At 34.8% G+C, this 111274-nt stretch overlaps 3 protein-coding genes and 1 pseudogene across 9 annotated transcripts in view; 2 read left to right on the top strand and 2 right to left on the bottom strand.

The window, feature by feature from the left end:
- LOC120630021 overlaps window positions 1-6427 on the bottom strand; it is a 10528-nt gene extending 4101 nt beyond the window's left edge. Inside the window, exon 1 of the mRNA XM_039899138.1 lies at window positions 6067-6427. Coding sequence (XP_039755072.1) covers window positions 6067-6109 — 43 coding nt within the window. The 5' untranslated portion in view covers window positions 6110-6427. The remainder of the gene's footprint in view (window positions 1-6066) is intronic.
- Window positions 6428-12776: 6349 nt separating this feature from the next.
- LOC120630128 lies at window positions 12777-41048 on the top strand. Its single transcript, XM_039899279.1, has 14 exons — window positions 12777-13096; window positions 14125-14683; window positions 15709-15848; window positions 23534-23556; window positions 25804-25849; window positions 27229-27439; window positions 28888-29039; window positions 31145-31345; window positions 32065-32280; window positions 32820-32930; window positions 35562-35784; window positions 37194-37318; window positions 37919-38074; window positions 40993-41048. The coding sequence occupies exons 1-14, from the start codon at window positions 13066-13068 to the stop codon at window positions 41046-41048; spliced, it is 2250 nt and encodes a 749-aa protein (XP_039755213.1). The 5' UTR covers window positions 12777-13065.
- Window positions 41049-41456: 408 nt separating this feature from the next.
- Window positions 41457-42659, bottom strand: LOC120630127 (annotated as a pseudogene).
- Window positions 42660-47179: 4520 nt separating this feature from the next.
- On the top strand, window positions 47180-104383 carry LOC120629974 (monocarboxylate transporter 13). Of its 7 annotated transcripts, none has more exons than XM_039899076.1 (15): window positions 47180-47326; window positions 67504-67783; window positions 79809-79952; window positions 90738-90985; window positions 92807-92935; window positions 93644-93802; window positions 94551-94702; window positions 96722-96788; window positions 97476-97689; window positions 98669-98847; window positions 99650-99793; window positions 101128-101206; window positions 101458-101689; window positions 102469-102678; window positions 104239-104383. In XM_039899076.1, the coding sequence occupies exons 1-15, from the start codon at window positions 47240-47242 to the stop codon at window positions 104246-104248; spliced, it is 2334 nt and encodes a 777-aa protein (XP_039755010.1). In that variant the 5' UTR covers window positions 47180-47239; the 3' UTR covers window positions 104249-104383. The 7 variants fall into 7 exon arrangements, with proteins under 7 accessions (XP_039755010.1, XP_039755006.1, XP_039755009.1 ...); XM_039899072.1 differs by having other exon boundaries at window positions 94551-94723; XM_039899075.1 differs by having other exon boundaries at window positions 93641-93802.
- Window positions 104384-111274: the final 6891 nt, after the last annotated feature.

The raw sequence follows: 111274 nt of genomic DNA, 5'->3' as shown, positions 1-111274 counted from the left end.
TTAATTAGAGATTACGTAAAATTTGTATATTTTAAGCTTTAAAATTCTTCACTTTATCCAAAATTTTTGCTAATGTGTAACGTAGACCTACTCATCGGACGGCGTCGTGGCTACTGACGAGATGGCTGATCGCGTGATGTTGCGCTTTTAAATATTAGCCTTCTGATTGGTTCTTCAGAAGTGTTTGTGAATAGAATCTAAATAAATGTGTTACAAATGTGTTTTTGTGGCAATGGACCTTGATAGACACCGGCTCTTTCTACCCGCAGGTACCTTATAACATACAGGAAAATAAACAGTAAAGAGTATATAGCAAACAATCTAGATATGAAAGTTTAGTTGTAATGTTGTGTAGAAACCGATGGGGTGTGAGTTTTATATGTTATTCTTCACCTCTAAAAGGTTAGCCCGCTACTATCTTAGACAAAACCATCCCTTACCCAGAGCCGAAATTGAACTCGTGTAGAGAAATAAAAAAAAAATAACAACATAATCGACACCGATTTGTTTTAGTAGCTATAAGAGAGGTATATATAAGAGATAATATTTTAAGGTATGAAAGGTTAGATACTAAGCACATGGGCGTAAAGAAATAAGATGACACCGTCAGCAAACGTTAAAGACATTGGTTCGACGGCCGATTGGCGCAGTTTGCAGCGACCCTGCTTTCTGAGTCAAAGGCCGTAGGTTCGATTCCCACCACTGGAAAATGATTGAATGTTTATTAGTGTCTGGGAGTTTTATGTATACCTATTCTAAGTATTTCTTTCATCACGTATTTCATCTTAGTACTTATAACACAAGCTATACTTACTTTGGGGCTAGATGGCGCTGTGTGTATTGGCGTAGTATATTTATAATTATTTATAGATGTGGCCCATCTAACAAATCGAAATGGTCATTCGAAATGGGTACCAATCAGTCTATATGCGCATGCATCTGAATCATAAAATACATGATGGGTTCTACTATATGTCACACAGTGCGCTGGTCACAAGAGCATCTGATAAATTAGAAAGTAAAACTTTTAATAGATAGAAACAAAGTAAAGAACCATTTAGGGTCGTAGATTAAGACCATAATTCAAATAAATACACTGAGTACATAGTCAGTCAGTTTACATTTTAATTTGAAGGTAATCACAATCAGACAAAAGAGCAATAAAGCATTAACATTTTATCGATAAGCAAGTCTTTTCATATTAAAACAATCGACTCTCACTCATTTGACCATGTTTAAATTAAACATGACCCTGTTTGCGTGTTTTATTCCATTGTTTTGTTGAGGTTCCAGATTACTACTATACGACTCCGTTTGACCCTTAGTAATCTAATCAGTATTGTTTATTCTCCTAAACTTTTCCTGTGATCTCATCGACAAGTTTGAAAACATAGATATCAGTTGCATTGTAAACAATGATTACGCCATTAGTCGTTTTACGCATTCAAGTCAACTCATTGGGTTTGTTTTGACCTAGCATTACTAACTTGCTGTTTGTACATTACTGTAACCTAGATAGGCTTACAGAAAAAATATTATGCATCGACACATCTATTTTTATACATCGATATATCGAAAAAGAATGTCGAGTATCGACAAATACGTTATATTTCCATTGGCTGAAATATAATGTAATTTCTTAAATTGCAAATTCTTAAATTGCAATCTGCTGAAGATACGCCATATGACCAACGTAGAAACTGCTAGGCTGGCTTATTTATTTACTTTCACAGCATTATGTCATATTATGGAATTTTACTATGGGGTGATGCTGCTGATATTAGCACTATTTTCCTACTGCAGAAGAGGGCTGTTCGTTTAATCTAAAAAATGGGTCTGAGAGAGTCATTGCGAGATAAATTTAAAGATTTTAAAATAATTACATTATATAGTCAGTACAATTTTGAAAATTTAATGTATCTTCATAAAAAAAATCTAAATTTAAGAAAAATGTGACTGCAATAATTAAAACATTAGAAGTAAGAATAAACTTACAGTGCAATATACTAGGTTACATAAAATTTATAATTCTTTTAAAGGAAATTTCATACAATTCTACAATAAACTACCCATTGACATCTAGGAGATGTCTCTTTAAAAGTTCACTTTGTATTAAACGTAAGCTTATAGAAATGTCCTAGTAAGGACTACGTAATCGATAAAAAAGGTTGGGTGTAAACGATTTCTCTAACCAGGTTGCTCTTCATTGTTTATAAATGACAATGTGAGATGGTGATTACAAAAAAAAAACGTTACGTAACGTAAGTTTGTTGTGGGCTTCTTCTTAGACCAGGACGCGTTTGGAACCCTCGTAGCTTTTGTTTTAAGTTTATGAGTATGGTTATCGCCATCATCTCACAACCGTGTAATTCTCATGCAATGAACGCATCAAAAGTGCCACCTATGGGGCTTACTTGAATATAGATATTTTTGACTTCGACTTTGACTTTGAAAATGTTTTAAAGAAATCACGGATGTTTGGATTGATTTTAGAACTAGAAGGATTTATTTTTTGATTATTGGCTCGGGTCAACTTTCCTTAACATTGTCAATCGTTTGATATACAGAGTCGTAAATAGGTCATACCCGCTACATTCGATGATAAGATACAATCTGTTATCAATACCCATTTTTTTATGCTACTTTTATTCGCCTTTTAATTATTGTGTGCGATTAAGTAAGTGCAATCAGTGGTTTTTGGAAGGCTATCAAAAGATCAATGCATACTACTATGTAGGGAGATAAAACTATAATATTTGTATACATATTTTATGTACCTACCTACTGCAGATACAAAGTATTTTGTGGAGCATTATTTTTTTTTTATTTAGGTGCAGTACCTACTAGGTTTTCTGCATCACCTTTGGCAGAGTTCTTTAGATTAGGAGTCAATCTTAAAAGTAGTTTAACATATTCGACGAGCTGTTTAAAAAGTGCTATATTTTATGTATGTATGTTTATGGGTATGGCAGCTGCTCCGCTGGAAATGTCACAGAAACGGTATGAACTCTAAATGTATGTAAATGTATCGCAGCCACAACACAGACAGACCGACAAATCTGAAAATGTTTTGGCTTCAGTGTCGATTATAGAGAGCCCTAAGAAAATTTTCAAAAGCACCTATATTGACTTTAATGCACCTATATTGACTCTTTACAGTTTCATTATAAGTATAGACCTAAGACCATCTACCTATAAAGCCGAATCATTTGCAGCCGTTTGTCCTTCAAAATACACTACATATACGTAATGTTTCATGTAGGTATATTGGTGAAGTATGTCAAAACAGTCGCGGACGATCTGAGCTTAAAAAAATCTCACTTGCTCCCCCTATACCAGAAGCTGGGTACGCCCGTGGGCGTTACTAGGCTTATGATGAAAATTATGTAAAGAGACAAATAAGTCAATGCGTAAAAAAATGTTATTAAACATATTGCGCATTATAAGTTTTATCAGCGGCAGTGGGCAGAGGTTCTCCGAAAGACATCCTGATCGCATATCGCTTCCTCGCCTGACTACACCGGTCTGGGAACTCGATATCGCGCGGTTCACACGATTTATGCTTAATAACTATAAATTTAGTTTTGTCGACCTCCGTGGTTCAGTTGTCAGCTATGAGTGGGAAGACCTACGTTCGATGCCCGGCACGCACCGCACGCACCGGCACGGCGCTCAAAAGTTTTGGAATTATGTGCGTTTTCAATTTAAGCTTTACCGTAGAGAAAACATGCATACTTAAGAAGTGAGACTTCTCTATAACGTTCTCAAATATGTGTGAAGCCCACTAATTCGCACTTGGCCAGCGTCAACTACAGCATAAACCCATGTCATTCAGAGATGAGACCCGTGCCCTATAGTAGGCTGGTAATGGGATAACGATGATGGAATGCGGCTTGGTGTGCTTTCACACATTATTATCCCATTTTAGTGTTAATTACTGGGGCAGACATCACGGCTTCATGTGCTCTCCGAGGCACGGGGATGTAAAACGCCTTACGCCACTTTCCTTACTCCGGTCTGGTAATAAGAATTTCTTGACAGGAAAATTACATAAATTTGTGGTCTAAAAAGGGAACAAAATCCGGGACTTCGTGATCTGCAGTTGAACATGCTAACGAGGCGATTATATTTGTATACTAAGATAGATTATTATTATCAAACAACTTTACTTTGTTCCTATCATGCTCATTAGGTATAAGGTCAAGTATATACCTAACTAATAAATAAATCCAGTCGATAGGAGCCAAGTTGGCTGACTTTGCTTTTAATAAATAGTGACAAAGTCAACGGGAACAGAGAACGGAATGTTCACTTAAATTAGTAATGTCAAAATTTTGAGACCCTACTTCCTGTCTTCGTCATAAATTTTGTGGAAAAGTGTGTAAAAATTAGAATCCTAATGCGATCTAATAAAATAAATGCGAGTCTGTTTGTTACTTCCGAAGAAATTAATGTTAGCGATTGGAATATAACAGAGAGAAACAAAGACCTGATGGATCGAAACAGGAGTTTTATACACAAGTCCTAAGAACCAGCTGTTGATAATCCTTAACTATTCAAGTATCTTATCATTTTTATACTTTTTTTATCGAAGGTAGTAGTAATTTGTTTTGGTATTTAAGTCTTGCAAAAGCACGTGTTTTGTTATGTGGTTGACCAGGTTGACACGATGATGACGACCTACTAGGTATCCAAATAAGCTAGGTTAAAAAACTCTTGACGCACTCTTCTGTGTTACAAACCCTGCGACACTGTGACGATCGGGCGTTGATGATAACCCTAAGATCAAGCCGCCAATCGGTCTGAACGATGCATCTGCTGTCCTTTTTGTTTGTATCTCGATTGCGACTAATATCATATAGTACACAGGGTCAAATGTTGATGATAGTTCTTATTGCGTAATATTTGACCCTCTTTCCCCCATTCTTTATCGAATAGTATTTTGATGACGTCAATCAAACTCGACTTGTTTCGTATATGGACACCAGTTCGCCAGTTACATCGAGAACTCGCGCAGCCACCGTTGATTCACATGAAGAAAATCGGATGCTGGATAATCCTCAGTAGTTTTGGTTCATCAGTTAAGTGCAGTTTTAATTACGGACCGTGATTGCAAAAGAAGAAAACGTCCAACAGACAGTTTGGGCAGTGTACAATCCCGAGCACAATTCCCAGTGGAGCCATGAGCATTGTCTGTCTTTTTGCGCAAACTGCTATATTGAAAGTTCAAATTGGACTACGTATATTGCCAGTAGGTACATACTTTACTATAATAGACATACTTTTAGATATTATACTATAGTACTATTGTCTACCCTGCACCTTGTCACCTTGTTACGTGCTAGATTATCATCATCATCATCATCATATAAACCCATTACCGGCCCACTACCTACAGGGCACGGGTCTCCTTCCACAATGAGAAGGGGTTAAGGCAGTGGCCCACCACGCTGGCCCAGTGCGAATTGGTGGACTCCACACACCGTTAATAACATTATGTAGAACTCTCAGGCATGCGGGTTACCTCACGATGTTTTCCTTCACCGTTGAAGCAAGTGATATTTTAATTACTTAATTTGCTAGACTATATAAAGGAAAAATATATATTATATAGCTTGAACTGCGGTCAAGAGACAACTACTGCGAAATACGAAATCGAGAGTAAACAAACAAAAGCCTGATCAAATGGAGATGTTGAAACTCAGATGGTAAAACGTCAAAACATAACATCAATAATTGGGGCCTATTGAATCACAAAATGCTCTAAGTACTTCGTTAAACAATTTGACGTATTAGTTTAAGTTGGTGTTCGTAATGACAAGATTGCAAACAAGCCGCTCCGCTTTCATATCACACAACATAGAAAAATGATTATTAAATTGTAAAACTATGTTGAAAAATAGCTACTTATGAGTTTCTTGCCGGCTTCTTCTAGTAGAATCTGCCCTCCAAACTGGTATACTTGATATACTTGACGTTTCAAAACTTATATACATACCTACTACTTGAAATAAAGGAATTTTGAATTTAAATTTGAATTTGGATGTACTTGAATCTTGTACTCACCTGTAATGGTTATTACGCACAGCAAAAGCCTCCAGCTTAACATTTCCACCTGTTTGTGTCCAAAGTCAAAACACACACCTTCTTTACACTCACTATACAGATATTTATTGTCTGTTGCAACTATTCTTCTTTTGAATTTTCCGTACGCATCCAATGTTTTTTAAGACGTAGATTTATTATGTTTATTTTAGCGTTTATTTTTTATTTATTTATTTAATTTATGCGTTTAACAATTAATGTCGATTGTTTAGAACTTATCTGTTCACTGCATCAGAACCAGCGCGGGCTCGTAATGGACGGAAGGGGGGATGTGGTTGCCCGGTGGTGGTGGCATTGATAACCTCTGCCGCGGCCGGAGGACGAACGGGCGATAAGAGCAGCGCCTTTGAAATGAGAACGTCAGTACAGGCGTTCTTTTGCACCACAAACAAATCATTTATTATTTTATTATGTGAGTGCGGATCATAAGAAATTGCGATTTACTTTTTGTGTCTTGTTGCATACAATTCAAGATTAGCTTCAATATTAACTCGATTTTTTAATGCTTCGCCTTGCAGCTTATGTTGGGAAAGGGGTTGATACTATGCATACAATATTTATTATAATGAAATATTTTTATTCCACATCTTTAATTCCTGGGATTAAATCGTTTAAAAGATTTAGATATTAAAATTACTAATTAAATTGAAGTTTGTGGGTAAATTATTAGCTAGTAAGTATATATATCAAGGGATCGCAAGAGGAAGAGAAAATGGAAATTTTACGGCTGTTGTGTTTCATTATGCAACAGTGAAATTGCCATTTTTTCCATGCAACGATTGAAAAAATGGCAATGAACTGGCATGGCAAAAATGGCATGCAACTGATCTATAAAAGGCAGTGATAAATTTTATATTATCTGTAGGAGTTTAAAAAATCATCGGGCTTTAAAAACGGATGCCATTTTAGTTTTCACACATATGGTCTGATATAACTGCATCGAAACCAAATGCATCTCAGCTGCATTCAACTGCATCCATGTTTGTCGTACGCAAATTTCCTTCGTTCAAGCGATCGATTGTACGCAGATCGCTGCATCCGTCGATCACTTCTGTCTACACAACTGCAATCGTGCATCGTGAGGTGTCCGTTCCGTTACGTTCCGTTCCGTTCCAGTTCGGTGCGTTCTGTTCTGTAGTGCCGTAATAAAATCAATAAGAATTATTCCCAACACAATAATAATTCATGAAGACGTGAAAACACAAGTAAGCTACGAAATAACATACTAACGTCGCGTCACTTAAAGAGTATAAGTAGTATTAACATTTACCTAATAATCATTTTTCATTTTAAAGATCCCTTCAAAATTCTAGGGCAATTTTTTTTTTTTCTTTTTTTTTTAAATAAATAAATATACTACGACAATACACACATCGCCATCTAGCCCCAAAGTAAGCGTAGCTTGTGTTATGGGTATTGGACATTTATATGATTTTATCTACTTCAAAAGTCCGGAAACTTATGTTTAATTGGGTTCTTCATACCTATTTCATAGCTATACCTAGCTCTGAGGGTTGGAGATGTCAAAAAACTATTTTCAATCATCCGCTCCTTCCGACTTTGTAGTACTAGTTTCTCGCAAAAAAGTTATTTATCTTGCGGCACTATAAAATTCATTTATTTCAAGTAGGCCTAATTAATAAGCACGTCAAGTCAGTCTGTTTGTAGTGACTCTATCACCGGTTCGGAAGACAGATTCCACTGAGAAGAGCCGGCAAGAAACTCAGCAGATTGCTCTCTTCCAACATCATTTTAAAGTTTAACAATCTTTAGAATTTTTCTGTTTTGTGAGAGATGAGAGCGGAGTGGCCTGCTTCCAAGCAGCCTTGTAATAAATATTAATACGTATGAGTTAAACATTACCTAGATGTCTAAAGCAATCATAACCATAAAGCATCTTTGAATTGTCTTAATAACTATTAATTAAGATGCTAATACCTGATGCCACCCATGTACCTACCTATCAGCGTATTTATCTCGCATACCTATATATATGCAGATTGCAGGGTAACTTTTTGGGTTGGTAAATACATCAAATTGCATGTAGCTAATGTAGCCTTTTTTGCAGGATTTTATCGTGGAATTTAAGCTGTTAATAAAAACTGTCTGTAATGTCTAGTCGTTCAAATGTTCAATATGGATTACGAAATCCTAGATTCCTAGGATTTCGTAATCCATATAGATCCTAGTTGGGTTTCCTTTTAAAAAATCCAACATATTGTTGGTGTCTATACCTGATCCTCGGAGAATACGCTAAGCCGTCAGTCCTAGTTACTTACACTTACATACGCTTAGTCAAAATAATCATCATTCAAGTTTTATACCCACCATCCCGCATTTGATAAGCGTGGTGGGTCTATGTTCTTAAACCGTTCCAAGAGATGAGTCCAGCGCCTTGCAGTGGGTCGTGAATCTATACTAATACCTATTATAAATACCTATTATTAAAAAGACAAGTGTGTTTGCTTGTCCTTACTTTATGCCTTAACTAAGCACTCAACCGACCAGATTTTTTGCATAGAGTCGAAAGGACAGACAGGCTATTTATCCTAGGAAAGCAAACGGTTGCGAATTTGTAAAAAACTGTAATAAACTCGTATGAAGAACACAGCAACAGCTATGAGGTTGATAATTTTTACTACTCAGCAGTTATTGATATGTTTAAAAGGTTTTTGATGGCATTAGATGTTATCTAGAAAAACCATAAAAAACTTTTCTCGTCGTCTCTCGTCAACTCACCCTTTATATTTCATGTTGCCAGCTATTAGGTTTTCCATAGTTATTATTTAAGTATATTGTACATTATATAACATTAGGTACCTTGGGGAACAAGTTATAGATGTATAAAACTGGAATCCACAAACACAGCAAAGTTGTTACGCTTCGTCGCGAGGTAAGTTTAAAATAGTTTTAAAAACTGGTCTACATTAGCCGATCCAATACAATGAGCCTTGTCAGCATAAAATAAAATTGCCAGGTATAGGATACCTATCTACTGCCATTCTTCAAGTGAAACCTTCTTTAGGCGCGTTAAGAACTTTTCGAGTAAACAAAAAACATGAACCTCGCGTACTGTGTCTGACATCGCGCGTATGTGTGTGTGTGTGTGTGTGTGTGTATGTGTACCTATATATACCTATGTGTACTTTTTAGGTGATAAAATATCGTTGAGCTCGCGTCATCGTCACCACGCGCTATCTATGAGCAATATATATATTGAGTATATATATGTACATAGATTTAGTTTTACTCGTATCGGCAGTAGGTACCCAAGCCTACCCCGCATATTTTTTTTCAAATTCATTTACAAGTTAGCCTGGGCGTCGGGCGGCGTGTCCTAACGTGCAGTGTGGGCAAACGCAGTTGTCAGACGGACTAAAACTAGTCACTGGATACCAGCGGAACATAAACGAAGGGAGTGGAAATCCCTACAAAAACCCTATGACCAGCAGTGGACGCCCTGTGTTTGAGTTGACGATGACGATGCTGATGACCAGTTAGCCCTTAACTGCAATCTTGCCTGGTGGTGAGAGATTATGCATAGGGATAGGATACAACAGGAAAAAAAGGTTAAACTTTCAGAAACCATCATAAAACAAGTATGGACATACGGTATAACAATGGGGCGCAGCATGTGACTCCAAAAATAATATAATAGAAAGGACACAATATACAATGCTCAATGGTTCCCAAAAACAAGTGAGCTCCATGAGCATCTTAATATAAAAACTGTTAACAGTTGTTAAGTAACAATTTTAAATACAAACAAGACTTTCTAACCACCTGAATAACCTCGCGGTGCCACTCAACATTCGCCGATTAAAAATATGGCATATACTGAATAGCCAGATTTGACAAATGGGAGATCTTCCCACTTGGAAAGTTATCTCTATCTTTAGCTTTATCACCATAAAGGGTTAAAAAATATCTGCCCATAGTCCACCGACTGATTGCAAGATAAACGCAAAAAAAATTTTCATTAACACTTTTATTTAATTCTGTATGTCCTGTAACATGAGTCCACCTTTAAAGTGACATTGCTGATGGGGTTTTCCGTTTTATTAGCTTAGAAATATATGTGAAATATGTAAACTCTGTGAAATCCGTGGATACGTGTGTAAGTAAATAGTTTTTTCTCACTGTTAGAAGACGATTCATTGACCGCGATCGATCTTGCTGACGTAAAGGGCAGTAGGTATGTAGATCATTTTGAACAAGTAACTGTGCCCAGGCTATACCCACGTGTAATCATTGGATAACAACCTTAACTCAACTTTCATTCTATCATATATTTTTTCCTAAAACAAATATGTCACCATTTCCATGATACAGTGCTTTGTGAACTCCCGTTTTAGCAAAAAACGACTCACTGAAAGACTCGCATCGACTATTGATCAAAATACAATAATTGGTTCAAAATACAAATTGTGTCTTTAGCTTTGTAATTTATTTATTGCTAATTATTGACCTGTTGCACTATCCCGTACTTCTTAACTCGATTCTTCCATTAAAGATTGTCTGGAGGAGATCGCTTAAAGCGATAAGACCGTCTTTGCGATTTTATTTATTCTTGCATGTTAAGTTTTTTAGGTATTTAATCTTTATTTTTTGTATAATTTCGGCAATAAAGACTTTATCTAACTATCTGTCTTGGAAACTCCCGTGCGAGTCCTGAAATTTCCCTGAAATGTAGTCGCGATATATATGTGACCCAAATTTCGTCACTATCGGTGCAACTAAGCTACCAATCCACTTAGATTTTGGCATAGAATTAGTTGAAAGGATGGAGAGTAACATATGGTACTTTTTCTTTCAGGAAAACAATTGGCTCCCATGAGATTTGTTTAAAACCCATTATAAACGCGATCGAAGAACACGGGCAATAGCTCGTATTCTCAAAATTATCCTTAGTAAGATCTAAAATCTTGAGTCTTATAAAAAAAATGTAGTGCTGAAAACAGGTTCTCAAGTTAGGTCTTATTGATAGTGTTTATTAGGTGGACTCGCAGGAAAATGCCAAGCCGTATGTCGTCGGTCCCGGTTACTAACATGTTTCTGTAGGTTATAATAATCTTCGTGAGAGTCTGTTTAGCCAAATTTAATAATACGTGGAGAGAAGAAGCCTGTGTATGGGGGTGGGATATCTAGAAGGTCAGAAGCTAAGGATGATGGATAATTTCTTGAGACAACGGTGCCCTCGATATGCGTATAAGTTATTGCTGCGCTAGATGAGCATCCTAACCTAATTGCTACATTTTTTAAAATTTCTTTTTGCCTTATTAGGATCATTTGGAAGACACAGCCTCCTGTAACATAGTTTAAACTACCGCAGAAGACAGGGCTTCACAGTAATTAAATGTATACGTTTTTTGATTAAATAGAGATAAATTACATCTACCCAACAGCAAACAAGCAGATTTCTCAGATGTGGCTTAAAAACTACGTTTTAAATCCATCAATAAACCTATAACAGTCATCACGTTGGGCAGGCTGGTAGTAATAGCATAGAGAACGTTCTATGTTATATTCTCTTAGTCGTCTCAAGAGGAGAAGGAGATGAGGGGTGGTGTACAACTTAAGCATATCAAACGTTACGTCATTAAAAAAATGCTTTATATTTGTTATTTAAAATGGTACATATTAAAAACAGAATTGATTCAATAATAGTATTTACGTTTAGATAAAATAAATACGAAATCAGTCAGGACATAAAGACTGCAAATGTTTGAAACTGCAACTCATAAAGGTTTCTTGGTTCGGAAAACTGTTCGAGTTGCTTTTAAAATCCGCAAACCAAGAAATACGAATACTTAGAATAATTCTGGGTTCGTTGCCTCAGACTTATAGAACAGATGATTTCTTTGACGAAATTAAGAAGATAATATCCTTTTGGGAAATATTCTTGGTGGTAATGTGAAAATGTATAAAAACATTATTAATGTCTCATACTAGTAGTGTGAGTCAGTATAATATCATAGCAGGTAGTTCAACATGATTATAAGACATTAGCAATAGACATTAGCTAATTAATTATTTAATAGTGTGATAAATAAAAAGTCCCTGGCATTTCCCTCCCCTTTGAGGAAAAATGTCTCTGGGAATTTACGTTGATCGTACCGAACTGAACTTGTTAATAGGGAAGTCATTTATCGATACTTTAAGGTCTGTTAAATATGATTTTGTACCAAATTGCTTTGTTTTATTTCATGGCTTGTAATATAGGTAGTACCTTTCATCAGAAAATAGTAATATAAATCAGCATAGGATATAGAATCCTTAAACTTTCACAAATGACAACATAATAAACTGATATAAAACGATACGCTTTAATCTTATTGTACTTTTCTGTTAACCTGGAGGTCGGTAGTAAAAAAATGCTAAAAACAAATCAACAAGTTTGTCTTCAAGTTTGAAGATGAAATGTTGTGCTGACCCTTCATCACCATCATGATATCAACTAATATGCATTAAATGCTCGACACATAGGCTACGGTTCTTTCAAGTAGCGCCAAACTTTCAGGCTTTGGCATCCAGTTGATACCTGACAATTTCGGAGGTCGTCCCTTCATCTAGTTAGCCCGACACTCTTCTGCCGAGATGCGATCTCCGCTCGAGGAACTTTTTTACTCCAACAATCGTGACCAGCCTACGTTAGTTTCTATAGTTCTACTGCGGATAACTTCGTTCCGGACCTTATCCTGCAAAGAAAATCCGAGCGTAGCACGCTGTAAAAATAAAGAGGACAACTAATTATTTATAAAAAGTTTAATCGATAAAAACGTCATACTACACTAATGTACGCAAGAAATTTGTCTGAAGACTCCGTTGACGCACTTTATAAACACAAATCCTGACTGGTTTCTTTGCAGTTGCGTATCACTCGACGCAGAGGTGAACCGCGTTGGAATAAATAGACATAATTTACATTAAAAATATATTAGTGAGCAACAAAACTTAAACATGGAGAAGTGGTGCCTCTTTTTAGTATTTGGTAAGTGGCCTATTAGTTTTTTTTTGTAAAATAATCATTATACAAATTTTGTGTTACTCGTGTAACTTTGAACTAATTTTTTTTGAAAAATAGATGGCTACTTAAATGTTTTTTTGAATATTGTAATGTAGTAATACGCTTAGTTTAATTATCGAAATTATTTTGGCCATTTTGTTTAGATTATTTGCTACACTGTTTTTAACAAAGAGAGAGGGAGAAAGGGTTAAAAAAACGAATTTGTAAGGTGATAACTACAGAACAGGTCAACAACAAAAATTCATGGCCAAATCAAAATATGTTAATTAATCTGACAAAATATATTGAAATGTATACATCAGTTTTTCCGTATATCCGCATGTGGTCATTAGTCTTTTTATGTTGAATTATTATTGGTGGCTTAGTGAAATTTAAAATAAGTCACGGGCCAGGGATCGGTTCCTGAGTTATTCAATTAGTAGATAGTTATGTCTTCTAGATAGAGGAAAGTAGGTATTTGGGCTTAGAAAAGTGGTTTTCAGTAAGAATCCGCCCGGAGTTTGGAAATCCCGTGCCTCAGAGAGTAGTCCTACCTCATTACCTAGGAAAGGTATTAGCTTTAATAGATGTGCTATGAGACAATATGCCATTATCCAGCAGTCGGATTGATGATGAGTAATTGGTTGAAAACATGTTTACTACTCTACCCTCATCTAATTATTTTTCAATAGGTTTCTCTGTTTATGACTAGCTTGGTAGGTAACCAATCCAAATAATGACCTGAAGCCAAAAAATCCATAATCATGCCGAAAGGCGGGGGTCTTACTTCAAAGACTCTGCATTTATATTCGTGTCGCGTCACGATTCTTATGGATTCACATATTAAGTTTTTCCTTGGTTTAATTATTTTAACTGATGTAAAAAAAACGTTTATCAAAATGTTATTTAGTATTCAATTATATTTACATAGTGTCCAAAATAGCATGTAGGTGTAGGTACTGTAAACTATTTGAGCAGACGAACTTTATTTTTTTATTTTTCTCTTGCTACAGCTATCCTAAGCAATGTAGCTTTTGGCTTAAGCTATAGAAATAAACGCCAAGAAGAAAGTGGCGACACAAATTCAGGGGAGGAAAATTTAGAAGATAGATACGGTAATGAATTTAACAGGCCTAACAGGCCTAACTGGCAATGGCAAGGTCAGTTCCCTGGACAAGATTCTTTCCCAGGACAGGGACAGCGTCCGTTCCAAGGACAAGGACAAGTTCCGTTCCAAGGACAGGGACAGCGTCCGTTCCAAGGACAGGGACAGCGTCCTTTCCAAGGACAGGGACAAGGTCCTTTCCAAGGACAGGGACAAAATCAGTTCCAAGGACAGGGACAAAATCAGTTCCAAGGACAGGGACAAAACCAGTTCCAAGGACAGGGACAAAACCAGTTTCCAGGCCAGGGACAAAATCAGTTTCCAGGCCAGGGACAAAATCAGTTTCCAGGGCAGGGACAAAACCAGTTCCAAGGACAGGGACAAAATCAGTTTCCAGGCCAGGGACAAGGGCAAAATCAATCCCCGGGACAGGGACAAGGACAACAATCAACACCTTCTCCTAATGCGTAAGATTGTTATTTTAAACTACTTAGGTATATTCATATGTTATTTATTTATTTGTTTTGTGGAAACATACAGTACTATAAGTATTAGGTGATACAGATTTTTAATACTTAATCCTACACCTGTTAAACCTGTTTTCCATGTTAGTAAAGTTGTATGTGAAGTTTTAGCTGAAAAGCAACCAGTACTTAGTAGGTAAGTACTTATATTAATAAGTAAAGTCTCAGTTTATGGTAAAAAAAACACGGAGCATCTTGGGGTCTTTTAATTATTGTTCATTGTCATTCTCATTGTTGACCCATTACCGGCCCACTTCAGGGTACTGAACCTCTTCTCAGAATGAGAATTGGTACACCAGACTGGCCAAGTGGTAGACTTCACATGCCCTTGGTGACTTTATGGAGAACTCTCCGGCTACCAGTTTTTTAATGATGTTTTTTTTTGAACCCCCAAAGGGACGCTAAAGCTTTATCCTCAGGGCATTCACCGCTTGCTTACCTTTTTTTGTTATCTTATTTTAATTTCATTGTCATTCAGTTTTTCAATAAGTATCTACTTAGTACTTTTTGTAGCTGTATTTATACACTTATACTGTAGTAAGGAAAGTTGGATTTTTCGCGCTAATGCCTATTACTTTTTCCCTTTTTTATATTTATTAATGATCCCAGTCCATCCTGGTTGGATGGACTATTTGAGATGGTTTTAAACCATTTTATTAATTTTTTGATGACATAATTTCGCATTGAAACGATTTATATTTAAAAGTACATATCTAAAATTAATGCATATACTTAAATCTTCCTTAAGGCTCTGTCATGACTGACTGACAAAGTAGAAATTTGTACAGAAATGTAAAAATAACTATATATAAGTTATATTTTAATTTCTATACAAATTAGGTATAAAAGAAAAAAAATCTCTGAGCAGAAAGTGCCCTTAAAAGGTATTTTTATGTATTAATTATATATTATAGACTTCTGCAAAGTATCGCCTGCTTCTATAGTAATAGAACTTCTGCGAATTCCAGGGCTACAACTCAGTCGAGTGCAGCGCAGGCATGCATAAGAAACTGTCCTGTCACGTCTGAATACAACCCGGTCTGTGGTTCCAACGGCGTTACGTATGATAACCCTGGACGCCTAGGTTGTGCCCAAGCCTGTGGAGTCAGTAAGTATTGAATAATCATCTGTTAATTAATTCATTCATCTGTAATTTAGAAGCTTTTATCGCATTTATTAGAAGCAAGACTAAAACGATCCATTGAAGTGTATTATTGAATCATAAATAGTCTATAACAGTCCAATGGCCTCTCCCAGCGGAATGGTTTGCCCGTGATCATCTCGCTGGGCGGACGGGTGGGTAATCGCAGAAGATGGTAGTAGTAAAAAAGAGGACGCTGCTGCCCGTTTTTTGATAACTGTGACAAATGATATAAGTTATTAATTTGAATACGTTTCAAGCCGTTAACTTTGTGAACGAGGAAAATCGTATATATATTATTAATGTTGTTTCTAAATGTGTATTGTCGTTTAAATAGCTGGCAGCGTTTTAAATTGTGATTTATTTGTTTCCTACAAATAAATCATTTCAATATGTTAGTTATAGTCGTCGTTTTGTTGATTGCTTTTAATGTATTTGCTGGCACAGTTAAGTACTTAGTTATAATATTTTCCTCGTATGTTCATAATAAACATTAATTTTGTAATTAACATGTAGAATTGATAACCATATGGCAGCCCCCCGATGAATCGTGTAAGGATCATCAAGAGACTGCCAGAGGCATCGAAATATTGGTGCATAGCTTGTGGAATCCGATTACCTTCGTTTCAATTATAGGATTCTAAACTCCAACTTCTATGTGGTATTCGGTACCAAATAGTAATGGTTGAAGCTATACCCTATTTTATTTCATTCAAATTATAATACTATATGGGTGCTTACTGTATCAACACAGAAGTTTCAATCTCTTTCTCTGTATCATATCTTCATAAAATAATGAAGGGCCTTCATCTAGCATAAGGAACGAAAACACCAAGGTTTTTTTTTATTTTACTCCTTAACCCGACTTAATTCATGAACTGCATGATGATGCAGTCAGGGCCTAACTAGTCTACGATGGCACAAAGCTAAACACGGACCCCTTATCGGTTTCCGCGCGGAACGTACAGGAACGTGAAATCTCTTGGCGCTTGTCAGTAACTAACCACGTCTTCTTGCTAGAAAGATCCAACCATCGCCTTCCATGGCTCCACCTACCTTGCGGTTGTTAACCCGAATCGCGGGGCCAGATCAGACCAGATAAAATTTAGAAATTATAAATTCCCTAAATTTGGATCGAACCTTCACTTATTCCCATAAATTGTAACTGTGCTCACTACTACGTCAGGGAGGTCTTCAAAGGATATAACTCAAACTTTACTTTTATTGGTACACAGGATCTCAGAACACTTAGAAACTACGTAGCTACAAATATTATTATTGTTATAAAACAATTTATGAATTTGTTATAACAGGGTATAACAAAATCATTGCTTATTTGATTCTCAGCTCTACTTACAATAAGTCTTAACTCATTTGATCATTATTATATAATGCACACATTCAATTTTATCAACCGAATTGTTTTTTTTTCAGCTGTGAACCTTCTTCGAGCATCGAGATGCCCAGGCACCACCCAGGCTAATTAGATACAATTCGTTTTAGAAATTTTAGTGTGACTGATCTTAAAATATACAATTAAAGTATTAATACTGAATAAAGTTCATTTATTTTCCTTATCTAGATCTGGTCGTTAACTATGAGAAGACACGTTATATTTTAGGTGATAACCGTGTTACCTAATTAAGAAGCTGGAATGATTAAAGGGAAATCGAAAAGGGTTATCGAGTCTACCGGTGATCCTAGAGCGGGCAGTTACCTTGGCCAACGAATTAGTTTGGCCATCCAAAGGGGCAATGCTGCCAGCATCTTAGGAACTGTGCCTCGCTGCGGTGGTTTCGAGGACGTTTTAGATTTTATTTCGTTTTAAATAGTTTATTTTAGGTTATATTTATATTTTAAAGAAACAATATTACTATAATTAAGTATTTCAAACAAATAAAATTATAATTTTATTTATCAAGGAGATGAAAGTAAATAAATACAAGTAATTCAAATTATATATTAAAAAAAATTGCGACAATATGTACCTACCCATTTAAATCACATGTATCCAAAATATTATTTCATCGCTTTAAGGCTCATAATTTTAAATTTCGCATTGCTTCACTTGTTTTTTACGATAAGTAAACTAAAATTAATTTATACTCATTGCAAGATAAACTTACGTATGTAGAGGAAGAAAAAATTGTCAGTTTTTTTTAAGTCAACAAAGAGTTTTAAATTTATTTGTATCTAATTGTTCACGATAATAAAGTTTCTAATAATTATACTAAGACGTGTTTACTACATAACATTAAGTTATGATATTTATACGAAAATGTTCGCATTATTAGATTTTTTTAATATCAGCTGTATGTCGATCTCGGTCGTGCCCTTGCTTCCAGAGCACAAAACGAGGTGAACAAAAAAAACCGCTTCACACTTATGGCTAATATTTTGAAATATTTCTTCTTCGCTAGCATTCACTAAATTTCTTTGGTAAAAATTAAAGTATTAACTGTTTATTTTAAGTATTTTACTAAGTCTTATATAATATGACTTTTACTTTTTGTCCAATAACAAAAAGTAAAAGTCATATTTTTCTTCACACTAGTGTTGAAAAACGTTGTATGAAACGCTAGTGAATTGAGCATAACACTCATTGAAGTCAGTTGTGGACACTGGCCTGAACATAACATCTTGTAAGTTGTATGAGGTCGTTTATGACGAGTAAACAACTACCTTTTATACGACCTAACTACATATCATACAAACTAATTGAAGAATCTATTTAAAAAACAGGTTATTGTTTTAACTTTTTTGATTAAAATTATTAATAAAACATTCATTTTATTAGTTTGGTATAAGTAGTATAAACTTGTAAACATCTTTTTCTAAAAAAAAACTTGTTTCAAATTAGCTCGATATTGAACTCGTTCAGACTTTAGAACTAGTTTCTTTTGTTTAAAACAAAACCAGTTTAATAGACTAGGTGCTAAAATCGCTGGAGCCAACTTTATTCAGTGTTATGAGCGCATTGATCTTCATTCTCTGTATAAATAAAAACCTTTCAGTCATCTTTTTATTTTACCTGTATAAAGTTGCATGACAAGTCACACTGCACAATGTAGGTAAAATGTAACCTACCCTGGGTCTGATTGTAAGTTGTTTTTTTATCCCCAACCGACTGAGCTGTATGAGAATAGAATAAGTATGAATGAATGAATGAATACACTTGAATTGTACACCAAAGAAAAAAAAAGACTACTAGTACTCTCTTGATATGTATTTACATATCAAGAGAGTACAATTTTGTGCATCAATATACTCTTGATATGTAAATACATATCAAGAGAGTACAATTTTGTGCATTAAGTACCTTAATGATAACGACAAAGAAACCAGGTGGTAGATATTTTTGCGCTGTCTGAATCTTAATAAAAGACTGGATCGCTAATGCACCCGTATGTACTTATGTCACAAAGGGATTTTTTTAACAAAAAAAATCTGACTTCTTTAATAGATTTTATACCTACCAACTAATGTGACCAAGCAAAAAATGTGCTTTGTTGTTTAGCTATCAGTCGTTTAACAATTTGAAACTAATCGCGTGCTTAACGGTGTAAGTCCCGTGTAAATACATCAATGCTGCTTAGCGACAAAATAAGCATGGCGTTAGTATATCCCCGGACCAGCTATTACAAAAAGCTCTATGGAGTTTGGGAATGAATATGTCACTTACCACCAGGTGAGATTGCAGTCAAGAGCAAACTTGTAGTGGAATAAAACAATAATAATTTGACATGCTATAGATATATTCCGGTTATGAATTACCTTGACCTCAGATAGCCAAATAATTGAAACGGGTTTTTCAAGAACAAAAGAATTAAATAATAATATGCGCTAATGCGTTTTGTTTTTCCTATTTTGTTCGGGGAGGCCGTTTAAATTAATCAAATAAAAAAACAGACTACTGGGAGATGTGAAACATATTAAACTTCATACCTTGTTATAATAAATTAAATATTGAGTTACAAAGTCACATAATTACATCTTTATACAAATAGATGTAAATATATGTATATGGCATAGATGGCATTTTGGTGCGTACCTACTTTACGTAAAAAATGCGTACATAGGGGATTCAGTTCATAAAAACAGGGCTTGGGGGAGGGCAGGGGCATAGGTGTTAAGCCTCAAGTGGGTGAACCACTCCTACAGTTTGATCCACTCTCTGGCAAGGGCGCACTGGTGTAAACTTGACCTTTCCTCTATTGCTGTGCTTTGGCTGATGGCAATGTAAATTGTACCCCTTGTGAGTGTATTAAATTCTTGACTCCTGCCTATGTTAGCTGGCACGCTGGGGCGTCCCGATTAATCTCAGCTCTACAATCATTACTCCCACTTTAAGTCCTTTCTAAGCCTCAAAGATTTACTTTGAGATTTCTCACCCGATTTCTTCAAGGTATAAATCTCAGTCTCTATCGAAGCTCCGAGCTCACCCCATTCCTTAGTGGTAACTGCGGACAGCACATAATCCGAAAAAAAAAACGTTTCATCAGTATCCTTCAACGCCTTACGATGTATTATAGCAATAAAGTCCCCGCATTTATTTGCTATTGCTATACATGACAAAATGAAAATAAATGTATTTTTAGTTGACCAAAAGATACACCCGTTGTTACACACACTAGGTAATCCTGTATTGAGGGTACGGTTAAGCATTTAAAAAATAGTTGAACGTTGTACGTAGTTAGTTGAGCATTACTACTTTCACTAAACTACCTTAACTTTAAAAAATAAGGTAAATAAATGTTGCAATTATTTCTCAATACTAAATTCAGCTACCCTTAAAATTTTTGAGAATGTCTTTTCATTTGCATCATAACTTAATGAAGAGAGCTAGGAGATAATTTTGGATTACATAATTTCAAAATGCTTGTGCATCCCTGTGGGATGAGAAACCTGTGGCATAAGTGAACTGGAAAAGTAAATCTAAGGCAAAATGAACTAAAAAAAAAACAAATAGAAGTTTTGAATCATGGTAGTGGTGGAATGCCCAGTGCCAAGTGGTTAAATGACCAGTCTAAAAATAATGTAATAATGTGTAATTTCTAAAGAATTTTATTGTTTACATTTAATTAAAATCAAACCGCATGTGCAGTTCATATTAATTAAGGAGATAGAAAGAGTGATTCAAGATCGACCTTGCATAACTTCAATGCAGCAATAGATCCGGCGGGCACTGATTCAGATTTAGAATAACAGGATTTTAATAAAAGCGAAGCTGACTTGCTTGTGTTAAGTATTAGTATTTGATATACAATAGAAAAGGAAAGGTAAAAAGATAATTTGTTAACTTCTTAGTTAGTAGCTTTAAGTTAAAATTGGCGTTGTCCATCCGCGTATCTCGAAGAGCAACAATCTTCGAGATGTACGGATGGACTTGAATTCAATGCCTTCAGAAAACAATATGTACCTTTCCAAATTGCTGCTTCTAATATAGAAACCACGCCAATTTTACCCATCACTTGCACACCCTTGATGTTTCGTGTCCGAATTATTATAACGAAAGTAATGAAAAAAATAGTAAAAGTAACAGTAATAAAAGATTTTATGAAGCTTTATTAGTTCTGATTATTTGACTCCATATTTTCTTTCTTGCTTTTTATTGTATACCGTGCGTCCCTTGAAGACAACGTTTTTAGTTTGTAATGTAAACTTACACGTTGATAGTTTTGACCGCTTGTATAATGTAGATATTTAACATTATTTATGGATCCATGCGGTAGGTACATATTATATTGCAAATCACGAACGTAAATAAAAACAATTTGTTAACTTACCGCAAATTGCGAACAAAAACCATTTTGACGCACATCTCATTTTCCAATTGAAATATTCCATACCATAATGGGTCCATGGTATTTTGTAGAAAACTATGATATATTTTATCGTTGTGATGAATATTATCACCATTTACCAATACGCATACTAGTGCAAGCTTTATACTTGTTTTATATTTACTCTTCCATAAAATACCGGCATGGGAACGGTAGATTCACTACTTACTATTTGCAATAATAATGATGACAAAGATGGTGAATTTGTAAGAATGAATGAATCAGGGTGTTTTACCAAATGATGGGCATAAGGAACTCCATGTCCTTGAATCATCATATCAATTCATAACCGGCCCTTTACAGGACCCATGTCTCCTCCCACAATAAGAAGGGGTTAAGTCCCATTGCGGATTGGTAGACACCACACGCATATGAGAACATTATGGAGCACTCTCAGGCATGCAGGTTTCCTCACGGTGTTAAAGCAAGTGATATTTAATTTTAAAACGCACATAAGTTAGAATTGCGTGCTGGGATTCCAAAAAAAATTCAAAAAAATTCCAAACTCCGGATGTGAAGTCGAAGTCCTACCCACTGGGCTATCACCGCCTTATGTCCTTGAATGATAGGTATCCGTGTATAGTGGCAGGTCCCGGGTTCGATCCCTGGCAGGGGAAATTTGGGAATTTATATTTTCAGAATTTTCTCTGGTCTGGTCTGGTGGGAGGCTTATGCCGTGGCTATTTACCACCCTACCGACAAAAACGTGCCGCTAAGCGATTTAGCGTTCCGATATCGCGTAGAAACCGATTTGGGGTATCGGTTTAGTATTACTGCTTACCCTAACAGGTTAGCCCGCTACCATCTAAGACTGCATCGTCACTTACTAGTAGTGCAATAAAAAAAAGTATTCAGTCACATATAGCTTTCCTAGTGCAACCGCACAGGCTTAAAGCCCCTTTATTAAAAAAAAAGAAAAAAGTATTCCGTCACATATAGCTTTCCTAGTGCAACCGCATAGGTTTAAAGCCTCATTATTAAAAAAAAAAGAAAAGTATTCCGTCACTAGCTTTGATGTAAGGCACTCGTTTACTTTGTTACAAAATAAAAGTAAATTAATTTATTATGAGATACTGTATTGTAAATCTAAATGCAATCCGAGCCAAGCTATATAGCTAATACAATTGTTTTTACGAACTCCAGTATTTTTGAATGCTTCCTAACATATAAAACTACTATTACAATGATATAGTTATGAGAAAAAAAAAAAAAAAAATACGGGACGTACGTGGGGACTTTACGTCTATGAGTACCTACTTAGATAACGTAGCATTAAGACATAAACGCGAGTGAAACCACGTGAAACAGCTATTAAGGCATAATGTAACGTTACCTACATCCAAAATAAACAGAGTTTTTTTAAGATAGTCACAAGGTTAAAACATGGTATAGCGTCTGTACCTAACATAGCATTCTGTATCCTTAAAGGATCTGTACTTATAATATAACGTTGGTAATTTGAATGACTCTAGAACCGGATACAGATGAAAGTTTAGCCTACAATTAAGGCGATATCTAAGTATATATTTTTTTCCTATAGTGTTAATTGACGGAGCCAGCAGATAGGCCACCTGGTCGTAGATGGAAAACAATTTCCTATTGAGAAAAAGTTGGCAGGCCATGCAAGACTCTGTATCAATTAATACATTTTTAAATGTATTTACTACTTTAGAAATTACTTAGTATTTTATTTTCCGTAACTTAGCAAGCAAAAATGACAGAAATATAACATGGTAAATAATATGTTATTATAAAATATAATATTTTATACAAAGTCGTTTAATATAAATATTCAGAGTAATGTTCCAGTATTAAGCATTATTATAAGTACTGTCAGACCTTTTTATTGATTAGAAATACAATGAAATTTTTTAATTATATCCATTTATTGTACTTTAGGGATTTTCCTTTGAACAATGGCGAGGAGACTGTTCATTGAGTTTTCAAGTAACGTAGTACTTACTGACCACAAATGTAAATAATTAAAGATACATATATGCATTTTTTTTTTATTTTTCTATTTACCTCTAGTACGTCTAGGTCTACGTCTTGTAACAAACCATTTTTTCACCTAAGAATTTAATTGAATAGAATAAAGGATATTTGTAATTGACAGTCTAGCAGCCGATTTCAACTGAATTCATATATCCAGTAAAAATAAAGAGTAGACGTTACATTTTTTCATGTGTTAGCCATTGGTCTTCAATCAATTAATCAAATTCAATTTATTGTACACCAAACAAATAACAAAAATACACTCTATACTGTGAGACGCAGATAATTTCAGAAAGATAAAGGATGATTTTATTATTATCCAGCGGCGTAGCGTGAGTTGGAAGGGGACGGACCCGTATCGAAATAAGTTTAGGTGGCCAAAATGAAAGTTAAAAAATGCTCAGAAAACAGACTAAATTATCTGCTTTTAAAGACAACAGAGACAAGTCTGATAGCCGTTCCTGCCAAATCAAAGTCCTTGGGTAAGTTTTGTAGGTTTTACTAATTTTTGCTTACACACGTTAGGGGCCTCTGTATTCCGGGGGCCTTGTATCATTACGGCTGATACGGCGGTATCTACACCCCTGTTTATGTTATAATAATAATTTCTTCTTTCTTCTTTTTATTTTTTATTGGTAATAGACTAGCTCTCGACCCCAATCTCACCCGATGGAAAGTGAAGATTAGATGTGGCCTAAGACGGGACTCGCTTGCCTAGAAGACATAAAGGACTTCCTATTATAGTATAAAGGACTACGTAATCGATAAAAAAGCTTGGGTGTAAATTATTGCTCTAACCAGGTTGTTCTTCTAATAATTTAAAATGACATTGTGAGATGGTGATAACAAAAAAAAACACCCGGCTAAGTTTGTTGTAGGCTTCATCTTAGACCAGGACGCGTTTGGAACCCTCGTAGCTTTAGTTTTAAGTTTACGAATGTGGTTATCGCCATCATCTCACAACCGTGTAATTCTTATGTACGCATCAAAAGTGCCACGTATTAAACCTGCCTACTTGATTAAAAATATTTTTGACTTTGACTTTTGACTTTGTCGTCTATTCACTTTTATTTTAAAGATAACCGGGTTGTAAGAATTAGGAAACACAAAACTTGGGAGGCCCGTTCCAAATCCGAGCCATGCGATGTATGCCAGGTGATGCAAATCGCTTTGTGCGATTTTTTGTATATTGACAACATAAGGATATAAAACCCCCAGGGCTCTTGCGATGGGATAGTAAAATGGTGAAGAGGGAACGAGATCGAACAGTTCCTGCGCACACTCTCCGAAGTATAGTAGGTATTTTTACTAAAAAAATATTTATTGATAGTTTTATAACAACCTGCTTATTAAATAAATTACAAAAGGTGGTAGTAATTATTCAGTTTTTTTTAATTTGAGACTGATGGAAGTTGGGATATCAAGTCGCTGGAATGGCAGCCCCGCACCGGTAAATGCAGAGCTGGTGGATCCGCCTTCTTATTATATTGGACAGACAAAAGCGTCGCAGCTCGCAAGCAGCCGCATGAGTCCTAATTTGTGACTGGAATTTGGAACTCCCTACAAAAGACCTACTACCAGCTGTCATTTAGTTTATTTGATGATTATGATGTTTATATAAAAATAAACAGGATATTCACTGACAATTTCAAATAGTAATATACTTTTCTAAAATAAAAATAAAAAAGAAACGATTTATTGTAACACAGGCATCACATAAAAACTTCCGTAGATGTCCCTTTTAATAATTATGTAGGACAGAATAGGTACATTATGAGTCAAAAATATGTTTAAATTTGTTAAGTCTTGACACAAAAAGTACAGCTAAAATAATGATCGACTAACGAATTGATTTCGCTGGTAATGAATACACAAATATTTTCCAGGATAGAAATTGAGACAGGAGCTAGTGTCCATATGACATAAACGGGTTTTCCTAGAATATATCGCATACATTTGGCTTATAAGTTCCCACACGTTGGTGCAGGGTCATTTTGAATCGTTGCTTAGCCGCGTCTGGTGATATTACCTACATATACACACGTGATAAAATATGTGTGCGAATTGAGTAATTCATTCACTAGTGGACTTTGTTTATTTACAAAATGAAGAATTTCATACCAGTAATTTGTAAGTGATTTTTCATATTTTACTCTTTAGTATTTTTTAACACAGCGTATAAATATTGCATATAGTAAAAGTAAACACCTCATAGTATTTTTATCCTTAAACTTACAGTTCGTAAAGATCACGTAGACGATTCACGGTCATTTGTATTTTGTTGTAAGTTCGTATGTTTAAAACATATGTATTATCAATATGGTCAAATATAGAGGACATATGAGTCATAGTGACAATCTATTCAGGTGTGCTAAAATCATATATCAGCCTCACCTCATTCGATTACTAATGAGTGAGCCGACCTTTAATTGGAGCTTCATTCATCCATTATTTGAAATCAATACTTAAATCACGTAAACATTCAATGTTTACGTGATTTAAGTCTTACCTTAAGCAAATTACCGCTTAAGGTAAGACTTAAATCACCGCAATGGCCAACACCGTATGGCCGCAAATAATCCGGGAATATGTCGCTTAGTAGCGAGTACTATCGAATATCAGCCATTGCGGTAGGTAAGTATCTTTGCTCTAGTTGATCATTGGATTGGGGACCGCGTTTGTAGGAGAATTTCATATCCGACATTCGGTCCTCGGTCTCACATTATACCTAAATATAGTGTGTTTTACAAAAATATTGGTAATTATAGTAAATTTAATATAAGATATATGAAGGCGAAGCATGCGAGGTTATACTTCATAAATAATATTCAGTTGCAGGCATGTTTATGATTTGACGTTTATCTTAGTGTACAATAAAGTACCTACAGTAAGTAAAACGATTTGGTAACTTAAATTGTTTTTAACAAATATTATTTAATTTACTTATAATTAATGTAATAAACCGTCAGATTCGGACTGCGTGAAGAGGTTGTTAGCTTCGCCAGTAAGCTCAATGCCATTGGCATGATCATAGGCCTTAACCTATGTTTGATATCCGCTACCACCACCTTACTATGTAGCCTGTAGAGTTATTGTTTCGCGAACTCTTTAATTTGAATAAAGATATAAGAGGTAATAATTTAAAATATTTTTGCGTAGATGTTAGGAATTCGGTTTAACTTTCAGGGGACCAAAAGCAGGCACCACGAACTTTTCTAAGTTATGTGCGTTTTAAGCAAATAAAAAATCACTTGCTTCAACGGTGAAGGAAAACATCGTGAGGAAACCTGCATGCCTGAGAGTCCTCTACAATGTTCTCAAGGACGTGTGGAGTAAGCCAATCTACACATGGCCACCATGGTGGACTACGGTCTGTACTCTTCTCACTGTGGGAGACCCGTGGGCCGGTATTGGGTTGATATGGTGATGATGATGATATACTCGTATATATATATTTGAAGTTCGTAATTACACAGCAAAATAAACAGTGAAATTATCCTTGTTCGCAGTTTTTCTGATAGCGTTTGAACAAAAAGTGTTTACCCGAAGATTAGCAAACGTTATAGACGATAATGCTATACTATATGCACAGTCATACTTCTCCAAACCGTATTCGATAAGCAACGGGGACGGCCGTCTATATCAAACGTGGGAACTAGAAGATCACGACACACTTGATGATAACGAAAACGATCACCGTATCATATTTCCTGAACGAGGGTAAGTTGCAATTATTGAATATCTATAATAGGTGCTCCAGTTTTTACAACGGACTTCAAAACAGGAGGTTCTCAGATCGCTTCTTTTTATTTTATGTTTGTTACCTTAGAACTCAGTTTTTTTTACGGATTACTAACCGATTTGGAAATTTATTCTGTTTATATGAATGGTATTGGTACATATTTGTTAGAGGGAATCTGGAGAAATCGAGGGAACTCTTTAAATATTTCAGGCACATCTATAGAGATTTGAGTATTTTTTAAATTAACTTCGCATTCGTAAAGAGTTCAACGGGATATTTTTTAATGTTCATTTTGAGCCGAAAAATAGTATTTCACTGATTCCTTCTTCCGACTCATTTTAAACTTTGATTGATATTGTGGCCTTATCTGTGTAAACAACTGCGGCTCTTGCCGGAAAATCAAGCCCAAACCCCCCATAGTATTATTATCTCTGTTAAGTCATTTTACGATGGGAATAGTTGGTAGCAGTAGTTTTAGTAGACAAAACTAGAGGTCCTATAGCTAAAAGGATACTTATTTTCTTGGCTTTAGAGCAGCCGTTCTAAGATTAGCCTGAACAAAAAGATAGACTCAGAGATAGAAATATAGTATGTGCGTGGATGAATTAAGTTATTCTATTTATTTATATATCCCACTATATCGTTTAACATTTGCATATCGTGCAAAACATCTATAGGATTCTATTATATACCTAGTAAATAGTCTCTAAGTCATAATTTAACGGACTAAAACCACCGCTTATACAGCGTGTTACGGAATTACGAAATACTGTTGAAGCGTGCATAAGTATGTTTCGTAAGGAATCACCCTGTAAAAATATTAAATCAAAAGAAGCATATTGGTTTTTCCATAGAAACTAATTCGAAACATTCTGTGATTACTTATGACAACCCTATTGAATCAAAACATTCTCAGTATCTTTAGTACTCTTAGTTCTTATTTGACAAACAACCTTATTAAAAATATAAGACCGACACGTTCATACCTACGCTACGCGACGCGTACCTAATAAAGTGACAGGAGTCACTTGATTTTACTTTTGCATGTGATGTTAGGGCTGTATCCGATTTATTTTAGTAAAAACTATGGCAATGGTTTATTCAAAGTTTAAGATAAGTCTCATAGACAGTAAATAATGTACCTCTAAAGCCTCTGAAGTATTATTTCGGTTTTTACTTACACGTTATATAAACACAGCAACACTTCGCACAGCATGTAAAAACACTTCTTACAAAATGCCCCATGTGCCTGTTGCTAAACTAGTAACGCCCTTTAGATGCAATACAGCAACACTGCTTTGATGCAGGAATAAACATGACAGTTAGTACTTTCCCGGACGAGCTCTGTCATAAAAAGCTCTACTAGGTGCTACTATATACCTATTATCACAATACAGTATCTCACTATATTATTTATCATTTATAGATCGCGCACAACAAGTCGGGTATCACAAAGGCAAACTCGACAATGTTTGACGTCCTGTCAGCCGACTGCGGAGTACGAGCTTGTTTGCGGGACGGACGGCGTCACTTACCAGAATCTTGAACAGCTGCAATGCTTTATGCGGTGCGGAGTTGGTGAGCTTTCACGATTGAGTTATCCTATACCACACGCAGTGATGATAGCTTCGTGTTTAAACATTGGCCTCCCTTTAGGGGCCGCCACCCCTCTCACTTTTAGGAGTGGTGTGCATCCCCAGGTACCTAGGTCTCTAAATTCGTAAGAGAGAAAAACCGCTCTTAAATTTTTTTTCGCATTTCTGCTGCCCGATTCAGTAACTTTGCCAACAAGTTGCCAACTGGTCGTCTTCATAGAAAAGGCATAATTTGATAAGTAGCGACAGTTGTTAACTAATCGCATGTTTTCTATTGGGTTAATAGGTGCCCATCGCTTAGCAACTGTTGGAAAAGAGAGTTAAAACTTGCAATAATAGACAAAAATTGAACACGCGCACTTGTGACTTCTGAAGCGGTGATAGCTCAGTGGGAAGGACTTACACTTCACTTACGGAGGGCCGAGTTCGAATCCCAGTACGCACCTATAACTTTCCTAAGTTACCTGCGATTGAAGCAATTCAAATATTACTTGCTTCAACGGTGAAGGAAAAACATTATGAGGAAACCAGCATGCCTGAGAGTTCTGCATAATGTTCTCAAAGGAGTGTGAGGTCCACAAATCTGCACTGGGCCAGCGTGGTGAACTACGGCCTTAACCTGCTCCACATTGTGGGAGGATACCCGTGCCCTATAGTGGGCCGGTAATGGGTTGATATGATGATGATGATATTGACTTGTGATACAAAATTCGAACCGAAACACCTCCCTTCTTGAATGTATAACTGTCGGTTCAGTCGTCAGCTTCGACGCTGTGGTGATATAATTATTATAAATAGATGTTTTTCGATGACAAACTTGTTAGTATCTTGTTAAGACATAGATCGAATGATGTAGGATATTTTAACACTGATATGACTGTGTTTATTTATTCAAACATTTACTCTTCGAAGTTTTCAATAGTTAAGTCAGACATAAATTTTTAGTTTGAGATCTTCACTTCGCTAAGATAATTCGATTTTCAAATACAAATACATTTCTGCAAGTTTCAATGTTTAAGGAATACAGTCTGTTGTATCTACGCGCTATCTTTAGAGCTCATGCAGCATATTCGACCCATACCTCTTTCGTTGCCTGGAAGAGATCGCTATGTAGCGTTAAGACCTCCAAATTGTGGTCCTTGATTTGCGTGCTCTAAGTGTTCTTATTTTCTACTTTTGTTTTCTGCGGTGTACAATAAAAGTGAATTCATTGGCTCAAACATTCAATACCTATTCCAGGTCAGGCGTACAACCAGACCTTAATTTATCAGATAAAACAATGTTTCCGACATTGCAGTAATTACTTAACAAAATAGTGTTTCTGTGATCTTTTGTCGGAACTTGTGGTGGTTTTTCCAAGTTTGTACCTATTGGTTTACATGCGAGTGACAATGCATTTACTAATCGGATTTATCTGACCATTAAAAATGTATGTACACGGGGATTCTTTGTTGTCATACCTACCTACGTTTCTGGCCCCTTCAAGCACCTGTCTTTATTCAATATGCAGAATAAAAATGTGTAAAAAACATTATCATATCGAAAGTAATTAAAAAACTGTATTTTTTTACACTTCCTGTATCCGTCTATAAAGTTCAACTGCTGAACACAGCCCACAGGTCTGCTCTGTTATGTGAGAAAGGGTTCAAGAGCATGGACCCATAACGCTGCCCCAATGCGGGTTTAGGGGCTATTACTTATAACATGTTACTGATAATAACTGGAATCGATGGTTTGACGTGCTGTCAAAAGCAATTGTGTTTACAATCACCAATTTCTTTCTTAACAGAAAATATCAATAGCTAACCATTCTTGGCCCAACCCGGGAATGGAACCCACGACTTCGTGATCCGTAGATGAACATGCTAACTAAGTATACTAGACGAACAAGGCAGTTATAGGATATTTTACTGTACAACAATTTTTTTTTGGTGTCATCATCCATAATACGCAGACTTTAATGTCACTGCTGGGAACAGGCCTCGTCTCTCATTGGAGTTAAAGTTTTGGAGCATAGACCCACGATGCTGCTCCAATACCGGTTGGTGAGCTCTTTTTTGTGTAATAGGGCCTCAATATTTTTTCCAGACGTTAATATCCACCATTTGGCACCGTGCTCAGGCTGGGGTGGCACTACTGCAAGTCCTATACAAACATCTACATCCACAAACCTGCAGGCTTGCATGTCTTCGTGCCCAACCACCTCGGAGTACAGCCCTGTGTGCGGCAGCGATCATATCACATATTACAACCACGGAAAAATGGCATGTGCACAATGGTGTGGAAAAGGTACGTTACGTAAGATAAAGCTATGAGCCAGCCAACATGATCAGGCTAATACTAATACTGCTACTGTCTACTGCTAGAACAAGCTCCACTCTTGCTTCTCAGAGAGAAATTCAGAGTAGTAAGACATCTCCAGAGATTTAGAGCAGTACCATCTACAGATTATTTGGGACATCTGCAGCTGTGTCAATCCTTATTATTACTGATATAAACTTAAGCCTATGTAACTCAATGAACTAACTATAAATATACAAAGTTATATAAATCAAATCTTTTCGCTTTTAAATATTCTTCGCGTTTTTCATATTGTAATGTTAAAGTTTATGGACCACGTACTCATAGCAGTGGTTCCCAGTGCCGAAGATTTAATATCAAAATATTGTAGAAGTGTTTTAGTAAGTAATTAATATAAGTCTAAATAATAAGTGGTGATAACTCAGTGGTAAGGGCCCCTTTTTCCCTTCAAACGCCCGAGCTCGCAAGCACCTCTAGTTTTTCGGATTTCTGTGCGTTTCTTACTTAGACAATTAAAATATCACTTGCTTTGATGGTAAAGGAAACATCGTGAGGAAACCTGCATTCTCAAAAACGTGTGAAGTCCAACAATTCTCCGTTGACCAGCGGGGTGGATCGAGGCCCTGCTCATTCTAAGACCCGTGCCCTGAAGAGGGCCGGTAATGGGTTGACAATGATGATTATAAGAGTACATAATATTATTTCAGATGTTCAATTAATTCGACGAACGCCATGCCCAAAAATAACAACCACAGCTCACAATGTAATTACAACAACGCCGAGAAGTACAACAATAAGTATATCAGCACGAACTTGTATAACATCGTGTCCTAGCACCCCGGAATACAACCCAGTTTGTGGCACGGACAGGCAAACCTACTTTAACTTGTCAAGGTTGCAGTGCGCCATTAACTGTGGAGTTGGTAAGCTCATCTAATTGTTCAAAGTCATAGACAAACATTTCGATATTCAAATCGTGATGATAAAAAATGTGCAGATGATGGCGATTACTACATTCGAAAACCAAAGCAACGAGAGTTCTGGGCTACGAAAAAAGTTCTTATTCAGGAGCCAAACTACCATTGCTCAAAACAGTGATATTTTGAAATTTTTGACGTTTTTTATTGAATTATAATCGTAACAAAACGTCAATTGTCATAACCAGAAATTTGCCTTAGATGATGCCAGTAACTTTACTCTGGACTACAAAGAGCAATAAATCATTTTTACCAAAGCAAAAAATTTTGGCGAGACCTGGGGACCAAGACCTCGTAATTTACAATCTTTCTAACAATTAGCAAATCCCATATCTTCGATCATCATTAACTTATCATCTGAAAAATCTCGCTCTCGCTGTAATAATTTATCTTTGAGAGAGAAAAGAGATGTGTGATATCATTTTTCACTGTCAAAGATAAAATATGACAAGAAACAATATTAATTTAAACCTAATTTGTTTCAGATGTATCTTTGCTAAAATCGGTAGCATGCCATCTTGAAGAGAATTCAGCAATTAGCAATAAGCCAAATGATGATGACAATTATGATATCGACATAAGATTTCATAAGGATTGATAATTGCGATAAGAATTAAATGGTAACAAAAATATAATGGCTTTTAATATAGGCAGATAAAACAGAGAAGAGGATATTTGAAATACTACTGCGACCAAAAATAGCAAAGCTCACATATGTGTTCCGTACCATGAAAAAAAATGTATTAGTAATCATTTATACGGATTAAAATTTAATAATATTAAAATATCTTCAGTAGTGTAACTCAGTACAATTTAGGTTATTGTATCCAATGTTTGGATACCTGACCCCTAAATTGGTGGAAGAAGGAATGAAATCCCTTTTGATTTCGTACCATACGGCTTAAAAACCACATCATGTAAATACAGTTCAATACTATATACTTACTCCAGAACTCCAGTATACTATGTTATTACAAAATATCCTTCATCATCATCAGAATATCAACTCATTACCGGCCCACTACAGGGCACGGGTGTTCTCCCACAATGAGAAGAGGTTACGTAGTCCACCATGCCAGTCCAGTGCTGATTGGTGGACTCCACACACCTTTGATAACATTATGGAGAACTCTCAGGCATGAAGGTTTCCTCATTAGATTTTCTTTCAATGTTGAAGTAAGTGATGTCATTGCTTAAAACGCACATCACTTAGTAAAGTTAGAGGTCCTTGCTGGTATTCGAACTCAGCCCCCCAAGAGTGAAGTCGAAGTCCTTCCCACTGGGCTATCACCGCTTCCTAGATAAGTGGGACCCGTAAGAATAAGGTTCAAAAATGACACCGTCGACATCACAATACAAAATAATAAATAAATACAAGTACCTATATAAGGAAATTCTGGATAAGATAGTGCACCAAATATTCAAAGAAGTACATGCAAGTCATTCCGTTCAGTTCGAGCCGAGAGATCCGTTACATTTGGATAGACAGGCAGAAAGCAGAGTGACTTTAAGGTACAGATTTGTCTTTTGCTGACTGAATAAGGTTCCGTAAAGCGAAAAATCAAACGAATTATTGTCCTCTGTGCAAAAATCCAGTTATTCTTAATAGAGTGGTTCCTTGCCGGATGATCAGATTACAAAGATAGAAAATAGATCAATCTGAATCTTTTCCCCTATTTAATAATAAACTTTGATTTGGGCTTGGAAGGAAACATAAGTTCAATACAACTGATCTTAGATTGATATTTAAATATAATCATTTAAGCGTTAAGAAAAATAATTGTACCTGTGTTATTGATGTTTAAGATTATTTAATGTGACTGTGATAATTGCTTCATTTTAATGCTCGTTATTAAATTAGTACTAAAACTATTGGTGTCTTATTTCTTCATTGATATTTAATTGCTAAAAATAATCGGATGTCTTGAGTTATTAATTTCGAGTTTGGTCATTATCATTCACTCAAATTGTATCTACTGTTGTGTTCATTCCTTCTTTAATTCTTCTGTTTCTACGACCTTTAAGTGTTGGTGCCAGATCTTTTCTTTAAAATCTATTCATTGAGATATGAATAATCTTAATATTCTTAATCTGACATATTAGAACAATTAATTTGCTACTTCAATTAATGTTTACAAACGTGCTAGCTAACATGATATATCTACATTACTACATCTTATTAATCATCTCTATATATTGTGCACCTGTGGCCAACGTTTTCCGTAAGTGAAATCCCCGTTATTTCCGATAATTATCACACACCTAATATAACTTATTTAAATTAGTTATTAATAATTCACTAATAGTTCAGATAAGGGGACGATATTTTATCCTTTGATATTGCAAGAGATAAAATACTTCCATTGAGCGTATGTGTAGTAAATGTAAATAATAACGAGTTTTGACACTAGGAAGCCTTATGGACTTCGCCTTAATTGATTTTTTTATTCCACCGTACGACTTCTAAGAAGTAAGAAAGTCAGAAAAGCCAAGCCATGGCCATTGTCTTGCAACATATTCTGTGTAACTGCTCGATAAACAACCTCTGCTGAAAATTTTAACTGAGCAGTTTCCTTGGATAAGAAACGGGTCTTAACATTCTTTGATCTTTTTTCTTAATGAGGATTTCTCAAGCAAGAACTAGCATAATATTATAATGAATATGATTCACCAAAACTATGTGTAAATAATTAATTAATGTAAAAAAATGGCTTCGGCCAAGTAGGAAATCTGTAAGAATCAATAGTTTTGGTTGAACGCGCCAATTTCTGGAGCTGCCGGTTCGAATAAAAAAAATTGTTTTGCGTTGGATAGTCCATTTTTCGAGAAAGTTTATCGCCTATAAGATAATACGCTAAGGCTATAGGACCGGATCATAAATGGAAAATGTTCATTTTAAGCCCTTCCGATGCGTGCGATGCATAAAAGCTTAAAGGTTACGCCTATGCAATGTTTGTGGAAGTTTCGAAGTTTTAAAGAAAATGCGCAACAGCCTTTGTCCATCTTTTAAGGTTGACGCATACTCGGACGAAAGTCTAATAAAGTTGTACGAGAAAAATCTGCACAGAACGTCATAACTGATGAATATATCTCAGCTAACTAAAAATTAACATATGTATTGCTTTAGGATTTATGTTATTGATTATTGTTACTTGATCATCTATGTCTAAAGAGGTACGTTATCAATTTATCTTCTTGAAATCTTTACTATCTATATTAATTAACAGATGGTTTTGAAAGGCCCTGCAGAGATTCTTCACCAGGATGCTTGCAAAACTCAATAGAGGTTGTCTTGCCTGATTTCGTAGGAGGCATTCCGGAGCTTGGAATTCGATCTTTGAACCCTTTCGATGCCGCAAATCTTCTATTTGTCCTACCTAAAGGAATAACTATCGAAATCGAACAAGTTTATACCGGAGGGCTTCGTACATGCCGCGTTGTTTTTGCAAGGTAAATATAGTGTTGAAATATGTATCTAATATATATAAATAATAATTGACGCAGTATCCACTGTACAACAGTGGCGTGCATACAGAGTATGCACAGGGTTTGCACTAAGCGGGCACAAGATATAAAATTTAAAAAATCTCCAGTACGAAAACTCAAGGATAGGCATTGGTTAGAAACAGGCGGAATTCCATGGTATATTATGAAAATTAAGCTTAATTTGCTATACTCTGTGAAATTTTAATATTCATTTTATTTTAATTGTAAACAATTACTGCTTGTAAAGACTATAATAATTAATGTTTAACAATTATTCATTGTAAAGTCATCATCTCCTGAGGATGCTTCGGTTTCAGAGCGAAACGTGCGTAGACAGATCTTCGGACAGATCTGTTTGGTGTGGATTAAAAAGATTGAAAAAATTATAAATTACACCATACAGATTCTACCGCTTTTCGCGGAGTATAGCAAATTAAGCTCAATTTTCATAATTGAGGATAGGCATTGTTAGAGTTATAAAAAGCCTACTACTACTCTTATAACTCGTACTGGAGATTAACTTCATTTCATATCATCTGTAAAGGTATCCTCGATGCACACCACGTACCACTTAAAGGGTTATGTGCATTACTTTATTTTTAGATAAGTGCCTAGTAGTGAACCTTTTTGTGACAGAACTCGTGCGGAGTCCGCCCATGCTTATTTGTGACGCCAAGCATAATCGCTGTGTTCCATTCTGCCAAGTAAGGGCGTGGTTGTCAGTGTAATTACGAGCACATGTAGCTAACATAGCTGCGAAATGCTGCTGCTTTTTGATAACAAATTACCAAATGAGATGAGAAATCTTTGAGATGTCTCTCAATAAGTTCAAAGTTTATATAAAACGTAAGCTTACAGAAAAATCCTATTATAATATTAAGGATTACTTAAACGATTAAAAAGCTTGGGTATGAATTGCTCTAGCTTTATAGCTTAATATAAATTAACTGTGAGATGGTGATAACAAAAAAAAAATACCCGGCTAAGTTTGTTGTGGGCTCTCAGACCAGGGCGCGTTTGGATCCTTAGTAGCTTTAGGTTTAAGTTGGCGAACGAAGTTATCACCATCCTCTTGCAATTGTGTAAACATATACGCATACACAGGCACTTATGAATGCTTCATAAGTGCCTGTGATAGGCCTACATGAACAAAGAAATTTTGAATTTGAATTTGAATTTACTATATTTGTAAACGATTCTTTCCCCTTACTATGGGTCTGCTTAGTCCATCAATTATATTAATAAAAGAACTGTTGTAGCGCTCACAGTTATAACATTTATTGCCGTTCACTTTAGTTAATTTGAATTCTTTCAATACTTTTAAAAAGGCTCAGTTTCACCAAATGATAAATTTATATTTATGTTAAATTTAGGAAAATTGCTGGGGATCAGTACGAAGCACAGCTTCGTTGCAACTTGAGTATAGACGGTGTATACATTTCAAAGGGGAAAATTAATTTTTCCATTGACGGAGAAGGCCAGTCGGTCATAAACTGTAGTAAGTATATAACAAAGTATTGTATGCTTTTTTACTAACTGCCACGCGGTTTTACCCGCGGTGAATATGTTGGTAGTTTGCTTTGACCTTTAGACAGGACGATATTTGGTGTAAAAATACGAATGTTCCTGTATTCCTTGGGAATTTGATATTTGTCCAGGACCAAAAGAAGACTTCTAGGTTGAAGTATGGATAAACAAACATACATTCGAATCCACTACAAGTTAGTTAGTTAACAAGACTGTAGTTTGGTATGGCAGTTATAACTTATTCACCCTCAGCCTATTAACGCCCCACTGATAGGCGAAGGGTCCTCTCCATATAAAAAAGGGTTTTAGAGCATTGACCCACCACGCTGCTTCCATGTGGATTGGTGGGCTCAAACTATTTGTAAGCGGCAATAACCTGGACCAGAAGACTACTGTGCTCTCTGACTCTTAGCGTTAGGTACGGAACTTTTCCTGATAGAAAAATTCCAGTCTTCTCAATAAATTGACCGAGATGAAAATCGATTCCAGGACCTAGTAATCCGTGATCAAACATTCAAAAAAAGGTATTTAGAATGACGTCAACATAATATCAACAAGTTTGTTGTTTCAGATTTAACGATAAATTGTTACTTTCGTATATTGCCCATGACAAAACCAGACGGCGATCTATACTTACAAGTAGAGGATTTCAAATTGACTAATAAATTATTGAAAGGTCAAGTCAGTTTTAGTTTGTATGATTTTATAACGGGGGATCCAGAAATGAGTAAGTAACTGTAAAAATATTTACTTATTATATATATTATATATATATATTTATATTGCCCTTCTTTTATATATATTTTTTTGTATTGATAGACCCAGCAGATAGCGCAACAGATAGCAGCAGGGCTAGTACGGGCGGGAGATAAAAATGATATCCCCCGTTTATATCCAATGACAAGGGATATAATTGACGTGCCCACCTTCTAAATCACTCGAACATGGAATAGGAGTTTACCCCCGTTTATTAACACACATATTTTATTTGGATATTATTTCCACTTGTGCGCCAGTGCTCTGAGAGTTGATAAAGCTCTGGGAGAAGATACATTTATATCCTTTCCCCGGGGATATAATTGTCTCCTGCCCATGCTAGCCGTGCTGATAGTGGTAAGGGGAAAACCATGGTCTACAAACGAGCATCACTTCGCATGGCACCAGGCATGCAAAGAACACATCCTGCAAAGTGTTTCCCTGTGTCCATAAAATAGAGGCGTAGATGTGAAGCTTCATGTCCTTTCTGTGACAGAGTTCGTTCGGGGCAGAACTACCACCATGTTTATTTCTGCCGGTAAGCAGTATTGTGCAATATTGTGTACCAGTCTGAAGGGCGTGTATTTCTTTTTTCCAATCTATACTTATAATAAAACTGTAACTGGAAGATTTCTGTACATTTAATATATTTTGAAAATTTTGACCGGGGATGCTTTATAATCGATACTGAGTCCAAAACAGATTTTTATTTAATTTTTGTCTGTCTGTCTGTCTGTCTGTCTGTCCGGGAATCACGTGAAAACTACAGATCGGATTCAAATAAAATTTATTATAGTGTCAACATATAGGCTATATTCCGGGTCAACATATAGGCTACGTTTTATCCCGATAAACAATAAGCTTCTCTCGGGAAATGAGATGAAATTTTTATCAATTTTACTTCATAGCTCCGTTAAATTTGAACCGATTTTAATAAGTCTTTTTTTATTTGAAAGTGTATGCTATCAAGCATGTATTGTGTAATTTTAATGAAGATCAGATAAATATTGTCGGAGATAAAAGACATAACTATTCACAGATAACAGCGAGTTGTAAAGCATATGGGACAGCGATCGAATGCATGCGTACCATCGTACTTATATTATAAATGTGAAAGTTTGTGAGTAAGGATGTATGGATGGATGGATGGATGTATGTATGTATGGATGGATGGATTGACATGTTTAAAGTAATCATTATTACCTACAAAAAAGTCTGGGAAGCTAAATGCCTTGTTAGGACTAAATTGTTAGGACACAATAACCGCTTTTTGTTATAATTTGTCAATCAAAACACGGGTACAATCTAGTCTATATATATAAAAGAAAGTTGTGTTAGTAACGGCTGGACCAATTTTTATAGTATTAGATTTTTTTGATTCCTCTTAGCCGGAATAGGATAATAAGCATAAAAATATAACATCAAAAAAAATCCGCGGTACGAAGTTCGCCGGGACAGCTATTAGGCACATATATGGCACTTTTGATGCGTACATTAAGTACATGTAAAATATGACATAGAAGTGAGTTGATGGCGATAACTAGATTCGCCAACTTCAAACTAAAGCTACGAGGGTTCCAATCGCGCCCTGGTCTAAAGAGAAGCCCACAACAAACTTCGCCGGTTGTATTTTTTGTTATCACAATCTCACATCGTCATTTAAAAATACTTAAGAAGCAGCCTGGTTAGATAATTTACAACCAAGCATTTTTATAATTGACGTAGTCCTTAATACGTCTACTTCGCATCTACGCTTTAGGTTGATGGACACAGGGCAACACTTTGTGAATTATTAACTACTAGCTGACCCGCGACTTCGTCTGCACCAAATCGATTAATATCTTAAAAAAAACCTAGAAACTAATTGCAGTGCCTCCTACCAGGTCCAGTTTTATTTCCAAACCATGTTATTCGCGGCCCGTCGTCACCGTACGTGTTATTCTATACCCATCGCAACATCTAAGCGATAGGTTCAATTTGAATAATTTAAAAATGAATTTGCAGGTTATTAATCAAACTTAATATTTATATTATTTTATTTCTTTCGTAATATTAGCAGGATGGTACGCATGCATTCGTATTTGCATTCAAAAATTAAATAACAATCTTATTTGGACTCAGTATCGATTATAAAGCATACCCCGATCAAAAATTTTAAAATATATGTACACAAATCTTCCAGCTACAGTTTTATTATAACTAGGTATAGATAAAAAACTCATTTACTTTAACCTAATTATTTTATATTACAGGTAGCGCTGTTTTGAATTTTTTAAACGAAAATTGGTCTTCACTTCTCAAAATTATCTAAGTGCTCTTCCTACTGACTCTTCATCAAATATGGCGCTATAAGTGTTTCAAGCAATATCAGAAAACTACTGGGCAATGTATTCCTCATATGAATCAACTCGGCTTTAGCCACTGCTGGACTAAAGGCGAGACGCGGTAGGTGGCAGTAGTAGCCCGGAGGATTTGGTCACCACCCCTCCACCTCACGGCACCCATTGTCGTTTAATTAACTCGGACAAGTTCAGGTTATTGTTGATAAAATTGGTTCATTTCTTACTCTTCTGAGGTTAGTTTTTTAAGTTTAATTGTAATTTGAACTTGACCTGTGATATATATATTTTTTCTTTTTCACAATTGTACCTAATTGGTATTGTATATGTGTTGGCTTTGCCTGAAATAATGATTATACATTTGTATGGACTGAGCCGCATAATTTTTATTTAACAATCATGTCAAAAAAACTTTGCTCCTTAACTCGTATGTTTGTGAAGCTAGAAACTTAAATGGAAATTTTTAGAATTTAATTCAAAATATTGCGCAAAAATAACACAGTGCGAGTCACTGAACCAGAGTTTACAAATAACCAATAATCTTTTACAGGAGAAAGTGGTCCTAGAGTGACTCTGGAACTAATATTACTATCGTTGTTTTACTGATTTGTAGTTTAGTTCTTTGTACACTCGTATTACAGCTTCACAACTAACAGCACCAAAATGGCGTCAATCAATTGAAGACAAAAACAAAGTGACGATAGACTGTCAAGTTGTAATATTATAGGTGACTACGTGTAGCGTACATACCTAAGTACAGACAGCCTATTGATGGTCACAAAAAAGGTAGGTAAATAGTAGGCAGGAATAGGAAAAATTAAACAACCTCATTTTGGTACACACGTTTACTTAAATCAAATGAATTAGTTATATAAAAACCATATACAAGAAATTGAATTGAATTATATCAAAGAAAAAAAAACATATTACAGAATGTCATTGCAAAAGTGACACCATTATAATTTTGGTTATGTGCAGCAAATAGTTTCAAAACACCATAATTCAATTTAGTTTAGGTTGTGTAAATATTAATAACAAAAATATATTCAGAAAAAATGGGAAAGTTGAATGATTACTATCAGATATGTCGTCGAAACGCTTATAAATTTAAGCATTAACTTTATATCTATGGCAAACATGTCGTATGCGAAAATCTGTAACGGCCACACCTCAATCAATTCCATAAATGCTTTAGCCTGTACACGCATTTGCCTGGTAAGATTGTAGTCCATAATGAGCTCGTTCAGTAAGATCTTAGTAGAGTAGCGCTTCATAAGCATAACTTCACAAGTATAAGACATATAACCCACTGCCATGATTTCAAATACACAGCTTAATACAATACGGGGTAGCGAGACATTCATTTTTGCAGTTTGAATGAAGTAGATTGATGTCCACATCGTGATTATGATAGATATGAATGTCGTGAAGAGCACTTTAAATATAATAAAATGGAATGCTTTGTTAATTTCATTGCACGCTTCACCGATCATATCGTAAGTTATACCCAAAGAACGAATTATATAATTGTTATCTAACATCTTTAAAAAATCGTTTTGATTTCGGAAATTCCTTTCTGTTATATTTAAAGTGCCATTTTTTGATTTTTTTGTAATTATGACCTCTTCCAAAATGTTATTTATAAAAACTAATCTGTCTTTAATTGTTTTGATAAATAAAGAAAAAGATAACACGTCTAGGTGACGCTCAAAATCAATTATAGTTAGTATTATTCCACTCCACAACGGTGCATTATTTTCAATGAAATAGTAAGTTAACGTATAAATGAAAATATAAATTGAAATTACGATTTGAATGTACCTACGCGAATCCTTGTAGAATTTTCTAGGGATATTTAAATTAGCATCTATTAGGGAGATTGTTTTTATAATATGCACATTGTTTTCAGTGTAACTTATAAAGACGAATGTTGATATAATATGTTGTATGACCATTGACATGGCAGATATTTTATATACTGATTCCACAATGTACTCAATCTTAATAAGAGTATTGTATATGCTGGTATTAAAAAAAACGATACCATACGCTATAACAGGAAGGCACATTACGAAGATAGCGTAATACTTCATTCTTTTACTTATTATTTCTTCTTTTTCCACCGACCTCTCGATATCTGAATTTCCCAAACATATTTTCAATAACCATCAGAGGTCTCAGCATATATATAATTGAGGAAATTCTTGAGTCCTCCATTTTTATTATGATCAATGCTTCTTGAATTATTTTTAAACTTTTTTAGAGAGAAAATTTTATAAAATTATTATAACAAACAACTTGGTCCAATCTCGTTAGAAGTTAATTTGGAAATGTACTCAAATAAAAATACCAGTGTTTTTTTTTGAGTTATTAGAGAAATGGGTTACTACCGTCTCCCATTTGTATATTAAGTAATTATTTCATTATAAATAATTAAAACATTGCACTCTAGTTAATGAATGTTAGACATTTGATAAATAAAGGTTACATGATATCGATGTAAACTGTTCATTTATATTCCACTAGATATTCCCCGTGGTTTGTCTGATCTCTGGCTTTAAGGTTCAGAAGAGAGTTTGGCATCCTTTTAGTATTTATAACTAAACGAATAAGACAACTCCTACCACTATGTGTATGATGATCAGCGGTCAAGATCCTGATACATGTGATACTTCTGATACGTAAGAAAATATATTGTTTAGTCTAACAGCGATTTCATCTTGTTCTTTGAGGACTTTTAACGTCTAAGTATATCCAAAAAGATTTACTATACCAAAACCCAAATACGAAATTCAAAACGGAACTAAACTAATAATACAATCTTTAAATATAAAAAATTGAAATCGGTAACATCGACACAATTTTTCATACCTCCATCCAGAAGGTACCTCATAGTTTTGTTATAGCCTACCCACGGGATTTTTTTCGCACACAGCCGTGGATGGACGGATCGTGCTACACAGAACGATAATTCACATATTATTTACAAAGGTAAAAGTAGGTCCTGCGCAACATGATGCCGTTTTAGTCTGATCAGTGCCATATATTAATAGCCTTTTTGCATAAATGCCTACTGCCAGGTCGCCGATCTTATGCTGTGGCAGACAGGGAATGTTTCATAATACCTGTCAATGTGTATACAAAAATACATACAAACATTCGACTCATATCTTATACTAGCCATGAAAACCACTTAAATTTGAACTATCGAAACTATCGAATAGAAACTATCGAAATCCATTCGATATATAATTTTATCTAGTTTAAATTATAACGATAATATTATGTGAAAATCTATTTTCGTCTTCTACTTTTTTTTAATTGCTAGGATTAGGATTAGGAAAACATACTAAATAAATAGATACAATTGCTGGGAAACAAACGATATATTAAAAACCATCGTGGATAATAAAATCAATTTGGATCAGTGATATGGATATTGATTGTATTCCGCCGAATTACACGGAAGAAGCCTACTAACTATTGCAAAAATCGTTTGCAATGTTACCATTAAAGTAGAAGGATTTATTAATATATTTTATAAGAATTTTAGCTCTTATATATAAACCTCGGCGGAAGTTTAAGTCAGAAGCTTGAAGTCTGAGCTGCAGGTGAGGAGTCCAATAATATGATAGCTTTTCTTTCCTCGACCGTAATGTACTTACCTTCTTGCTATTAACAAAGATTGATGCGAGAATGAGAAAACACATAAGTAATCGTATGAGAAAGACAGGTTCTAAGTTTAAATGTAATTTTAATGGGACCTAAGTGTTCTGGTATACATCGCATTGAAGTCCATGTTTAGAAGTCAGTTGATAAAATGAAATTTATATTATGTGCTAAATGTATATGCTTACCAACAGGTTTTAATTTCTTACGCAGGCGTGTATATGTTTACCAACAGGTTTTGATTTCTTAAGTCTCTGAAAAAGATACCTACCCTACCACTTAAAGTTTTATATTTATTTATTAAAAGTTTAACAATTATTGTTACTATTATATTCAAATTGCTTTAAAATCCCTTGTCTTTAAGAAATTTATGAGGTACTAGACAATATATTAAACCACCAGTAAAAGTCAAATAGTTGGTCGATTGCAAAATATTTGATTATAGCACAGCGTTTATCGCAAATGTTGTTATTGGCTGAATTTATGGCACCCTCGCTAAGATTACTTATTATACTTAATCAGAAAGCTTAGCGATCGTCACATTGTCACTGTCATTCTACGACAATTAGGCCCCGGAGCTTTCCAACTGTTATGAGACTCAGCTGAGCGTTTCGGACTTGCGCCTGTTGTATCGACCGCCGCTAACGTAGACTTGGATGTTCACAGTATCGATATTTAGGACATTTTTGGTCTACGAATTACAAATAGGTACTTTATTCACACTCCATTACACCCATCAGGTAATTAAATAATTTCAGAAGATACTATTGCATACAAGAATACTTTGCGAAAATCCATGATATGCTTAAACATTGTGCTTAATTTTCATAATATATTCAGAAAATAACTTTAATAATTAAATTGAGGGAGTTTTGTGATGGCAAGTATCTTACAATATTTAAATATTTTAGCGGCTAAGGCTTCTCCACAGATTTAATACGAACATGTTAAAATTTGTAATTATCTTGGTGTTAAGCATCCGAATAACATGCTGTAAAGGGCAAGGTTTATTTATATATGATATTATGATTGATAGTTAAATTACATTTTTGTAATAAATAATATTCTATGCGTTAAAATGACGATTGAAACGCACTGTGTCATTTTTAAATAATTTTCTGATAAAAATTAAACGGCAACCGGCCGAATTTCATTATTGCAGAATGAAATCTTATTATTTTTGTAAAGCTTATAAAAATATATTAAATAAAAACTTATGTTACTCCCTGAAAATGTAGCTTTCTATTGGCCAAAGAACCTGTGAAATAGATTTTGTAGTTTTTAGTTTATCCATTCCATAAAACCGTGATAACAAATCCTAGCGAACAATATAATTGCGAATGGGGAGTTAGGTTAGTCAAAATAATAGCTTTTAGTTTTCTTTCATGCACGATCGAAGGTCGTTTTACAAACAATGTGAGAGATATACCTAAATAGAAAACAAGATTTTATATACTTATTTAGGACACTATTTAGACAATGTGTCTCAATGATATGGGCATTGGATGTATGGATTTATGTGGATGATCCAGTTGCATATAATCGATTGCATCGGATCGAACTATTATCAATATCGATCGAATAATCGATCAATAGTTTGTTCACACAAATAGTTTGCGCGCTTTGAAAGCCGCAGCTGGTTCATGCCGAGCTGGGGAGCGAGCGTCAGGTACTTCAAAGACAAGACATATAGGCACTGAGCTTTACACGATCATACCGATATTGTTGCGTCACGAGTCATAGGATTCAGTTAACTGTATTTATTATTTTTATTTTTAGTTGTTTCACTATTATAACTATATAAAGTAGAAATTAAATAAATAAGGTACAGAATGTTTTCATATAGTTTCAACATAGCGTGTGGTGCCTACTGCAAACTATTTGTACGGATGAACTATATTTATGGCTGCATTATTCGACACAGATGTTTAAAATGGCATGCATATTTAACACCTGTCACTGGTATATATGTCACTGGAACATCATTGTAATATTTCTTATAAGTAGTTCGTAAAAATGTTATATAGGAGCTCTGTAAGAGAGTATACATATATAATTTCTTCGTTTCATTTATCTCCAGATATCAAATTCTGTTGAAGACATTAGACAGCAGAATATTTTATGAATAATTGCATCAAATCAACTTAGAAATAAAAAAAACTGAGGAACCAGGCCTGTCATCAGCTTAATGGGAACACTGCAGTTGAAATTCTACTTCTACGAAGCGGACACAAATAATCTTTAAGAATCGTATGCTCGCTCTCGTAAAAGAATACATAAGTATCTTTATTTTATGGTCACTTGGCAGTTGCGACTAATAAAGTACTTATGGGAATCAATATATGTCGTTGCATTTTTGTCCATTCGTAATTTATCCACGAATTTACACCTGAAATTCGTTTTGGGCATACACGAAGATCGGGTTATTTACGAAATACGTTATCACATTGCGTTAAGATTGCATAAATTGAGCTGCGTATGCGGTTATTGTATTGAGCAAATAGTGTAAGCATGGACACACATTAACCACTTTCAGTGAAATAGGTTTCATTTTTCATATTTTTTTTAAATCATCATCATACAACCCATTACCGGCCCACTAAATGGCACAGGCCTAATTCTGTAATGGAAAGGGTTTATGCCATAGTTCAAAACGCTGGCCAAGTGCAGTTTGGTGGACTTAACACGCCTTGGAGAAAATTATGGAGAACTCTGAGGTATGGAGGTTTCCTTATGCTGTTTTCGAACACTGTTAGAGCAATTTTATAGCTTAAAACCCACAAAGCTTAGTTAAAGGTGCATGCCGGAGTTCGAACTCGGCCCCCGGAAGTGAAGCCGTAGTCCTAACCACTAGGCTATAACCGCTTTTTTTTATAAACGATACCGAAAAATAATATACCTATCCTCTCGTTAGTGGTTAAGCACCATTCAAGCTTCGCGTAAAGTCTAGCAAGGATACGTTCGAAACATTTTTATCGATGTTTAAGGGTTAATCCCTAGTTCAAATGCGGGACTCGTGTAACTAAGCACACCGCACAACGGCGCGGCATCGGTCGCGCGAAGGACGCGCGGCTTGCGGCCTCGCGCCGCATATACGCCAACGCAGCAGTTAGAGCCTAGCGATCAACATGGGGCAGACTGCCGGCACCGAATGCACGCCAGATGATGAAGACGATGAACCCCGTATTCGTGCCAACCCTACCGAACGGTCATTGGTAAGATATAGTTATGTCATAATCATACATTTGAATAGTGAGGCAATTTTTGCAAAAAAGACAGGTAGGTACTTAACTGTGAATATATAGGACTTAATCTAAATAACGGTACATCTAATACAAATACTATCTAACTATATTCTTCTTACTATTATTTACCCTCGTACCTATTTCCCTATGTTTTTTTTAGGTATATTTAGCCAAAAAGTACCTACCTACAACTTAATAATTAATACCTATATATTTAATGCAAGTGGATAGCCACTTTACACTAAATTAAACTGTTAGCCGTATAAGTGCCATAGAGCCGATTTTGAAACATTATATAAACGCCTGCTGAAATGTTATCGCAAGTAATATTTCTATGAATTTCGGTATAATTATTTTAAGGAGCACTTTAAAGGTTCATATTACAAATTCAACTGGCCAGACGGCATCGAAAGACCATTTAATCGATTGAAGATGTGCCTATAATTGAATATTTTTATTGGATTTAGTGATAAAAATTGGTCTGAGCTTGTAGTGCTTGTAATTATGCTACGTTAAATGGTGGGTATTTCTGAATTTTTATACTTGGGTTAGTGCGATAGGGAAGGCGTCGATTTGAACGTTTTGAAAACATTCATATACCTACCTACCCGATCCCTATGTATTATAACAATCATGAGATTGATTTCCTATTTTCCTACTAATTAAATGCTAAAGTGTAGTTATTTCCTTCAAATATGACTCTTTTTTTATACAATAAGGTAGCTTGGAGAACCTTTCCGAATACAAGTTTCGCGCGCTTGACTCATTCATACGCACTTGGCGCGAGTTTCTTTATCGCTTTGACAGTTCTTGTCCGGAGGCGCTACTGGTCTAGTGTGCGTTAAGCGTTAGGAGCTGTGTGTGAAACGAAACGTATCCGAGCAGTCGTAAGCACATCTGTCAACCTTGCTAAACATCGACTATTATTTTTAAAATAGTTGGGTTTATTCCAGTAAATCCGGTGGGATTAAATAATAAGAACTAGGACATTTTTATAGAATACTGCTAAATTGTTTGAAGAACGACGCTATGTGGTGGTGTAATTGATTTATTTGTGCTATCATCTGTCAGAATTAAAATTTAAATCATTTGAATACTGAAGTGTTAGATGCTCAGATGTTTGTTGAATTGAGTGCTCATTATTAATCTCAGCGGTCCGCCCGACTGCTGCAGTGCAGTATTTTCTATTGTTACCGAGAAGAGTATAGTGGTAAAGGGAATCGAACATGTCTAAGGTGTCCCTTAGTAATATCCCATCAAATCCTCGTATTAATCGTTTGAGAACTTTTTCAAGGGTGAGTACTATAAATATTTTTTATTTTTTTTTGTAAACGAACGAGTAATTGTTCAATAATTATTAGCGATACCGTTTTGAGGTTACATTACAAACACCTTTGTCCTAAAGAAAATTTCCTTATATTTTTTGTATACCTCCTCTTTATTGTTTGTTTATGTTCAAAGGAATTTTAATGTCCAAGTGATAGGTAAGGATGAAAATGAAATTATTCAATAGACTAATTATGATCATTTGGATTATTTCCACACTACTAAACCATTCCACTGCTAGGCACAGGCAGGAGACCTGTTAGGATGTTAGAGCATAAACCCACCATGCTACTCCAATGTGGGTTGGTGGACTATTTCTTTGAATGTGTATGGAATTGTATATGATCCTGAAGTTGTATTTTTATTTACAAACTATTAAGATTATGAAATAATTATTGTCTGACTGCTTTTGTGTAAATACAACATAAGTTAAAATGTATTTGATTCCTAGCATCAAAGTTCATTGAATAGTTTATTTATGGTAGACTTTGTTTATAATAATGCAACATGGGAAGAAAACTAAAAGAATGCTGTACAAATATATAAACTTACAAAAAATAAATAAATGTTAATATCTACTTGTATAAATAAATTAATATCTAGATTTTGGTTTTTTTAAACAGTTTCATTTTTAAATAATTTCAATAGATTATTTCCTTACAACCACCAAGCAGTGAAACCTACAACCAGCAATAGGAATAGGTAGTGGAATTAGCGTTGAGGATTGTGAACATTATATTAAGGCTTTTTGTCTTACACGTAACAACAAAAACTGTTTTTAACATTCTAATCATCATCCCTAAAAACAATGGTTGAACCAGATAGCTTTAAATTTATTGTTCCAAGTTTGCCTAGTCTAGATAAGAGTTAACAATGTCCATTATTTGCGCGCCTTTCAAATTAGGCGCGCACAGTCACTACCGATTTTTAAAAGACTCCTTAAAAAACATTTTATGCCACCCTAATTCGTAATTTTTTTTTGCTTCAGAGTCACTTTTCTTTGTGTTGTTGGCTTGTACTTTGTATGATATAGTAATTGATATATATATTTATTTTTAATTTGTTAACTGCTCTTCTCTTGTGTACAACCTAACCCTTAAGTCTGTGTTTTTTTCCTTTCCTTGATTGGGTTGCCTGGCAGAGATCGCTTTTTAGCGATAAGGCCGCCCATTGTACCTGTGTTTTATTGTGTTGTTTTTGTTTATAATTTAATTTCTGTTAGGTGTACAATAAAGTGTATTTTCATTTCATTTCATTTCATTTCATTATTTAGTACATTAATTTATTATATGTATATACTTTAAGGCTTACAAATTTTAATGTACTTTTTACTCCCATAATATTCAATTCCTATTTGTTTCAAATATACAAATTCCATCCTTGTTGTATTTACTTGTATATCCTTATTAACTTATTAAGATAATGGAATGAAATAAAATTCCATTAACCTATTCTGATCACTGGTAATAAATAGCTAGGCAACAGTCTGTGTGATGAGGTTAGGTTTAGTTAGTTTATGTCTTCACTAGTAATTTTGACTCCTGGAAACTTACTAGAAAATGATAATGTAGTTTTTTTACACACTTGCCTGAATAAGATGATTTTACATTCCTAAGTTCAAAGGTTATATTATAAGTTCCTAACTTGGAACTTGCTTTGCAAACTATATATAAATGGAGGCAAAATGCTTCGTACATATTGTTGGGAAGTCAACTATGTTGTTTCAAACCCTTACAGTATTTCCCTGCATTTCCTTGTTGTGCATATACAAATATCAAGTGCAATATGCCTTCATATTAAAGTTTAACTCAAAGTTGCTCACAACATGAATATTTAAATTAGCTATTCAAGAACATAGCAAAGTTAAAACTATGCTACTGACTGCACTACTCTCATATAGTATAAATACAAAGTTAGTTGGGTATGTTTGAGTTTGATGGCAAAGCATACATTTCTAAGTCATCATGACCTCTTGTCAGATATATTAGGAGTTTGACTATGAGAGTTACATATAGTAGCATGAATCTATACTTTGAAATAAATATAGAGTGCAAAACTTGGTTTATTTAGAAATGAAAGTCTTTGTCTGTGAAAGATATATGCTACACATCTAGGTAAGGTTGTAAAATGGAGGGTAGGTACCCCCTTTTAAATTATTACCTGACTGATACCTTCTTAGCTATGAATTGAAAAATCAGGAATGGGATCTGAAATTTGATTAAGTTAATCCTTTAGGTTTAAAGTATTTGAGTTTGACATTATTTTCAATTTTCTGGTTTAAAAATGAGTTATGTTAGATTTCTTAAGCTAGAATACACGTTTGGCGCCTCTTACGTCACAAATACCATTCCATAAACGATGCCACGGGTTCATGGAATGTGTATACATGTAATTGGCACAAACTGTTTCGTGGTCACTAATTTATCAATGGGATGTTGCTCATCGTATGAACGATATTCGTTTCCATAAAATGTTTGTTAATCAGATGTCAACAATTAACATGAATGTAGGTATGAATACATATTATCAAGTGACCGGGACCTTAACCATGCTACGGCGTATGAAAAATGTAACTTAAAAATGTTTGCCAATCAAACGCCCCGTCATTTTTAAAAGGGTTGAAGCATGCAGTTTTTATTTAGAATCATGAACATTATAAACCGATTACTAGGCCAAGTACAAGATACTAGTCTGCTCTCAGAATTAGAGGTGGGTTGTAGTCCAACTTTTTGTAAAAGTATGGATTGTTAGACTTAATAAGTTTTGAGAACAATATTGACAACTTTCAGGCAGGGTGGATTACTCACGAAGTTTTCGTTTATTTTTAAAGCAAGTGACATTTGATTGCTTAAAACGTACATACATAACTCCAAAAAAATTGTCACTTTCACCGCTTCATGTTAAAGAATAATGAAATCCAGGCTTTAACTTTGGAATAATTCTACATATCTACCTAAAACCATATTGAACCGTACCGTATTGAAGCTGTAAACTGTTTACGGGATGTTTTTTATTTAATAATTTATTCTACTATGGCATCAAGTACACATACCCATACGATAAATAATGAATGAAACGAACAAGCTTCTGAGGCTTGTTCGTTCCGTCAGTCTACGAGACCTAGCTTTGGAGCAATCTACTCTAGGCGACACTGACGGTAGGCGGTGTTTATAAAGACAAGAAGAAAATATCTAAAATAATAATCGTTGAAACGCTATCAGAGCTTTTGGTTATCCTTATAATCATTATAAAATTAAGCGGGAATCGACAAGAGTTCTATCTAACGCAGAAGCTAGTTTTAAAAATATTGAGGTTCTTAGGATGGGGTTTTTTATAGGCTATTCTACTATAGAGTTTAAAAAGGTTGTTAATATGGTTAAATTGTTTTCTGTGCAATATTTATACGAATTCAATAAAAAATAACTGTATTAGTAGCATCTGTACTACAGAAAGCCTTCTGTTGTACTGTTGTAGTAATAATAAAAGTATGTTTAGCCAAATATACTTTTTTTACGATCGTTGTTTTGTTTGATATCTTTTTAGAACTGTTGAACCTTATCGTATTATGTTGCTTATCTAACATGTCATTCATCTGCCTAAGGACAAGTTTGTTTTTATGATTATCGTACTAGAAGGTACATACAAATCACCGATGATCAATCTTAAAACATCACGATATGAATACTAAGGTGGGCTTTTTCATTTTAGTTCCTATTTGAAACAACTCCAGATTGAAATAATATAATAAATTGGCAACCTTGTTGAATGACTAATAGTTAGGATTATTATTGTTATAAACAATAATTCATTCAATTATTAAAACAACTGAAAAGTAACACAATCCAATGGATTTATTAGAAGCCGATATCAGCTATAGGTGAATACAGTACCTAACTACAATTCAACAATGTATGGGTATGAATACTTTGAGATTAGTAACAGACAATCCCAAGAGCCGCATTGCACTGTAGAAATAAAAAAATAATATACACATGACCAATTTGGGAAGTTGGTTTTCATCATGAAATCGTCATCTATTAGGTATATGTAAAAAATAAGCTTGTAACTAATATCCATAAGACTTGCACGAAAGTGAAACAAACATATTTTATTTTAAAAACTTTTTCTATTCGGTCCATTTGTTTGAGCGCAACGAGATGAACAATGGAGTGGATGGACGTTAAAAAATGTGTTGGGCTGTAATGCAAATGGTGAAACGCGTAAAAGCTGGGCCAACGCAACCTGCAGTTAGTGCAATGTAGTACAAATTTGCGTCAAACTCTTGACAAATAACAATACTTTTGCTGAAACCTACGCATCTTTGCTGATTTTCTCGCGGCAGTCTGCTATCTATCTTTGACGTGCAAGACATTTTGCACATCGCTATAAAACGTGTATGTATTCCTTTCAGTCAGCGGAACGTAAATAATTTACGTTTAGCTTTTGGCGTCTTTGTTCATGGATTTCGCCGTTACTCTAGCTAAGTAAGAGTATGATTGATTCCATGAATGTTTATATCCAACGTATGATAAAATCTATACGTTTATCCTTGAGCCGTTGATTAATTACCAGTTTAATCATAAGCTTTTTGCATTCAAGCATTGATATAAGAACTTCCGAAGAATGAAGGAGAAGAGAAGAAGATAGCCTACTGGTTTAGGGACTTTCCTTGCGGGAACCGAGTTCGATTTCCGGCACGCACCTCTAACTTTTTGAAGTTATGGTAAAGGAAAACATCGTGAGAATACCTGCAAACATGAGAGTTCTCCATCATTTGCTCAAGGGAATGTGAAGTCTACTAATCCGCAATGGGCCAGCGAGGTGGACTGTGGCCCTCCTTATTCTTAAAGTAGACACGTGCCCTGTAGTGGGCCCGAAATGGGTTAATGATGATAAGAAATTCATATCATATGGACATAGCGAAACCAAAAAGTTGCGTTAATTGATCAAACTTCTAAAATAACTACATCCTGTCCAAATTTCACCCTGTTCAAATGCCTCAACATTAGTCCCAATGGTTAAGGCTGTGCGTTCTCAATCAGCCAAGTCAATAATTGTAATGTTTAGAAGAGGTGTAGAATAAATTCCTTCGATAAACATTTACTGTAATATCTGTAGCACACATCTAAAGTGTCTAAAGTCAGGAGTTCTGTAAACATCGCGACAGGTAGATAGCAGAGTAATTGCTGTCCCGTATTTGTTTACTTAATCATTTAATGGGCTTAGGTCGAGTGCTTATAAAATCCACCCAGTGTTTTATCTGTCATTAAGTAAATACAAATAGATTTCTGCATTTAGGCGAATTCAGATAATATAAGGCGATTGATCAAATTTATGTACGACCGGTCGTATCCCTACGGTTCTCCATCGCTTGTGTTCAACCATTGCTATCTTGTGGAAGACGAACGCTGTGTTTTAATTGCATACATACGCATAATAGCCTAAATTATTTCAAGCTTTACTTATGAAGCACTTAAGAAAAAAAAATATACACTAATGGCAGGAAAATTGTCTTAAAACAAAAAAAACATCGTCTGTGCTAATATATTAAACATTATTATTCTTATTTCACGCTTAAGTTTTTGTTAAGATGGTTCCGATCTTAATTCTTTTGTTACTGATTAACTAATTTGCTGTAATTCATCGAATGAAAAGTAGGCCATTTGAAATTAGTCAATTTAGTTTACAGGTCATAGTTAAGTGGTTAATTACGAAGAAGTTTAGTACTTTTATGTTAATTATCTGACATCAGCACCTGATATATTGGAACGCCAGTAATAAACAGCTATTATAATTTTAGTAATATTAAGCATATTATATTTATTACTATAACCTCGGTTTAAAATAATGCTATTATTTTTTTTTCTGTTTGCCCAAATAGATAACACAAACAAACAAGATAACAAATTATAAAGATTTATTAAAGGTTGGAATACAAACAAAGATATCAGGGAACAACATCATCAATTCAACTAGTATAGTTGAAAAATGGCTGACTAACTACGAACGTGAACTTGGTAAAGCCAGAATCGCGTAAGCCTGTTGATAAATGGTTAAAAATAAACTTGATACATTCCCTCTCAGAATATATCCTGGATAGTAACGACAAACGGCCAATCAATTGTGTAACTCTGGGCTGCAGGCCAAAATGAAGATTGCAAGTGTGCAATGAATTGCACGGGGTTCTAGTTTTAAATATGCAACCGATGAGATACTAGGTAATACCTCAAAACTGAAGTCTCTTACCTAAGATAAAAAATTATGAGCATAGTAGTATTATAAATTATTGCTAATAAATTTCAAGAATGCCAAATTCTTCAAGTTATATTCACGTATTTTAAGTCTAAAGACTTTCATAGACAAAGTCACATGATAATTACTCTGTTAATAATAATTCTGACCGGGCAGCGTCAATAGACATTGGTTGCTCCAGCGAGCTACAATAACATCGATTCGCTAAAGGATACAAATTTACTTTTATCATAATTTAATTAAAATATACTAAATTGAATACGTTCAATTCAAATATGTAATATGATATTTTATTCAGAAATTTAGTACATCGATTTAGGATACCCTTTTCTAAGTCTGCTTACAAAGTTTATTAAAGCAGAACACAGGGAAACATGGTAAATAATGTAAAAACAAATATTATCTAATTACATGTTCATTGTTAAGATATTCCATTTCTTATTGTTTTCATAATAATTATTTCACTCCAAATGTCTTAGGAAAAACATCGTTAACGGGGTTCAAATATTGTAGGTACTATGGCGCTAATTAGGGCAGTAATGTATCTATTACTTTTATGAGTCTGCTAGGTATAGTCTAATATTATTAAGATAGTACGTGTTGCACTTCTGAGCGGCGCACATATTAATTTTTCTGATATCTTGGTTGCATATAAAATACTTAGGTATATGATAAAGTGATGTATCTTTATTCAAATGAGACCATACTCGTATAACTGTTTCAATATTCTATTGTAATTCAGTAGTGATAAACGTTTATATATTATCAACACACGTCGATTATGATATAATTTATCGAATTATTCTATATAGGTCTTGATACTAGTGTTATCGTTCTTAGTCGATTTGCAGCTAATGTGAGTGAAGTGTGTTTTTGTGATCACTTTTTAGTGTTGTAGTGTTAGAAGCTGCATCCGAGAACTTTGTAATGGCGCATAATGTAAGAATTTTACACTGCTTCACAAATATAAACCGCTCGTAAAAAAACGTACACTTAATTCTCTGGCTTAGATTTCCATAACAGAAATAGATTTACAACTCGCATCAAGGCATTAAAATGTATTTATTTCACCTTGCTATATAGGAATTCAATTTTTTTATATACTCTTATTAATTTTGAGTTTGCGTAAAGATGTTTAATTTTTAATATACATAGTTATAAGCTTAGTTTTACACGATTTTAACTTATGATTAAGGCTCTATAATATCAAGGGTTAAAGGACAAAATTATAACTAAAACTTTGTTTCATCAGTTGGGCTGTAGTCAACCCAGATTATTCATTAATTTACGCTGTCCTAGGAATATAAAGCTTTAACATGTCAAATCATAAAGTATATAACCTCAAGGCTCAAATTAACGTTTGCCAGATAAGTAAGACTTCCAAGTTCCAGCGAACCATTAGTTTGTGTAATTGCCAATAACTAACTAGTTCTATAAAAGTATTTTGAGGTTTCTGGGTCAGGAGTATGAGGTAAATGCTAAAGTCGGTAACGCACTAAGAGCCATTTTCCGTTAAATAATTGCGGACATCCCAAGGAGGTTTGTGTTCCATTGGTTGGAAGGAAGTTTATTGATCGAGATGCGCAGGGGTTAATCAATCAATGACAATCTATATCACGTGCGTGAACATTTCGCGAAAACGTGAGACCGCGTCGAGGATGTCTAATGGATTCGATACATTTAATGCCGCCTCTCTTTATTACGTTTATTCCAATAGGCCCATGAGGCTTAACACCTCAGGTTGATGGACACAGGGCGGCACTTTGTAGAATGTGTTCCTACTACACCAAAGTGGTGCTAGATGGGTCATCGCTTGATCCGATTATCATTAAAATCTTATAAACTTACCATAAAAAGCATTTTATTAGGACAAATAAAAATTCTCATGATAGGGGACTATGACTCATGTTAGCGGTTTGTCAACTGGTGATCCCAAATTTCCAAAAAATGTCGTCGCAGTCTGCTTAAACTGTTCATCTACGGTGTATTAGGGCCACGAGGTCCTCGGATCGATTTCTGGATCGGGTTCAATAGTTGTCTTCAGATCAAGCTAAGTAGTCGATACCGGTTATTATCTTTAACACGTATTAATATTAATCGTTAATGTAGGTTCAAGCAAGTAGGTTAAAGCAGTATATATATATATCTCTCTCTTTAAAGACTTCCTACGTAACACTGGGAACCAAACGAAAATAATTATAATTGGTCCACCAATCTGCACTGGGCCAGCGTGGTGGGCTACGGCCTTCACCCCTTCTCATTGTGGGAGGAGACCCGTGCCCTGTTAGTGGGCCGGTAATGGGTTGATATGATAATGATGATGATGATGAATTACTTTTTATCAATAATTAAAAAAATATGTATTAATTATTATCAAATAGAAGACCTTTTAAAATCGTTGTGGAATTCCCTACCCTGTATAATACAAGAACCGTAAGTAAGTATATCTTATACGATTAATAAAATGTCCGGCTTCCTCTAGAATTGTGATGACTGTTGATCATTGTTGCATCACGAACGGATGCGAGATCAATAGCTAAGTTCAATTACAATGAAGGAACGTCACAATCGAGCGTTACTAAGCTGGAAGTATAGATATAGGTAAGTACCTAGTGAGCAGCGACAAATAAACACGTGCATATGGCAGATATGCATATGGTTCATGCTAGCTAACCATTTATTAGGGATCCGTACCCAAAGCGAGAAAGTGTTCTAAGTCCGCTTTCCGTCCGTTGTCTGTCTGTCCGTTGGTCACCAGGCTGTTTATGTATATTCCATCCATGATAGACAGTTGAAAATTTCACAGATGATGAACCTATTTCTGTTGCTGCTATAACAACAAATACTAAAAAAAAGAATTAAATAAATATTTAAGCCTATTTATTAGCCCATAACCGATTACTGCTGAACTTGGGGCCTCTCCTAATGGGAGGCTTTAACCATACCTAATTACCATGCTGGGAAGACGAGTTGGTAATCGCACATGGTAATACAAGTTGGTACAAAGGAAGCTGCGTTCTCTGTTATATTCCCTTAGTCGCCTCGTACGACATCCGCGGAAAGAGGAGAGGTGGTGACAACTGAATTATGATCTGCCGTCACCACAGCAAACAGGATACAACAGACAGTATTTTTTGCGATTTATATAGATGATTGTACGAAACCCTTCGTTTGCGATCTCGACCCGCACTTGGCTGTTTTTTTTAATTATTAAGCGTGCCTTATTAATTAGCGTGACATAACGACGAAATATTTGTGCAGTGTTTTTTTCACTCAGTATCATTTAAAAGTCGCGCTCGCGTCGGCTGAATGACAAAACAATGCATTCTGACGTTATGACTTATGCCACATTTATTATTATTAAATCTGGGGTCTAACATAGTAAGGGGGTTATTGTTGTTTGTTTTTGCCCCTGAAAAAGACAAGTGCTGTGTAAGTATGACCGCTTTGTGTCTGCATCACAAACTCGCACGGGTGGATAGATTTGAATGCGGATTTTTCCTCTTTCAATTTTATTTCATTTATCGCAATGTCGCTATTTTTGATGAATAGCGTTTGAGGATTATCAGCTCTACTTTCTGCTTATGTGTATATATATGTCATATTGATATTTGCATTACTTACACTTATCTAATCTAATTGAAATTATAAATTACCTATAGCTACTAAATAATCCCATTATTTCAGGCTGAATTTGTATTTTTTGTGAATTAAAATTCCAGCCTATGCACAGAATTAAGATAATATAGAAACCGTGTACGCGACTAATATTGAGGCCTCAAAAACCAATACACTATAGTAGTGTTTTCGAACAGACGGTTTGTCACTTCATTGCATTTAGCAGATGATGTTTACCATAAAATTTGTAAAATAGTTTGTGAGCTAGCAACTTTCCGCGGGTGTGAAGTCTGACGTGCTTGGCGTGTGTTCACTGTTTTTTTACACAATGCACTCCATGCTATACTGGCTGACTAAGGGTTTTATGTTCTTATTCCATTGGTGTGCACTGGGCTTCTTACCAGGGTCTGCATACAGTGGAAAGATTGCCAAAAATGCCAAATATCCTCCTAATATACGAGTTATACATCAATTTTAGGGTAGGCAGTGCTTTTGTGAATGTACGAAGTGCACGCCACTGCTTAATTCTGTGAGCTTTGTGACTAGCTGAAAATGTAGCTTTCTATATGTATGTAGTTTTGAGATACCTACATACAAAAAATCAAACCTTATTTCTTTGTAATATTAGAGATGGATTCGTCCTCTGTGAATTTTAAAGTAGGTATTTACAGAGTATTTTATTGTTTGTTTCAGTATGACGAATCAATGCCAAAGGGTTCAATTAACTGGCTGCTCTTTGTTCGTTTATTCTGAAATTAACTTCGTCATTCTGTTTTTTTTTATACATTATTAAATCACGTTTTCAAAAAAAATATTTATAGCAGCCATTGACTGACGGTAAAAATAGTAGGATACAGCTTCTCCTTTCTGTAGCTGGGTTCTACGCCATTGGTTGTATAGACCATCATCATCATAATTTTAGCCACATTACAACTACAACCGGTCCTCAGCCTTCCTCTTAAACCCACTCCTCGTTAATCTCTTTGTGGTGTGTCACCTGGCCGTTCAAAAACGACCGGGTGTTTTAATTTTGACGTGTCAATGTGTGTGTGTGTTTCTGCTGTGGGATCGTAGTTCCCAAACGGATGAACCGATTTTGTTTTAATTGTTTGAAAGATGAATTATTTGGGAGTGTCTTAGCTATGTTTGATAAAAAAAACGGTCTAATATGGCCGCCGCAACAAAATGGTGGATTACATATTTTTGAACAACCCCCGCAATATGGGTATCTTAGGAAAATGCTTGACTAGTATCATAATGGATATTGAAAGTCTCTAGTTTTTTTTTTTATTATTGAGTTATTTGATTTTTTCAGCACATATAAGCACTTGTTTGCTTACGAGTGAAAAAAAAATATTATAAGATGCGAGAAAATGCAATGTTTCCATGATAAAAAAAAAATTATACCAGAAATCATTTTTATGCGGGAGAATTTCATAAATCGACGTTCCTATGTGACTGCATGCTATGAAAAATTCAAACGTTCCGAGCGAAGGTCACTGCAGCTTCCTTAAACGACTTTCCGTTTTAATTGGAACGAATGACGGAAGGGGCTAGTCTGCTAGTCGTTTTATGTACCTCTTTGTTTCGTGGGAATATAATCACGTAAATTACATCTAAAAAATTGAAAGAAACCTTAAAAACAACGTGTGTGTACTTATGTACACGCGTTACCAGTTGCTTTAAAATATCTTTTTAAAAAATTTACCTTTCGCCTTATTCTACGTTTGTAGAAAAAACGATACTAACCATACAAAAAAGATATTTCATTCATATACATTGAAAGTTTATTATAACGCACTATCTAGTTAAATAAAGTTTATTTAAATATCACAAAAAAGAAATGGACATAATAATCTCAACAGTTGCTCTTTTCCAACATTAACCATTTACAATTTAAAATTCATTTCTCTTGAATCTGAACTGCTTCCAAGCAGTGAAATACTTTTTAATTCATTACAATCAGACATTTCAATTAAGAAGTTTAGGCAAATTTAAAAAATTTAAGGACGGAATTATTAAAGAACCTAATATATGCAGTTCTTTTTAGGTATCTGATTCTATTTAATAATTGAATTAAAAAAAGAATTACGAAAACTCAGAAATATCCGTTCAACTACTTACACCGAAATTGAATTCCACGTGTATATCTAATAAACTGTTCCTACTGAAAGCTTTAAAAACGAAAACAATGCGTACGAAGTTGCGGGAAACAGCTAGTTATAACTAAATATATGGAGAAGCTGTTGCAAGTGTAACTATTTCTTCACATTTCTCACGAAGGGATTCGCGATATTTAAGATTATATAGATCGTACAACTCTTAAATAGAGTTTCGAAATCAGCAGCCCAAATCTCGTAGGACATCACACTATTAAAGTAGGCAAATGAATAAGGCTACTGTTTCAACGTCGGTAATTTGTCAGATTTTGCTAAGCCTTATTTGTAAAGCTTTAATGCATCTAGGTTCACCTCTGCGGTTTTTTGTTTTGAAGCCCTTGAGGAATGGCATTTAAGTAATTTAACACGGGCTACAGGTATACTTTATTTATTATAGCTTGGTATCCAGTTTCCGTATATTAAATGATGCAGAGCATAATGCGATGTGATGTGCAGGATGTGTTGCTTACAGGATACTAAACAGTTATGAGTATACAAACAAAGGTCTAAGGAAAACTAGCAGATGCTTAGTTGCTACGAGCTAGATATTGTTATACATATATGACAGACACAGTCAATACCGTTAGGCTTCCCATACACTCGTCAATATAATTGACAATATTCTGCATATTGAAAATAATATTATATAAATAAAATAGGAATAGTAAACTGTCGAAAGATTGTATACCGTTAAATGCTGCTTACAGTAAAATGCATTATGTTCGGTTAATTATAATCTATTCAAGTGCAATGTTAGAAACTAAACCCCTATAGAAATGAATATTTCGCCACATGGTCTTTGTATACAAGTTGTTTCATATGGATTTTGTTTTATTATTGCTTAAAAGAAAATTAACTTTGTAAATTTTTCATCGGTGTGGGAATTTTATCTCAACATTTAGTGACGGAATACGTTAATGATCCTTTGAAAGCCGTAGTGCGATGACTTGGGAGTCGGAGTATAAGAATATGCGTATAAGAATGAGATGATTCTAAATTCCCAGTTTGTTTATGAAAATAAACATCTGCTTTGATCTATTTAATAAAAATGTATGGTATAGGAAACATTTACATAACAGTAACGATAAAAACCTTATTAAGTTCATCATCAATGCCAACTCGCAGAGGCATACTGGAGATCTGACGATGTTTTTGTCAACGTTAAAGCAATTAATATTTTAATTGTTAAAACTAAATAATAAACAATAATAAAATAAAGTAGGTAAGTATGTAGCAAGTCCCTGCTAAATTCTTTTGTTCTGCATTCTGCGCCTTTTGCCTATAAGAGACGCGGGCATTTAATTCTGTTACTGTATTTTGTAACGGATCACCAAAACAGAAGAGGGACCTCTGTAATAAATTGCTATCACGTCGAAGCTGATCTCCACAAGGTGATAAATGTAATCTAAGAATTTTCGTGTAATCTTTTTCTTTTTATCTTTTACTCTTTTTCGATATACTCGTGTATAACTAGCTTCAACCGTGAATTCGTACAAAGACTATGTTTTTAAAATTCATACTATAAAAATAATTTCAATACGTAAAATGCATCTCCTACGGTTTCTACAGACTATATTAGTATTAACCTAATTTAGACTAACACCTCATAACCAATCAAATGTAAACTGATCATTCCTATTTGATTTTATTTATAAGGATTTTAAATAACTCAATTCTTGTTAAGACATATTTCAATAATGTCTTAACTGAAATTAGAATTGTTTTCGTCTTAAAGAAGTTTTTAGGTCTATTGATTTTTTACCGTTACACATTTTTAATTAGTATATAAATATATATATATATATATATATATAGGTATATATATATAAAAGAAAGTTGTGTTAGTTACACCATTTATAACTCAAGAACGGCTGGACAAATTTTTATGATATTTGATTTTTTGGATTTCTCTTAGACCGGGATAGGATAATAAGCATTAAAACAGTAAAAAAAAAAATAATGATCCGAGGTACGAAGTTTGCCGGGACAGCTAGTATGTTATATATTTTGTTGCCAAGGGATCAATTATTTCAATTATAGCTATTTGTAATTGTTTGGCTATCAACGATGTATTGCTCGATAGTCGATAATCGATACGCATTATTATATTACCAATATTTGATTATTTTTGTCATATCTGCGTTATTTGTTACCAGGCTATAAACCCAATTTTATAATATACTAATTTCTAGATATGCTTTTTAAGTAGGTACCTTTATTTTAGTAGCTATGCGTGTAACGTTTATATTATTTTCTTGTCGTTGTTTTTCTGTAGAAATATCAATCTGAGTTGGTAGATTTTAATTAAATCAGTAAAACATATAATGGTGAATTAACTCTCGATTACTTAAAATAATCACAAGATACCTTATTATAATAAAAAGTATGTTTGCCTTAGCGTATAAATTATAGTATCTTGAGTTTTATCAAGTATCAACTAAACGTAGATCAAATATTTAATCTCTACCTGAAAAGGAGTCTGTGAATACTGTTTTGTGCGAAAATTTCCTCTCATATTATGATCTGACTCATCTTTAAATTAGTAGGCAAAGTTATGATGTTTTAAATATAAACAGTTCTTATATGTATTTCCTGTTTTAGCATCGTTTCAGGATAGAGATAAAGCATTAGGCGGAAGCCAGATGCTACTATAATATAGGTGCCTATTGTATCTGATAGCTTAGTGGGTAAAACTTCACCCTGATTTTCGGCGTGACTGAGCGCTATCCCCGGCACGCACCTCTAACTTGAAGGAAAACATGGTGAGGAAACCTGAATTCCTTGTAGGTCTCCATTATGTTATTAAGGGGCTTGTGAAGTCTACCAATCCGCACTTGACCTTGGCCAGTGAGGTGAACTTCTACTACTTCTGATTTGGAGAGGTGACCCTTGTCTTGTTGTGACTGGGTATTATGTTAATAATAATGAAGATGATACTATCTGATATGCCTAGTAAGCCTTAATTGTTATCACCTCGGTAAGATTAATGGCTGAAAGGTGTGCTTTATTTATTTTGCCGGCTTCTTTTCGGTGGAATCTGCCTTCCGAACCGGTGGAAGAGTTACTAAAAACTGATAGATTTGGTATTTTAGAAGTGCTCATAGAGTAGGAATACTTGAAATAAATGAGGTTTGAATTAGATAATAACATTTCAACAGAATGGGAACATAAGTTAGGGATTTACTTAAACCGTGGTAAGCATGTGTCTTTTACTTTACCAAAACAAAATATAATAACCAAATAAACCCAAATATACTTTTTAGCTATTCTGATAAAACTGGGATTTTTTTGAATACAAATGAACTAAAAAGATGATGTTTTCGTAACATACAGTAAATTGTTAGTGCAATCAACAGGTATGTCTCCACAATGTACTGATAAGTCAGTAGTTTTGTTGTATATACTCATTTGTAACATTATGTTAATCTCACGTATTGAATTATTTATATGTCTGAGCTTTGTTCTTGTATTTAAATTTATACTTTTGTGTACTTTGTGAACGTAGGATTATTAAACTATCATTATCGGCCTTAATTTGTTGTTACACAAATATTCAGATGCATTCCATTATCTTTGTCAACGTGCTACCTAGATTTCATCTTTTAACTAAGTCTTAGATTTTGCATTGAAATTAATAATAATAAAGGAAATTTTGACACGTAATGTAGATATTTTAGTAGTAGTAGGTGTGACAGTTTTTATGACAAAGCTGTGTTATCCTCTGAAATGCGTGGTTGCATTAGGCTAATATCTACGGATGCTGAACATCCTCAGGTTAATGGTCAAAAATTGGCACTTTGTTGGACGTGTTTCTTGGTTTCCCTGCGAAGTGTTGCAGTGTTTTGGAGGCGATGGTTTTCACTTACCGTCAAGTGAGGCCATTTGCTTGGTTTTATAAATATAAAAAAATCTTCTGTGTCTTCGTTTGTCGTATTAAAAACTGATGACTTAAAAGTAATAATTTGTTTTTCGCTCCGATCATTATAAAAAAACTTATTTACGACCTTATTATCAATCCAGATTGCTTTCGTGATAAAAATGCTTCATGATGGTATCTGTTCTGATTGCGTCTCGGATTTAAGATTGTTCAAGGATTATTTTTTTAACGTGACCTTGATTTTAACTTAGTATCCATTACGTATCATATACCACAAATTACAAATGTAAAGATCCGATCAATTGAAAGCCGATTTTCCCTCGAAACATATGATCATCTGTAAAAATAACAAGAGTAAATATTAAATATTGAAAGCCACATAGTTAGTATTTCAAATCTTATTGCACATATTCTGGCGTAGTTGACGGTTAGGGACCCGCCTTCAAAAAAGATGCAATATTGCTTTGAAAGAGCTGTGATAGTTAGTTTAGTGCGTGTACTATATTGAATCCCGGCACGCAACTCTTGATTCTCGGAGTTATGTGTGGTTTTTTTTTATATAAACAATTAAATATCAATTGCTTCAACGGTTAAGGAAAGGCATCTTGAGGTAACCTGAATGCCTGATCCATAATGTTCTCAAAGTCGTTTGAAACCTACCAATCCGCCACTTAGCTAACGTGGTGGAGTAACAGCTATAAACCTTTCTCATTCTGAGAGGAGACCAGTGCCGTGAAGTGGGCTGTTAATGGGTTGAAATAAGGACATAATGTACGTAAAACCATCGATGAACCTATATAGATAATACCGAATTGGGTTAGATTCTATACTAATTTGCTAATATCCATAAGCCAAACACAGCCAACACACACACACAATACTAAAAAGTTTATTTTGTTGTCAGCACCGATAGGCACATACTTCATAGTCAACGTAGCTGTTTATAATCGCAAACAAAGCACGATTATCTCACACCACGTGCCCAACGTGACCTTACGACTAGTGTTCAAACCTGGCTTTGACAATGACCGCCAACAAGATCGATTGCGAGAACATGTCAACATTATTTTTATGTATCCATTTTGAATTTATGTTTTACATACACATATTATTTCTGTTTGCGTATGTTTTGGTATAAGTTGGCTGGCTTTTTAAATAAAAGAGGATCTTCAGTCGTTCAAATATTTGGCTTCTCGTAATGAAGCTTCTGTAAGCACATCAATACTAGGTGTGGCGCGCCGTGACTGCTAAGAATGAAGACATTAAAGATCCCGTAGGAACAGTTTATTTGGTTATAAACATTGCTTAAAATATGAATGTTTATAACCAGGTTTCAAGGTACATTAATCCAAAGTTTTCCAAAGTTGGGTTTTGCTGCTAAGTCATTTAGAGTTCTAAGTCGTGCTTTTTTTTAATCAAGGGGAAATTGTACCTCTGTTTATTTCCGGTATACAAAATATCCTATGTCTTTCAAGAAGCAAGCTATCTTTTTTCCAAATTTCATATGTCAAAGTGTTTGCGTCATAAAAAACCTACTATAAAAATATCAAGTTTCTAACCCCAGCGGTTTAGGCTGTATATCAGTCAGTTAGAAGTTATATGTTTATATATATATATATATTTTTTAAATTATTTTGGTTTAACTTAATCCCCGTTACCGTTATAGATAGGAAGATTTGATAATAGATGGTTGGGAGTATTTTTTTCATTCAAGGATTTATAAAAAAAATATCATTTTCGCTGAAAGCGGTAAAATCACCAAAATCGTTATTCTCGTGAATGTAACACACGTGTGCTACATATTGACAGTTATAAAGGATCTATTATAATTATTCCTTTATCTATGAATGTTTATATGTTCTAGACCCGAAGTGCTTATTTGTGATTCATAATTGTTTCTGAACTTTAATATATACCAACAACGTGATAAACATTGCTCTTTACTTTATGATACGTTAAAATTATGGGAACATAAACTAGAGATAATAAAGAATGACCTTATAGTCTTGTTGCGTATGGAATTATTGGATTGAGATATTAAATGGTAATTATTGGCTTACGTAAAGCAATGAGGTTCTTTATTAACAATTCTGAAACTTGGGGCCTTCAGAAGCAATGTTACTAGGAACGTTGGGTTTGCGGAAGGTAAACAGAAAAATCACTACAATTCATCCTTGGTACATGATCGATTACCGTCTTCCTTGTCGTATGTAATTGTTTGTTTTGTCGTAATCTTATATTATACGTAAAACATAACTTAATATAAATCGTGCCGACTATATTATTATAGAACTTTTAGTATAGAAAATTTCGTAACTAAAATGTTTACTCTTTCCCTATTAGCTAGACCTCTGTGGCTACCCATTTCATCTTCACATTACTCTCCCTATTATTGTTCACGTCACCTCGTCGGTAAAGGCATCCTTTCATTTTAATTCTGTAAAGTATAATTTCCATCATATCCTCCCTTATATTTATTATAAGACAGGAAATTATAGTCTAAAGTACACTCTATTGTATTATTACAACATTGCGAAATTCTTAGCATAAGCATTGTTTGTACCTCTGAAAGCTGGCTAAACCGTCAGACTCGGTTATATTTCTAGCCCTCCTTCTTTTTGACCTCATGCCACGATAATTGGGGTCGACATAACCTGTCTTCTTTATCTGTTATCACACTATCCACTCCTTGTACACGCATATCCTCTTTCACACAATCTACCCAGCTCTACATTGGTCTTCCTCCTCTTTTATGTCCTTAAATATTTCTCATTCTTTTAGTAACATGACTTTCTTCTCGCCGCATTACATGCCCAGTTAGATCATACCACACCATTTCTCTAAAACATTTTCCCGTAAATATGGTTAGAACTTAGTTGTCAGGTTGAGTAAATGCATATCATCTATTGTTACAGACGGAAAGTGAGACATCATGCGAAGAAGCAGCGCGTCTTACGGCCGAGGGTGCAGCAGACGATGATGATGAGGCCTACGATTACGGGGAGCTTCCCCCGCCGCCTGATGGTGGCTACGGTTGGGTGGTGGTGTTCGCATCCTTTATGTGCAACCTTGTGGTTGACGGCATTGCGTACACATTTGGAATATTTCTGCCGGAGTTGGTCACTTATTTCGGAGAAGGCAAAGGAACCGTGGCGTGGGTGGGAAGTTTGCTGTCTGGGGTGTATCTCGCAGCGGGTAAGTTTCAAACGACCTTTTCCAGAAAATTAGATGAACCTTTCATCATTTACTACTTGTTCGATAAATTTATGTGTAATACTTACCTACTTCGATTTTTTATATTCAATCGATTTGTAATCTATAAACTTCTTGGCAACATGATTTTCCAAAAAAGGTTTATAAGCAACTTATCGCTATAATGATTAGTAGATATAGTTAGGTCATATATTACGTTGTTTGATGAAGACTACTATAAAATTATAGGTTGTTTCATATTAATTCACTTGCACTGCATTCGGTTACTAGCGCGGCGGGAGCAATAAGGGGATTTTTAATTCCTGAATTTCTCTACTATTAGTTAAAAACCTAACGATAAAGCGAAATGATTGAGCGTTTCGGTACGAACTCGCTTCGAAACCGATTATGGGTAGGGGATAATATAACTTCCATATCAATTACCACTAGGATTTCAGTCAAATGCTAACTTGTAGTGATATAAAAAAAAATATATACAGGTATAATCCAGTCGTTTGATTAATGAATGGAAATCGTCGTTCCGTCTATGTTCCGTCAATTGATTCCGGTGTTCTCTATTTCCTATCAATTCCAGTCACGTTCTCATACAAGCGGCTCCATTGGCACACGTCTGCATAAAACGTCTTTGTTGATTCCAATGTATATTTACCTATTAATGCAATAATGAAAACAGTATAGTTACTAGTTGATACCTAATAGTAATTCTAAGAATTTTATAGTATTCAAGCTGGTTTTATTTACGCTTACCGTTTGTTTTACACAATACTTTGTTCGTCCGCAGTGATAATTAAACGATCGCCTAGAAAACTAGCATTGCAAACATGCACCATAAATTTTAGTAATATTTCTGTTAAATATCAATTACGGTACGTCTTGTACGTTTTGAGGATTTTATCTCTTTATTCATATATACAGCTATAGTTTATATATGAGAACTAAATTACATATATATATATATATATATATATATGTGCATATGTACATATTTAAACCATAATATATTATAATAATCATCAAAAGCCCGTAACAGACCACTGCTAGGCTAAATGCCAAAACCTATGGGAGGTTTTGCCCATAATCACCGAGCTGGGCAGACGAGTTGGTGATCGCAGTAGATGGTAGTAATAGAACAGAAGACGCTGCTGCCCGTTCTCCGTTATATTCCCTTAGTCGCCTCGTACGATACCTACGGAAAGAGGAGGGGTACTGACAACTGTATTCTGATCTGCCGTCACTACACAGCATATCATACTATTTTATACGATGATATTATGAATGGAAAAATGTGTATGGTTCTTTGTTTGCTGCCTATGTTCCGGTAAACCATTCATCCAATACCTACTGATGAAAAAAAAAAAAATATATATAAATATACTTTTATTTGTGTAATTTTAGTTTATATATTCGTATGTAGTTATTTTAATGTAGGTTCATAATAATTTTACACCACCTATTTGTTCTCGATTTTGTTGTCCTAATAGTTTTACAAATAAAGAGTGGTGTAAATAAATAAAAATAATGAAATTTGATAAATCCTGCAACTGGACATAAGACAGGTATATTTAATCCTGGAAAAGTTCCCGGGTAATGTTTCTGCAGGACTTGGATAAAATAGCTTTGTTGATTATGCTCGGCTGGACATTAAAACCGATCTTAGCGAAAGTATTCATAGAGATAGCTTGCATCCACCGATATGGGATACTTTCTATTCCGGCATAACAAATAGTTCCTGTAGAATTCTAGTAGAATCCAAACGGACGAATATTATAATAGTATGTTAGCGTTTTCATTATTATCAATTGTATCCACTATAATTAGTCTTGTAATGAGAGGGCTTAAAAGCATATACCCACCACGCTGCTCTAATGCAGGTTGACGGGCTTTACATTTATGATAAAAACGTGAAACGACGGCTAAATCATGTATACCTACTTTTTAATAATTCATTAATATTTAGCTTTAGCTAAAATATCTACAATATACAACCTCACGGATCTGAAAAATATTTCTGTAGCGACATTATTTTAATGCTTACTACTTCAGTGTCCCATCCCGCTTATCCGTTAAATGAGTTATCACTTATCACATAAAGTATGATAACCGTAATATATTAATCTTGAAAATTTGCTCTACCCAGATAATATTTGTACCAATTAATCCCTCCAACAATGAAGTAGGTGTATTATCAGAAAATATTCGCGATAAAAGTCTTTGCGGCGAAGAGCCGAACGATCCAAGTAATCTTGTACCTACATATGCTATCGTGAAATTAAATCATGAAATAGGTGAATGTCAAAATAATATCATTATTGGACGTTTTCGATTTCTTTAAGTTCAATAATACATCGGTTTTATCTAAAAATGCATCAAAGTAATGTTAGCCCTATAACAACTGATACACGATATCATCAGCGTATTGATCTTTCACTGCTCTGTTTCTATGGTAGGAGAGAGCTTATAACGAGTGTCACTGCACTCTAGGTAAATTCTTCATAATAGGTAAATGGTATCTTAGGTTTCACTATATGTGTCTTATGTAAGCATATACGGTTCTGTACAATAATATTGATCAATAAACAATTTCTTAAATAAAATAAATAAAACTTAACTTTAGGCGAGTGCATTGACATAATGGCCCTCTCTTCTACGTAGGCCTGTGGCCAGCATTGAGACGTAATTAGACTAACATTAAATAAAAATGTTAATAATGAAAACGCCAACACTACTATTCAACTCACACATGGAAAGGCACGTTAAAACGTCTATTATTTTGTGTTTTATAAGTACGAATGCCTAATTTACGAAGAGTATTTCGAAGTAGGGGACAACGGCACTCGCTTGATCAACGAGGCAACTTCCCACGAAATGTCACACATAAAATGTACTCAATTGTTTTGAAGAGAGAAACCATCCACGGTTTTAACTCGTCGACGAAATAGCAGATTTAGTTCCATCATTATCATCATCATATCAACCCGGTCTACTACAGGGCATGGGTGAGACAACCACAATGAAATGTTTAGGCCGTAGATTACCAGTCCGGATTGGTTGATATCATACGCCTTTGAGAACATTATGGAGACTTATTAGGCATGTAGGTTTACTCACTATGTTTTCCTTCACCGTTGAAGCAAGTGATATTTCAATGATTTAATATCGATAGATTTAGTTTACTAGGCTAATAATATGATTTGGTATATCGAATAATAGTAACGTATTATGACTGCGTTTTATCACACGTCGGAAGTATGATATATATCTAAAGCCGGCTTTAGCCATTTCAGGAGGGCCAGAAATAATAATTGCTACAAAACTCATCAGATGAATTGGAATGGGCTGATGTTTAGAGCAGTCGTATTATGGTATAGGCAATTAGGTATTTTAGGTTTAATAAATTTCCCCGAGAGTTTGTTCACCAAATTAGGCACTTAAAACGGTTCTAAATTTTATTATCAGTTCTTGTTTAACAAAGTTGCGCGATATGGGACTTAATTTCGAATCAACGTAGCTTAAAATATTACTAGCTAGTTTAATATAAATGAATTAAATGAATTTGGATATTAAATAATTAAAATTATTATTCATCAGCGATAATTTTATCGAAAGAATTACATATACAAGCTATTGAACTAACTATTGTGCAATATTTTTTATCACAGGCATACCGATAGACCGTTAGTACTTCAATTTATCTGTTTAAAATTGTTATTGACCTCATTTGAAATGTAATCATTGATCGCAATCTGGTACTATATCTCAGAAGTGTAGGTCTGATTATATGTTATGATTATAATGTGTTTCTCGTCTGGCTAAGTTTTATAACATCTTTATAAAATTTAAATTATTCTGAATTGGAAATTCTTAAAATCAAATGTATGTATTTAATCTCGTTCTTCATCTGTAGCCGTAGTGCAAGATTGCGAGGAGGCGTTTTCGCATATCAAACGTCTAACGTGTATCATCAAAGTAAAATGGACCTAACACCACACGTTTTGGAGTTAAAAATCTTCAATTAAATACTTAAGATTGTTATTTTACAAACGTTGAATGTCGGAGCTAAAGAAATTTAGACAAACTTGAGCTTTAAACCAATGTTAATAAGATCCATTCCACATCGATGTTCAAGTATTTCGTTCTCGAAAACGACTGCTCGATTGCGAGCGTGCAAATCTTGTACTAAGGCTACTTAGAAAGTGTAGATGTGGCCTAATAAAATAACCCTTGGGACAGCCTTACCTGAGTTTCCTCTCAGTCTTCTTTTTTTGAGTAACAGGGATTCCAACACCTTCAATGGTTACCAAACAAGGCTCCAATCGCTTTGTCCTATTTATAGGATTTTGACAACACCGGGATAAAAAGCTGCACGGTATCTAGGGCATCGGTGGTAAACGGTAACAAGATTAAATATAGTAGTAGTAGTAGTAACAAAAATGTTCTTGAATGTTTGTGCATAATACATATCTGGATACGTTAATGGGGGAACCCATAAGAGATTTGCCCTCTTTCAATTTCCTTCTATCAAGTAAATATGTGATAATAATCCGCAATCCGACCAACCAGCATGGTATACAGCAGTAGGAAATAAAAAAAGCTCCGAGTAAGAAAAGCTCCGAGAAATTATGAAGTTTCACAATGTATTCAAATACACTCAAGAGTAGGCCGGTCCCATTGTTATATACTTTGTGTGATAGTCTTTTTTTTATTTATTGTAAAAAGTACAGTTTTTTTGGTATATGAGACCAAGGCCGTGGCTTCGATTCCCACAACTGGAAAATGTTTTTGTGATGAGCATGAATGTTTTTCAGTGTCTGGGTTTTTATATGTATATTCTAAGTATTTATGTATATTATTTATAAAAATATTCGTCAGTCATCTTAGTACCCATACCACAAGCTAAGCTTACTTTGGGGCTAGGTGGCGATGTGTGTATTGTCGTATATTTATTTATTTATTTATTATTTATGCTTGCAAGCTTTGTTTCTTTGAATAGCAAAGTTTATTAATGATTTTGTAATATTTGTTCAAAATAGACTAATGAATGCTATCTCTTATTGTAACCTAAATTAAGGTTATTAGACTTTGCTGTGATAAATGCCATGTGATAGCATTAGGTATATACATTTAAACCGTTTGGGTAAACATATACCGGATGACATATTGCACGCATATAATATTAAATTGCACACACACATATATAATGCTTGAATAGTTTGTAATTAATCCGACCACCAAAGCGCATTAGATATTTTACAATAGTTATAGTTGATTAATTATTTATTTCTTAAATTGTGAGTTCGCACGAGTATTTAGGAATTAAAATTCTGGATATTTATACCGATGTCCTACTTCAAGACATATATATCTAGCTAATTAAAATAAAAATTAATGAGTCCATTAGTGATTCAAACTTCTTGGAATTGTACTTACTACGCCATTAATAGTTCTTGTTACTTATGTAATCTGAAACGTTTCATGGCCGCCATAGTAATTCTTCACGCAATTTGCAACGCATACAAATTTTTAAATGACGCCTAACCCTGTTAAAGGAAATCTTTATTGTTGTTCCGCTATACAGTATATTCTGTTTACCATTTTCACGAATTCTTGTATGTAATAATATAGTCTTGTACCAGAGACAAGAGCAATAATGCTTTGAGCCTCTAGATTGTGATTTGACGCAAGGTGATACCAATATAATTAAAGTCGCACTTAGGCTTAGCATATGAAATAAGCATTCGCTTTACTACTTATGCCGTGTGGTCACGGCTGATCAGAATACAGTTGCCACCATCCTCCTGTGCTACTACTACCATCTACTGCGATCACCACTACCATTCCAGTAGTGGACTATTGTTGGCTGTTGATGATACATTGACATTTGTTAACACATGCTTTTAAAAACCACGACTAGGTGGCCATGAAACGAATTGCAGGGAGTCGCTAAAGGTAGGGGGCACAAGTTCTTGGAATTCTGAACTCCCAAGAATAGTATATTGTGCAACAAGTGCGACAAGCGGTCACTCGCTTGAGTGGGTAATCGACAACGTCGCACTAGTCGCACATACTATTTTGTATTACAAATGCGGCGATATGCGGGGGGTTGGGGGGGGGGGGCGGAGCCCCCTCAGTCTTTACAAGCAAATAACAAGTTTGAAAAGTTACAATAATTTAGTTCAAAAATATATTTTGAACTAAATTATTTATTACTTCATCGGCTTTTTTCAGGATTTCAGGTGGTGTGGATTCGTCGCTAGAATTTTCTGGAGTTTCCGGTATTATTTCAGACTCCATATTCGTTTTTAAACTAATTTTAATTTAATTACAATTTTATTTATTAAATTAAACTGTCAGACGCGTCAATCTCAATTCAGTTTTAATATGTCGATTGTGTTTTTTTTTGTTATTATTTTATTTATTTTAGCAATTTTATCTAAATTTGCGTGTGCCAAGAATAATTTACGTGCGACAAGTAAACTTGTCGCACACAAATAACAGTTTTATTTATGAAAAAACTCACGCGTAATTTTAAAATGGGCAAACAGTTCTTTTTTAACCGCAACAGCGAGCGTCAAGATACTACTTTCCCCGATGAGTAATACAAAAATACATGTCATGTATTTCAACTGCTAAATATATAATAATAATTTCTTTATTTCAGGCAAAGCCCATATTAATACATTTAAAACAAAAATTAGTATTACGTAATATACAATATCGAATTAAAAATTAAAATTACGGTATAAATTTATTCAAATGGCATGTCAAAAATATAAAATTAAAAACCAAAAAAAAAAAAAAAAATTACAATGAATAATGATAATTATTAAATTAAAAAAAAAAAAAAAAAAAATTTAAACTATTCGCTCCGTGTGTGTGCTTACAAACCCACCCAGTGCCTCCAGAACGGAAGTGCCTCCTGCCGTGAGCATCTGCAAACATATGTGATGCGCTGCACCAGCGCGGCAACCCCAACAGCATCCTGAGGCCATTATTATATTGCACACGTAGGTCATTGTAAGCCCTCTGCGTATACGCCACCCACAGGCTGCTCGTGTAGAAAGTTTGGCAGTAAGCTTTACAAAGCGTAATCTTTATTTCTGCATTACATCGTGCAAACCTACGAGCCAGCATATTGCATTTGACGGCCAATGACCTACGTTTCCTTTCGATGTCTTTAACAAATATAAGAATACTTACTCTTATTGATAGACTCTTGTTACTATATCAAGGTTTTACGTGAAAGCTGTTTCTGAACGTTTTCTGTCGCCGCTAATTTAGTGATTTCATTTCTTCTCATCACGAACTTATTAATTAATTGAAGTGCTTCTTTCTCAAATAAATATGGAACAGCAAAACAATATTCTTACCATAGTAGCGGAACATAATTCAAACAAAACAAAAATAAAACGTGGAAGCGGATGCGAACGAAGAGTTTAAACTCTGTGTGAAAGAAAAAAAATGCCGATATGCAATCAATTCTTGCTAGCAACGCGAATTAAGGGCGACATAAGAGCTGGCGATGAGACGTCGATAAAACGTCGACGTCGACGAAGCTCAAAGAAGCTTTATGATGTTTGAAAAGTAAATGCTGAATTTAGTATCGCCATAAAGTCGTCTTGTAGGAAATTAATTATGGAATGTTGTGAAAATAAGACTGCAAATGAAGTAATACTTTAATTTGTGCTTACCAATGGCGACCTAGTTTTGATTTTTTTTCCTTTCTGCTTACTTCTAATCAATAAACTTTAATAATAATAGGCGTTATTGTAAACAGACAATTTTTTTTATTACTGCAAAATGTAAAGTTATATTTGCAAATAGTTGCAAAGGTAAATAAATAAATAAATAAATAATATTATAAATTTGGGAATAAGGCGGCGATCGTAGTAACAAAAATAGGTACTTTGCTATGATTATGATATGATAAAGAATATTTTGAAAAGTAATCTTAATATGTATATATATTTCTTATGTGCGTTTGTATGTTACTGAACTTCTCCTAGACGGCTGGACCGATTTGAATACATTTTTTGGTATACGTTTGGGCACCCTGGATGGTTTAGATTCACAAATTAGTCCGACAGATGGCGCTGGGGTCCGCTAGTATTTATATATATTATAGACAAACAAATATGTACAGTTTACATGTATTAGGATTTAAATTCAACTAACGTAGTATTAATTTTTTTAATTTAATTTTATTTTTGAACGAGACGATCGATTGTCATTCTCTGATTGGTTAACACCGATAGACGCATAACGACGGAACCAATAAAAACTATGTCATAGTTCATATTGTCATAGTTTTTATAAACTATGACAATATGAACTTATTCTTCGTAAATTAATAAAGTGATATTTTTATGGTACGTTTATTTGCATCTTTTCGTGGTGTCATCGATATCCTACAGTCCTAATAAATGTGTAAACTGTAATTAGATACATAGAACCCATCGAACTATCGTGTTTAATACAAAGGATGCAGCAACGTTGCTTATCTTGAAAACCAGTGTCATAAAGTGATCAGTGTTCTCGCAGCTTATTGTCAAACAATAACATAGCGAGCGTTTCCTTTGTGAGAAACACCTGGTTTTATATTCATTCATAAATTAAAACTAAGATAGGCGTGCAAACAGACATTATGAAAACATGGCGTTAGGTAATATTGACGTTTAAGGTTAGCTTGTTGGTATTTAATAAGTACCAACGTAAATAAAGGAAAATGCACAGATTTAAAACAAAAACTCCTTGAACTGGATAGCGAGTATTTAAATGTTGTATGTTTATGTATTTATCGTAAACTGACAAGTTTGTAATTTAGGTTTTAGTACAAGGTCGATGGTGGTTGTAGGGCTATCAATTATTTGAAACTAACTGCCCTTCGCAACTTTGAGCTTCGTCTGCAAGCAGGTTATCCCATTCGTTTGTTTTGGTGCCCTAAATTCTCATCATCTACAGTGAAATATGTATACATAATTCATACATTCGATTATTCTAATTCTAAATCAGTACTACTCTGATTAAGAATATTTCGTCAGTGTTTTCACGCTAACAATAAAAGCAATCGTGCAAATATTTAAAAAAAATGTATATATAATAATAAAGAACCAACTTTCCAGTCGGTTTATGAATGAATGAATACACTTTTATTGTACACCACATAAACATAATATAGTATAATTATTAGTAAAAATTTAACAAAAAGTATACAATTTGGCGGCCTAATCGCTACATAGCGATCTCTTCCAGGCAACCAAAGGCGTTAAAAACAGCTCAAGAAGAGAGGTAGGTGGTGCATTTAAATAAACATGCATATATACCTATATATACAAATATAATATATACATATATAATAAACTTACAATAAAATATATAGATGATTGATAGAGTTTTGAGCTAACAAACATAAAAAAAATACAACAGAATTGAGAACCTCCTCCTTTTTGTATATCGGTTAAAAAATAAGGATTGGTACGACCGAGATAATATTTTTTAAATCGTAGCGTATTTTTATGGTGGTAAATATATCCGATGTTTCTAAGGCAGGAATTATTACCAAAATGGACGTAATATACAGCTGTAAAATGTGCACCGATATTTTATAAATGAATGTGTGAGCTTTTTTTGTTTTTTTTTTTTTTTTTGTTTTGAACTTGGATGTTTAAGAATCTTTAGTATGCAGGTACTTATTAGGTTTATTTGTAAATATATATTTTTATTTAAAATAAAATTTTGCATTGATCCTAAAGTTTTTGGGATACTTACAACCTACGATTTAAGATAGCCCAATTATTTGTAGTGTGCTTCTAAGGTCTGATGTTGGAGGTTCTTACATCCATGGTTTTAATATTATTACAACGATCCATGGATGTAACAACTGAAGGATGTAAGAATAATCTGATTGCTCAGCACCAACAAATTGACATATTTAATATAAGTTTCTTCATAAATTTCTCTTTAAATTCATAAATTATATTCAGATAACTTAACCAACTAATATAATATTTTTGTAATGTGCATCTGTAATTGACTTAGTATACGTTTTGGCTAGCTGTAATTATACTAACTAACTATAAATAAATAAATTAAATTAGAACGGTCGAACTATTTGGTTTACATGACAACTTTTTAAAATTTTTGAATAGGTTATGAAGCAATTTTGTTGTTAAAACAATTATTTTTATACAGTCTAGCTTGAATTAGTAGGAGGCATTCTTAGTATGGCACTCCTATGCGGTAAAATCTGGACAGGACGCCTTCTAGTTAGAGGTTATCGATATCTAAGTTATGCATACAGATGAGATTCACCTTGATACAATCCTACATAGTACGTGCTTATATATACGTTTATACATATATACCTACAATATATGCACACTGAGATTGCTGAATATACATATTCGTTGCTATAATAAAACTTTCCAGAAGCACATTGCGTAACCTTTTGGTGACACACACCATAAGCAATAACATCCTGTTTCTGTAAACGTGTCATAGCTATAACGTAAACATTGTTATTGTTTTTTTATACATCATCAAAAATGCAGAACCACCGGGATTTGAACTTCGAAGTAAAGTTGAAGTGTGTTGTAAGTTAAAGTGCACACCAAGTTTACTTTATCTTTCATCTTGACATATGTATACTAATATATCTATATTCTAAACATTATAAAAAGGGAAAGTTTTTTTTTTGTTTGTTTGTTTGTACCGAAAGTTGTGCGCTAAGAAAACTATTGATGATACTTAATAAATATGTAAATACCGACTACATGATTAAAGAACTCAGTATTAAAGTCCGAAATAAAATAAATATAAAACGACAGATATTTAAGTCGCAATAGCAGCTTTTGTGTCCTAAAATTTTATAAGATCGTTGGTGGAGTGGGTACATTAGTATCGCAGTATTAATTCTTTTTCAAATAAATAGTTTAATCATCAAAGATATTTATGTAGCAGTATGATACTTTTTAATTAATTCCAATCGGACATTTTATTTAGAAGTTCTCGCCAGTTTAAAAAAATTTGAGGACTACACCTAAACAAAACAGTTATTTTTAGAGATACACTGAATTGAAATGATTCTTTTTAACAATTATATCCGATTTTTTTACAAGAATACATAACTTAAAATGTCTGTAAAACTATGCCTAAATTAAATGCCACACATTTCCCAAATGAACTGTCCCTACCCAATGTATCCCACATTAAAAACAAAAGCAAACGAGGACATAGTCGCGGGCAAAAGCTAATGTAGTATAAAATTGATATTAATGCAGTTTTGAGCAATAGATAGAGTTGTTCAAGAGTAAGGTTTATATGCAGTATACATGCATAACATTATAGTATAGAAAAACCAAGAAATTCAAAGATTTGTAATGTAAATCTATTTTTGCGCGCTTACATTGCAAATGCTGGCTGAATCTTACGAGATGCATCAAACTAATGTAGGTTATAATATCTTACAAAGATTGTTAAGAAAGTTCGCCTTGTTATAATAGTAAAATGTTTATCTTCCAAGGATAACCTACTGTAACCATTTTTATCTTTCACATATTACAAAAAAAATGGGTTATATACTTGTCCAATTAAATACATAACATACGTTGCGCATTTCATGTTAATCAAAATTACTGTTTAAAACATGTAATTAAACCACCGAATTAAACTGATTATGTTAAACAGTGCACCCGTGGTAAGCTGGGGCGAGTCGCTAGTATATTAAGACAATAACTTCACTCACTGGCTAACTAAAAACGAAATCTCAGGAATTATAAGTCCTTAACACAATCGGGCCTAAGAAAATATATTACTAAAACTCACGGTGGGCACGGATCTCCTCTCATAATGAAAAGGGTTTAGCCATACTCGCTAGGTTATCACAGCTTTAACTCACTTCAACGCAACCCAATCATTAATAAGAAAACATAAAAATGAATCTTGAGTTTCGTAACTCTTCGATACAGCCATTTTGTTTGACGCAGGGCATAACTTTTTATTTCTATTACAGGTCCTGTGGTGTCGGCGCTATGCAACAAGTATGGTTGCCGAGCAGTATGCGTGGCGGGCTCTCTTATAGCCGCCACGGCGTTCGTGCTGTCCACCTTCAGCAAGAGCGTCACTATGATGATGATCACCTACGGAATCATTGGAGGTGAGCTTATTCTATTGGTGTAGCAATAAAGCAGGGAGCTCAGAAATTATTTGGACTTACAGAAAAAATATGTTAAAAAATAACAAGTGTTATTTTTACCAGTCGAGTATAAAGGATACCTAGGATTTTTTAGACATATGTTGATTCGCTTTAAGTTTTATCTAAAGCGGTAAATTGACTTATTACTCGAAAATTACTTTTATGGAAGGATATAGCAGTCAGCCCTTCCAGCTGATAAGACAGACATAAAATTAATTGTGAAGATCTTTGAATACCTATAATAGTTCGTTGTATGGTATAACTATATTATTTGTAGAAATGTGCAATCGGTTAGAATCGGAACATTTTTTTTGTCGTATGTTAATCTTTTTTAGAGGTTTGCTCACGCTTAAAGTTGAATCCTAAATGTCAATAATATTCAAAATCGCCCACAAAAAAAGAGAGCGTGAAAAATAGAGCTGCCAACATAATTTAACAACTGCATTGTCCATAATCGACATTTTTACACGACGTACTTTTTATTAGATACAAGTTAATTAGTAAAGTACCTATCGATTAATGTTACAGATTAAGTGAACTTAACCATGTAAAGTTAGTATTTAATTAATTAACTAAAAGGGGTCGATCTGATGTTATCTACTCTAATTAATTACATCTAACTTAGTAAGAGCGTGATCAGTATTGTATATACTTAACTAATTATAGATAGGTGAATAGGTGCTTCCAGAAATTAGCAGAAGTAGCAGAGCATTTAGTACATAGCTCGACGGGGGAAGTACTACAACCATGTTTATGTCTGCCGCTAAGCAGCATTGTTTCAATGCTGTGTTTCGGTCTCAAGATTGTGGTTGTCGGTGTTATTAAACGCAAATGAGGCACATGTAGTTTCCTTGCTCTGTTGTCTGCGAAGTGTTGCGAAAGCTGTTAATAGGCGATTCAACTTACCGCCAGGTGGGCCATCTCAACATCTGCTTTGTATCTCAATTATTACTAAAAAACCGCTACCGGATTTTGGATTATTTGAAGCGGCGACAGCCTAGTTGTTAGTAAATTGGCCTCACTCTCGGGGGGCGGAGCTCGAGTTCCAGCACGCCACTTACTTTTCTAAGTTATTTGCTTGCTTCAACGGTGAAGAAAAACATTTTGAGGAACGATTATGCCTAAGAGTTCTCTATAATGTTCTCAAAGGCGTGTGGGTTCCACCAATCCGCACTGGGCTAGCGTAGTGGACGACGGCCTAAACCCATCTCAGTGTGGAAGACCCGTGCCCTGCAGTGGGCCGGTAATGGTATGATGATGATATTATTTCCCTCTGTGCGCGAATTCTCAGAAAATTAATAAAGCAGTGCGAGAAGATAAATTGATATCCTTATCCCAGGGCAGTGGGGTACAATCAAATCCCCTTTAAAACTAAAATATATATATTGATTTGTATCTAAAATTTGAAAATAATTTCAATAGTAGGGCTTGCACTACTGAAATTGTGTCTGTATGAAAGACATTTCATGCAGAAAATACCTGCAATGCACCAACCAGACTACAGTCGCCTTGGTTTTATAAAAGCTCTTCCTAGCTTATTTGCTGTACTACTAAGGGATTTTAAATTTCAAAGACTTTCCGATTGTAATAGCTAAAGTAGGTCTATAAAATAGGTAATAAATAAAATCAAACCTTTTCGGAATCGAGTTCTGTCTCGAAAGGTTTCTTTTTATTTCGAACGATGTTATTACAACTGATTATAAATTTACCCTAGTGATGATATGAATGAATACATATTTTTGTACACCACATAAACATATAGTAAAATTATAAATAAAAATTTAACAAAAAGTATACAATTTGGCGGCCTTATCGCTACATAGCGATCTCTTCCAGGCAGCCAAAGGCGTTAAACATAGCTCAAGAAGAAAGGTAGGTGGTGCATATAAATAAACATATATTTGCAAATATACCTATATATACATATGTAATATATACATATAATAAACTTACAATATAATATATAGATACTGATAATTAATATATTCCTATATAATAACATAAAAATATACAATATTGTCAAACCCAAATTAAACAGAAGGGAATAGGCATGTTAAAGTTCCGAAAATTCAGACAAAAAATGATCTTTTACAAGTTTTTTAAAAATGGTAATAGACTGTGCCTATCGGAATCTGTGTTTTCGAGGTATTTAACCCAAATGACTGACGTAGCACACTACGTAATGTCACGTGGCCGGAAAAGATACGTGACGTCAAGGTTAGGGAGCAGTTTATTCTATTGAAGGTCCTGGGATCTATAAAATCTCCATACGGAATACCAAGTTATTACCCGAAAATTTCCTTTATGGAAGGACATCAATAAATTGAGTATTCAAAAGACGCAATAAAATACATGAGAGTAATATACGAGTACCTAGTCATGAGCACAAGCGGATATATAAAATAGAATCAAATTAATTGTAGAGTCTAAACTATTCCATTTTTGAATATACTAGATTGTTGTATGATAGGTACGAGTATAGCTACATTCTTTCCAGAAATAGGTATGCAGAAAAACAGTTGGTAACGCAATGGGTGGGAAATGAAACTTTTTTTTGGCGTGTGTCAATCTTTTCTTTTAGGCGTTTGGTCACGAATGCTTGCGCCAAAAATTCAACCTTGCTTTCCCTTATGTACCTACTCTTATATAACCAGGTGTTGTTAATTGTTTTAACCCAGCACGAAGATTTTACTATAAATTCTGACTCCTTCTATAGATCATATGGCCTGGCAAGCGGGAATACTTTAGCCGATCTGGATTATCTATACTACACATGCTCCTAGATTCCTCCAAACAAACTAATGACTGCTGCTTTAAAATTTTAGGCGTGTCCACTTAACATCTATGTTGCATTATATGATAAGTTTTTGCTGTGTTAAAGAACTGTAAGTCATCATCATCATCAACCATTTCCGGCCGACTATAGGACACGCGTCTCCTTTTAGATTGCGTGGTGTTTAGGCCGTAGTCCACACGTTGGCCAAGTGCGGAATGGTAGAGTTCAGACACTGAGACTTTGTCTTTGAGAACGTTATGGAGAACTCTGAGGCATGCAGGTTTCCTCACGATGTTTTCCTTAACCGTTTAAAAGTGATACTTTAATTGTTTAAATTAAAAACGCACATAACTCCGAAAGGTTAGAAATGAGTGCAGTCCCCCGAAAGCTCTAACCACTAGGCTATCATCGCTTCCAAATGAAAATAATAGCGGCAAATTACAGGGTAATATTTTGCTTTTGCAGAAAATGGCTTAGTAACAAACTGACGGAAGATTTTCATACGTCCTAAGTAGACGGTTCTTTAAAAGCAAAATGAATATTCATTGTTCTTTGTAATAAAATCCGAACTCCGAATCCATTAACGGTTGAATCCAGAAATAAATGAAGGGTCGTCGAGAGCGAGAGTTTATATGTATAAATCAGTATAAATGTTATTTACCTACTTCATATACCTAAATGAATGTTGTGGCCCTAACACAATGCGGCTTTGCGTTTGGAGACATCCTTTACATATTTAAACACGAAACGTAAACACAGGAATTGTTCATTTACTATTTAAAGCTCGAAATAATGAAATCTTTCTTTAGTATGATCTACTTTAGAATTCTTTTGTTGAATAATTATTTGTTGGCTTTTGTAATTGTATAACAGATTTCAAACTCTTTAGGGATCAAATACTTTCTAAATAACTTTGTTACTCGAATAATTCTATTCAACTTTCTTATTTTTTTATTGTTAAATGCGGGAAAGTTGTTTGTTGCTATATTTTGTTAACTATAATGAAAGAAACAAGCAAAATAAAGTACATTCAACCAATTGAAAGCAAAAAGCCCGCTTATTAAAACGTTTTCCATTTTCTTTGTTTTGCAATCCGCTAAAATTGGTGGCAACAGACCGTGTGTGAATTGGACACATGCCAACCGCGAAGAACGAAAACAGCGTGAGCACAGCTTATGTATGAATGTTCATAAGCCCTTTTCAAATGATCGTTGAGTGAATAACGACGGAATTTCCGACAATCCCACCCCGTGTGAATATTTAATGATGAAAAGCGAAAGGTTGCATGCAAACGTGTAGTTAGGTTTTTCCGAGGGAAAACTGCAGTTTGCGCCCTTGGAATTAAAACTTTCATTGTTTTTTTTAGAACTCTATGGCTAACGGCTCAGGACTGCATGCACACCGCGTAGGTACACAATTATTTTGTAACTGAATCATTTGCCCGGTATGGCAAGTACGAGAACGCAGTAACTCCCTCAAATCCAAACATATTTAGGTAGTGTGTTTTTGGTCCACCCTATACTTTGGAGAGTATGTTGGGATCATGACATGAAATAATTTGTATATCAAGAAAAACGTACTTCCAATTAGTTCCGTTTCGTTAAAGGTCACTTTTTAATTTTTTCCTATCGAGAAAAGTTTACTGAAGCGGACAACCGTTGAGTCGAAACTATGGTCAAGAATAAAATATTTTTTCTTTTAGTCTTGTCTTTTTAACCTTATTTAGCAGCATTTAACACTTTAAAGTACTTTATATCATCATCATCATCATCTCAACCAATTGACGTCCACTGCTGGACATAGGTCTTTTGTAGGGAGTTCCACAATGCACGGTCCTGGGCCGCTTGCCTCCAACGGCTCCCAGCTACTCGCCTGATGTCATCTGTCCACCTCGTTTGGGGCCGACCTACGCTGCGTTTACCGGTGCGGGGTCGCCATTCCAGCACCTTAAGACCGTACTTTACATACCTAGTTATTATCATTATCACGTTATAATAATATTCGCTAAAGTCGGCCAACCCGTAGTCAGAGCAGAGTGAAAAGTGAAGGGTCACAATTCTAAATCCATTTCTCCTACAAGAGAGGAGATCATACCGTTTATTAAAACATTGTTGATGTTTTGTAAATTGTAATCCTTATTTTTCAAGATGAAGGTTAGTCAAAAAACACTGTTTTAAAGTAAAATTTTTATAGAGACGACGGAAGGCCCTGTGTTTGAGAATAAAGTTGATAAAGGTAGAAGCCATATGAGGTCCTAAACATACCCATCTGGCAATGAATCGATCATACAACCATCTTGCCTGCGAGACAACTGTTCTTATTTAGAAAACTTTTCAATAATGTATGTTCTAGACAATTTTTGTTGTCGTCACTTCGCGTCGGTTTGAAGGTCGTAGCAGAAATTGGCTTTACGCCAATGAAAGTAGACGATACGGCGCCTCACAAGCAATACAGCACACTTCATCTGATTAGCTTATCTCATTATTTAATCGAGTTTTAGAGTTTAAGGATTTCTAATTTTTTATTGTAAAATAGAATCCAAAGAGGAATAAATGATGCGCGCCAACCCTTGAATACTTTTGAATTTACAATTCCACAATTCAAAAGAAAAATGTATAAAAAAAAATTTAAGGCTCAATCTTAAAAAGTTAGGCATAAGGCTAAGAAATCATTTAGGGAATAAAATAAGAGATCAAGTTTTGTATGGGCGATATATATGTATTCAACCTAGAAACTTGCAAGGTTCTAAAGTGTTAGTTATATATTTATTTAAACAAACACTGAGTGTAAAAAAGTCGTAAAATATTTAAATAGGTTTAAGGAGATTTTTAACTGGATGATTTGCAAATTAACCTTATATAATAAATTTTAAAGTGCATCTTACAGTCTATTCGTAATTTTACGTAGCTACGTACCACGATCATGAGAATATTTGGCATTTACCTGTAGCCTACTTGCTTGAGGCAAATGCTTACAGGTAAAACTTACTGACAATTTACAATACGGAAAATCATAAATTGTATATGTGGACGGAGACGCAGGCTACCTAGTTAGTTTATGTACCTACCAAAGGGCGGCAGTTACATTTCCTACAGATATTGACGTGCAAATTGCTTGTTGTGACCTATTTCCGACTGTGCCATCGTGTGATCATTCGAGGAAGGCTCTGAGTCAAAATCATAAATACCAACCAAAATTATATTACGTACCTGTTTAATACCAATTATACATACAAAATTATATAACCAAAACTATACATAGAATTTACTATATTGTAATAAATAAATTACTATAAAGACGTAGAAGTGGACATAACAGCGAGGTAAAAGCTAATCTTGGAATTTCTTTTAGGGACAAATTTTGGGACAGATTTATTTGTCAAAGAACTTTGTTCAAAGCAACCGACATAGCTTTTGGGTCTAGCACGCTAAAGTGGCAGTGGGCTGGGTAGACTTGGCGAACCTTTGTGATTCTTCTTTAAAAAGCACTCGAGCCACAAGAGGCGAAAGAAGAATAATCATTATCTACATAACAACTACAGGGCACGGCTCTCTTCCCACAATGGGAAGGGTTTAAGGCCGTAGTCCACCACGCCGGATTCCACCAGTGCGGATTGGTGGAGAACAAAACACGCTTTCATTTTATTTGCCACTTGGCATTTTAATTTTGGGCACTAAAAGCAGAAGTACATGTAGGAAATAGAATGGATCATCTGCCGCGTCTTAGGACTTAGGAGTGTTGCAGTTGGAAGCTAGTTAGTTAATTGTAGAAAACTCCTTTTTCGCGAATTGAAATGTCTGGCTCCGATCTTGAAATAACTTCTGATTTCTTATTCTGAATTCTTATTAAACTCAAATGATTATCATAGGCCCTCTGTATCTTATCTGAGGAATGGATCTTCTTCAAATATTTCCACAGTCTAGAGGATTATAAAAAGAAAGTGATCTCTGCTAATTAGTATTATCCTGTGATTTCACCTCAGGTTAAAAGGTGGATAAAATGGGTTTGGAAATTTTTGTTTTGGGTTTTTGGTTAACCAGAGATGAGTAAGACTACTGAAAGATTAAATAAAATATTAAAGTACCCATATACAACGGCAAGAATATAATAACCAAATATTTAATACCATAATTCGAAACATTCGTGATTTAAATATTACCAATCTATTATAGGTATAATTTGCCATATTTGTAAATGTAGGTATTGTACAAGTAAGTACGATTAAATTGTATTAGTGTCAATTGTTAAAGTTCCGTGAGATCATCGTCTAAGATGGAATGTCATAAACAACAAAAACGATATGCATTTTTGGTTCTCATACATTTATGGTACGATGCACTAGGCATTATGATGTTGATCTGCTAGGTCTGTCTGTCTATCTGTCTATGCCATTTCTGGGCCAGCTTGCGCTGAAAAGCTGGTTGAAATACGTGTTCATTAATTTGTCTGAACAGCGTTCTGTATCTAAATTAAAAACATTCACACAACTCTGTTTAAATTGATATGTGCATTTTGCATTTTACACATTATACAAAATTTTTTGTGACTAACAAACGAGATTACAACTTATTAATTTATCGAATTATGTTAATAAAAATTAAGGTATAAAGAAAACCTATTATTACATAAAGGTCATATGTGGGCTTTGTTTGCTTGTTGTTTGCTTCTTCTAAAACCTAGAATCCTTTGTTTGTAATCATAGTAGCGGACGTTAACGACTGTAGTTATTAATTAATTACCTCGCAATTAACGAAAATAAATCATAATCAAAGGATACATATGTGGCTTCTGATTGGATAAAGAGTTTTATATTGACTTTATTAAAAGTTACTTAGGCTCTTTGCTATACTTAGTGGAACATCTATACATGCTAATATATAATGCCCTTTCTTTCAATCGCCGTTGTTAAGCAATGTCGAAGTACGTGTGAATTACATTAAAGAAATATCCATGTGTTTTTCAATTGGATCCTTTTGTTCCCGGAAAGTGACGCATATTGAATTTATGCTGATGACCCCTTCGCAACTCTCCGACTCCTTTGTCTGGTTTCGTTTCCACTGGCGATTTGTGGGCCGCAAACATTGACTCATACTTTATCATACACCAGATACCTATTGCATGTTTGTTCAAATGTATCTGGCTGAGTTAGAGCAGCAAACATATGCGGTTAATTAAATTGTTTGAACAATAAATGTTTTGTGATTCCAGACAATGTAGCAGTTCGTTGCCACTTGATTTTCTAATTGGGAAATTGCGACGATCTCTGTGAAGTTGTCTGATAAAATTAATTAAATAATGTATTAATTTAATAAGGGCTTACAAAAAAATATATATACAAGCTAAACATAATATTTTATAATGTACACCCATTTAGAGGGGTTGTGCTCAGCAAACTTAAAAAAAATAAATTAAAATTAAATTAAAAAAAGCAATAGAATCAAAATAAAACACTATCTTTTCACTTCAAGATTTTTTCAAAATTATCAAATTTTTTACAACTGGGTAAGTAATATTGCTAGATTCTGTTATGATAAGCTAGACCCGAATCGTTAAATGGGTATTTTGTCTTTAACTACCTAAGAAAAAAGCTATAGCTAATCATTCTTTTACTGCTTTATTGCACTAGTACACGGGGTCAAAGAACGCACGCCCGCGCGCTCATTACGCTGCTATTGCAAGATCGAATACGAACGGGCAATCAACCCAGTAAACGCTCACACGAGAAAACACGCTCATGAACTGGGTTTTGAATTTCATACTTAATACCTCCCAAATTTTAAGACGGTGTAAGCAACATACAAAACAACTATTACTACTTTTGTATCTCCTAACCGCTATGAATGCAAATATAAAAAACTTAATATTTTAGTGTATTTGCGCCTTAGATTTTGTGGTAAATTCTGTCATCGTCTAGACAGTGTCGCGACAATGAATAGGGTCGAGAACAGGACCTTTACCTACTGGTCCCCGTAGTAAGGACCCCGTACCACGTAGCACTTATCGAACACTATTGCTCTGTCTAAAGTCTAGTGTAGTTTATATCATTCTATGGGCCTAGACGTGTGGTACAAATTATGTAGGTAATCTGTATACGATAAGCAAGGCTTGTGTGCCATCTCAAATAAAAAAAGTCTACTAGTAAAGTTCGTTAGCAATTTTCCCTTATAAATGTTATTTATGAATTATGACCCTAGAAATGCCAGAAATCAATATCCCGACTTCCTACTTGTAATGTTCTACTTAGAAAGGAAAATTCCACCGTAATACACTAAACAACTAATGATTAGGCAATAAAACATTCACAGTAAATTTATGTACCCTAATAGCAATTGATTCATTTTGTCTGTGTTAGTATTTGCTATGTGATTGATGTCGAGGTCATGAAACTGAAAAGATACGTAATTATAATAGCTGTCCAAATGTATCACTTCAAAGCAATGAGTCGAAATTGTTGAGCAAATTGCCAGAATTGTATTATGTTATTATACTCCTATACACAAGAGTTAGATTGGGCGACAGGGATCTTTGCTATTTATATGTCATTCCTTGCTGCTTTTGGCCATCTAAAATACGCAAAGCGATTGGCTTCTTCCTTTTTATTTACGCTTTGCTGGGATTTGGAACGCCCGACACCTCCCGAGTTCTGTACTTCTGGGTAAAACAAGAGTGAATAGTCATATACTATGCAAGCGCGTCCAATCTAAGGCCATATCTGCACATTCCATCAGATGAGATTGTAGTCTATTACCAAAAAATATCTATTGCACTTAGCCCTAGAGCGGTGATAGCCAAGGGCTTGGGGCTTCAGCCTCTATTACGGGGAGACCGAGTTCACTTCACGGCACGCACCTTTATCTCTTTTTTACCAAGCTATGTGCGTTTTAATTTTAAATATCACTGGAGCTAACGGAAGAACTGAAGGAAAACATATTGAGGAATGCTTTCATAATGATGCTGAAGATGTGCTTAGTTAACTATCAATCAAACAGGGATAATATTTATTTAAATAATAGGTAATGGGTTTGCCAGATAAACGTAATGAGTACTTACATTTTTGTTCATATAGACACCGAAAGGCTAAAGCTTCAATAAATTATTATTATTATTTTTTTTTTTTTATACTGCGACAATACACACATCGCCATCTAGCCCCAAAGTAAGCGTAGCTTGTGTCATGGGTACTAAGATGACTGATAAATATTTTAATGAATAATATACATATAAACACCCAGACACTGAAAAACATTCATGCTCATCACACAAACATTTTCCAGTTGTGGGAATCGAACCCACGGCCTTGGACTCAGAAAGCAGAGTCGCTGCAAACTGCGCCAATCGGCCGTCAACTGCACCAATCGGCCGTCAACTGCGCCAATTTCTAGGAATCGAAACAAAAATCTATTTACGCAACTGAAACGTTGGAGTAATCCAGGCTAACTAGTAAATAACAATTACTTGCCTCCAGCGGTACTGAACCTAAAGGTTTTGGGGTTGTCTACCGCGGCACAGAGACTGTCCTACTGAAATCGTGACTATTCTTCTGCGATTTCTGAATTAACTTAAAATTCTCAAGAAATCTGAAAATCAAGAATCCATACTGCATTTCCGTGCTAAACTGATTCATTTTGCCGATCGACGATTTTTGCAATCGAAATTAGAGTCATTAAGCTTGAAACAAGCACAAAACGAAAAGGCGTAATCGGTGGCCTCCACGGTGGTTGGTGTCGAGTAAACTTAAGTAAATATGATATTGTGACTGTAAAATCAACTCTCGTTTGAATTTAGTGCACATTCCGGTGTACACAAATCTCTAAACTAAACTAAATTAACGTACCTAAAAATTGTGCTGTCCTTTTTCAGGAGATACAGAGTGAAAAGTACTACTTTAAGGCCTGCTTATTTAGTTTTGAAGATTTAGTACTATAGAATGAATGAGAGAACAAAAAAACAATGTTTTTTTTTCTTTTCAGGTATGGGTTTCGGCATGATCTACCTGCCGTCAGTAGTAGCGGTAGGCTACTACTTCGAGACCCGTCGCTCCTTAGCCACTGGCATTGCAGTATGTGGCTCTGGCGTAGGCACTTTCAGCTTCGCCCCTCTCGCTGCAATTCTTCTGAACGAGTTCGGCTCATGGCAGAACGCGAATTTGTTGCTTGCGGGGTTAATATTAAATTGTGCCGTGTTTGGCGCGTTGATGAGACCTCTGGTGTATCCAAAAGTAAGTTTTATATTATAAAACAGTTTGATATAAGTATGTATGCCAACATACTCATATGCCTTTATACGCGAATACATTTCAATTCATCTGGATAGCTTTTAGTCACGCTATTTTAATTTTATTGTATGCTAGTTTCCTTAACCGAAATGCGTAAAGTATGCAAAAGTCGTAGCGTTTATCTTGGTATATACCGGAACTCTCTCTAGTTAGCTTGATATTTTAAACATGTTTCAAAAAACAAACGAACAATTTTAAATAAAAAAAACTGTCAGAGTATCATAATAGCAGAAACGTTATGTGGTCATGCCAAAGTTTAATTTTATTTGGCTCATTGCTCTCAATAAAACTGATATGAGCGACATGCTATTTTGCCCATAACTGCGAAGCGCGATCTAGTTTAAAACAGCAATTGAAAAAAAAATTGTAATACTTATTCTAGGCTTTAGATTGATATTGTTAATAATAAATAGCTGTGAGTTTTAGGATACTTTATACACCTTGTTTTTACAAGGGATTGCTGCGGGTTCACAAAAACTGTAATGTTGAACCATTTTTTGGCAAAATAGGGCGTGGTACCTACATACGGTACTACTGTACCTCGAGATGGCATGGGCACACAAGCTTTACTAATCGTATAAAGTGTACCTACATCATTCATACCATACGTGTAGCGTACATCAGTCTAGTTCCATAGAATGATGTACACTACACTAGACTTTAGACAGAGCAATGGTGTTGGTTAAGTGCTACGTGGTGCGGTTGAGTTTTAAACCACTGTACCTTATGGTACTACTGTACCTTATGTAGGTGCCTTATGTTGGTTATAACAAGGTAGGAATGGTAGGCAAGATAGACAGGTATAGGTTATTAGATCATTATATAATTTTCTTCTCACTCAGCATTCCTAGATCTTTACTTTTTAGTTTAAATCCTACAGTTTCAGGTGCGAAAAGCGTGTCTATAAAGCCACCTTAATTTTGAATTCGTAACAGCAGTGTGCAATTTAGTTGTTCCAATTAGCGGTTCCAATGGTTTTGTACCTATATTCATGAAATGTGGAATAGAACACGTTGTATAGGTGGTTAGGTCACTGTGTCATAATGAATATCATGTCGCCTATGTTACATAAATAACAAAGGCGACCTGAACTGTTTGGCTGTGTTATAAGTATAATGTGTTTAGTAAATTTTATAATATCAAATTTTTTGCGGTCCTACATCAAAGCGAATTATTATAGTGCAGATTGCTGCTTAGTAAAGTAGAACTTAAACACCAAGAACACAGGTTATAAAGGGCTGTCAAATAGGGATTTCTACGTACAACTCTTGTAATAAATAAAATTTTGCTTTGCTTTTGTCATACATATACGTACATCAGAAGTTTCCTTAGAGTCAATGATGTTCTTTTTTCAAAATTAGCGGAATCTTTGGCGAGCAAGCTAACTCTACCGGGCAAATTTTTAAATTATTTTTTATTTCACTACAAGTAAGCCAGTTATATTTAAATAATACTCACGATCAGTTTCTACGCAAAAATCGTTAAGCGGCATGTCTTCGTCGATAGGGTGGTAACTAGCAACGGCCGAAGCCGAACCAGAAAAAATTCGGAAATTTTAAATTCTCAAATTGCACCGGGTATCGAACCCCGAACCTCCAGTTAAAAACCACAGTGCAGAACCACGCTCACCGCTGCGCCAAGGAGGTCGTCAACTTACCGCAAAGAGTTACACATTATGCCCAACTTATGTACTTTTTATGCAGTAACTTGACCGCTGCGGGCGCATAGACAGGCGAAGAACTATAAAATAGGTCTTTGTTGTAGACATCCGGTGAAAAGCCTTTATTGCAACGCATGGCAGAGGAAAAGAGGCTACAAATGGAGCGAGGATCAATAGGAGGGTCTTACTTCGTTGTACATTTACCAGATGGCACTATGGAGAAAAGATTGAAGGTAGATATCACACTCACGCCATATTTTCAATATTTTAATAAACTTTTTACTGTGGTGATAGCCACTAGCCACAGATTAATTTTTATCCATCCCGGGGAGATAATTGTCTTCTGCCCATGCTAGCCGTACAGGTGGAGCAAGATACCAATTACCGGCCTACTACAGAGCACGGATCTCCTCCCACAGTGAGAAGGGTTTAGGGCCTTTGTCCACCACGCTGGCCCAGTGCGTATTGGTGGACTCCACAAACCTTTGAGAACTTTACGTAGAACTCTGAGGCATACAGATTTCCTCAAGATGTTTTCCTTCAACGTTATAACTGAATATAGAAAAGTTAGAGGCTGGGATACGAACTCGGCCCCCCGAAAGTGAAGTCGAGCTCCTCCAATGCGCTATCACCGCTTCACGTCAATTATCACTATAAAAAGAATTTAAAAAAGTACGGAAACTACTACAATCTACTACAATCTGCGATCGCCAAACCGTCAGCCCAGCGTGATGCCAGAGGCTTTTACGCCAGCAGAGGTCTGTTATAAGCTGTTTCTGGTGGCGATGATTAGTAACATTACAATACAGAGTAGATGTTTTTGTTTATTTTTGTATTTTGTTTACAATAGAGAGTAGTTGTTTGTTTTCTTTATTTAAATGTTTTCTATTTTGAGTTTGTTAACAGTGACATTTATTTGGAGAAAATCCACTATATTGCAGGCGCCCCTGAACATAGATCCGGGTGTTCACTCGTCGCTGAACTTGGAAGCGTTGGCACGCGTGCCGACCATCCCCAACATGCCAGGCGTGCCAACAGTGCCAACTCTTCCCACCATCACTGAGGCAAGGGTCCCCGATGACAGTGAGCTCAAGAAAAAGGTACGTGTTTGTAATTTCAATAGCAAAGATGTTTATTTGGGTCATTTTAAACCGGGGCTTTTAGGGCTCATACATTAAAAATTTCTTGATTCATGTAGGCCTATCATAGGCACTTATGAAGCGTTTGTACATATATGTTTATATAATTGTTAGGGAATGGTGATAACTTCGTTCGCCAACTTAAACCTAAAGCTACGAGGGTTCCAAACGCGCCCTGGTCTAGTCCACAACAAACTTATATATAGCCTTTTATTTTTTTGTTATCACCATCTCACAGTAAATTAATATTATTTCTTTTGTCTATCTTTCTCGCTTGTGATTCCAGTTATAGTAGCGAGACGAAAGCATTAAGCTATTTAATAGGAAATGCAAAAGGCAACGTTTATTTAATGATATTAAGTTGGAGCGAATTTATAATATCTGAATTTTCTCCGGTCTGGTCTGGTCAGGGGCTTTGATCGTGGCTAGTATCCACCCTACCAACAAAAACGTGCTGCTAAGCGATTTAGCGTTCCGGTACGATGTAGCGTAGATACCGATAAGGAATATGGGTTTAATATCACTTCCATACTAACAGGTTAGCCCATACATACCATCTTAGACTGCATTATCACTTACCACCAGTCAAGTGCTTATTTGTAGTGGAATAAAAAAAAAACACTTAAAAGTGACGAAAAGATTATTTACAAAAGATTCAAAGGTCCGGTAAGAAGAAATACTAGAGAGATGCTGAAAACATTTATTGCAGAGTGAAAACGGCTCAGCAGTGAACGCGGCAAACGCGCAACACATGTCTCGCAACGTGTCTTCGCCCGCCTTTAGCGCGCACGCTCCTGGCCTGCCCAAGAACGGCTCCGTGCCATTCTTCGACAATCAACGGAAGCACAGCGTCGTCGAGAGGTCAGCCAACGCTAACGATGGGTATTTAGACAACCTTTTATCTTACAGGGTTTGCTTGGTGCTGGGTTTTGGTGGTAACGTGGAGCGATTTATACAAAGAAGAAAATATACGAATTAAATAGAACATAGAATAGAAGGAATTAGACGGCCGATTGGCTCAGTTTGCAGCGACCCTGCTTTCTGAGCCCAAGGCCACGGGTTCGATTCCCACTACTGGAATATGTTAGTGTGATGAGCATGAATTGTTTTCAGTGTCTGGGTGTTTATCTGTATATTCTAAGTATTTATGTATATTATTCATAAAAATATTCATCAGTCATCTTAGTACCCATAACACAAGCTACGCTTTCTTTAGGGCCCGATGGCGATTTGTGTATTGTCGTAGTATATTTATTTATTTATACTTTTGGTAAAAATAATACGGCGGTTATTGTAGCAGTTATAGTAACGGGGTTAGGACTTCAGCCAGTAAAATTTCAGTGTCTTTAGGGTCAAAGAAATCGTCGGGAACCTGCATGCCTGAGAGTTCTCCATAATGTACCCAGAAGCGTGTGAAGTAAGATCTGTCAAGTCTACCAATCCGCACTTGGCCAGCGTCAGAAAGAGACGGGTATGAAGTCGTAGTCTACTACGGCTTCATACCCTTCTCATTCTGAGAGAAGACCTGTGCCTTGTAGTGGGTCGATAATAAAGATGAGATGACAGAATACGAAAGACTAGCAACACCTCGTTAACAATTACTCAACCCCCTTAGACTATATGAAAGCAATTAAGGGTGGTGCTTTTATGCTTGTATGAAGTGCACGTCACTGGGAATGATAATTCATATAAAACATTTTTTTACATAAACATTATGCTATCCTTATATAAATAAGAAGGCTTATTTAAAAGTAAGTACCAGGAAGCCATAGAATTAAAAACTAAGTCGCGAATAACTTGATTTAAAAAATGATTATAATTTGAAATAAAACTATCTTGGGCCATAATCTTTTCTCTGTCCCAAAAACGGATTACTACCGTGACTTAATTTAACCTTATGTTTGGTTGTCACTGCGTAACTTTTATCCCAACTTTGTTATTTCTTTAATATTATTATAAATCAGGATACACTTGTGGACCAACATTTTTTATTTTCTATGAATAAAGTAATACCGCATCTGCTTAGTACTACCTTTCCAATCTTGTAAATTGAAGTTAGGCAGATTCAATAAAAGTATCAATATACCCTATATTGACACTTTACTTTACTATACTGCATTGAAATTTTGTCACTTTCTCTAGGTTGACGTAAGTATAACCTGCTAGGGATTGCTTTTGAATTTTTGCCTATATACATGTGAAGGTTAAGTGGTAATAAAGATCAAAGTTTCTATACAGGATTTAATGAAAACACCTTTAACGGCCTGGAGTTGTTTACTTTAAAACTAACTACTTTTGTTGTACGATTTTAACACAATAGTTTTTGAAAATTCAATATTCAATATTTTACATAAACTACTCTAACGTGCGGTCACTGACTAGAATCACATGTCTTTAGTTTCACAGTGTAATGAGACGATACAGGAAAACATATTTTTTATATGAAATAAATTAATACTGAATTTTAAAAAGTTTAAGTACAATTTTAACTATAGGAACTACAAGGCTGAAAGCTTTCTGGTATATTTTATTAAACCCTGTATAAAATACATCTTTAAGGTCTCTAATTCAGACTATGATCTTTCTCTACCCTTACGAATTCATGTGCAATTGAATGTGGGTGTCTTTGCTTCGGCCTGGGTTTTTGTGTCACGGTGCATTTATACCATTCATTTAAATTGAGCGTTGAATCTGTATAAAAATTTTCAATGCTTCAAGTTTGGTTTATTAAATGAAATAATAAGATGGTAATGAATCGTCTTATTTGGCCATGCGTCCATATATTTATCCTTGAAATTAAGAAAATTAAAATTAATTAAATAGATGGTTCATTAGTGTATCTAATAATTTGCTTGAATTATTTTCTTTCTCCGTTTTCAGATTTAAACCGTCCTTAGCTGCAATTAAAGCAACGTCCAAAACTTCCATTAGCACCCATTACCGTGATGTAAGTTATTATTTTTTGAATGGAGTTCTTAGAGATGAGCTCATATTAAAATGAAACGGTCTTCATTTTCGGGAGGGTCAAGTTCTAAACCCGGCCTGCACCTGTAATTTTTCTAAGATACGTACGTTTTAAGCAATTATTCATCATTTACTTTATTGGTGAAGAAAAACATCGCGAGGAAACCTGCATGCCTGAGAGCTCCATAATATTCTCGAAGGCGTGTGAAGTCCACTAATCCGCACGTGGCCAGTGTGGTGAACTAAGGCCTAAACTGCTACTATTGTGTGGGAAGACTGGCCCCGTAGTGGGCCGGTAATTGTTTGATACATTAAAATGTTTAATTTCAGTCGAGTTTATGTTAGCATAATGCGGACTCAAAACTGGCCTTATGAATACTGTATATTTTTTTAAAGAGTTCAGTGGTGCATATACTGTGGTGCATCCTGCGCCATTAAAGATGAAAATACATAAATTGCGGCGTTGATTGATTTCGAGTTTATTCTTTCGCACAATACTCGAAAGAGATAGAAAAACTTCGGCCTCTTTTTTATTAAACCATTCTTTAATCGCGCGGGCTGTACAGTATTATTTTCATAGAAAACGTTGTAAAACAGACAATACTACTTTAAGAGCTGCCAATTTAGTTGATAGTTTTGTGTACCTCAGAAGCACCATTATATTTCACAGGGTGAAGAAGGAGTTTATAATTCGAAACTATCTGTGGCGGCGCCGCGCGAAAGTTCACGCATAGTTCGCCCGATGTCCCGTAAAGACATCTTCTATTCCGGCTCAGTGATAAATCTGCCGCAGTATCAGAGTCAAAAGTCGCTTCAGGGCTACAGAAACTCTGTTCTGAGTTTGCCACAGAGCAGGCAGACCGGTGATCTGGAAAGACAAGAACGTGAGTTTAAATTCCTATTTTAATTACTAGCTGTTACCCGTGTTGAATTAGTCTGTACACTTACCTAATTGGAATAGAAAAAATGAATTTTCAGAACTTAAAGTGTAGCCGATGCTACTCTCCTTTCTTTCAACTGTAGCTATGCCAAAAATCAAGTACACTGGTTGATTTGTTAGGGCGTGAATGCACGACGATGTTTTTTGCAGAAATGCGAATGTTTCTATAAATTGCCCTTGGGAAATTCCCAAGGTTAATGTATTTTAGGACCAAAAGAAGCCAATGTTACTCTCCGTCCTTTTAACTAACTCTATGCAAAAAAGCAATTTGATAGATTGCTTTTTTAGGGTGTGAAGGAAGAACGCACAAATACACTTTCACATTTATACTATTAGTTGGGATATGGCAGATTGTTATATATAATTATAATTTTCCACTTCCTTAAAAAAACGGCGGAGATGCTCATTATTGTGCGTGTTTTATGGTTTCATTTCAAATTGGTAAAAACTATTGTTTGGCAATCGTAAGTTTTGCCGAACAATACGTACGATATTACTATTATTTATTATTTTTTATTTATTTATATTAGTATATTGTATTAGATTATTATAGTTTTGATTTATTTGTATTTTTTATGTATTTATTAATGCGGTGCAATTGCAGGCATATGAGCCTTAACACGCCTCAGGCTGATGGACTGTTGTTGTCTATAATCGATGGTTTTTCACTTAACGTCAAATAGACTTTTACCTTGGTTCGTCAATTAGGACTGTAAATACGTTATATGCTTGACTTAAGGATCTAGAACAATAAAAAATAGAAAGATCAGCCGATTATATTTGAATGAAAAAATGCATAGAAATGCACATAATAATCTTGTGTTAAGAGAATACACACCAGTAATTTGTCCGTGTCACTTGTATTGATATATTTATTTGCAACGAGCTGTAACTTTATATTAAAAGTCAATATATACTTGCAGAGTACGACCTATGCCCGTGTCTATCTCTACCCGCTTCCTTCAAATCAGCATTGTCGTCCATGCTTGACGTGAGCCTCTTACGAGACCCGGCGTTCATGCTGATCGGTGTATCCAACGTGTTCGGTATGGCCGGTCTTTACGTGCCTTTCGTGTATATTGTGGATGCAGCTCATCTCAACGTAAGTTATACAAATTATCATCTTATATAATTGATAACAAATAAGATTATTATTAATATAAGTTAATGTTTAAATTTTGCATGTTGATGTATTAACTGAATATGTTGGAACTTTATATCCTAAACACCAATATCTAACCCATATTTAGCAAAATAAATATTTCATTTCATTTCTTTATCATCATCATTATCAGCATGTTAGCAAAACGGATATCTGTTTTTTATTCTATATCAAGTTAGCCGTTGTCGGAACTCTCAACTGATTGTAAGTGATGACGGTTAGGAGTATGGCTGTTATAATAACTACCTTACTCCTACAGTAGAAGTAGAACAGTAGCGTGCATACTGGGTATAAACATAGGGCTAAAAAAAAAAAATTAAGGCTAGGCTTTTTATAACTCTGTACGAGTTATGAAAAGCCTACCCTCAAGTTTTTTGTAACTTGTACTGGATATTTTTTTCCATTTCATATGCCCTCTTAGTGCAGTGCAGTGTTACCAAAATATAAATAAATTTGACGGCCGACGTACGCAGTGGGCAACGACCCTGCTTTCTGAGCCGTGGATTCGATTCCCACAGTTGGAAAATGTTTGTTTGATGAACATGAATGTTGTTCTCTGGTGCTTTCTCTGTACATTATAAGTATTTATGTATATTATTCACAAAACTATTCATCAGTCATCTTAGTACCCAGAACACAAGCTACGCTTGCTTTGGGGCTAGATGGCGATGTGTGTATTGTCGTAGTATTTTTATTTTTAAATTAAAAAAAGAAGAGTTTATAAATAAATGTATCTTATCAGGGCGTGGAACAATCTCAAGCGTCGTTCCTATTGTCTATCATCGGGATCACGAATACGTTCGGCCGTATTGCCTGCGGCTGGGTAGCGGACTTCCCCTGGATGGACTCCCTTCTACTCAATAATATCTGCCTCGTTATCGCTACGGTAAGCATATTATAAATTTTGTTCTATTTAAATGTACTCCCATACTTATATTTTCCTTTCATAGTATTAAACTTAGTCCCTCCCACTGTTTGTACTTTTGTCCTTGGGATCTTTTAAACTACGATGCGTAGTTTAAAAGATCCCAAGGACAAAGTAAATCCCATGGATTTTAGTGCAGTTTTCTGAAATAGGTTATATACATATAAACCTTCCTCTTACTTTACTTACTATAATATGCAAGTGGACAAGCATTTATAAGTAAAAAAAGCCAGGAAATTGAATACCAATGAAAATGTCGCGTCTAATTATAACCATTATTAATCACTACAAACTGCCCCAGAGAGACGCTAGTCGCAATAAATCGCAGTTGACGGCCGATTGGCGCAGTGGGCAGCGACCCTGCTCTCTGAGTCAAAGGCCGTGGGTTCGATTCCCACAACTGGAAAATGTTTGTGTGATGAACAGGAATGTTTTTCAGTGTCTGGGTGTTTATATGTATTTCATCAGTATTTATGTATATTATTCATTGATATTCATCAGTCATCTTAGCACCCATAACACAAGCTACGCTTACTTTGGGGCTAGATGGCGGTGTGTGTATTGTCGTAGTACATTTATTTATTATTTAATCTGGAAGCTGCTGCGTGAAATAAGAATAATAAACCAAAAAACTCAACTATTTATCTATACTGATATAATAAGATTACTTGTACGTTTGTATGTAATGGATAAACTCGAACACTACTTAATCGATGAAAAAGCTTGTCTATATCTATATTCTCAGCATGCAATATAGATTATATTTTATTTCAATAATAATAATATTTTAGCAGGAAATAAGATGGCTTATACAGAGGGTTTACGCTAGTATTTAATTCGGGATAAAATGCAACTTAGAATTTAATTACCTACTTGTTTTTCGTTGTATTTATTCTCCTTGCCTCTCCATTTCTCCCACTGCCTAGGGTGGATGGTAGAGATCTCTTATAGAGATAAGTATTTATTTGTTCACATCTTTTCTTGTTTATGATTAAATCACTTCTTTTAGTACTAAATAAATAATCAAAAATTTAATTTACTTTATTGCACACACAAGAAGAAAAATAAAAATGAACGAAGGTACAAGTAATTTAAATATGTGTAACAAAGGTGGCCTTATCACTAGAGTAATTTCTTCCAGCAAACATTATGAGGAATTGACTCACATACGAATCGTTATAGCGGGTTACATAATTTACGTAATAGGCATATCTTTATACTCAAAAAGAGATTAATAGTCCCGGAAACCATAATACTTGTATTATACAGTTAAAAAAAACCATTATTTGTTTTAGATCTCCGTGGCTCTTACACCCTTCTGTTACTCCTACGCAACGTATGTTTGTGTCGCTATTGCTTTCGGACTTGCTATTTGTAAGTATTTTGGAAAAGGTTTACATGATCGCGGTCATGGTATATAATATTGATATTCCGCTGACCTGCATTTCTTACTAGAAGTATGGGTATTATATTAAACGTTTTAATAATAGTTTACGTTTTTTTTTAATTGCTTCATTATATTTTCAATTTCTTGTAATAAATTTCTCGGTTTTTTTTTTATACATAAGGCTGGATGATGTACATAAGGTAAGCCAGACTCTCAAACTATTCAAACCTCTTTCCAGCTGGCTACATCTCATTAACATCGATCATCCTTGTGGATCTACTTGGGCTGGACAAGTTGACCAATGCGTTTGGACTCCTCATACTGTTCCGTGGCGCGGCCGCTATAATCGGATCCCCGTTGGCCGGCGCGGTTTACGATGCCACGAAGAATTACGACGCGTCCTTTTACATGGCTGCTGCTTTCTTCTTGGCATCGACACTAACTTCGTTTGCAGCTCCCATGTTCCGCAGGTAACTTTTTTTTTTAATTAAAATTGTTTTGTGCGGCCGATATCTCAGGCCGGAAGTCATGCCATCTTAAACGCTTGTATTAATATGCCTACTGTCGACTGTGATAGAGATCGGTTTGCTACGTGCTTGGGCCTGAAGGTCATATAGTAACCACCAATATCAGAGTATAAATTGTTACAATATATCGATATTTACTCATTACCATTTCGTTCGTACTAAACATTTCGTTGCTATAGTGAACAGTGACGTCACTGTTCACTATAGCAACGAAACTCTAAGAGCTCTAAGAGTTTGATGTGTAAAGTCACAAAAGGATGATGGGGGTATCATATTATCTATGCCCTCAAATCATAACTTGTTGAAAAAGGGAAGGGTAATATGATGGAAAAAATATTGCGTTTAACTATAGGTAAGGGGGAAAAAATATCAAAGTTATACTGATAATATTTATTTTCCTGATTTTGAGTTAAGTGTGCTGGTTCTTTTTTAGATGTGCCACGATATAATAAAAATAAAAAACTTCATAAACAGAACACTGCCAACCGAAATGGATTGAAAAAAATATGGCACTTTAAAATACATACCTTTCCAGATACCCTAAAGAGAAGCTTTAAGATTTTTATAAAACCTCTGGTTATTTTAAGCTAATTTGTATATTTCAAAATGTTGTACGGTAATTTTTTTCTTTATATCTTTGACCTACTAAAATTGGTTCAGAAAAAGTTCGCAACCTATTATGAGAATTAAATTTTTACTTTTACATTTATGTTATGTTACAGAAAACCAGAGGAAATCCAGCAGCCATTGGACGTGTTAACACCCATCGACGAAGATCTAGAGGAGGGTGAGGAAGAGGATCCCGACGACACACCCATCACGATGGGCGCGCACCTCGCGTCCCGCCCGCCGGCTATCACCCGCACGGCCGCGTCACCCTCAGACCCACCCACCCCCAGCCCCCCTGAGCTCTCCCAGCGAGAGAGCGTGCTGTAAGTCAACTAGATAGAACACTAATGCGCCGGACACACATACCAAGCCTCCATACGCAACGCCACGAGTGTTGAGTGCAAATCATATTTTTTAACCCAACTAAAATGGTCTCTAGAGTTCGCAATGTGCTTCCACTGCTAGATTGAATAACGTTTCCGAATTGCGTTGTATTCATAAAAATCTCATAATTTGTCGGTGACTTATAATACACGAAATTGTTGTATGGAGATAACTAAGTGGCCGCCAGTTATAGTCCGAATCAAACTTGACTTTTCGAACTTCGTGCGTTTCGATGCGTTCAATATCCAGTATCAGCCAATCAGCGAGATGGTAGAGTTGAGCTACTTGCGCGAAGCCCCACTCGCAGATAAGTTAACTGCCGCGACGAAATAAAGTTTGAATCGAGCTATAGCAACGCTCAGAAATGTTACTGAATACCAGAGACAGTTCATAGACAATATTGATTTGACTAACTCTCGTGGCGTGACGTGGCGTCAAGTTGTGATGCTACCGGCTTTAATTTAAGCTGGTCGCGCATGATGAAACGAACTGGAAGCAATCCTTTCTTCACTGCTGATGACGTCATCCACAAAAGAATTTGGAATTCAGTATATTTTAATGTGCGATCAGCTTTAGGTAGCGGTTGAGACCTCACTACTTTTCCTCCTTTCTTCTATTGACCACGAAGCATGTTTTGCCTTAATCTTTAATTTGATTTCCTTTTTACCGTTCTACAAAAGAACTGCACAGCATTGTAAAGAATTGCACCCATACGTAGTTGAAATCCAATGAACACGTACAAGGCCCTTTTCCTTGACACAGCATAGACCTGGAACAATCTTCCAGCTTCAGTTTTCCCCGCAACTGCTATTACTCACTTTCCAATAATAACGAATAAGCACCTTAGGCTGCATCATGTTTAATTGCAGTCATAGTCTAGTCTTTATATGAAAAGACTGCAACCAAAAAAAATGATTGATTCATTGGTGACGCCGAAAATCATATAGGAACCATTACGGCTCGATGCGGTAATAATACTAACAATAAACGGCCTAAATTAATTTAACGCCGCAATAGTTTCGGTAGAACTGACTTGTCTCGATCGATTTTCCATCTGCGCAACTGAGCCTTTGTTTATCCAGATTTCCGTGCACCGTCACAATTTTATACCATGACTCAAGATCGCACAATCTCGTAAATTATTTATTAAAATGACCCTTAAATAATAATAATGACTTCTCAATACGCTTTTTTTGAGTTTCAGTTGCGATACCTAATAAACATGCCTTATTTCATGGGCGAAACCACTGATCTTTAAACCTATTGTTAGCATAGCATATCAAATAGCGGTACACTTTTTCTCACGCACATAGTATCTTACAGCATCCATCTCACAACTCATTGGACGAAATGTAGAGTAGATAGAAAATAAATAACCTGTAATTACTTAAAGATGCATGTCTTAACAATCTGGTAGTCTCCTACCTACCGTAGAATTGTAGTTAGATTACTAACCTAAATATTGAAACAGCAGATCAAAACCCTCACTTTTCCAACAGGTCATTTTAATTGAAGTGTTGGAAGATGGAACATAAGAAGTAGTAGAATATTTAGTTTGGTGACAACATGCGGTAATAAAGAAGCTATTGGTCATAGTTTTCATTGATAAAGAACTGAACTGTAGCAACATTTCCCATAGTTGGAATTCCCATAGTTCCCTCCAGTCCCCAGTAGAATTAAATTCCTTCATCAATCTTTGTAGGTGGGAAGCCAAAACAAACGTGCAAAATAAAAAGTATGATGTTAAAAATCAACCAATAAGATCCGCTTGCTAATATGAAGCGATCTTATTGGTTGATATTTTTACACACCTGGCTGTCCTTATTCTATGTACTACTTGTGACCTTTCCTGAATTTTTTTAGTCAAAGTTAAAACCCGGTTTTATAGTGCTGCCATACAATTTCATCTAACCTTTCTTCAACTCTTCAACTCTTCAACTTCTGCTTTGTATATCGAGGTCTCAAAACGCGAATGTGTATACTATGTAGATAGAATTTCAATGAGATTGTAGGTCTACGAGATATCTCAGTCTGGATTATAGAGTGTGTGGTTATTTAAATAAGATTCAAATTGATTGTTTGTAGACATTGAAGCTTTTCACTCTTTTTATCACGCGTTCATTAAAAGTTGTTTATTTTTTGACTCCTTATATTACACGTAAAGGTAATCGCTATGAGTTTTGTATACGTTTGTACTTAGTTGATCTTAATTTATCTAGCGAATTGTTGAAAGTACTTATTTAATATAAGCAATAAAATTTATATTACTGGTTTTTGAAAAGCGTTCATAACTCAGTATCGGCCTTACATAAAATTAACTCAATCAATCGCAAAAATAATTTCATAAAAGAATGAAAAATTTTCAGTGTCTATGAGCCTGTGAAGAAATGAAAGCTGTGAAGTTAATTTATAAGAGTATGATTGTTATTTCATAATTGTGTATCATATAAAATTATGTACGTAGTATGTATCAACTGTATCATATAGTTAGGGTGCAAAATTGATTATACATCATGCCATCCGATTATAAGTATAATTCACAAGAATTCTTTAGAAATAGAAACGAAATTTAAAATAAACATCTCAGGGAAATACGCAATGCTGATAAATAAATGAAGGTAAAACTCTAAAAGCTCTCCAATTTCAGATGAGCATAAACATTATCATATATTATATAGCTAAAAACAGCATATACATATAATTTTTTTTTATACCCACATGCTTTACATGGATTTTTCAAATGTAATATACATTTATATACCGACTATAACATTATGCAATATCGTTGAAGCGCATTTGATGTAGAATTTCGGTTAGGCGTGCCATTTATAACATTTTACTGGAAGATATTCTAAAGTGGGGTAGGCATAGACTGAAACGAAATACTTGTGCAATGGGTAAATTAAATTTCATACTTTTCTGTTTTATTTTGTGCATCAATTTATACAAAGTAATAGGATTCTATAACAATCCTTCAAACCAGTCAACTGCTGGACTGAAAAGCTTCTAACAATGGAGGGCATGCCCAAAACCACCACGCTGTGAAAATGCGTTGGTGATCGCAGTAAATAGAGGTAAATACAGAGCCTGCGACCAATACTCCTATATATTCCGTATTAGACCCGCAGAAGCAGTGGGGTGGTGACAACTGTATTTTGATCTGCCGTCACCACACGGCACCTATATAAATAATATAATATACATTATACACACTCATATACATTATATAGTAACACGATATACATTGGATAAATTAATGAAAGTAATAGTATTAAGATCGCGCTATCTCGCTCGTACCCTTTATCCACAGTTGCCTGTTGCATCGTACATCTTTTTCTGTCATCTCTACCGCATTTGAAACTTCTTACCAATTTATTTTTGAGCGGATATACTTAATGTAACTTAAAGCTTTTATTAAAAGTAATAAATAAAAACGTGTCCACTACTCTATTCTATTACACAATAATTGAATTACAATTAGTTTAACTCCTTACCTAATACAAACTCTGATGTGACCCATAGACATCTAGACATCTAATATGGATAAGGTTTTTTTAAATCCCGGGTAAAATGAATACTAATGAAAAGTCTGTGTTGTTATTAGATAGGGCTATATTTTGTACATAATGGCTTATATAATTACTTTTACAAGTGTTAATTGCCGGTAAGTTTTTAAACAAATAAAATGGTTTTTAGATATTTATATTTAGCGATTCATACCTACTCAGGCAGCAATTACTTACACTTATATAAGCTGTTTAGTAATAGTAATTCTAAATCTGAAACCTTCCCATTTTTCCTAAAAAAATGGACAATAATAATTGTGTTTGTTTATAGTTTGATACAAAAACATTAATTGATAAAAAAAAAAGTAAAAAAAATAATGAATGAAATTGTAAATACACTAGATTAAATTGCACATTAGTAAATAAACACCAAACACTTGTTAGTTTATATTTATATAAGTGAAAATAAGTGAATCTTGATGATCAAAGTAATAAAAGTGAATATACGTTTAATAACTAATAAACAAAATATGATCAAAAATCAAAAATTACGGAGTAAATCCACCTTAAATAAGAAGGTAGGAAAACAAATTAACTTACACCTTTAAATTGAAATCTTTAAACATAGACGTTAAAAACATAAAATATAATTTCATGTTTCATAACCTGCATATTAGGAAACAACTATTACTTTTATCGGATGACTAACTGACTTTTCGAGCTTCGCTATTTTACTAATGAGAGAGATACTAATGAACTGATTCTGGTTCTCCCTCAAAATACATTGTAGTGAATTCTTAAGTAGGTTTTATTGAAAACGCCATAAACTATATATATATAGTGTTAAATTGCGTACGCACCAATGCACGGCAATTAAATTAGTGTTAGTGTTGAGGTAGCGAATACGATTTCGTATTTGATTCAAACTTTTAATCGGCGCAAGTTTACGCTTATTAGACGTTACCTACGATGCAATTTAAAATCGATCGCCTTTGTCTCTAAGGGTTCTTGGCGTCTATCTTACTAGATTGTCTCGACTGATTCGTCATACTGGTCACTAGAGGTTGAACCGCACTGCAGCGAATTTCAATTGACAGATCTAAAATTAGTGGTATACCTTTATACAAGGAACATAGTAAAAATGATTTAAGCCTTGAGAACAATAGAACATTGTGCTCAATAGACTTAGCACCAATGTGAGGCCAAAGATTCATGTATGAGCTAGCAGACTTCTAAGACAGATCGACGCGTTGCAATTCAGCCTCTACAATTAATCGAATTTCTAGTATTCGACCTCAGGTGCTATATTGTCGCGAATAACCTTTTATTTTTGATTCTACAGTATTTTTGTTGTAGCATGGTACGTGTTAATAAATAAACACCTCCCATTTTTTTTACTCAAAAAACAAAAACAAATCAACCTATCACTTACTACGCAGTTTGTGTGAGAATGAGAAGCGTACGTAACCATGCTACATTGAAAAACTGTATTATGTGGTATTGTTACAAACCACATTATAAGCTGCGACCGGTTAAACATTATACGACGTTAACCCTACGCTTCCTTGGCGGATATTGCCCTTAGCTAGGACAACACATAAATATACTATTCTTCGATCAATAATGTAGCAGACATTATATGTCCCAAACAAAGTCGAATAGACAAAATGTCCCGTACTTGTTTTATGTATTTTATATACATAATTTGTATGTCTTACTTTAAATAAGATATTCCGTCACTTTTATTGCTTATAAAATCAGACGTTAGGTGCACACTAATGGCTTTCACACTTGCGCACTGACATATAACATTACGTGGGTAATTTTCGGCCACTTCTTCTGCAAGAATAGCCTAGTATATTAATTGATCGAAGACACTATTCAATTACGTCCTTAATGTTTATACTAAATTGAACTAAGAACTACGACTCTACAATTTATCGTGTGCCATTGCTATGAACAATTCATGTAAATATCACTGTTACCGGAGGTAATTATATTAGATGTGAGTGAACGCAACGCAGTCAATTGTCTAAAACCATTCAATACCAAATAATATGTCTCACTGTTAGATATCTTCAAATGATAACTATTTACTTGCCAGATATTAACTTTGATATAGAATGATTGTCATAGAAATCTCAATAATAGAAATGCCCTTAAGTATGGAGAACTCTTGTCGCCGAACGAAGGCACCCACAAAAATTTGGAGTAGAAATACTACGCGCTAGGAGAAATCCATTTCTGATTTTTACAACGGCGTACACTAGTTGTTTTAATGCGTAAGAGGCAATGTACTTTAAAAATTACAATGAAGTCGCTAAATGTTACACATATTTTTCTAGTATCAACAATTAGTGTCTTCTGAGTCATGTTCGCGGCGACAAATTAACGCAACATTTCTAATGTCTTGTTATTAAGATTTCTATGAAAATTATGTATGTAAAACATAGCGTACTATACAGTAGCGTTGTTTTATTGATTGGTTCATTTTATTTGATTAAATTTATATATATAGTATGTACATATGTAAGTACAGGTTGGAGCTGCACAGAATTAAACAATTTAACTTTTTTGTGTTTGTTTACTATTTGAGTATTAAAAGAACACATCAATAAGACTATGCTTCTTTCTCTTTATTTACTGGATGTAAATATAAACCAATTTTAATATAAGGAACGTCCGATTTTTCGGGTTTAAGTATATATTAAAAATTAAAGTGTTTAATGTATTTTTTTCGGTTAATAATTTTTAATGTGGGTATTATACATTGAAAGTAACGCAAAACATTGTGGCTACCTCAGCTTATAACAAACTCTAGAGCGTACATGTTGAACTTACAGCAAAATTTAGTTTTGGGGTACTCACAATAGTTGCAATATATATTCTATCTTTCATCCAGTATGCGTGATTGGTTTACAGTAGATCTATCTCCCGAAGGCCGTTCAAAGTCGTACGTGTTTGCGTGTGGCCGTGTGTGTGCGTGTGTCTCTCTCTGTGTGTGTGTGTGTGTGTGTGTGTGTGTGTGTGTGTGTGTGTGTGAGAGTGCTTGCGTGTTTTAGTTTTAGTTTTAGTTTTGTGTAAATCGAAGTAACGTAAATATAAATATTTCAATGAAGATTTTTTGAAATAATCAATAAAAAAAGAGATTAGTAACTTTATTACGCTTCTACCATGAACTGTAATTGTCTAAATTCACAAAACAAGTATACTGACGGTACGGTAAGTATCTGACCTGAAAAGTATCCACAAATTACTCATACTAAACTGTTTCTTTACTGGTCTTTGTAAGATAGATCTACTATAGTATTTACATAATTTTAGTACGAATGATTTATTTTATAATATGTATATCAAAAAATATTTTTGTGTCAATATATTGCATAATTTAGCTTTTAAGTGTACTTAGTTTTAGTGCGGCATTAAAAATATTAAAAATTAGGCACTAGATTATAGGAAAACAAATTATGTGATAAAAATGCTTAAATCGAGAAACATATTTCTTTTATAACAAGCCTGTAATATTATCATGTAATTGATTCATTTTTATTATTATTGTATAATGGATTGTAATGATTTTAATTAATAAATAAGTTAACATGAACTGCTATGGGTAATAGTACGATAATATGTATTAATAATATAATTCGAAAAGTTATTGGGTAAACGTTAACTGTTGTTATAGCTTTATGTAAAAAACCAAAAGTGTTATTATGTTTTTAAGATGCATATTAAAAATTTTATGGAGTGGACACCTAAGATGTTTTATAAAAATATAGATGAGGTTTTTATATGCATATTGACGATTGACTCTAACCGGGGTGAGCACGTTCTAACCAGGGTAAGAGCGTTTCTTGTGATTATTCGTCGGCCTCCCTGGTGCGGTGGTGAAGCGCTGTGGTTTAAGAGGGAGGGGGTTCAATTTGAGGATTCTTTATTTTTGGGAATTTCTTAATTTTCCCTGTTCTGCTATGGTAGGAGGCTCATAGTTACCACCAACAAAGATGTGCCGCCTAGCGATTTAGTTCTGGTACGATGTCGAGAAAAACCGATTAGAAGTATGGCTTATAACTGCAATACCCCTAGCAGGTTAGTCCGTTACCATCTAAGATGGCATCATAACTTACCATCCGGTGAGATTGTAGTTAAGGGCGTCTTTGTAGTTGAGTAAAAAGAAACCATATTTGCGTCTTGTGCAAGAACAAAATAGGAAAAGCATTGCGTCAAAAGGATTTTATTTCGATGACGTATGAGAGTTCAATAATGTCGCTAATGCCCCGTCTATTTATAAAACGTCATAGGCTGATACAATGTGTCATGCTAACTGTAATGGAATGAATAAAAAAAAAGTTTTAAACCTTACGTTTAATAACAATACCAGTTTATATTATGGTATAATTTAATGTAATTTTCAATACATTTGAATGATTGTAAAATATTATATTATGTAAAATTAAATTAAATTAATTTTCTAACAATTTACGCTAGTTCAAATCTAGCGAAATTGGCTCAAATGTCTTAACGATATCGCCAATTTAGTATCAAGCCACAAATAATTGAAGTCATGCCGATAAATAAATAACTTTAATTATTTGTTGTGTTTTCGTCAGTATTGGAGTAAAGTATTGTTTTCTTAGTGTGATCTTAATCTGTTTACATATATATTGTAAGGTTTTGAAATATAAAAGTATTATTCAGAATGCATTTGGATTATTTACTGCGCAAAAAACCTTTTCCAATAAAATTATTTTCTGCGCAAAATGACGCTATCTTATCTTATCAAAGTATCAAACGTGGCTTAAATCAAACTGGGAATTTCAATTATGAACTACATACTCGTTTTCTATGAAAATTTAAGATACAATTCGTGACATCAAAGTAGACTACTTTGAATAGTTCACATATAAAAAAGATTCTAAAATTCAGTTAAAAAAACACATTAATTCAATGTCAAGTAATACAAAGCTCCGGAAGACTGTTTTCTTTTAAAATTTTTATTAAAATTATTAGGTTAAAATATTTGAGGCTG

Source organism: Pararge aegeria, chromosome 15, assembly GCF_905163445.1.
Source record: "Pararge aegeria chromosome 15, ilParAegt1.1, whole genome shotgun sequence".
NCBI classification, from domain to species: domain Eukaryota; kingdom Metazoa; phylum Arthropoda; class Insecta; order Lepidoptera; family Nymphalidae; genus Pararge; species Pararge aegeria.
The sequence above is the reverse complement of the archived record's forward strand: the minus strand, read 5'-3'. Positions and strand labels throughout refer to the sequence as shown.

What these genes read in the sequence shown, in the direction of transcription:
- LOC120630128 (XM_039899279.1), top strand. Translation starts at nt 13,066, where the DNA reads ATGGAGAAGTGGTGCCTCTTTTTAGTATTTG. An exon ending in TAAGCATTATTATAAGTACT is followed by an intron (nt 23,557 to 25,803) that starts GTCAGACCTTTT and finishes TTCATTCACTAG; the next exon opens with TGGACTTTGTTTATTTACAA. An exon ending in GAATTTCATACCAGTAATTT is followed by an intron (nt 25,850 to 27,228) that starts GTAAGTGATTTT and finishes CCTTGTTCGCAG; the next exon opens with TTTTTCTGATAGCGTTTGAA.
- LOC120629974 (XM_039899071.1), top strand. Translation starts at nt 47,240, where the DNA reads ATGGGGCAGACTGCCGGCACCGAATGCACGCCAGATGATGAAGACGAT. An exon ending in CTATGGAGAAAAGATTGAAG is followed by an intron (nt 92,936 to 93,640) that starts GTAGATATCACA and finishes TCCACTATATTG; the next exon opens with CAGGCGCCCCTGAACATAGA. An exon ending in TCAGCCAACGCTAACGATGG is followed by an intron (nt 94,724 to 96,721) that starts GTATTTAGACAA and finishes CTCCGTTTTCAG; the next exon opens with ATTTAAACCGTCCTTAGCTG.